This window comes from Phragmites australis, chromosome 22, assembly GCF_958298935.1.
Source record: "Phragmites australis chromosome 22, lpPhrAust1.1, whole genome shotgun sequence".
NCBI classification, from domain to species: Eukaryota; Viridiplantae; Streptophyta; class Magnoliopsida; order Poales; family Poaceae; genus Phragmites; species Phragmites australis.
In genome coordinates, this window is record NC_084942.1 from 20641748 (window position 1) to 20783501 (window position 141754).

The 141754-nt window shown below is 42.2% G+C and overlaps 11 protein-coding genes, 3 non-coding genes and 1 pseudogene across 19 annotated transcripts; 5 read left to right on the plus strand and 10 right to left on the minus strand.

The window, feature by feature from the left end:
• Nucleotides 1-5033: 5033 nt before the first annotated feature.
• Nucleotides 5034-8312, minus strand: LOC133905302 (5'-adenylylsulfate reductase-like 6). 2 transcript variants are annotated; one of them, XM_062347062.1, is made up of 4 exons: nucleotides 7980-8312; nucleotides 7207-7385; nucleotides 6984-7108; nucleotides 5034-5730 (listed from the first exon to the last, which is right to left on the minus strand). In XM_062347062.1, exons 1-4 carry the CDS (start codon nucleotides 8247-8249, stop codon nucleotides 5327-5329), a joined length of 978 nt encoding a protein of 325 aa, XP_062203046.1. In that variant the 5' UTR covers nucleotides 8250-8312; the 3' UTR covers nucleotides 5034-5326. The 2 variants fall into 2 exon arrangements, with proteins under 2 accessions (XP_062203046.1, XP_062203047.1); XM_062347063.1 differs by having other exon boundaries at nucleotides 7207-7382; nucleotides 7980-8309.
• An 8023-nt stretch (nucleotides 8313-16335) lies between these two features.
• TRNAT-UGU (transfer RNA threonine (anticodon UGU)) lies at nucleotides 16336-16408 on the minus strand. Its single transcript has one exon. It is a non-coding gene; the product is annotated as a tRNA-Thr (tRNA).
• An 8410-nt stretch (nucleotides 16409-24818) lies between these two features.
• Nucleotides 24819-35320, plus strand: LOC133904596 (uncharacterized; annotated as a pseudogene).
• Nucleotides 35321-35444: 124 nt separating this feature from the next.
• On the minus strand, nucleotides 35445-40890 carry LOC133904699 (uncharacterized). 2 transcript variants are annotated; one of them, XM_062346187.1, is made up of 6 exons: nucleotides 40438-40890; nucleotides 39217-39698; nucleotides 37981-38877; nucleotides 36610-36816; nucleotides 36382-36518; nucleotides 35445-36299 (listed from the first exon to the last, which is right to left on the minus strand). In XM_062346187.1, exons 3-6 carry the CDS (start codon nucleotides 38789-38791, stop codon nucleotides 35535-35537), a joined length of 1920 nt encoding a protein of 639 aa, XP_062202171.1. In that variant the 5' UTR covers nucleotides 38792-38877; nucleotides 39217-39698; nucleotides 40438-40890; the 3' UTR covers nucleotides 35445-35534. The 2 variants fall into 2 exon arrangements, with proteins under 2 accessions (XP_062202171.1, XP_062202170.1); XM_062346186.1 differs by lacking the exon at nucleotides 39217-39698.
• A 2172-nt stretch (nucleotides 40891-43062) lies between these two features.
• Nucleotides 43063-46739, minus strand: LOC133904951 (probable inactive purple acid phosphatase 1). The gene is made up of 12 exons (XM_062346610.1): nucleotides 46326-46739; nucleotides 46127-46218; nucleotides 45937-46003; nucleotides 45694-45816; nucleotides 45478-45570; nucleotides 45166-45295; nucleotides 44924-45005; nucleotides 44706-44838; nucleotides 44398-44603; nucleotides 44186-44311; nucleotides 43790-44099; nucleotides 43063-43588 (listed from the first exon to the last, which is right to left on the minus strand). Exons 1-12 carry the CDS (start codon nucleotides 46671-46673, stop codon nucleotides 43283-43285), a joined length of 2016 nt encoding a protein of 671 aa, XP_062202594.1. The 5' UTR covers nucleotides 46674-46739; the 3' UTR covers nucleotides 43063-43282.
• An 8225-nt stretch (nucleotides 46740-54964) lies between these two features.
• On the minus strand, nucleotides 54965-58617 carry LOC133904292 (probable inactive purple acid phosphatase 1). Of its 2 annotated transcripts, none has more exons than XM_062345758.1 (13): nucleotides 58396-58617; nucleotides 58115-58281; nucleotides 57897-57988; nucleotides 57718-57784; nucleotides 57520-57642; nucleotides 57304-57396; nucleotides 57052-57181; nucleotides 56868-56949; nucleotides 56623-56755; nucleotides 56349-56554; nucleotides 56142-56267; nucleotides 55751-56063; nucleotides 54965-55502 (listed from the first exon to the last, which is right to left on the minus strand). In XM_062345758.1, exons 2-13 carry the CDS (start codon nucleotides 58271-58273, stop codon nucleotides 55197-55199), a joined length of 1830 nt encoding a protein of 609 aa, XP_062201742.1. In that variant the 5' UTR covers nucleotides 58274-58281; nucleotides 58396-58617; the 3' UTR covers nucleotides 54965-55196. The 2 variants fall into 2 exon arrangements, with proteins under 2 accessions (XP_062201742.1, XP_062201741.1); XM_062345757.1 differs by having other exon boundaries at nucleotides 58354-58617.
• Nucleotides 58618-58748: 131 nt separating this feature from the next.
• Nucleotides 58749-58821, minus strand: TRNAK-CUU (transfer RNA lysine (anticodon CUU)). The gene has a single exon. It is a non-coding gene; the product is annotated as a tRNA-Lys (tRNA).
• A 164-nt stretch (nucleotides 58822-58985) lies between these two features.
• Nucleotides 58986-64170, minus strand: LOC133905021 (diacylglycerol kinase 1-like). Of its 2 annotated transcripts, none has more exons than XM_062346709.1 (8): nucleotides 63971-64170; nucleotides 62365-63541; nucleotides 61594-61960; nucleotides 61435-61511; nucleotides 60393-60512; nucleotides 60003-60167; nucleotides 59767-59904; nucleotides 58986-59678 (listed from the first exon to the last, which is right to left on the minus strand). In XM_062346709.1, the coding sequence occupies exons 2-8, from the start codon at nucleotides 63532-63534 to the stop codon at nucleotides 59529-59531; spliced, it is 2187 nt and encodes a 728-aa protein (XP_062202693.1). In that variant the 5' UTR covers nucleotides 63535-63541; nucleotides 63971-64170; the 3' UTR covers nucleotides 58986-59528. The 2 variants fall into 2 exon arrangements, with proteins under 2 accessions (XP_062202693.1, XP_062202692.1); XM_062346708.1 differs by having other exon boundaries at nucleotides 58987-59678; nucleotides 62365-63536.
• A 20513-nt stretch (nucleotides 64171-84683) lies between these two features.
• LOC133904597 (microtubule-destabilizing protein 60-like) lies at nucleotides 84684-87109 on the plus strand. The gene is made up of 8 exons (XM_062346076.1): nucleotides 84684-85478; nucleotides 85618-85668; nucleotides 85754-85837; nucleotides 85984-86103; nucleotides 86401-86499; nucleotides 86578-86637; nucleotides 86727-86821; nucleotides 87034-87109. The coding sequence occupies exons 1-8, from the start codon at nucleotides 84684-84686 to the stop codon at nucleotides 87107-87109; spliced, it is 1380 nt and encodes a 459-aa protein (XP_062202060.1).
• Nucleotides 87110-88547: 1438 nt separating this feature from the next.
• LOC133904691 (polyadenylate-binding protein 7-like) lies at nucleotides 88548-97184 on the plus strand. Of its 2 annotated transcripts, none has more exons than XM_062346176.1 (17): nucleotides 88548-88819; nucleotides 88919-88992; nucleotides 89658-89723; nucleotides 89833-89904; nucleotides 90278-90350; nucleotides 90646-90683; nucleotides 90795-90905; nucleotides 92765-92884; nucleotides 92974-93054; nucleotides 93147-93215; nucleotides 93331-93408; nucleotides 93551-93715; nucleotides 95672-95779; nucleotides 95872-95940; nucleotides 96049-96111; nucleotides 96214-96332; nucleotides 96433-97184. In XM_062346176.1, exons 1-17 carry the CDS (start codon nucleotides 88786-88788, stop codon nucleotides 96917-96919), a joined length of 1827 nt encoding a protein of 608 aa, XP_062202160.1. In that variant the 5' UTR covers nucleotides 88548-88785; the 3' UTR covers nucleotides 96920-97184. The 2 variants fall into 2 exon arrangements, with proteins under 2 accessions (XP_062202160.1, XP_062202161.1); XM_062346177.1 differs by having other exon boundaries at nucleotides 96439-97184.
• Nucleotides 97185-107371: 10187 nt separating this feature from the next.
• On the minus strand, nucleotides 107372-107510 carry LOC133905604 (small nucleolar RNA Z247). Its single transcript, XR_009907656.1, has one exon. It is a non-coding gene; the product is annotated as a small nucleolar RNA Z247 (small nucleolar RNA).
• Nucleotides 107511-109503: 1993 nt separating this feature from the next.
• LOC133904355 (uncharacterized) lies at nucleotides 109504-111821 on the plus strand. The gene has a single exon (XM_062345821.1). The coding sequence runs from the start codon at nucleotides 110557-110559 to the stop codon at nucleotides 111550-111552; it is 996 nt and encodes a 331-aa protein (XP_062201805.1). The 5' UTR covers nucleotides 109504-110556; the 3' UTR covers nucleotides 111553-111821.
• A 6333-nt stretch (nucleotides 111822-118154) lies between these two features.
• Nucleotides 118155-119774, plus strand: LOC133904598 (protein FAR1-RELATED SEQUENCE 5-like). Its single transcript, XM_062346077.1, has one exon. The coding sequence runs from the start codon at nucleotides 118155-118157 to the stop codon at nucleotides 119772-119774; it is 1620 nt and encodes a 539-aa protein (XP_062202061.1).
• A 2183-nt stretch (nucleotides 119775-121957) lies between these two features.
• On the minus strand, nucleotides 121958-122314 carry LOC133904599 (uncharacterized). The gene has a single exon (XM_062346078.1). It carries the CDS (start codon nucleotides 122312-122314, stop codon nucleotides 121958-121960), a length of 357 nt encoding a protein of 118 aa, XP_062202062.1.
• A 7284-nt stretch (nucleotides 122315-129598) lies between these two features.
• Nucleotides 129599-140987, minus strand: LOC133904601 (formin-like protein 12). The gene is made up of 17 exons (XM_062346079.1): nucleotides 140319-140987; nucleotides 140025-140246; nucleotides 136076-139941; nucleotides 135753-135876; nucleotides 135581-135652; nucleotides 135194-135292; nucleotides 135030-135071; nucleotides 134783-134863; nucleotides 134647-134697; nucleotides 134469-134550; nucleotides 134028-134122; nucleotides 131717-131788; nucleotides 131523-131639; nucleotides 131286-131354; nucleotides 131133-131199; nucleotides 129985-130315; nucleotides 129599-129896 (listed from the first exon to the last, which is right to left on the minus strand). The coding sequence occupies exons 1-16, from the start codon at nucleotides 140985-140987 to the stop codon at nucleotides 130125-130127; spliced, it is 5919 nt and encodes a 1972-aa protein (XP_062202063.1). The 3' UTR covers nucleotides 129599-129896; nucleotides 129985-130124.
• Between the last annotated feature and the right edge of the window lie 767 nt (nucleotides 140988-141754).

A 141754-nucleotide genomic window follows, 5' to 3' on the forward strand; every position in this document is an offset into this window, starting at 1 on the left:
ATTAATTGCAGCTCTAGCATGAACCATGTGATGACAACATGACACAGGGATACAATTTATTCAATTACGAACAACACAGTACTGATCAAATACGGAATCAAATCCTCGGTTGATCGCTAGAACACATCCTAATTACTCCCAGTTGTTCTCCGACCTGCCATGCGAGGTGGGATATAACATCTTCTGACGTTGATGCATCTCTCTTGGCGCAATTGTTCCTATAGTTCCTCGATAACAATGTGCAGGTGACGGATGTATTCTTAAATATGTGGATCTATCGGCGGGTCAATCCAGTACTGAAACCCACAATAATTTGTCTGGAAAAAAATGAATATGAGATAAGTAAATTGTTTTGAGAAAATAGGAAATAATGTTAGTACTATTTCTTTGTTCTTTGAAATGTGCACAACGGAAGAAGTGACGGCCTGCATCACCGAAATGCTCATAAATCTGGACAATAACATCATCTCCATGTCTACATGGCGGCCAAATTGAGCAAGGAAGAATATTGTGGTTTCCGTAGAAATCTCTGTCATGGACATCTAAATGGGGGTGTGGAGGTGGTGGATCGATGGGGCCATCAAGAGGATGAGGATATGCCATTGTCTCGATGTGGGTCGCGGTCACGAGATGTTTGAGTTCAGAATTGATTGTGTTCTATTTATATACAACAAGTCCCGATGGTGTATGCACCAAGTGCAGGCATGTAATTTGGAGAAAGTACATGCATTGGATGCACTACTTAAGTGTCTCTGTCAATTCAGCACTGTGCGGTCACATCGCTCTAAAAATGTTACAGCGACAGGTTACGTCATTCTGAAATGTTGACGGTGCGGGGTCACTCAACACACTGCAGCATTGATGAGCTCGCCAGCATACGAGTAGGGTACGAGATGGTGCATATTGCCTTAGATACTGTAGCCACAAACAGGCAACAAATGGTTATGATGGCCCTTGATTTGATGTACTTTACTTTCTTCAATAAAATGGTCTGGATTTACAAATCTACCAAGACATTATTTATAAGCACAATGATTTTATGGGATTCCCTGCCTTGCTTGCAGAGGCAACAATAACTACTAGCCCAACTTTTTCGGAATGAAATGACCACATCAAGCAAGAGCTACCAAAGGGAATCTCTACCACGCATCAGTGCCACAACTTTTCCAGGTTTCATAGGGCATCCTATGCTACACCCCCCGCCAAGCTCTTGCGCTCAATCCATGCACCAACCCACATCCATTATAAATAACCCCTCTATCATCCATGGATAGACCACTCATTCCTTAGCTCCCTCAACTGAAATATCTTTCTCAACTCCACCAAGCCCACCCAAGAAACATTGGGGGATTTTTATCTCCCAGGGGGTCGAACCATCGATGTGCTTCTGTGACGATCCTTGTAGGCTTCGCGAGTCTCATGACATATCCTACACCTATGACCTACACTTTTTCATGTGTGCTAACTACGAGTACGACAAGTCTCGACATGGACCATATGAGTACCCACCGGTATAGTGACATAGATCACTCATGTGGACCTTTTTATATGATTTTATGCAATCTCTTACTAATCCCTCCTCTTGTTTCTTTTATCCAGTCTCCTCCACCTCTCTGTGACTTCAGACAATGGCTCGACATGGAGCAAAATGAGGATCAGAAGTAGTGGGTGGACATGGAGATATGGTGGAGGAGGGAAGCTTACCGATGCCGAGAGTATGAGCGACATCAGGATGAACTACTGATGAAGCTGCAGGATTACGAGCGCATCAGGAACGCCATGAAGGAGCGCATCACGGCTCAAGCAAACGAAGCAGAGAGGGAAAGGAAGCGGGAGAGGGCCCGTCGCGCTAAGGCGGTGGCCCCGATGCCCAAAGAAAGGGTAAATATCCTAGGTGCACTCAGTAGAGAGTATCTATTGTACCCCGACCTATTTCCATTCCCTAAGGCATGTTTAGTTTAGCAGCGGCATGCTGGTAGGTTACTCTTTAGGCGTACCGTACATATCGATGTTTGTTGTCGGTACCTCTTTATGGTTAGGATCTATTCGCGCTACGATGAAAAACACCATATCACATGTAATGTTCATCAGCTTATGTATCCTCTGTACCAGGTTCTATACAACTTATGCTTTACAACTACTACTGTAGCCTACCATGTAATATCTATCAGCTACCTCCTATTGTCGGACAAGCGATTCTACGATTTATTTTACATCTTTCCATTCCATTTCAAAAATAAGTTCAATCGCAAAAAAAAAAAAAATACAAAATTTCGTCGAAAAAAAAACGGCCATTACGACACAGGAGATAGGGCTCACGGGCCCACGCAGGAGGGAGGGTCCATACTGCGGGATTTTTTGATTTTTCAGCCTCCTGTTTTTGCGACATTTATTTTTCTCCGTACGGTTTGGCGACAACTAATTTTCGCCAAACCGTACTGCGAAAATTGTCTCGTAACTGTAGTCATGCACTCATATGCTGCTGCCAGTACCACGTTAACAATTTTCGCCATACCGTACGATAAAAATTGTATTTTCGCCATACAGTACGGCGAAAACAATATTTCACCATCCGGTAGGATGAATAGGTATTACTTTTAAACTTTCCTAGTTTTCGGTACTATTTCTGAATAGCATGAACCAAGCAGCAGCTTGGTCTTTATCGCTGCTTAAGTCATTTGGTTTTAACCAAAGCATTGGAGTTGTTCTGATACAATGTTATACGGTAATGCTCCTGTTCGGTCGTCCAACACCAACAAAAAAAACCGAATGCCCTACTTGGACGGTGCACTCCTGTCCCTCACACGTAGCAAATATCATAGGTGTTTGCTGAATCAACAAATTTTCTTTGTTGCAGAGGTTGAAGCGTGAAGATAAGGCGAAGCCTCCGTGAAGAACGCAAAGCTTCCACAAGACACTCGAAGAAGGAAGGCTTCGCGCATGACATGAAGCTTGGCTCTTCGGCGGGACCCAATTGAAATAGTTTGTACCGTGGTAAAATTATAATTACACCGACGGGTCGTGTAAGAGGATGACCATTCTACACATTGAATAGGCTTACGTACAACAGTATTCTGGTAAAAGATCCATCAAGTAGGATATCTTATAAATATTTTCACCTATAATATAAGACTATCTCCAGCAAATATTTTAAAATTTCGTTCTCTATAATACTATTACAGTATCTTTTATTTTTTTATCTCCAACAGCTACCTTATTTTCTACCACTCTTCTCCTCCCTTCGGATCCACTGTCATCCTCTGTGAACAGTAATGCAGAAATTCGGCAAATTTGGAGTCCCAGCCTTTCGAGTGCTACAGTACTTTGCGGGGTACTGTAGCTGGATAAAGGATTTGCTGAAGATGCCCTAATAGGACATTCTTTCTTCATGTACTAGAACCAAATACAACTCTCCTTCTAATTTCTCTAATCGATCATCTCTAGCCTTCGAGACCTGTACCATCTGGGTCTAAGTCTCAAGGCTCCTTACTCGTCTAGACCAGTATCCAGACAGATGAACTTCAAGAAAATTCTTGATGCTGCAAATGTTATTGCTCAATTTGCACTTGTGAAATTGTCAAATTGAATCCATAAGCCACTCTCAAATACTGCAAAGTTTGAGTGTCTGATTTGCTTGTTGCACACTAATGCTCTTTTTGTTTCTCCCACTGAAACATGTTGTTGCGTTTGGGTTTGCAAATGGTTGATAATTTGTTGCAATAGGCATTCTTTTTGTTACAGTAATTACTTGCTTGCTTCCACGAAACAAATGCATTTGTTGCAGTGGGAAATTTTCTCTTTGAATCCGGTGGGATCTTTTTCGCTTCAAATCGAAAATAAAGCGTTGTTGAAAGAAACATGGACGTTTGTTGGGGTAATTTTCCTACTTGGGATGGGACAGCATCGATCTTGCGTAGCTGGCCCGATTCGACGACACACAGAGATACGATGCTCATGCCCGGATTAGACATCCGGATACTAGCAGCAAGGATTTCAATTTCGTTTTACAAATTTTTTCACCAGTGAAAAGATTGAAATTCGTAAAATTTTAATTATTTTTTATCCTCTACTCTATAGCCTCACATGTGAATTAAATATTTCGTTCTCCTCCAAAATTTATAAAAATCGCAAAATTTCAACGAAATTTTAATCCATGACTAGGAGCACCCAATGTGTCCAATGTTATGTGGTCCTTGGTCAAATCGAGTCTCTTCATGCTATCATGCATGATGTTACCATATGTTGTGTCCATTTATAATGCAGCTTCCAGTGCCGGTCGAGTGTTTTGATTCTCTTGGCTGCCTTTACTTAGTAATGTATTGAACAGTGACACTTGCCCAGAAATGATATAGCGAGCATGTGTCCAATAATCACACGAATACATGACCAAAGCACCAAAGCAAGGGATCAAGAAGCTGCTACAAGGGCCTGTTTGCTACTCTGTCATTTTCGTTTTCTTCAGGGTCCCTTGTGTGAGATCTGCTGGTATATCTTCACCAATTAAACCTTTTTTTTAAGGAAACACCAATTAAACCTGCCATCACCTAAACGTGGTAAATGACAGAAAGATAGATAAATTGCTACATTGTAAATGAAACTTGTGACGTATGAGAACACTACTCTACGTGAAAACTGTATGCAATCTGACAGAAATACAGACAAGTTGCTACATGGTAACATATCCTGTTTCATAGAAAGTCTTGCTGGTTCGGTCAAGAATTTAACTCAATCTTGGGAGGTATGTATGCTCCTCCTGTAAGTTGTATCTGATTCTGTTCAAAACTTCAACTCACAAAATTTCATCCAAGAAAAAATTGAAGAGACCCGGCAAAGCCACAAAGCATAAAAGTAATACCAAACATATATCACACCTGTTTATAAAGAAACAATGGTGAGGCGCATGTACCAAAGCAATATATATATATATATATATATGGCAAAAAGATGCTGCTCTTGTGTTGACAATGTATTCTGGCAAATGAAGGCCCAGAAAATGGCACTGCAAGATGTCCATTGCAGATTACATGAGAAAATCGTGCATTTGACAATGTATTCTGGAAAAAAAGGATATATGCTGTTTCTTCTGTTGCTCAATGCTTGAGACAGAGCCTGATCTTTGACAATGGACAATCGGGAGTAATGTTGCAGTGTGATTTACAAAGGCTCAACATTATCCCTAAGATTTACAAGCTACAAACAAGATGTATTGTTCTGAGCAGAGACCTAAACTGTCTCTACATGCTCATATGACTTACAGGAGCTACTACATCCAGTGCATTTCAAAGAATCAGCACACTATCTCCTCGCTGTTAAAGAGTTGAGCGCATCAATCCAAAACAGCAGCTCGGGGCAAAGACTGCCCGCCAAGTGACACGGAAGTTAGAGATGACGCCCAGACCCTGGCATTCTTAGCTCCAACCATGAGCCTCCACTTGATCCACATCTTCCTCACGTCCACAGCATGTGGCACACATTCAAGCAGATGGGTCAATTTGGCAAGGATTCCAAGGTTGATGTGCCGGAAGTACTGGATCCAGAAGCCTTTGATGAGAGTGAAGAACTTTGGGAAGAAGAACAAGAATATCCTCAGGCAAATAAACAGGATACTGAATGCTAGGTAGGGTTCTCTCTTCACTGCTTCACTGATCGAGCTATTCCAAAGCTTAGCATAGTGTGTGCTTTGAGATGTACTCCACTTCCGTGGACCAATATATGCGACTGGTTCTTGACCTGCATCAAACCAATTCTCGCTTAAGTAAACTAACATCACTTGATTTCTTCTTTTCCACCAATATATTAAAAAAATCAAACTTTGACTAACCAATAACAGTGCAGCATGTAACAACGATAATGTAATATAACGGTAGTTGCAACAATACCTACGACATGGTTTATAAATTTTTATCCATAATTTTTTTCCCATGTTTCGAGTTGCATGATTAGAATAAGGGCATGTTTGTTTTTTTATTATGATTCTAATAATCTAGATTCTGATTCTCACGATCTAAAATCTGGATTGTACAATGTAAAACAAACAGCACCAGATTATTATAATCTCCCTTCTCTCCCCCTCCTCCTCTCCTACAGACTCTCTCTCCACGCAGCACCACTGTCGCCACCGATTGCCGAGGCTCCGGCCATCTCTTTCAATGCCGGCGATCTCATCCTGCTCCTCTCTAACTCCCCTACTGATTTCACTCACCAGATTGCCGCACCACCGCATCATGATGCGACTCGGGCTCTTCACTCTTTCACTCCCCGTTTTCTCGTCGCTCCTCTTCCTGTGGTGGACGGTGGATCTGGAGGCGGGCACCGCCGCAACACCGCGAACCTGCCGCCGTCCTTGGGCAGCGTTACTGCCTCGGCTACACCGGCCATGCCCAATTCCACCGCCACCGAGCCCATCGCCGCTCGCCTTTGCTCCCCACCGGTGCCATCCCAAAATCCGACACTCCGCTACCGACACTCCTCCGACTCCGGCCGGATCCGCCACCTCCCCACTAGAGCTAGGGCGGCGGGAGCTCGGATCGGCATCAAGAGGGAGATAGCGGGGAATAATGGTAATGGTGGGTAAATATGTGCCACAATCAACAATCCAGAAGCAGCCTTTCTCTGGATTATGAATTATGGCATGCATAATCTGCCTTCAGATTGTGAAATCTGGATTGTAGAATCAGTCTGTTTATTTTCGATTCTAATTTTAAACTCAAAATCCTGTAATCATAATAAAAAACAAACAGGTGCTAAGTGAGCATGCAAGCTATCTGTCCAGGCAGTTGTGGAAGATTTTGAATAAGTCAAAAGTATCCCTCGGTAACTGGGTTTAAATGTCCCCAAGCTAGAGATACAAAAGAACAATACAGTATGATATGACTACTGTTTGATACTATAACAACATATATCGACTTCAGCTTATCGCATAACAAGTATTGCAAGATTGTAACCACAGATTTGAATAACATAATAAGCATCAAGAAACGTACCCGTTACAGCAGTGTAAAAGTTGACCAGTGAGTCAAGATCTTTAGAACCAAGCGGCCAGAATGCGTATGATCCATGAGCTATGATTATAGAAGGCAGGCTACGGACACCATATCTCGATAAAAAGCTGCAAATCATCGAAGGAAGGAGGTTTTAGTTAAGGCCATTGGCTATATTAATGCCCATGGAAGATAATAACTACATTACAGCATATTCAGATCTTACGCAGGCATGACATTGGACTCTTCGACAGCCAAGTGCTTAATCTGTGGAAACATTGAGCTCAGATCATCAAAGACTGGTCTCATTCTTTGCGAAAAAGGGCACCATGATGCGTAGAAAAGGACAGCTGCGTACTCTTCCTTGCCACCCAATTCCCTGAGAAGTTTCTCCCCATCAACCTGCTAAATTTTGCAATTGAGCTTCACAGAACATCACAAAGCCAACCTAACCCAGAAAAATTTACACGATAAAAATTTAAGCCAACAAAGCAAAAGTCATCAGATGGTTTGGCACCCTCCATCGAGTGAAACCCAACAGCACAACAGATAGACCGCTTATTATGTTATTCAAATCTGGAGATCCTAGTGTTCTTGGTACTCTTGAGTTGACTAACAGTAATCTTACTTGAAAAATAATCAAAAAGCAAAATTCTGTGCAAAATAAGGTAACGAAATTACCAAACATAATCTAAAAAATTAATGAAAACCAATTCACAAACATAAAAATTTCGACCCAGGAATCGCTTGGAGAACCCGTAAAAATCAGTTAAGAGAAAAATATTTTTTACATGAAAAGAACATCACGAAGTATGAACAGAACATAAATTTCTTGCATCAACATCGGAATCCCAACTGAAATTTTACGCGTGGCAGAGAGAGAGATCCGCCAAGAACCGAACCGTCCGATTCACGTTCACCAACGAATCCTCCCGAAAGAACAAATCTTTGCGCCCACCAATCCCCGCACCAACAAACAGAGCTCGGAAACACACGAACCTCCTCGGCCGGGTACCCCTCCGCGGAGACGCGGCAGCTCTGCCGGAGCGCGCCGGCGAACGGCGGCAGTCCATCTTCTAGCCCCGGACACCGACCAGAATCCGCCGCCGCAGCCGCTTCTCCACGGAAAGACGCAGCCGCCGGCGACGCCGAGGGGAGGAGGAGCAGCAGCAGCCGAAGGAGAGGGAGGAGGCGGCCGGCCATGGCGAGGGACGGAGGAGAGAGGGGGTAGAGGCGAGTGAGATTTCTCGGTTTTCTGCAGGTCAGCATTGGGAATCTTTCGAGATTTGGTGTGCCCTTCTTGGAATTGGGGTCGGATTGGACCGCGTACTTTTAACGGTATTGTAGGCGTATACTTGCAGCCTGTCAATACGCCGAGTGTATATGTATACGAGGGAATGAACAATGGTGCTTATGACCGGGTGATTAAGAAAACAAGAATGTTAAACATCCACATAAAAATTATAATTTTTAATATAAACAAAGACTAGATATTTAAACAAAATTAACTATCAACAAAATTAACTATCTTATTAATATTAATATAAATAGCGATACTTAAGTAAACACATTACTCTTTATCTAATCACCTATGCTAATACAGTTGAGAAAAAAATTGAGTTTTTTTTATAAACATCTCCTCTAAACATACTATTATACATGCTCTGAAGAGTATATGGTATTTTCTTTTTAGTTTTTATGTGGAAATCATTTATTTTTTATGTTTCTTTTGCCAATTAACCGCCTTGTTGGCTACTTTGGAAGATAATGTTGGGGCCGACTGTACCGATTTGAGTATCAATCAAAAACTACATGTAAGATTTTAGGATCTCTTTCTCTAACCTTGAAAATAAAACTATTCATGCAGATAGGATAATGCTTGCAGTTGACTTTAAGGTTGCAATCATACTCATCTAAGTAACCAATTTTAACGAACAGTAAAGCTGATACAGCGGATGTGGATTATATATCCAATCTGATTAGCTTGAATCATATATATAGAGACAAACTTTCTTGGCATACTTGTTGTGTGCATAGTACTATAGTTGAAGGTTTTTAGATAAATCAAATACCTATGTGTGGTAAGATCATCTCAACTGATTTTCATCAAGATCTAGAGTCTCTTTATAACGTTTTCTTCAACGCTACAACAATTTCTCATTACAGTTTTCATCATAAAGGAATTATCAAGATCATTCCGTTTAAGATAAGATTCTCTTTTTCTTTCACAAAATCATTTGAAAGAAAACTGTTGGGATGAAAAAAAATAAAGAAAAAAAAATAAAAAGAATATGACTCGCATGGTCAAAGAGGAATTCTCTTCTCCTTCGCGGTGACTGGCATGGTCAATCGTGGAGCGCACCCTGGCCAGTGTTCAATCCTTGGGTCCACAGGTTTCACACCCGTAATTTCGAGAAAAGCAAGGCATGCTTTGCAATGGCCAAGCGTTTAAATAGTTAACTTTTCTTTCTTTGTTAGAAAAACGAACATGCTATATGTATAAAATATAAGTGCACTTGCTTATTTTTCGATAAAACTTGTAAGTACCTTCGTTGCAATGGTATCCATATTTCGAACACATATCCTGCTATTACGATAGTATGAAGAAAAAAAATATTTCAAACATTACTATAGAAACAGTTTTTAGAGGTGAGTGATAAAACATTTATAGAGACATTTAACCACTCGCCTCTGTTCGAAGATCTATGAAAATGAACGATTTCCACAGGCGTAAAAAAGACCGCTTGTAAAAAAAGGTGACTAAAGGTGGTTCACTTAACGAATCGCATGTGGTAATTTCTATTTCCACAAACGGTTTCTTAAGCAGACTGTTTTTGATAATCGATTTCCATAGGCGACGCACTTTAGCATGTCCTTCTATTACGATAGCATGAAAGAAGGGAAAAGAATATGGTGCAAACAATACCTTAGTTAAAGATAACAAACAACATATCAACATTCTCAATTATTTCACCATAAACATGATTGCAAGAAAAATATTAAATTATTTTGTGTCGAATATGGCATGAATACAAATAATAAAGTGATGTAGCACATTATTACATAATACATATATAAGGTGAGAACTTCTTTGTAGACAATATTCTTGGTTAGTATATAAGTTGAATTGGCATTCCCATCATTTCCTGGTGCAACAAGTATTTTAAGATTGCTCCTAGCATTTGCTCACAATAAGGAGACGTAGAGTTAACCATATAAGAAAACCGAATTAGGGAGGTAGATTCCAACATGTGGGATTGTTTATCTTTGTGCTTTATTGATGGTCATTGTGAAACTCAATTTAATAAAAAAATTGCTTCCCGTTAAACTTAAAGGAAAATATTTCGTTGTAAGATGGGCACAAATGTATCTGTGGAAGAAAAACTCTCTTTCTAGCATGTTGTCCCATCAAAATTTCAGAATTGATGGTGTTCCTTTGGAATGCTCGGACTATTAACCTTGTCCCATCACACAACTCATTACCTAGATTAAGATTTCTGAGCAAAATAGTAAGGCAATTAACCTTTAGCCTCAGCACATGCTGTGGTAGTTCATTTGGCATGAGACAAATTTAAGAATTCTCAGGGATAGTAGTTGTGGATCATCCTCTGCACAATCATAGCTACAATAGACCATATCATCTCCAGAAAAGCGTTTGATAAGCTTCATATTTATACCATCAACGTTCTCATTCCTCATTGATAAAATAACTCGAGATGTGATGTAGTCCGAATTGAACATGTCTGTTGCTAACATTGAAAGACTCTATCAATTAGATCTTCAATGTCAAATTTCGCACTTGTCTAAGACACACATATATCTTTAGGTAATTTTATGTAATCATCTTCAATAGTTTGTTCAATGACATTCCAAATACGCAGTAGGTAGTCTGAAAACCATATATCTGATTGAGCCCTCATATTACGAATAAGCCTCAGCCGCTGCATATTGTCCCATAGGTAAGACCTACGTAATATTGCATTTGTTATTTATGCCCTCGTCCCCTTTTGTACAGTTGGAAGGACCTGCTCAAAGTTGCCTCAAAAAAATATTGTCTTTCCTCCAAATGGTATAGTAGGCTTTTCCATGATGTCTCTCATGCTTTTATCAAGTGCCTCAATTTCCAGCCTTTTGTCATGGATGTCTCATCCCGTAATATAAGTGAAATCATTCGAAGAGGTTTGGTTGACCCACTCTACTTGGTAAAAGTGTCACACCCCACCGTTGTGTATGCTCAGTGGTATCTTAAATCTTAAGTGTGCAGTCCTGCCACTAGGCATGATGGACACAACAGCATCAGATGTTGCGGTAGCAATAACTATCTTTCTCTCACTACAGACACTTGCTAGCAAAGCTTTGTAGAGGAATGTCTTTTCGGTCCCTCCTGGGCACTCAACAAAGAATATATGTAACACCTGAATCTTAAAAAAAAACTAGTTGACTCATAACGAGGTCGACTGCCACTTAACGAGGTCAGCCGCCGCCCCGACCCCTTAAAGGCCTTGGCCCGAGTACGGCTAAAACCCTAGCCACCTTTATCTGCTATCGCCGGTGACCGCCACCATCCCCGTCGCGTCGGAGCCGCTCTACTGCCGTGCCATAGCCGCTCAGCTACCGCACCATGATCGGAGACCATCGGCCACTAACTCCTCCCTTTGTCCTTTTGTCGCCTAGCCGTGCCTCCAGTCGATAGTCACAGGAGCCCTATCATTGGCTGCTGCTCGGCATAGCCACGCGGGCACTGTGGAAAGGAAGGAGGAAGAGGATAAGAAAGGAGAAGAAGGCAGTGGAGAAAGAAAAAGGAAAGAGAAAGAAGGAAAAGAAAGAAAAAAAGAAAAGAAAGAAAAAGGAAAGAAGGAAAAGAGAAAAAGAGGAAAAAGAAACAAAGGGAAAGAGAGAAAAGAGGAAGAAGGGGATTTTCAGAGATTTCGTCAGTTTTGTCACCAAATCGTGATCCTCGCGTCAAGGGTAACCTATACGTAGTCTCTAACTGTTCCTAGATCAAAATGGATGGTTGATTTTGTGTAGCCGGATGAGTGATTGGAAGTTGATTGTCTAGCAATGAGAGTAAATTGAAAACTGGGATTAATAAATGCCAATTGTGGTCTAATTAGGTAGAGCTTTCGACTAAAGCCAGAAAAGCAAAGTTGTAGGAGCCCTTTCGTGGATGCTTTAGATGTATTATTTTGCGGTCATTAGTTAAGCAGAATTAAAGTTATGGCTCGATCAGCGAACGACTCATATTATTGGTCCAATTCCTAAAAAATGATAGAATAAGGATTTTGGGATTTGGATAGAGAGTGTAGTTTGGACACCCGATGTATAGTCATGTGGATTTTTTGGACAAATTCTGAGTATAATAATGTTCCTCGGATTTAGAAAGTGTCGGTGCTAACGGTGCTAAGCCAGATCCTTACCACAGTTAAGACAAAGTGCATGATGAACCCGTGTTATGGCATGATTTGCTCATTGGATATTTTATTGATCCCTTTTCAAATGTGTTCGTTTAATATTCATATTTCCTTTATATGATTCAAGTTCATGATTGTGTTCATATCAAGTGATCAAGTTTCAAGTTATTCCTTTACATTTCATTCAAGGGTCAGTGATACTAGAGGTGCAATTTAATTCTTATGTTCAGGTTCCTATGAGTAAGTGCTGGCCTCACTTACTCAACTTTACCGGTAAATGCTAGTGATGTATTCTTGTATGTTTGATTTAGATGATGTTTTTGTTCTTCCAGGTTCCAAATTGTACTTGTTGAGTGTTTTTCCTCACTCTTATGTTTCATTTAGTTTTTAGGTACCCAATGATCACAGCATACTTGGAACGGGGTGTAGTATCACATGTTAGAACGTGTCATCACCCTTATGTCAATACATAGTCGTCTCAATAATGCTTTAGCTAGTTTGGTCAGTTAAACGACTTTGGTTTTGTTTTTAGTCGGTTGTATTGGGTTCGTAAGATGTATCAGGTTTATGAGTTGTATCAGTCCTAGTCTTAGGCTGTGATGTTTACTTTCTGCTTACGAATGTCATGCCTATGAATGTTGTGTGTTTTTGTTTGTCCAGGATAGAGGCAGATACAGTGGAAACTTTGCCATAGTTTACCAAAAGTTCCAAGTTGGGCACGAATTGAATGAGGTGTTAAGTGGTAACTTCTAGGTATGTGGATATTTGGGGCATTACAATACACCTCCACTATCATTGTCAACAGATAATAGTATAATGTCATAAGCATATGACCGGAGATGCATCATGGTTCTCTAGCCTCACCTCGATGAAGCGGTACGAGTACATCACTTTCGGGGATGATCGGAAAGGAAAGGTGAAAGTCAAAGGTATGGCAAGGGTGAGTGAAAGTTTCGCTCTCAAAGATGTGGCTTTGGTAGAGCATCTGGGATACAATTTGCTTTCTATATCTCAGTTGTTGGATGATGACTTGGAAGTGCATTTCAAACGCGATACTTCTCGTGTTCTTGATTCTCTAGGCATTTTGATTTTACCGGATTTTCGGAGTTGGGAGAGTTTTTGGAGCTAATTTTTCTTATTCCCTTGGTTCTTCTCGTTGTTTGATTGCTCAACCTTCTTTTATGCTTTGAATGTGGCATAGGAGACTAGAGCATATGAGATTTGATTTACTTACTCGTTTGAGTGCCCTATGCTTGATCCGAGGATTGCCCAAACTCAAGTTTGAGAAGAACCTCGTTTGTACTCTTGTCGGCATAGCAAGATGGTTGTTGCTCCTCACCCACCAATTAATCTGGTGATGACTGAACAACCGGGAGAACTTCTCCATATGGACACTTTTGGTCCTTGCCGGGTCTGTTCGATGAGTGGAAAGTGGTATGTACTTGTCATTGTTGATAATTTCTCTCGCTACTCTTGGGTTTTCTTTCTTCTGAGCAAGGATGAAGTGTTCTCACACTTTCAGAGCTTGGTTTTGAGATTATTCAAGGAATTCCCTAGTGCATTAAAAGCAATTCACAATGATAATAACACCGAGTTCAAGAACTATCTCTTTGATGTTTTCTCTCTTGAGCATGACATTGAGCATCAATTTTGTGCTCCATGCGTTCCTCAGCAAAATAGCGTGCTTGAGAGAAAGAATCGAATTTTGGTGGAGATGGCTAGGACGATGCTTGATGAGTATAGGACTCATAGAAAATTTTGGGCAGAGGCTATTAGCACAGCTTGCTACATCTCCAATCGGATTTTGTTACGCTTGATCTTGAATTTGACTTCTTATGAGTTGTGTTTTAGGAGGAAGCTAAATGTTTCGCATTTAAGAGTTTTTGGCTATCGGTGCTTCATCCTAAAGTATGGAAATCTTGACAAGTCCGAGTTACTTTCTTCCGATGGTATTTTCTTGGGGTATTATTGTCGGTGACATGGAAACCGAGGGTCCCCGAGTCCCGAGGCCAGGACAGCAGAGTGCCACATGGCGCCCTCCCTCGAGGGTTATCTCCCCGAGGTCCGAGAAGACCAAGTTCTGGGAGAGGGTGCTCGGGGCCATGCACAGTGGTCCCCGAGCACCCAAGTCCCCCGACGATGAGAAAAGCCAAGTTCCGAGAGAGAGTGCTCGGGGCTGCGAACAGTGACCCCCGAGCACCCTAGTCCCCCGAGGACCCAAGGGAAGTCAATTCCAAGAGAGAGTGCTCGGGGCCGTAAACAGTGGCCCCTGAGCACTCACAGTTCTCCGAGGGCCTGAGAAGTCCTTCGCCGATGGTCTCCACAGAGGCTCAGCGGTGAGGTGTCAACTGGTGAGAGGTCCGATACTGCATTTAAAGAGGGCGTGTGGCCTTTCACTTCCAACCACTCCCCCACGCCTGCTGTCAGTCCATGCCACGGCCTGGCAGGGAGGTGTGGGGACATTTAATGTACGGGTCCCATCGCGCATCATCCGGCACGCCTCGGGATAGCGTCGCAGAGCTCGAGGCACCCCGTCTGCTGCCCTGCTGTGTCAGGCTTACTCTGACCGGGCGAGCATGCCAGGCTGCTCGGTGGCTGCCCGGTGCACCCCCCTCGCGGCGCCCGTTGAAAAGCGATATGATGACGAACAAGACTGTACGGGGGCGCATTTTCAACCCTCCCCGTCACCTCGCGCAGCAGCCTATGATGGTTGCTTTCAATTTATGGTGCCTTGGAACTCGCACCATCCTTTCTGGACACGCTACCACCCCGGTGGATATATAGGCGGGGCGGGCTCCCCGGAGAAAGACAGATCGAGACGAACCAGAGGAGAGGTCTCGAAGAACACAAGACACGGAACAGACAGAGAACACACAAGGCAGAGGCTTAGATCAACCGAAGAACAAGGAGCACAAAGCTCTAGACTTAGAAAAATATTCTTGTTACCTAACAGATACTCAGAGAGACATTCTCAGAGCATTTATAGCATACACACAGGAGTAGGGTGTCACGCTCTGTGCGGCCCGAACCTGTCTAAAAATCCCCTGAGCATTTACTCCTTCCGGCATCCGATCATTCCACCTCCACATGCATCTCATTTACTCCCATTTATTTCACCTATGAAGTAAATTCAGAATCATCCCCCCGACCGAATCTCAAAGGGGGTCCCTCCGAATCCCTGCTTGAGGAGTTCACCCTCTGACAATTATCTTCATGGTTATTCCTACAGAGTCTTTAATCTTGACACTAACACCATCATGGAGTCCTATGATGTGACCTTTAATGAATCAACCCCTTATGCTAGCCCTGTCTTTGAGTGTGCATGTGACCAGGAGATGAGTTAAAACATATTTGAGATGGCAACCTTCCAGCTTTTGGGGATGACGAGGATGATCCACTACTTACTGCTACTAAACTCACTCTCGAGCTGGTTCCTGCCTCCTCGACACCAGCAGAGGGTCTTACAGCCTCTACTTCCACTTCAGCGATTTTCGAGCCTACACCAGCAATGTTTGAGGGGGAGGTCATCTTGCAGTGCGAAGTCCCTCAATACATTCATATGCGACATCCCCCACAATTGATAAGCTCCCATACGGCGTATTTTTTTTAAACGATGTCCTCGATAACGGGACATGAAGACTCCTTTTTTATTTTATTGAAATCTCATTTTACACAATAAATTTCATTGTATTTACATTATAGAATACATCAAAATTAAAACAAAACTGAATTAAACTAAAGGATAAACAGAGTAAAATCTACTAAAGTACCACAAAAAATGGAATTTCATCAACATCTGGATTTCTTGTATATATATTATTTATTTTAATGTTTTGTATCTAGCAAAATTGTAAGGTAGAATGACATAATAGACCCTGGATTCTCCATTTAATTCGGAGAAAAAGAGAGATATTATTGTTCATGGAACATCGAAAGAGAAAAAAAGCCAACTATCGGATTTGAACCGATGACCCTCGCATTACAAATGTGATGCTCTAACCTCTGAGCTAAGTGGGCTTACATAACATAAATAGTGTAACAAATAGAAATATATATAGGAAATGCATAAAATATCAGATCTTAATTATTAATCTTGGTTATTAACTAGTTCGAAATTTGAAGTTCTACTTAGAAAAAATAAGTCGCTGCTATCGCGTACTAGAGACGGTGACCATCGAGGCTATGGAGGCGATGGAGGGGCAACCAGGGATATGTACTTCTTTGTCCACTGGATGATGGAGTAGACGGCATCCCTAGTGTCGTGACATCGTGCTCTAAGGGAATAGGAAGTGGGAGGGATGTGCAATTCCCATGTACCATGTCCACTCCCACCCTGGCGTAACCATGCTATATTTGGACTCCGTGCACCAGCTGTTCTTCGCCACATGGAAATGCCAATTCTGTGCCAACCTCAAGGATGTGATCGGAGCCTACAGTGTTGGACAGGAGGAGCCTGCACTTACTGGTCGTCGTTATGTCATCAATAGGGAATTTGTCGCTAAGGACCTCATTTCGATTTTTGGTAGGGAGATCATTTAGAAATCCACCGATAGGGAGGTCATTTGGAAATACAATGTTATCTGGAAGTGGCGCAGATGCGCAACTACTCTGGTGTCGAGCCTATGGAGAGTCAAGTGTTGTGAATACATCCTAATGCTTGAGAGCATGTACTCGATCTTTGACCCACTGTTCCATCCTTTCTTCGAGCTCAACAACGATCTCCATTCTCATCTATTCACGGTCGGTTGCTTCGCGCTCAGCTTTGTTTCTCCTTCAGCTCCTATACAAATCAACGACGTTAGGGAATCCCAACTTCCATATAACCATAACCCCTATGCCACGCGTGCGATCCAGGTGCTCTTTGTTTCCCAGAGCTGAGGTTAGTGTATCTTTTTCCCGAGATAGCTGGAAAGATCATTTGGTGGATTCTTCTGAAAGTTGTAGGATCCTTTAGGCCACTTGCTCGGTTTCTGGCTTTCTGATGGTGACGAAGTCATCGGACGAGTATACGGCCCTCCCTCAGTACCAATTCTGGGCTCACCTCTCTGGGATATGGAAAAATGGTGTGAAGCGATTCTCCCGAGTTGTCTGCTCATCCTCCCTGTCCCAGTTCAACTCTTTGCACGCATATCCACTGGTGCCAAGCCTGTGGGGGTACGTGTTGTGTGCCTGGCACGCCTTGTTTACCTGACTCTACTGCAGAAATTCCTCCAAGTGGTGCATCTCTACAAACTCTGTCCATTGATCCTCCAAGTACCCATAAGCATTGGGGTCCTACCGGTAGGGGATCAGATCCTACTTCACTTATATGTTGTAAAGCTCGCTCTTGAAGGTCTTCCATGCCTTACCCATCTTGGCTTGTGCCTATCTTTCCACGACCTCCAAGGAACCTTTAGGGACGTCAAATAAGGCTTTGATTGTTTCCCACATGAACATTTTTTCGCTTTGCAGCACTGCCTTCCAGGTGGCGTAGGTTATCCAGATCCTTGTCCTTCCACATGAAGCGCATGCTCTACGAAATACCGCATGAGGGTCCAAAGGCAATATTGGCACACCTTCCTCATTAACATGAGTTATGGTGCAGTGACTCGTGGGCATTTAGTTTTGGCCTCGGCCACCTCGCTTTTGCTTATGCACCGGAGTTTGTTATTTTTTCTCTTGAGGAGTAGCCTCCTCATCTTGTTGAGTAGTGACCTCTGCATCTTATTGAGGAGAAGAGTCCTAAGGAAGTTCACGTTTTCTCCAGACCGTAACTTCAAAATAGGAAAGTTCATATGCTTATTAGGAACTGTTATCTGGGCCTTTGATTCAAAAGGGCAGTATATAGCTCTCAATCAATCTTTTTTCTAACAAAGTTATAATAGGGTACCCATCGCTTTGATGGATTTAATGCTATTTTTTTAATTTTGTTTCTTTTTTTAATTCTGCTAGAAATAGAAAGTCATGTTTAGATTGGCATTAGAATTTGGATAGCAACAAACTACAAGTGAAGGCAATTCACTCTTCCTGAATTGCGTGCATAAGTAACTAAATGCAATAATGGCACTCAGTAGCTTTTGCACGCAATTTCAGAAAGGATGAATGACGTATATGTAAGACCCCATTCCCAGGATCTCTTATGCCTCTTATATCAGTCTCTGGATCAAGTAGCTGATACTCATAGTACAACAATTGTTGCATCACAGTCATACATCATATATAAAAATGTTACAACATTATCAAAAGTCTTAAACCGTAAAGTATAATACATGCTTAGCCAACAAGCCAATCAAGCACAGTGAAACAATTACCCAAAGCCACAGACAATTAGGGTGTGAACGTGACTACTAAATCTACTCCTCACCCACGTCTTTGTCTTCGGTGAAGTTGGCATTCATTTCCTCATCTAAATGATAGCAAGAGTGAGTACAGAAGGTACTCAGCAAGCTCTATACTACTTCAAAGTGTTGATAGATACATAAAAGATGACTCAAGAACAAGGCCTTACGATTTAGTTTTAAGCGTAAAACAGTTATCATGAAGATATCCAGTTATATTCTCTACTGATAATTTTGAAACAATTTAAATAAGGTAACAAGGTATATCTGGGGGTTTCGGTCATAGGAGAGGCTACACCTCGCTCCGTAGTCTCTATCATTATACATGGTATACTTTTAGTACCACAGAACTCCTGATAGATTGAGCCAACAATCTTATCACACGGACATCTAGTTCACAAACTCACTCATTAAAGATATGCACGCCCTTGAGTCTGGCCAAAAATGGTCATTCGTTTGCATGTCCATAATCATGGACACGGTTATTCAAATAGATTTAAACTATGCAGATATTGTACATTGTACCCGCACGATATGCTCAGCCTCCAACAGTTACAAGCAGAGGAGCGAATCATACCGAGACATTTCATTCACCTTTTCTTGCCAAACTCTACTTCGAGACACGCCAAGCACCAGAGGCCTCGTACCCAATGCCAGATCCCTTTATGCTTTTGCCGGTACTGCAACATTCAAGAAGGGGGCCAAATAGTCACTTCGGTCCTCATTGCCATCAGCCCTCTTAATCAAATGTCCAGCTTGGTTGGAAGAAGGAAAAGTCAAGTCCGGCTCATACAGGACGTATGGTTGCACTGGGGTGGTATAGAATGATGGTGCAATGATTCGATACAGATACGGCTGAGGCAGGCATCTTCAGTTGGCGATGAATACTCAAAAGGTAACTCAAGCCCCTAGGAGCATCCTTTACCGAAGGACTACTCTACTTGTCCCCGCAAAACAGTTTTCAGCCATTTGACACACAACCCGCTATATCCCACACGACATCATGGATTCCACAATCATCAAAGATTCATAGCATCTGAGTTGAATTGATTAAACAATAAAGCAACATCTCTGAAGAGATGTATACTACTAGCGACATCTCCGAAGAGACATATTCCATTCTAAGCATTCTAGATATCAAGGCGGTGTCTGATGTTAATATAGATAATGACAGGTAAATCCTAGGGTGATATGTATTCTGGATAAGACATTTAAGGCATGGCAATTATTTGATAGGATTTAACTATTGCAAGCAGTTGAAATAACACAATACATATCACATATGATAATAAGTCCAATTTTAAGTTGATCATGTAGATTATTGCAAAACATGGGTTCAAAACAATCATGGAGGTAGGACTTTTCTTCAAAGTCCTCTTCTAAACCTTGGTCAAAGTCGGGGTCCTTAAGGTTCTCTGCGAAATCCTCCAGTTCTGCAAACGCGATTACGATTAACAACAACCTATACTAGAGAAGAATCAAATAATACCAAATGAAATATAAAAATATCCCTAATAGATATCACACTATGAAATAAAGATACATCTCAAATTTAGATGAATTTAGGCAAAGAAATCACCAGAATCGGAGTCAGAACGGAGAAGTTATGACTCCCGAAAGATTTAATCTAAAATTAAATCGATAAATTATGAAATGGCACTATTTATGGGTGGAGCCCACTGCACCATGCTGGTGGGTCCCATTGGCTTGTGCTAGGCTAGACTGGGCTCGGGTTTGGGCTTGGGTCGGGCTACACAATGCTCGACCCATCGAGGTTGGGCCAACTTGTTTTGCGGGCTATGGCAGATGGGCCAGCCCACGGGGGCATGGCCTCGACTCGCTAGGCACGCGACGCACCGGCAGAGCGGAGTGGCGGTGAAGGGGAACGGGGCAATGGCAAGAAATCATGGCGATGTGACACCAGAGAGCTCGCCGGTGATGGGGTTCACATTGGGGCTCATCACGAGAAAGGCATGTCGAGCACCTATGCGCTACAGGGAACCCATTCACTACTACAGAAATAGTCATCAGTGCCAGCTCAAAAATATTATCAGTGCTAGCTTTAAAATCAGCACTGATAATAAGTATCAGTGTCGGTCCATAGCTACCAACAGGCACTGAAAAGCTTCCAGGGAGCAAAAAAATAAATGAGACAGCTCAAAATTGAGTCGGCTTGACCACTGCTGCCGCCACTATTCCAATCTGACGAGTCGCTGACTGATACGCAAAATGGAACAAGATCACACAAATGCAAGAAGGTGATGCAACAACAGAACAAGATCAGCACAAACACGACATCATCACTATAAACCAAAAGTTATGTCACATTAGATTAGACCAAAAATCTTGGACCTGCATTTAAAGATTTCATAAACAAACTAGCATCTCAAGCAGCTAGAAACATCCCAACCATCATTACAAGTGCAAAAGATCAACTAGCGGAATTTCCAAATGTGATGACTAGTGCTAATGGCTGCATCATCATCACTCTTATATTCCTCTTCCTCTCCTTCCCCATCTTCCTCCTCATCTTTGTCATCCACTACGAGCCATCCTTCTCAAACTCATCCTGACCGTCCACAATAAAGGATCTTGATAAGCTCCCTGTACAGCACAATAAAGGATCTTGATAAGCTCCCTATGCAGCACAACACCCCAGGAACCTCAAATTGAATTTTATAGCTATCACATAATTGCATGTGAAAAAGCATCCCAATCTGCAAATCTGAAGAGATCTAGGTTCTAAAATTCTCGGGGGAAGGAACCAATTTGGGGATATGCGGTACCTAGGATTTCTTCCCCCCACCCCTAACAATTACGAACTCAAGATCTCTACTTCGACCAACCCCTGCACCAAGAAACCCCTAATTCCAAGAACCCACAACAAAATAGTAGGATCCAAGGTGATTTAACCCAATAATGAAGAAACCCTAAGAAGAAGGCATTAGAACACGACCTGAACGGCAGTCTCCCAACGTCAGCCTGGACGTGATGACACGCGTCCTGGACACGAGGATCATGGACTCCACCACTTCGAGTGGAGAAAGGGTCGGAGCCGGCTCCTCCTCCTTGCAGTCGGGGCTGGCACAATCTGTTGTCCTCTCCCCATCTGCGTTCGAGGAAAAGTCCACAAGGTCGCTACCAAGGCACCGTGTCTCCCCGCCTTCCATTGGATCCGAGAGCTTCAGCAAGCTACAAGGGGAGACTTGTGGTGGAGTGGGGAGAAATACGGCTGGTGTTAAGGGAGAGAGAGCAACCAAAGAGATAAGGGAGAGAAAGGAAGGTGCGGAAGAGATAAGGGAGTGAGAGATCGATCATACCTCACAAACGAGCAAGCCAGAGCGAATTTAAATTTTGGGTCCGATCGAATTTTCAGTGCCGGATGTAATACGAACCGACACTGATACTTAGTATCAGTGCCGACTCATGGTTATCAGCGGGCACAAAAGTATTAGTGCCGGTTTTTTCCAAGAGCCAGCACTGATACTGAGATTCAGTGCCGGTTCAACCCGGCTCATCATTGATCAAGCGCATGAAGTTATGAACCAGCACTGATCCTTCATTAGTATCGGTTCTATCCTAACCGGCACTAATGGGGCGGCATGGATGATTGTTTCTGTTGTAGTGGTTTGGAGGCTTGTTGACAACAAGCGGCGGTCATAGCGGAGTCAAACAACGACTAGAGCTAGTCAAGGCAGAGGAGCAAATTTGGGTAGTGGCTATGCGCTATTCACATGCAAGGGGGGCCCTGCAACCTATAGCTACGGTTTGTGAGATAGCATCATGGCGGGAAGGCCGGCTCAGCTGGGGCAATGTGAGCATCGCTGGCGAGCTCGACGCGGCAACGGGGAAAGAGCTCGTGGCTTAACGCTGCCACACAAAGAGGGGCACAACAGCAATGATATACTAGCTAGGAGGGAGTAGGATGGGATGGGGAAGCTCACCGAGCTCAGAAACGGCGAAGGGCAGGGAGGTGTGATGCTTCGTCGGAGGTTGTTTCTGCTCAGCCTCAGGCTCATGCACGCTCCAGCCTGTCTCCTAGGTGAGGAAGGGCTTTACGGGGAAGGCGGCGAGCTTCTAGTGCTTCTCAGCAGCTCGCGGGTAAGGGACAACGATGGCAAGGCAACTATGGGCAAAGGAATGGCAACACGATGAAGTAGATGTGGGAGAAAAGGGGAAAAGGAGCTAGGCTTCCCCTTTTTTAGAAAGAGGGGGAGGAATAGAGAGGCAGTGAGGATGAGATGGCGTGGCACAGCTTCTCGGTGGCGGCGCCTACATAAAATCGCGCAGCGGCGGCAGCTCTGCACCGGCCATGTGTGTGCGGTGGACACCGAAGTCATGCGTGTTAGAGGCAGCCTCGGGCTACATGTGAGAGAGTAGAGAGAGCGGAGAGAGAGGGAGAGAAAAAAAAAAGCAAGGGGGCTAGAAAGTTTCCGGCGCATGGAATGCGCCAGCCGTTGCAATGGTGTGCGGATAGCACGATGGCGTCGCACTGAAGGAGGGAGAAGAGTGTTGCGACAGCGGGGCCCTCATGTTAGCGAGGGAGAGAGCGGACACGCACGTGGGCTAGAGAGAGTGAGAGCTGGGCCGTGGGGTGCGTTGCGGCTTGCGTGCCCGAGGAGAGGAGAGCGGGCGCGCTGAGACGACTGACTGGGCCACACATGTGGGCTGTGCCAGGAAAAGAGAGAGAGGGCGGCCTGAGAAGAAAATAAAAGATTTTGTTTTTTATTGGGGTAAATTCAAATGGGATATTTGAATTTGGGGTTTGGCATATGTTCAACTATTGAATTAGAAATTGGATTTGAAGCTTTGAGATTTGGGAGATGATTTGAATTGTGTAAGAATGACATCAGAATCTGGATAGCAACACACAAGTGAAGGCAACTCGCTCTTCCAAAATTGCATGCAGAAGCTAATGAGTGCCATTATTGCATTCGGTTACTTTTGCACCTAATGTCAAGAAAAGCAAATGACATATAGCTATCCTACATCATCATTTGCCAAAAAAAAACATACCTAGCTTCTATAAAAAAAAAAACCAAAATCTAGTTACTTGGACCAACAAAAGAGATATTCCAGTTATGTAACTTGGATAGATTTTTTTTTTTTGTTTGACTGAAGGGATAGAGGACATCTAGCTTCTTCTATTTTCTAAATAAAAAACGAGCCCATTGATAGAATATTGTACTCAATAGAAGGTTTAGAATTGAGCTAGGGGAGAACTCATCAATATACCACAAGAACATATATTTTGAAAGAACATCTAGCTTCAGAACATATGAGCAATCATGGCATATTAATCAGATCATGTACATGAACATTTTTTATGTACAGGAGGTAGAGCAAACCCAACATTGCAAAAGTGAATAGTGGCAAAGGCGAGGCAAGGTAGAGAACAGATTATGCAAAAGTAGCATAGTCAAATTGCAGAGAGAATAATAATGTCCAGATTTTGGAACAGGATTCAAAAACAGCCTTGGGAATAGCTTCAAAATGAATTAGAATATATTATAGAAGGAAAAATCACCATTACTGTTCTAACAGTTTTTGTTGCTGTCGACATTTCTCTTCTCAACTAAGTTGGAATCATTCCAATTTATATTTTTTTTCACTGCATCATTGCTACTTTATTTATGGGAACTGTCAGCAAACAATTGAGCTCCTCAACAGTCAACATTATGGGCTATCACATAAAGTGGCTGCAGGCATCATCACTAGAAGCTTAACAGCAGCAGCAGTATTGCTTTTGATACAGTAAGCATCATAGGACCCTCCAAAGCAGCCCCAATCCATTTGATGACTATGGATTATCTGAAGGACTCTCCATACAAACCTTCCCATTTTTTCTAAACACCTGGGGGGCATACTAACTGCTATTTTGAATACTTAGCCAAAATAATATATTTGAATATATACATACAAGTACCTATATATATTCAAATATATATTTTCTTAATTTTATGTGACTTAAATAATGGAGGAGATGCCTCACCGGTGTCCAGCATGGGAGAAAGAGAGGCAACCGGTGGTGGAAAATCTCTCAGCGGGGAGGACCGCGGCCGGGTTGCCGACGACGTCGATGGAAGTGTGGCGGCGAAGTGGAGGGCGGCATGGTGGCGAAGGGGAGGAAAGTCATCATAGAGGAGCACGGCCAGGTTGCCGACGAAATCAATAGTGGCCGGCGGCGAAGTGGAGGGCGGCGCAACAGCAAAGTGGAGCGTGGCCGGGTTAATGGTGAGGTCGCTGAGATCGCTGGGGAGGAGTCGTCAGGCAGCTAGGTCGGCTAGGGTTCAGTGAGGTGGCGACGCAGGTATGGGAATAGAGGTGGCGGCGTGGGTGGTGGGTGTTGAAACATGTCTATATATATATATATATATATATATGCATGTATGTATTGTATTATTAATAATATAGAAAGATCGTAATAATGAACAGTCTATATTATTAATATTACAGATGATGTAGTGTTACTAACCATCTGTACTATTAGTATAGTCAGGTATTTATTGCCGACCGTCTGTAATATTGATTTTTCACACAATTGATTAAAATTTGAAAAACATAAATAATTCATACAAACTCCAAATGAGATAAAGTTTTTATATAAATTTATGGTTTAGTGTGTACTATCACATGGTGTTGGTTTCATTCATGTTAATGTAGCCCAAAATTTAACTTAAACATTAATCCTAGATTAAACTAAAACTTGCAAAATTCATAACTAATTCATATAAACTTCAATGAGATAAAAAATTTATGTAAATTCATAACTAATTCATATATATTACATAGGAATATGTACATAACAATTGAGTTACATCATACATCTTTAATAACCAATCCTTCTTGATGATTGACGCGCAGATTGTGTCTCAGAGATAGCTTGGCTAGATATTTCGGATTACAATAGGAAGCAACTGTGTCATCAACACATGATAATCATGGGACTTCATGCCTACTAATTTCAAATCTACCATTGAAATAAGTTTTGAGATGTTAGTGGAGTAAGCAGACGGAACTTTCACACCATACAAGCACCGGTACAGTTCGGTTCTCTCGACCTTTTTCATATTATAGCAGGCTGGAGGAAGCCTTGTTCTGGCCTTTTCAAAGGGCTAGATACCAACTCAGGTCTGATCTTCATATCACCCAAGTCAAGCCTTTCGTTGAGACCGTCATTCGTCTTGTTTGGAATATTAAGTAAAAGATCAATCATGCTTTTACACATGTTTTCCTCTACATGCATGAAGTCAACGCAGTGGCGAACTTCGATGTGCTGCCAATATAATAACTCCCACAATATTGATCTCTTAATCCACATGCCACTAGTATCCTTTGATTTTTTACGCCCCTTTTCAAACACAACATTGATATCCTTAACCATTACCTCTTGCTCGCCGTAGCCTTGGATATAAACCTCTCTCTCTCTCTCTCTCTCTCTCTCTCTCTCATTCCGTCGAACTATCCCTTTATATTGCAGTACGAATGATTCCTGTTAGGAACCTACAGTGGCGTATGAACACCGTTTTGCGCGAGTGGGGCAGTCACATACTCGCAGTACCATCTAAGCAATGAGGGCAAGCCGTGTTTGCTTCTTTACTCTAGCCTGAAAGGTTTTGTAGGGTAGGCAAATCATTGATCGTGCAGAACAACATAGTACGTAGTGTGAAATTCTCTATTTTGTATTCATCCCATACTTGCATCCCTTCCTTCCATAATATTTTTAGATCTTCCATCAATGGTCTCAGGTATACATTAATATCGTTCTCACATTGCTTTGTCCCTTGGATAAGCAGCGACATCATCGTATACTTCTGCTTCATACACAACCACTGAGGTAGGTTGTAAATATTGAGGACTGGCCAAGTGTTGTGCTGGCTACTCATGTTGCCAAAAGAATTCATTCTATAGGCACAGCCTAAGCACGGCACACCTTGCCTGATCGTTCCAATGCCGAGGCCGCGGCACGCCGTATCGGGCTGTTTCGGGTCGATGTCATGGCATGCCGTGCTAGCACGGCCCGACCTGGCTGCGACGTGCCGGCATAGGCACGACCAGGCCAAGCCTGCCGCACCGCCGCCCCGCCATGCTCGATCGCCGCTGCCTCGCCTGACATCATGCCCCGTCATTGCCCCGCTTTGCCATGTCGCCACCTCCCTTGGTCGCTGCCCCGCCCTACTACGCCGTCGCCCCGCGCGCGGCCAGGTCAGCCACAGGTCGTGCCATGGGCCACACCACACGGCATGGCCTGTTAAATTAACCAGGCCTGACGGGCCGTGCCTAGCCAGGCCTGGCCCGGGCTGGCCTATCAGGCCCATTAGGATAAGTCTGGTCCGATTTAAAACCCCTAATAATCAAGTGCGCTTGGATCTGTATGGCTGCGTTCTGTCTGAGAAATGATCTTTTATTTCTACAATCACAACAATGACAATATATAAATATAACACCCTTCTTCAAATGATCCTTCTTAGTAGCTATCAGAAAAGTCATCACACCATCAAGGTACTCTTATTCGTACGAGAATCGTACATCCAGCCACGATACATCTAATAATATATGGAGTAAATTAATGCTAAATTAACCTAATAAAAGAGATCAACCTAGCTTTTCATTGAGAAAAAAGGAGCTATTATGCATGCATTAACCATAAAAATGAGAATTAATTCAAAAAAATTAATGATTATCATTACATTATATACATCAACCATAGAAATAAGAATTAATTCAAAAATAGTTAATGATTATCATTACATTATATACGTGTATACTAAAAATAAGGGCTAACATTAATTAAAAACTTATCATTACATACTATTTATATATAATTTTATGCTTATATACCAAAATTCATGTAATAAAAAACCTACGTAAATTTATCTAAAACTTTATATTAAAGCTAGCCATTTATGGTAATACATAATTAAACCTAGATCTATATTTTGTGCATCTCATATACATAGAACAATTAATTCCAGCTCATCATGAAAAGAAATCTAGATCTAGATATAGATATAGTAGATCTAGCTAGCTCTCAAGACCAAATTAGAACACAAATCTTGATCATCTAAACAAAATCTAGATCATCTAATATCTAGAACAATTCTATATCATCATGAAAAAAATCTAGATCTAGTAGATCTAGCTAGCTCTTAAAACCGAATTAGAACACAAATCTAGATCATCTAAACCAAATTAGAACATAATACTCACCTTAGAGTAACAAATGCTAATGAATCTTCAAGTTTTCACCGAAATCTAGCAATATTTTAGTCACAATCGTCGATCTCTTCTCCAAACAACTATAGCACAAAGAGGAGCTCCTCTGTTTTAGACAAGCTCGAGCACGAGACGGGGATGATATAGTCACTGTATAGACGGTTCTAAACTGAAACCGTATGTACTAATACCAATGCAAATGGTTCCAGTTTGGAACCATCTGGAGCATCTCACCAAGTTGGGACTGCTCCTCGTTGTTTTCTTAGACGGTTCTAGTTTAGAGTCATATATATTAATCTTTGCACATATGTCTCTATAGAACAATCTATACAAGGATGTCCCACTAAGTGTATTATGTAGTAGTGATATGCAGTTGTGTCTCTGGGCAAGCACTGTCTTGAGCTCTTTGATTCGGCCTTCAAGCCTATGTTGAATCAGCTTGGGGAGACAAATGCTGAGATCCCTTGGCGAGACGGGATAGTTTGCACCATGTGTGCAATCTGAGGAACTTTCTCTTCTCTACCGTTCTCAGTCTAACATGTATATCTCTCAATAAAACCTCGAATTAGGGAGGGAGGGGGACTATAGCTAAAACAATGTATCTAATTTCATCCAAATGAGATGGAGAATTTGTCATCTATTATAGATGCATTGCCATATTCACCTAAATAAATACAAAATTTCCCATTTATCAACCTCAATTTGGATCTAGATATAAACATTTATTGGAGCAATAATTTGGATCTCTACATGGCTAGATTCATATATATCTCTACCATGCACCAAAGGTGTTATAAAATAAGCATGCTTGCCCTTCGATCCATGACTCTTGAGCAATTAATTAAAACACATCGGAGCCATAGGGAATGAAGAGGTAGTACAATTAAGAAGGGGAGAATAGGACAGAAGGATGAAAAAGTGTCTCGAAATTGTAGCACGACTTATATTTGGAAAAGAGTGAGAATAGCTAAAATGACTTATATTTCGGACCTGATGGAGTACTAAGCAAGCATTAGAAGACCCGGAACAGGTAGAAAACAAAGGTGACATGGCAACCGCATGAAAATACCTCGGTCTATGTGGGAGAAAAGAAGAACTAAGCAAAATAATTAGTCACATTTTTCATATATAGAAGAAATTTCTCGCACGATACTTCAAAATCTTTTCCAGAGGTGTTCATCTATTTTTTTAGAACCTTCCCATCTTTGATTTATTCAAGTTAATTTCGAGTTTGAAATTCTTTCCAAAAATGGTAGTAGTAGAAAATCCCCTCAAAGTCCAATTCTGAGGTCAGCAATGCCTCTCCCTGATTCCAAAATTGGCTTGTCTCCCTCCATCTAATTTCCTTGATTTTTTTTTTACTTTTATATTTTTGTATTTATATAATTTGCAAATATACATGTCCGTTTTGAAAATTTACAGATCTATATGCCACCTGTCCTATAGCCCATATAGTAGGTGACAGGTCCACGCGGCACGATCGTTGACCTGATCCGACTAGGGTATTTAATTTCTAACCATTGTGTCATAGGTCTCACAAGGTGTCGCATGTTAGATGGGTAATATCTTGCTGTCGCCTTTCTAACGGGCGACGGTAGTATAGATGTGTAATATTTTAAAATAAACATATATTTTTACAAATATTAAAAATAAAAATATATAAATAAACAAATTCTTGCACAACTCGGGAGGTCCTTTTTGCATCCACCGGGCCTGGCTTAATGGCCTCCCTGCACCAACCCAGTGGGTCTGGATGGAGGCTTGTTCGTTCTCCATCGAGGTTAAGGTTTACAAAACCGTTTGAGGTACGAAAACTGAGATCTGCGGTAACCAAATATTGCGGTTGTCGCGATAACTGTTCGAAATTTGGCGAGAATTCGCTCAACATTCACTCAGTCAAATTTAAAATTCGGTGAGAATTCGGACCGAATCAATCGAACGGTAACCGACCGAATTTAGCGATTTATCGAGCATATTTTCTGAATTTTTCGTATTGTCGGTAACCATTCCGTTTTAGCAATTTATCGAGCGGTTTTCTCGAATTTTAGTGAAATTCAACAAAAAAAAAAGTTCAACCTTATAAAATCAATAACTAATTCATATGAGCTTCAAATCAAGTGAATAAATTTTATTGGTTTTCTTGTAACATGATCTACATGATAAAAGTATTTATACTCATAAAAAAGTTGACTATTTTCTGTGAGAAAATATATTTGCAAAACCAAGTTAAATGCATAGTTTACTCTTTGCTAATAAAAATCATGAAACCAATTTTGTTATTCTTCTTACATGATCCTATGCCTTTTAAAAATACATTAACTCATAAAATAGTTATTATTACATGCAAGATTGTGTAAATATGTTGCAACTAAATTAATTCATAACTAACCCATCACAACTCCAAAATTAGTTAAACTATTTTTATTAGTTTACTTATACTATACTTTATGTAGAAAAAATAATGGTAGATATGAAAAAGTTAATTACAGTGTTGTTTCTTGACATATTCATTTTATGCTTGTGAACTTTGTAAAAATTATGGAGAAATTAATAAAATTCTAAATAAAGTGAAACCAATTTTAAAGATCCTCTTAAGATACATCATACATAAAAAAAATATGTGTTTATATATTAAACTTTTCTTTCATATAACTTAATAAATGAGTTGCGCGCTTTAACTTTTTTCTTTTTTTCAAACTTCCTGTCTATATAATACGATGCAAACGATATTATTTAAAAAATCACAAAAGATCTTAAATTGTCTCTAATTTTTTTTAAAAATTATTTTTTTTATTTTTTAATTTAGATTCGATTACCAAATAGTTTGTATGGGAAAGGTACTACTCTCATAAAATTGAGATATGTATTAAAGAAATCTTGCTTGATTTAGTTTGTATCTGATCATGGATGTTACGAATACTGTTTGCTTTGTTTTATTATTGCCAAACTAACAAAGAAGGTTAGGTCTCCGCATTGTTTCACTGAGATTATACTGGGCTCAACCCCTGGATCGATTATAAAAGATAAACAAAATATACTCTTTCAGTTTACAGCTCAGCCATATATCAGCTCTTGCTTCTGGTCATCTGCATCTTGTGGCATGATATATGGCATCACAAATACACCATCTAACGTCAGGTCTATTGCAGGATCTATCACGTTAAGTTTGGAAACTTATCTAGTAGGTAAAATCAGATAAAGTAATGAACATATTAAAGTCCTTAATTAGTGGCCCTGTGCTGTAGCTAAGATCTGGCTAGAGGTCCTAGCACTCTTTCTTCTAGGTTCTTTGCTCTGGCCTCAAACAACCTCAAATCTGGTATGTTGCGTGTGTTTATTGAATTTGTTGCAACATTATATTTCATTTGTTGCATGGTTGCTCTAAATTTTCATCTTAAAATGTTGTGGTAAGTTTTTTGCTTTGTTGCAGTAGAGGTCTTGATTTGCTGTACCAGAATCACTTCTTTTTGTAAATCTTTTCGGTTGTTGCTCCCTTTTTTGCAAGATATTACAAATATTATTTCCTAATGTTTACTCTCCTGTTTTCATATGTTGCAGCGTCTGTAACATCACAAATTTGTTTCTTTCGGAATTCTGAACTGGATTTAAGACATAACAAATTGTATGCTCATGTTTTTATACGTTTTCCCGATAAGAAGTTTTTTTCTTGACATTTCAGCATCCCCTAGTCTCCTGCGATTATACCCTTCGCCACTCAAAACCCTAGCTACAACACACGCCCTTGATATAAATGATATAACTTAGCATGCGGAATTTTCAACATGTATACAGCCTCGTGGACTGATACTGATTTCCACATCTATGCTTTGCTGAAACAATTTATTTTAGGGATTGTGAACCATCCAATGATAGCTTATATATCAACCTAAGTATATGATGGTTGCATTAAACTCTAACTCGTACATTTTTCTTTTGTGTTATCAGTGATCTTTAATGTAGGGACACACCGCCCTTTTACAGTCGATGATTTCCCAAGGGTTAGTTGTGACCATGAAGAGCAGGCTGATTTGTTGTATGCAAATCCACAGACTAAGCTTCGAGGGCCTTCAGCAATCATGCTTTCCCTGCATTCAAAACAGGCGAGCATGTGTTTCGTTCTGATTATAATCTTGCTGATAAATCTGAAAGTACGTTTCCTTTTTAGTTTGTTTCCCTTTATCGTGGTCTCTAGCTGCCATACATCATATAGTCATCAAATAACATCAAAATTGTATGCATCTCCTGCTTTTATAATTGATTTTGCAGTCAGTGTGAGCAATGTTGGGGATTGCTCAAATGAATGCCGCTGCTTTCCAATGAACTTGCTTCAATTCATTGATGCAAAAATTGCTGGCTATCGACATACCCGTCCTGGACGTGCCAAGGTATTTGGTTTTATCGCGGCGCGGGATACGATCGAGCCCTTGCGCAACTATGTCTACAGGCGTGAGATCGACAATTGTGAAGCTGTATCTGTGAAGCGAAAGACGGTAATTATTTGGTCCACACTTTGCAGACTTGCAATTATTTGTGTGCGTGCTCCTTTTTATCATTCAGACATATCTGTACATTTGACACTAGCATCATGTCAAAAGCAATTTGCCATGTCCAGATTTAGGCTTTGTTCTTGTAACTTTGGGATGTTGATCTCAATCCCTCCTACAACAATTTACATTTCACATTCTAAATTGCAGTATAGTGAACGAAAATGCGGCAATTTGGTTTGCTATTGGAGAACGGGTAACTGTGGATACAATGGTAGGATAGGACACATCGCCCTCTAATCTCGGGCTTCTCTCATGGACCTGAGGCTCTGATTGATGTCAAGGGTAGATCACCCTTTAATCGTCAGGCTTCTCCTGCCAAGAAGAGGCTCTGAACTAACTATTTGGGCAAAAACCCTTTGCTGAATTCTTCTTGCTTGCTTCCAATGATGCACGGCTATCCCTTTATATAGAGAAGAAAAATTACAGTCCAAATCCAATTCCAATTCTAAATCCTAACTTACCTAATTTATCTCTAGCTAAATTGGAAACTAATCAAACTCTATCTTCTAATCAAATCCAACTTATCTCCTTCCTATAACAACTAGATAACTTGCATAAACTAACTTGACTCTTTCCATAACATTACACCGTTCGCCGAAGACAGCTCGTCCTCAAGTTGTGGTGGTGGCCATGGCTGTCATCCTTGGTGAAGACCTCATATTGATGAGCGGCGACGTGGTGTAGCGATGGTGTGGTGCAGCAAGATCGTCGGCGGTGTGGAGGGCAGTAGGACCGGTGGGAATCTGATACCAAATATTGGAGAACGGGTAACTGTGGATACAAGGGTAAGATAGGGCAAATCGCCCTCTAATCCCGGACTTCTCCCGTAGACTCGAGGCTCTGATCGATGCCAAGGGCAGATCGCTCTCTAAACGCCAGGCTTCTCCCGCTGAGAAGAGGCTTTGATCTAACCATTTGGGCAGAAGTCCTTTGCTGAATTCTTTTTGCTTGCTTCCAATAATGTGCGGCTGCCCCTTTATATAGAGAAGGGAAATTAAAATCAAAATACTAACTTGCCTAATTTATCTCTAGCTGAATTGAAAACTAATCAAACTCTATCTCTTAATCAAATCTAACTTATCTCCTACCCAAAACAACTAGATAACTTGCTTAAACAAACTTGACTCTTTCCATAACATTTGCAAACTGCAACTGTCTACTTGCACACTCCTTTTATCATGATGGAAGTAGCCATATGTTAAGTGATGCCCAGATTTAAGCATTATTGTTTTGTAGAATTAGTGACCGTCATCTCAATTGTGCTGTAAAAAATTAACAATCTGCACTATAATTCATGTTGCAAACTTGCAGCTATCTACCTGCATTCTCCTTTTATCAATCTGAAAATACGTATATATTAGATATTGCCAGTTGCAAATGTAGGCATTATTTTTATATATCTGTGATACTTATCTGTCATCTGAATTCCATGCTGTCAGCCGTAGTCATAGCATCACAACAAAAGTAGCACTTTTGTTCGCTGTATATACATGCAGTATTGCGTATACAATCTATAAACATGAATTGTCCTATGCTAATAACCGAGAAAGAGTTCAAACTATGACCTTTTTTTTGCAGGGTGTGGCACGTTTGTCACTGACCAGCCCTGCTCGAGTCATTTCAATGACATCCCGCGCATCGATTGAGTTCAAGCTCCATGCCCGGAGTGAAGAGGAGACAGATGGTGTCGATGATCCGATCATTGAAGGATGCACCGAGCTATACAGCATGCTCGAGCCGGAATCGTTCATCGAACACCAGCGCCTGTACGGGGAAAGGTGCGCGCTGGACATCAAGTACTTGGTGCTCATAACTGCTGTGGAGGCCCAGGTCGCCGTCAAGGTCCTCCGCCTCGGTGCCACCGCCGGCGGCATCAACATGAAGCTGTACGCCAAGACCAGCGGCTTCAGTGAGGTGATCCGGCTCTTCCGAGGCGCTGCTCCAGAGCCGGGCTTCACCATGAGTTTCGCTGTCGCGGTGGAGACACACAGCAGCTTCAATCTGTACATTGAGGTGTCCCCGGGAGACGATCCTATCCTTGGCCAGAAGCCGCTGCCATGTTCATGGTGGCAATGCGGCTTTAGCTCTGGCTACCATGGGACGGATGAAGAAGTGGCAGAACTGGGGGAGTTTGCAACACTTTCAGTCAAGGTCGCCTGGAAATCCTACAGGAAGAAAGCCTTAAGAGGGTAGGTGGGTAGCTGAAAAATTTTCATTACTAACTTTATTTGTGTTGCGCGAGTTAACCATGTTGTTCCTGGAGAACGGCTGTACCAAGTTACTCTTTTCTGAGTATCACGAAGTCGTGGTCTGGTTGTGTAACGTAATGACATGCCACACTCACTCATGCCGTTGAGTATTCTAGTATGTGCATGGAATTTACAAGCCATACATAAGTATCTACAAGTCCCTGTTGTACTGAGTTCAGGGGGGAAATGTTTCCCTCGTGTTGTCTTCCTTCATCTGCTTATAATATTCTCGGTTTTGTTCTCCATGCATCTGCTTTTCAGTTTTCAGTTTAATCTGATTTTGCTTTCCAGTGTAGGCTCCGGTGAAAATCTTCAATTTTCCATGCATTCGCGGTTTTGTTCTCCAGAAATCTTCAAAATTCCTAGAGGCCGGCTGTACCATGTTATATTTTACTAATTATGATGGAGTCTTGGTCTGCTTGTGTGACATCACAGGACGCACCTCTCTGCCGTATCATATCAATGTCCTTGTTCGGACATGGTTGTGCCAGAAGAAAATGTCGAAAAGAAGTCTTCAGATGGCAGCAGGAACTTTGTTATGTGTCATAGCCTTATATAAAGAAGCTGTCACAGTTCACATTCATGTATGGTCATGTATCTGTATGGCCATGAACTCTATGTTATAATAGCCAATTTCAACATGCTTTTGTCAAGGGGTTCACTATAAGTTCTGTGAGCCTAGAAAAGCTTGAAGCACACACGGAAAAAGATGGCACCAGAAGAAGGCTCAAAACAATCAATATTTTTCCTTTTCTCAACAATAATTTGACACTACATGCTATATCTCAAATGCAATGGTGTATAGCCCAGCGACCTATTGATCCACCGAAAACAAAAGTTTTTGAGCATTAATGAGTACAGGTGAACCCTGTTTAGTTCTCTCTACAATTTGCTGAATCAGCAGTTTACTATCATGGTCATCGTCGTCGGACTCGTCTTCATCATCTCCATCACTCTCTTGAGCTCTATCAGGATTTCCACTCTTCACAATTCGCTCCCAAGGGAGCACTTCTTTCAACTTCCTAGCACTGTCCTCCTCCATGCCCCAGATCAAGCCACGGTCCACCAAGTAATCTTCATTTACCTGAGGCTTCCCGTTTGTACTTGTCGTGCAAGGGGAGTCGGCAATCCTCATGAATTCTTCATAAGCTTCATCATAAGCTTCTAGTGCATCTCCAGATAGGTTTAGACAATACGGTTCTGCCAAGGAGCTAGTTTCTTGTATGAACATGGGACTTTCATGGTTGGAAGAAGAACCTGACTCACTGTTTGAGCAGACTCGTTCGGAGAAGATTCGCTCAGTCGCCATCATCTGCAGTTGTGCCTGCTTATGTCTCTGGGCAAGTGCTAACTCGAGCTCCTTGATTCGGCCTTCAAGCCTATGTTGAATCACCTTGTGGAGACGAATGCTGAGATCCCTAGGCGAGACGGGATAGTTTGTACCATGTGTGCAATCTGGGGAACTTTCTCTGCTATCCCTGCCATGGTCACTTTCAATGCTGTAATCCGTAAGATCACGACGAACCATATCAACTTTCAGTTCCCCCTGAACAACGTCTCCAATGAACTCCTGGTCAACCTGCATATTCAGGTTTTCATTAAGTAAAATTGTAGGCTAACTCAGCTATGTCATGTGTAATGTTTCAGCGAGACATTATTACCTCATTGAAGACTGATGTTTCTTCTTCCAAGCGTTTTGAAGTGATTCCCAGTTCCAATCTTGCAAGCTCGGCTTCAAGCTCAGCTTCAATTTTGCTCATTGGCTCTGAATCAACTACGCGTGCTTTGCTATTATCGTCTATTTTCAAAACAAAATTAACAAAAATACATAAGCTTTTGGTTTGAATAAGTTACAAAAATGTTCTTAGTTTCAAAAGTTGATACTTTACCTTCACGTTCGTCAGAAGTTTCATTATGCAATTCCTTTACAGTTAAACCCTCTTTCATCTCCAGCTCATCCTGCAAATCTTGAACCAAGTTCTCCATTTGCTTCAGTGAGCCCTTCAACGTATCAAGTTCCTTCTTGTTTGACAGAGAAGATGATAGAATACCGATGCTCACCCCGGTAGACAAGATGAGTATTCGATCACGTAAACCTGCAGATCGAATGTGTGTATTTAGGATGTGCTAAATGCTTCAAAGGGTGAAAGGCCCAAAATGACACAAATTCAATGAAGAAGCCTGTCATTCATAGCTAAAGGTCACCATTCGATATAACCTACTACCGAGGAGGCTTTACTTCATTTACAGTCATTAGCAGGACAGTGAAAAAGGCTATAGGAAGACGCATATGTCTACCAAACCTCATGTAAACTATAAGGACAAAGGATTGTATCTTGCTCTAGGACATATTTATTATCCTGAAATGAGGCCGCAGAACTGCAGTAACCAATGTTGCCAAATGAAAGCTTGTGCAGAAAACACTAGCAGTGATATGAATGACAGTGAATCCAGAAAACTGATAATGTAACATTACGAGGAGAGTTTCCAACAGCAAGACCACACAAATGACAAATCAGTAAGCTCAGTCAAGGTAGTAAGGACAAATACCAGCTAATCAGTTAATAGCTCCAATGACCGAGCAAGCACAAAGCAGTGAACATAGAATAAGCAAACAATGTCTTGGAAGCTGGAACCATTGTTTTAATATTTTTAGGGATCACTGAGAAGATTGTGGTAATATTGAAACTGAGTAACTGACTAGTGAAGAGTATGGCATAACAATTAACAATTTACATGATAATTCAACTGAGATCATCAATAAAAAGGAACATAAATTCCACACGAGTCATCAAGAACTCTCTACCAGTATATTACCTGGCCATGGTAGTCAGAATTGAGTTTATACAACAATGACAGATGAAAGTTTCCAATGTAGTAAAAAACATGAAAAAGGACTGGATGCTTAGATAGCCACTGAATGCTTGACTATGCAACTAGTTATGCCAAAAGTCTAAGATCTTGCAGTTTAATTACAATATTCCTATTTATCTTAACAGTTAAAACACTTCATTTAAAAAATAGTTTTTACTTCAAATTACAACGACAGACCTGATTGACGTGTCAAACAAGAACTCAGGAATATCATGACATCGTAACACATGAGGGTGTCCAAATGTCCAAAGAACACAATTCTTGACTCACTTCCTTTTGATGAATAATATATGATAGCGAATACATCTTGGAAGCGAATTATTTGGAGCATGGACTTACTTTGCTTTAATTATATAGCAAACATTGTGACATGATGCTGAAATTACCTGCTTGTCCTGATTGTTTGATACTTCTCTGAAAACCAGACAGACCCAGCCTTGCATTGTGTGGTTCTCTGCCCTCCTTTTTCAATTTCTTCACCTCAGGTAGAGGAGTGATCCCAATCACACTTCCTGGCATTCTTGAGTTGTTTCTACATACCTCCTTGTCGAATCCAATATTAAAGGGTACGGGAACTGGTTCATAGCGTTGTTTACTAATTATTTTTCTCCCATCTGTTACAATGAATGGCCTAGCAGAAGCTGGGGAGGGAACTGGAGCAAACGTGCATTCTTCAATTTCAAAGTTCTCACTGTAAAGTTGCGGAATGTATGGGTTTTCCATTGGCACAAGTGGCTTGATAAAATGCCTACGAGTTCTTCTGCTCCTAAGAGCTCCACAACCTCGTCCAGGCCCAGAACCAAGACCAGGACTCCTTGGAGAGACTTCAACAGCTTTACCATCTTGAAAGCCATCCACCAGATTCTTGCCTTTACCAACCGCCCTACTACCACTAAGCATTTCCTCTTTGTTCTGTGAGCCGCTTTTCCTAAAGATCCAAGGCTGTAAACTCAATATCGATCCAGGATCCCTCACATACTCGCCTGGGCTCACTGAATCTGTGTTGCGGCTGCCACTAGTAGAAGCAACAACCCTACTTGACGAGCCACTGAACGGCAAGTGAACGGAGTTTCTCGGAGTATTGCAAGGCGCATTCTCCTCGTCGAGACCAATGTCCCCAGCAATCTGATTAAGAATCATCCTGTGAAACACATTGTTCCCCATTTCCCCATTCTTGGGATTGCTCTGCTTATCCATTGGAAAAAGGTCAAGCTCACACAGTAATGCTTCAACAGCAGCAAAAAAGGCTCTTCATCTCCAAAGCTCAATGTGCTTGAGCAATCCTACATGAAGAAAACTTGATGAGACTGGTAACTTAAGCATAAAGCTTAAACATTTGATAGAAGCATTAAGCAGATGCCGGCCTCTCTAATAACATGTGGGTTCAGTGAACCCCCAAAATCTTTGGGAAATACTACTGCACCCAAACCTTGGGTACCAAGGAATCCTATGGAATCAACCAGGGGCGGATCTACCACCCCAGAGAGCTCTGGCGGCCTCCAGAGGTGGCCGGCGGCGGAGCAACAACGACCCCCTCCGGTGGCAGATCTACGACCCCGAGCGAAGCAACGGCGGGAGAAAACCATCAGAAACCAGGGGATAGAACGGGAGCGCTGACATACGTTGCGATGGGAAGCTGCGTGCGGAAGGCAGAAGCCGAGACCGAGAGCTCCGCCCGTCGAATGCGCGACGCGTGCGGCAGGAAGAAGGCCGAAGCCGTGACGGAAATAGGCTAATTGTGTTGTGTTGGAGAGCACCGAGAGCCGTGACGATAATATGTTTTGAAAAATATCCGATCAAAATTTTAAAATATTTATTCGAATATAAAAATTATATGTGTAGATTGTTTTACCACTCATTTTCTTTTAGACTATGTGTATAGAATCTAAGAAATTTGTAAGATTATAAAAATATTTCTAAATACAGTTTATATAATGTACAAAATGTCATCTATTTTTTAATTGAAGAGAGTAAGATCAACTTCTCCGTCATAAGTTAATTTTAGTTCTAAATCCACCACTGGTAGGGGTTCAGCTGATCTCCAATTATTCTGCAAAATGAATTTCGCCTTGGGTACCAAATCTTTCTACCCTATTCTGGGTACCTAATCAAGAGACAGATGAGCGATTATAATACTACATAAATCCACAGTAAGCAAATTGGATGGAGAGAAAGAAATATTTGGATTTGACGAAGAAGAAAATCAATATGAAGCAAGGGCGGATTCACCACTCCGGTGAGCTCTAGCGACCGCTCGAGTGGCCAGCAAAGCACCCGTAACTCCCTACGGTAGCAGATCTATCACCCCGAGCGAAGCGACAGGAGCGCTAACGACGTAATGTTGCGATGGGCCACGCATGCGGAAGGCAGAAGACAAAAGCCGAGACCTGACTTGTGCAAAAAGTAGAACTAGTGCAATTTACAATTCAGCTTGCAAAGCACAAGCAACACTTTCTATATATAAGAAATTTCACTAATTGCTCCATTTCATTTCATTTCATTAATTAAGCAGTGAATCATTAACCTGTACGTGCGTAGGTCAATACAAATCTATATGGATTTGTGGACACATAACTTATTTCAGTTATCTATCTATCCCACTTTATACTTAAAAAAAATTATAAGATTGTAAAAGTATTTTTTAAGACAGACTATATAATATCTAAAATGTCATATATTTTTGACTGTGGAAGAGTGGATTGGGTTAGCAGCACATCACGCAGAAAACAAATCCACAACTAACTGGATGGAGAGAAAGAAAAGATTTGGATTTAACTGCTAACATTCACAGCAAAGAAACGAAGTACAAATCCATCCAAAGAAAACAAGCTAGGACTACTTACCAAACATAACCTGCGGATGGATCTCCGCTCCCCTGCACTCCACCAGACCGAGGAAGAGGCGGCGGCGGTGAACCAAGGATCCAACGGAGGGAGGAAAACCTTAATGACTCCGCAATATCGAATTTTGCCAGCGCCCACCTCACGAAATGGCCCCAAAACCTCAGAAACAGCGGTAAAAAGAAAGATTCCAAAACAGGCGCCCAAGAATCAAAGTCCGGCAGTTCTAGGATAAGGCGCTGCCCGCGGCCGCCGCCGGCCTCGCAATGCGGCGATAAGGAAGCTCGAGTGGGAGCTAGAGGAGGAGAGCAGCAAGCATTATTGGACAGGAGGCATTTGGTGGGATTTGGGGTTGGATTGGGATGTTTGGGTTTGGGGGTTTTGTCTGCAGCAGGAGGCAAGAAAGGAGAACATCCCGAGGAGCCAAACCACCGGGCACAGGAGCAGAACAGCACAAAAAAATTATTTTAAAAAGGGAAATGAATTGTTCCAATTCAACGGATTTTTGAGCCATGTATAAATAGTGAGGCTGTCGAAAACATTTCCAGGTCACCACACAACTGGCCAGACAGAGAATGGTGAGACTGGAAAGGGTGCAACGATAGTGTCTTTTTTTCACTTGCTTTCATCAAAAAGAAAATGGTGAAGGATTTGTCATCTGGAAATGCTAGATAGAATTGCCAAATAAAATAAAAATGGGCGTCAATGTTTTGGAGTTAAAATAGCCAAATTTTGTCCCCGAATTGAACTATTTAGAATTGGCATATTGGCCAAATCTAAATATTCTGATACATGCATGATTCAGTGAACCTAACGGTAGTATAACACTCTGATTTCCAAAAGAGTAGCACGTTTTTTTTTTGGTATTGATACATTCCCTTACTCATATATGGTATCTCTGTTTATGTATCATACCTTATCGTTTTTTAAGTTTTCTGAGTAAACAATGGAGAGGTCAAACCGTCAAATAATGGTATAGTTGATATAATGGTATTTAGAGGTTGCCTAGATGATTTTGTTGCTACATTAAACTGCCTAATAAAACTTCTATCGCGCATCTGTACACTAAAACTCCACGATTCTTCATCCTAGAATTGTTTTACACCACACAAAAGGTAGAAGAGCAGGGCTCCTTTCATTTCTTCGTCGGTTTTTCTCCTATTGGCACTGGATTTTTTCTCCCTTTTTCTAATAATGGCCGGCTTTTGTGTACAGTGTCCAAGTACTGCACTTTGTTTTCCGGGGAACAAGCAAAAGCGATGCTTGGCCTTTACACCACTGCCAAAGCAAAAGCCATTCTTCTTCAATCCCAGCCATCAATGTGTCCTGATGTGTGGTTTGAGCTCTTGGATGCAGGATGCCATCAACGGGTGCAGGCCCACATCTTGCACAAATAGGATTTGGTCATCTGTACCTGGACTATGATTGTTAGTTTGTCATTATTATTCATAATATGATATGAATGTACTCAACTTATTATATGATGGATCATACTGATTTATTAGTGCCATCTTGTCCATATCTACTGGTAAGTTCGATAGTAGCTATGTACATCCAGTAGAAAGTACTCCCGTGTTTCAGTATATAATGCTTAGAAAGTCGCTTTCAGAATGATGATATATCATAATTATTGCAGTATATCTCTGATAAAAAAAAACGTATATTCACCATTTGGCCCTATTTTATGTTGAAAAAAAGTTTGATGTAGTATATCATCTAAATAAAGGTTTGATGTAGCATACTCCAATATTAAGCCCATTTAAAACGAGGGAATTTTTCCTAATTTCCTAAAGGAACTGAATTATCTTCTGTGAATTTTCTGCGTTTAAACAGGGCCTTAAGCTTTTTCTTAATATTTGTGATCTCTTGGCCTTTGCACATTGTGGGCTTGAACTAATGTCATGAAACTGATACAATGTATCTTTAGTGTGTGTTTTTTTGTCCCAATCTCGTCTTGCTTTTATGCAAGTGAAGTTGTAAACAATTTACTTTGGGTGGGTGTAATTTGTATGTAAACTTTGCAAAAAACAAGAAAAGAACTCAGATATGCACAGGGTTAAAGAATGCTTGGTGGGGAATGTCTGATGGGAAGAGAGGGACATACGATGTTGATGGATCCATGGCATTGTGCTTAGGGAAGCATCTCTTGGGAATGGCAACCAATGGTTTTTTTTTGGCTTTCACTTTCTTGGTCCTTTTAATTTCCTACCTAGACTTTTCCCTCTCCTCACAAAACAAGATTGGGTCAGGTTTTCATTTGGCCCACACATATGTTTTGCTGTGCATCACACAGCCAACAACATTTCAACCATGGGTTTGCCATAAACCTAGAGACAAAGACTACAAGGAACTCATTAGATGGTAGTGGTTGTCCGGCCTTTCCTTGTTCTTTTGCATTGCAACTGCAGATAAAAAAGTAGATTCTGAGTCCAGGTGAGAATTCATGTTCAATTCTCCTCCTTCTTTCTCGCTTTTGTTCAACATGAAGCGCGAATCGGATATTTTAGAGGCTATTTAACCTCCCTGCCCAACTGGAGTGGCCAGGGTGTACACCGTTTGTCGTACGAATTGGCATAGCGTCTACCTTTGTTTCAAAAAAAAAAACCCCGAAGAGGACGAAGAAGAAGCTTGAAAATTGCGAATCACTTCATCTCGCTTGCTGAACCTATTCAGCTTTAGGTAATAACAAAAGGCACTCAGAATTGCACCTGCATTACAACGAAACGATGCAGGCAGGAAAAAAGGCCACATTTATTGTTGCAGTAAAAAAAAAGCTATGTAGGTACAGTAACTGACTTGTTCTAAGGGACTCCATCAGCTGAACTCCCTGTCTGAAACTATAGGGACTTCAGGTCGCCAGTGTAGTCCGGGGGCAGTTGTCGACAGAGCATGCGAGGATGTCTCGGTAATCACGCGAGATGGTGAAATGATCATACACTTTGCCATCGCTGCTCTTCTTGTATTCGAACAGCAGTGATGAATGGTTGAAGGCTGTGAGCTTGACGAACCCGAAGTCGAAGTCCGTGAAGTAGCTCCATTGGATCTTTGAAGTGGTGAATTCTGAAAGGCTGGCTCCTGCGCCACCGACGACCACGTGCGTCGTCGCCTGGAATGGGCCGCTGTAGTGGTTCGACGCGTTGACGACGCATTGACTCTGCAAAAAACCAAAGATTCCAGTCAGGCGTGTAAGGTTGTAGCAGGAAATGTAGGTTTCAGACTGCAAACAGTATTGTTTCACTGTAGCATTACCAGCAATACTACTTACCAGATGCCATAGTGTAGAGAGGATTTTTACTTTCTCTACTACAAAATTAATGTTTGATCTGATGCAAATGGAAACTGATCGAAGACATACCTGATACACTGGGCATGTCCTTTCATAGTTGTGGACGTGGCCATAAAAGGCGAGATCGACCTTGTACTTCTGCCAGAGCTCCTGTAGCGCTTCACGCCCCATCGGTTCCTCAAATGTGCCTTCCGATTCATAGTAGGCGCATGATGAGTACCCGAGAACACGGTGTGCAAGGAAGATTAGCCATGGCTGCTTCTGCCTGTCGACAGATGACAGGCATTGCTCGATAAACTTGTACTGCTCGGTCCCGGGCCTCCAGTCTTCTTCTGTGTGAGCAATGCAGAACCTGAACATACCGTAGTCTGTCGCGTACCTGAAGAAGGAAAACTGTTGTGTCAGCAAAATTAAGAAACAATATCTGAAAGAACTGTTATGGCCTTACTGAGCTACTACAGTTACCAGAATTTTGCACGGTTCTCAGCTGGAGTGTAGAAAACTGTTTGAGCAGGAACCCCGCATTCTCCACCGGAGTCGAGGTTCCCATAGAAAGAACCAGTGCCAGGCCAATCCCTCTCATGATTACCACTGCAGAAATTCCCATTCCTCTAACAATCAGACAAGAATACAAGGGACGAACATATGGAAGCACTGAAATGAGGCGCTCAACTGACCTGCCAATCATGTATGGCACAGTTGAAGCAATCGGTTCAATCTGTGCAGTGAACTGATCCCACTGAGACAAGTAGCCATTCGCGTAGCAAATGTCCCCGATGTGGACCACCATGTCGATGTTTTCCAGGTCTCTGATGATCTGGTAAGTAGTGTTCAGTGAGCCTGGCTGGAAGTTGTTGAACTCATTGGAACCATCTGCCTCTGCCTGTAAATAATTGCCAGAAACAAGATTCAGTGCTCTTGCAAAATGAAAATGCCCAAATTTTATTTGACTGAAACTAGGATGGAGATGGAAGAACATATCTACCTTTCCCATGTCCCCAAATATGACAACTCGTTGCAAAGAATCTTCACCGGGATAAGGTGATGCCTTAAAAATGTATGACTTACTCCAGATGTGGGTGCCGTTCATAAGCCTGTGGCCAAGCCTGTAAATATACCTGCAATGTTGCAAAGTTGCCATATTGCTTAATAGTTGGATGTTACAGTTGCAGAACAGTTTTAACAGGCAAGAAGATCACATACAGTGAGTCTGGCCACAGATCCTTCAGGTAACTAGTATGAATGTAACCGGGATGGCGCCAACCCACAGTCCGTGCCGGTGCACCTGCGTTTGCAGATCAGAATGACGAGAGTGATCTATGAGATTCAGAGAAAAATGGATGCTGCATGTGGTAGTAAATGAGCAGATTCTATCGACATTGTTGTTTCTAAACTACAGCTAGCTTGTGTTTATCTCTAGGGAGATTAGGGAAATGATGACGTACCACACATGCTATTTCTGTCAAATGTTAATGTTCCAGCTGGGGAAAGAGATCGGCGTCCTCCTTTCTCACCCCATTGAACAAAAGGAACTGCTTCTGTAATATCGTATCCGCTTGTCCAGGTGACCGTCATCTACAGTAGTACTAATTCATCAGAATTATGAATACAGTTAACTTCAAAAACACATGTTATCTTCCTCAATTGAACACTCAATTGAGGAACAGAATAGTACAGTTAATGTTCTTGAAAAACACATTGCACAATCATTAACTTTTTCTGCAATATTGCAATTGCAGGATGATAGGCAAGCTTACTTCATTCCAAGACTTCCCCTGCGCCAAACGTGGGTAGACTGGTGCCTTTGGATTTGCAAAGGCCACCTTGTTTGAAATAGCAATCAGCTTGGGCTGTTACACACAGGAGTAAAAAAAAAAATCAGATTTGTGGAATATGAAAAATGTATCTTCAGGATTATGCTGGACATGTTATCAAGCAGAGGAGTTCAGAAGATGCTATCTGTTTTCGCTTACCGTCAAGAGACCTCCTGAAAAAAGTGCAAACGAGAAATCTTCCCTCTGGTTGATCAGCTGAAGCTTCAGGTAGCCCTTTCCAGTCTTATTATAGCCATCATTTTTGAAGTTCGCAAATTGGTACTGCAATGAAGATATGGAAAATTCAATCATGGTTGAAAACTAAACGCATGCAGAAAGTCTGAAGCTCGATATGGAATTGTATACAAAGCTAAGGTTAAACTGAACAGGCTGCATGCCAACCTTGATAGGTGCTGTGCACAACACTGGGGGATACTGCCTGTTATTCTCAGGCTCACAGATTGCAGCACTGCCAATGCCCAAACAAGAAGCATCAAGTCGTATGCTTTGCAATTCAGCATTGTGAGCACAAGAAAATGCCCAATCCCCATTTGATTGAGTTTGAGCCAACCAATTTACCCATGGCTTTTACCTGAAATTCGCAGGAGAGAACACACCAATCCAATCGTCATTGGATGGGTTCGGATGGAAGAACTCCACATCCACCCATTCACTGTTCTGTCCCTGCAGCGCCACAATCCACAAGTTTCTCCAAACTATCAGTAACCCATGAACCTGCAACTGTGAAACAACAGTGGTGATAACTGGGAGCGGAGCGCATCGGAGCTCACCGTCAGACCAAGAACCGAAGGTGACGCCCTGACGTGCGCCGAGCCGTCGACGGCGAGGACCGTTCTCTCCACCGCGATCCTCGACAGCGGCTGCTCGCCGCTGCCCCTGCCGGCGCGCGCCCCAGCGCACACCGCCAGCCATGTCACGGCCACCCACAGCAGCCTCATGCTCATGCTGCTGCTCCTCCTCCAGAAGCCTGAAGAATTCCCAACCGAGACTGAAACAAGAAAATGGGGGCACCTACCTGAGATCCGTAGCCGATTGTAGCAATCTCCAAGAAAAAAAGCAGCAATTTTTCCTATGACGGTGATGAACTTTTGCAGGATTAACTGGAAGGGATGACGCATATATACCCAATCATTGAGGAGGGCACAGGAGAGAATATTCCCGGAAGAAAAAGTGGCGTGTGGAACTGAACGCCGCGAATGCAGAGTGGAGGTTGGGGCGGGGCGCGCGCGTCAAGGATGGCCGTCGCCATTGACTCGATCTGTCAGTCAGTGCCAGTGTGATCTGTGAGAACTGTCCAGTGCTCAGTGTGATCGATCAGTCGGAGTGCAATAATAGTCATGCGCCGTACCTGCAAGTGTGCCGTATGAAACAAACGAAGCTGGCATGCGTACATATTGGCTGAGACTCTAAAACTTATTTCATATATCTTTATATACAGAACTTTTCTAATAATATTCCCTCATTAAATCTTCTTCGTCTCTAATAGACTTACAATATCTTATTCCCTATATATCATTTATTTTATCACCGACGAATAGACCTCACCTGTTATTTTTCTCTTTCCTCTTCACGAGCAAATAGAGCCAGACATTTGTCTAGTTAGTCTGGCCGGAGCTGGGCGACGCGATGGGTGACATGGGCACCTACATACCCATCATGCTCGCGCTGTCACTAGCATCCCACCATGACCTCGGTCCTCCGCGCCTTGCACCCTTCGCTCGGCGTCCCTGACCTCTTCTTCTACCTCGGCACGGATTCTGATCGCCTCTACACAATGTCCTCTACTCGCCTTAGCTTCATCATGGAGCAAGAAGAGGCAACACAGGACCGGAAGCACGCCGCAGAGGCTGTGGAGAAGAAGTATGAGGTGATCGTTCCCGTCAAGCTCGGCAAGTTCAGGAGCCAGGCACTCATCGGAGGAGACGCCATCGTCATCGAAGGCTACAGCGCCAACCCTGGCTAGGGCGTGAGGTGGTGCTACTCCATGGGATTCTACGAGTACATCATGGACGAGAGCTCCCTGCTCCGTGTCTCCGTGAAGCCACCAGACAAGAAGTGGCCTGCGACGCACATGTCGGGGCACCGCATGGCCATGTTAGAGTACGACTGCAACTCCAAGCGGGAATGCTTCCGTGGCTTCGATGCGCCACCCAAGCAGTCGCCGCTATCAATCGCAATGGACAAGAGGGAGAGATTCTCAATCTCCAAGATATGGACAAGAGGGAGAGATTCTCAATCTCCAAGATATGGATGCGAGGCGGGCTGATGAGGAAAGACAAAACCACCGTCGCCTCGTCATGCTCGACCTCGCGTCGCACGTCCTTGTTCCGTCTCTCCTTGGTGCCCCAGCGCACGGGGGGCACCATCAGGGTGGCGGTGGCGGCAGGCCCGATGCGCTGGGCAGACGTGGTGAGCCCTGCCATCGAGTCGGAGTACAACGTGTTGACGTGGGACAAGAGTGTGAGCACGAGTGTCGTGGACTGGGATATCGAGTCCGCGGGCGGTGAGAGCGTTGGCCCAATAGAATTGGGAGTACGAGAGAGGTTCCTCACTTCTAGGTAGGATGGGGTGTGTTTAGAGAATTAGTAAAAATATGGATTATATTTGGGGAGCTGTTGGAGAGTGTTTTTAGTTAAAATCTATAAATTTACCTATAAGGAACATGGTAAAGTGTCTCCTAGAGATACTCTCATAAATAGTTTGTAGCATCACGAGTTGTTAGGCACGATCATAGGATTATATCTAGTCGATGTAAAAACTACAAGCTCGATTAAGATGGTTCGATGATATTTTTACCAAGTTACATTGAGTTTCAGTGCGTAATATCTTGGATCAATGTGTGGCATTTTTCCGGATTGACCCTCGTATTATGTGAGGATAAAACTCCAAGAGAGATGCTGCACGTGCATGCTGGGATATGAATTTTAGAGATGGCAACGGGGTGATGCCCATCGGCGGATGCTCTCCCAACCCATCCCCGTGTAGTTGTTGGGGAGAAGTTTTCTCCCAGCCTCGTCCGTCTCTACACGTGATTTTGCGGGGATTAGAGTCTCGACAGAGACATAAAATTAAATTATAGTAAGTTATTTCTATATATTTATCAGATCTTCATAATATAAAATAAATAATTTATTGCTACATAGGAGAAAAATAACACTTAGATGAGTTAGCTATTACAGATTAGACAAAAAATATATCAGGAATGGGTTGTCTACACAATGATTATATATATATATATATATGTATATATGTATATATATTAAAACATGTAAAATAGGTATATATCAGGGATATAGTAAGGAGCGAGACTAAAGGAAACATTTCCGTCACTATCCCTACATAAATTTGCGGGGCTAAAAAAATTTCATACTTGTCTCATTGTTAGACTTCAAGTACTACAATAGATGACTCCACTTTTGTCTCACTGCTCCGGTCTTCCAAACATCTTTTTTCCTCGAGTAAAATACATTTCCGGTCCAAGTCGGCATTCCATATTGGCAACTAAAGGGGTATTTTAGATTTGAATGACACATTTAACAAGTTTAATGATCCTAATATGTAGTTTTAAAGTTCATGGACACTCTGTGACAAGTTTAAAGAACGCCAAACCATTTTGCTTATTTTTTTTCTTATAATAACAAACACCTACTAGAACTCGTAGAGATGGCCGTTGACTCTGTCAGTCAGTGTCCGTGTGATCCAATGTAGACTCTTCACTGTTTTGTTCAAGGGAAAAATTAGTCGCAGCTCATTAATTACGGCAGAACAGTTCTGTGCCGTATGAAACAAACTGAGCTGCCGCCCGTTTTCTCCTTCCTTCTCCGCTCGGTCGCGGTGTATACTGAACTTTGCTTCATTTCTTCGCCGTTTAGTTTAACGATACGCAGCTCTCTTGCGCAGCTCTCCTGCGTATTACAGAAAAATATGGGATTGTACCATATATTGGATAGCATTATCATTAGCGAGTGTTACTTGGATACTTTTTTTTTTTTGCTGAATCTAACGCTCAAATTTATGTCGGATTTTGATACCCGTATCGGATTCTGAACTGTATTTTATGTGTTCAAATTTTTTTGTCAAATTGGACACCCAACTTCTAGTCGGATTCTAACATTTATGTCAGTGTCCAAGTAACACTGTTACGTGGAAGTTTATATTCCCATTCCGATGCTTAGCTAGATATGTTGTCTTATACCATTGTCGGTGGATGAACACCGCAAGCGGGGATCCTGATGGACCCCCTTTGAGATTCTGCCGGGGGACTAGTCCTGGATCTACCTCGTACGTGGGGGTTAATGCGTGTGTATGGGACTTAGGCGGGACGAATGATCGTCAGCTAGTACGAGTAAATACAACAAGGATTTAGATAGATTCAGGCCGCACGGAAATGTAATACCCTACTCCTGTGTATCTAGTGTGTTATTAATGCTCTTGGAATGTCTTTCTCTGTATCTTTAGCACTCTCGTCTTTCTCTGTGTTACAAGGAGCTGCTATTCTATCGGCTGTGTTTTTCCCTTCTAGGTCCGGTCTTGCCCTCTATCAAGTCCCCCCCCCCTTTTTACGAAGTGCCCACCCCTTTTATCTACCAGGGGAAGGCCCTCCAAGGTGTGCCCAGAACGAGGGTACAAGTTTCCGTAAACAATAAATGAAAAACAACCATTATGGGTCTACAGTTGATGTTACAGAGGGTTGAAAATGCATCCCTTGGACGGTTCCATTGGTCTTCACGTCCTAGCTTTAGCAAGTGCAAGGGGCGCCCACCGGCCAGCCTCTGAGTACTCTCTCATGCCCGTCTGGTCAGAGTAGGTCTGACACGGTCTGATGCAACAGGGCGACAGGCGATAAGCCTCAAGCCCATCGAAGATATCTTCAAGCCGTCTTTCTCCATGGGCCCTGCGAAGGGACATGCGACAGAACCCGCCGCATTAATTATTCCCACGCCTTCCTGCCAGGCGGTGGCAGGGACTGACGTACTCAGTACGACAGGCATGGGGGAGAGTGGTTGGATGTGACCGTCCATGCTCCCCCTTAAATGCAGCATCGGGCCTCCCATCGACCGACACCTCATCGTGAAGTACTTGCGAGGTTCACTGCCATGGGGCTTCTCGGGCCCTCGGGGAACTCTGGGTGCTCGGGGACCAATTGTTCTTGGCTCCGAGCACCCTCTCCCGGACCTGGCCCTTCTCAGGTCCTCGAGGAACTCTGGGTACTCGGGGGCCAACTGTTCTTGGCCCTGAGCGCCCGCTCCCGGATCTGGCTCTTCTCAGGTCCTCAGGATACTCTGGGTACTCGGGGGCCAACTGTTCTTGGTCCCGAGCACCCCCTCCCGGACCTGACTTTTCTCGGGTCCTCGGGGAACTCTGGGTATTCAGGGACCAACTGTTCTTAGCCTCGAGCACCTCCTCCCGAATTTGGCTCTCCTTGGGCCCTCGGGGAGGTGGTCCCTGAGGGGGGGGGCGCCATGTGGCACTGCGCTGTCCTGGCCTCGGGACTCGGGAACCCCCGGTGCCCATATCACCGACAGCAGCCCCCCGACCCATCGGCAGGCGATGGCCCAAAGACTGCGGATGGGGCCCTATTTCTTTGAGGCCGATCACAGCATTGGTGCCACGTGGCTTTCTGTCGCTCTGTGCCGAAATCTTTGCGGGCCTTGCAGTTTTTAGACCCAAGCACTTTGGTGTAACCCAAGGAAGAGCCGAAAAGGGCGCGCGCCGTTTCGAGGAAGGCGATGATGCAGGACGTCTTCCAGCAGGCGCGGGGCTCCGTGGAAGCAGAGGAAGTCGTCGCCCGGGCAGCCGTCCGCGACGTCGCCACCGAAGTGGCGGAATTTTTTGTGCGGGAGCCGGGCCTAGGCGGTGGTAGCGGCGATGATGCTTGACTGCCGAAGTGGCAGAATTTTTTGAGGGTATCTTGTCTTGGTATCTCGGAGGACATCATCGACGAGGTACGCTGGTCGCTGTATCCGGCGAGCCCCGACTACGGCCTCACCTGAGGCCTTGCCACAGCCCTCGAGCCCGCGCGTAGAATCCTGTGATCAGGGTGCGCAGCCTCCGAGCGCTCGTGGATACGCTGCTGCTGAGTCAAATAAACATAGACAGACACAAACTTCTTTGCTCGGGAAGCGAGTCCACCTGGCATAGTACACGCCACGACTCGTGAACTCTTTTCGCCCCGCGACCTCTCAAACAAATAGACCGGAGACGCGCACAGGCGGAAATGAAACCAAGAGTCCCTACGGTTCGGTGGTGTCCGGGGTAGGACTGATCAGGCCGAGCATCGACAGCCTGCCCTCGGGATCTGGGTAGTCCCGACCACTCATATTGGAGCGGTAGGATTACCCGAGAACCCCAAAGGCTCGATAGTGCTCGGGGTACTGCCATGCCGGCTGGGCACCACAGCCCACCATAAAGGACCTAGGTCAGCGATTGCCGCCTGTGCGGTACACCGACTACCGTTTGTCTTTGTCGTTCCGGAAAAACGAATATGAGAGCAAGGTTTTTCGCGCGAGGAGATCGCTTCATCGAGCAGATTAGCACAAGAGGGTCCCGAGGATAACTCGGGAATAATAGTTTATTACGTATGTATAAACGGAAATTCTCATGACTTTAGTGACTTACCGAGTCGGTGTCAGTCTTCCGGCCGACCAAGGCCAGGAAAGGGTAGATGCCCCGGTGCTCAGGGCGCCCGGGAATATGGATTCCCTTGTGCAGAGCGCTTTAGCCCTAGGTTGTCCTTTTAGCACCCGAGCACTTCCCGAGGGCTAGGTGGTCTCAACCACTCATGTTCGAGTGGTAGGATTACCCGAGGACCCTAGAGGCTCTGCAGCGCCCTGGGTACTGATGCCCCAGTGCACGGGTCGCTTGGTTCTCGAGCATTTCTCTGTAAGCTTAAATAGGCAGAGATTCTTTGCTTGGTGCGCTCTATCGGTGCGGTACTCATTATAGCTTGCTCTCGTTTTTGACCCGCGACCTCTCGAATGCCCGGACCAGCGAAGTGTACAAACAGAGATACGACCAAGAGGTCCCATGATTCGGTGGTGTTCGAGCCGGGACTAACTAGGCTGAGCACCGACAGCCCGCCCCCGGGGTCTAGGCGGTCCCGACCACTCATGTTCGAGCGGTCGGATTACCCGAGAACCTCAGAGGCTCGGTAGTGCTCGGGGTATTGCCACAGCAGCCGAGCACTACAGCCTACCACAACAGACTTAGGTCAGCGATCGCTGCCTGTGCCGCATACCGACCGGCATTCGTTTTTATCAGCGGGAAAATGAGAGAGAGTGTATTTTTCGCACACGAGTCGAGCATATCACCAAGCAGATTAACATATGGATTCCAAAGGAAAACTCAGAATAAAAGCAACATGGACGTATATTAATAATTCATACAGAAGTGACAAAAATAAATAGCAAGTGATAACTTACGTGGTTCTGCAAAAGACGAGGTAGATTCAGGGATGCAACCCCCCTACCTGTCGGTGGATGAACACCGCAAGCGGGGATCTTGAGGGACCCCCTTTAAGATTCGGCCGGGGGGCTGGTTCTGAATTTACCTCGTACGTGGGGTTAATGCGTGTGTATGGGACTTAGGCGGGACGAATGATCATCGGCTAGTAGGAGTAAATGCACTAAGGATTTAGACAGGTTTAGACCGCACAGAGACGTAATACCCTACTCCTGTGTATCTAATGTGTTATTAATGCTCTTGGAATGCCTTTCTCTGTATCTTTAGCACTCTCATCTTTCTCTGTGTTACAAGGAGCTGTTGTTCTATCGGCTGTGTTTTTCCCTTCTAGGTCCGGTCTTGCCCTCTATCAAGTGCTCCCCCCCCTTTTACGAAGTGCTCCCCCCTTTAATCTACCAGGGGGGAGGCCCTCCAGGTTGTGCCCAGAACGAGGGCACAAGTTCCCGTAAACAATAAATAAAAAACAACCATCATGGGTCTACAGTTGATGTTACAGAGGGTTGAAAATGCATCCCTTGGACGGTCTCATCGGTCTTCACGTCCTAGCTTTAGCAGGCGCAGGGGGGCGCCCACCGGCCAGCCTCTGAGTACTCTCTCATGCCTGTCTAGTCAGAGTAGGTCTGACACGGTCTGATACAACGGGGTGACAGGCGATAAGCCTCAAGCCTATTGAAGATATCTTCAAGCCATCTGTCTCCATGGGCCCCGCGAAGGGACATGCAATGGGATTCGCCGCATTAATTGTTCCCACGCCTTCCTGCCAGGCGGTGGCAGAGACTGACGTAGTCAGTACGACAGGCATGGGGGAGAGTGGTTGGATGTGACCGTCCATGCTCCCCCTTAAATGCAGCATCGGGCCTCCCACCGACCGACACCTCATCGTGGAGTCCTTGCGGGGTTCATCGGCATGGGGCTTCTCGGGCCCTCGGGGAACTCTGGGTGCTCAGGGACCAACTGTTCTTGGCCCCGAGCACCCTCTCCCGGACCTAGCCCTTCTCGGGTCCTCGGGGAACTCTGGGTACTCGGGGGCCAACAGTTCTTGGCCCCGAGCGCCCGCTCCCGGATCTGACTCTTCTCGGGTCCTCAGAGTACTCGGAGGCCAACTATTCTTGGCCCCGAGCACCCCCTCCCGGACCTGAATTTTCTCGGATCCTCGGGGAACTCTGGATACTCGGGAACCAACTGTTCTTAGCCCCGAGCACCCCTCCCGGATTTGGCTCTCCTTAGGCCCTCGGGGAGGTGGTCCCCGAGGGGGGGGCATGTGGCACTACGCTGTCCTGGCCTCAGGACTCGGGAACCCTCGGTGCCCATATCACCGACAACCATCTTTAGCAGATACTCTAAAAATTCATCCCCTATAATACTATTACAGTATTCCCTAACACTATTACAACATTCTTTATTTTTTTCATCTCTAACAGATACCATATTTTCTACCTTCCATTACTCTTCTCCTCTCCCCGGACCCACATATCACTCTCCGTGAACAGGTTGCGGCCTCCACTGTCCGGCCACAAATTTGCCGTCCGCTTGCCGTCTGTATCACTGTAGATGTAGATACCGTCTCTGTTTGGGCTGCATGCGGATGGCATCTAGCGGTACAATACTTTAGGGAGCGGTGGCACAGTGATTTGGAGATACTGCTGTTCAGTATAAAAAGTACATGCGTATACTAAATAGGTCATCTTATAATTCGAGTAGCACGATCATTGGAATAGCCAATGACATTTTGGGCTGATGCGCCGGTAACATTTGAATGATAGCTTTGTGTGAAGACATCTCAAAGTATTAGTGGCGCAGGGCATGTCTGAGTTCGTAACTTTAGGTGCTTTACCGAGTGACACCATTCTCATCTCACTGCTCTATGGATTACTAAGGCTTTTTGTCTAGAATTGTGATGGCTATCCAAAAACACTAATTTATTTTTAGTGTTATATATACATAGCAATTAGTTGAAAACATATATTTTTTTAAAAAGCTGTAACAACAAACTCATAGACAACTTATAAACATTCTCATGCCTAGCTAGATTCTGAAGGGCAGCAGAAAACAATGTCACGTACTAGGCGAAAGTGTCAAATAGTGCAGTCATTGAGCATCCGACCTCAAGTCACAGGCTTCACATGGATGACCAAAATGGAGGCTTGCTTTATCAGCACATATATGACTCTAGAGTTTGCTCAAACAGCAATGGTGGTCCTGGGGCAATTGTCGATGGAGCAGGCCAGGATGTCTTGGTAATCGCGCGAGATTGTGAAATGATCATACACATTGCCGTCGCGGCTCTTCTTGTACTCAAACAGCAGAGATGAATGGTTGAAGGCCGTGAGCTTGGCGAACCCGAAGTCGAAGTCTCTGAAGAAGCTCCAGTATGGCACAGTGGTTCTGAACGGAGATAGGCTCGCGCCACCACCACCGACGACGACATGGGTCGTCGCATTGAATCGCCCGCTGTAATGGTTTGATCCATCCTGAACACACCGGTTCTGCAACCACAGAGGCTCAAAATTTTGTCACAGGCTCACAAGCCTGACTGAAAATTGAAGGAGATTACTACTGAGTATTTTTTTTCACTGTAGCAAATCCTGCAAAGTAGTAGTTTTCATGTTATGCAACATTGCAACAGAAAAGTTGTCGTAGAATGTGCACTTGCCTTCCTAGCACAGTTCATCGATCGTTTCCTCCCAAGGAAAACATAGTTAATTATGTGATTCAGTTAAAGTTTTAGGCTTGCCTGATAGATGGGGCAGGTGCGCTCGTAGCTGTGAATGTGACCAAAAACAGCAAGATCAACCTTGTACTTCTGCCAAAGTTCTTGGAGGCCTTCTCGACCCATCGGCTCGCCGTACGAGCCCATCATGATCTCATACCAGCTGGCTGATGAGTACCCGAGAACCCGGTGTGCGAGGAAGATTAGCCATGGCTGCTTCTCTCTGTCGACCGACGACAGGCAATGTTCAATGAACCTGTACTGCTCAGTTCCTGGCCTCCAGTCCTCCTCAGTGTGAGCTATGCAGAATCTGAACATGCCATAGTCTGTCGAGTACCTGGTGGTACAATTGTTATCAGCAATATATAGATATCAGGGTATAGCCGATGATGGTTTCGAGTTCTGCGGTAGTTACCAGAATTTTGCCCGGTTCTCGGCAGGTACATAGAACATAGTCTGGGCAGGAACGCCACACTCGCCACCAGAATCGTTGTACCCATAGAACGATCCGGTGCCAGGCCAATCTCTCTCGTGATTACCACTGAAGTTCAGAAAAAGGATCAGACATTTCCAATCATCAGCTCATGTGTCCTAGTTAGTTCTTGAAGGTTTCTGAACTGACCTGCCAATCATGTATGGCACAGTTGAAGAAATGGGTTCTATCTGCGCTGTAAACTGATCCCACTGTGACAAGTATCCATTCGCGTAAGAAATATCTCCAATGTGGATGACCATGTCAATGTTCTCCAAGTCCTTGATGATCTGTTTAGTGGTACTCAGAGAGGCTTGCTCGTAGTTACCATACTCATCTGAACCATCTATTTGTGCCTAAACTAGTAAATGTAAGTTAAAGACTGAACCAAACTGAAAGAAAAATCTGCAAGTCAATATCACACCTTTCCCATGTCTCCAAAGATCACAACGCGCTGCAAAGAATCTTGCCCGGGATATGGTGATGCGCGGAAACTGTAAAACTTGCTCCAAATGTGAGTACCATCTGATAGCCTATGACCAAGCCTGTAAGTGTATCTGCAACATGGCCAAGCAGAAACAAAGGTTGCCTTCTTTGTGAACTAGTATTTAATATCCAAGAAGGAAAAAACAAGAAATCCTGATCTAAATAATCAATTTAAATGCGTACAAAGCATCAGGCCACAATTCCTTCAAGAAACTTGTATGAATATAACCAGGATCACGCCATCCGACTGTCCGTGCTGGTGAACCTGCAGTAAGTAGTTATGCGAGGAAAATGTAAACATGCTATGTTCAATATTACTTCGTACAAGAAATAATTTGCAAAGGGAAATGACAATTGATGAACCTACCACACATGCTATTTCTTCTAAATGTCAATGTTCCAGCAGGAGAAAGTGTTCGATCTCCGCCTTTAGGGCCCCATTCCACAAATGGTACTGCTTTCTTGATGCTGTATCCACTTGTCCAAGTGACAGTCATCTAGCATGATATAAGCCTAGTCACTAAAGCAGAGAGAGAAATATGTATGAAAATGCATAGGCTGTCAAGCAATCATCTCTCATGCATTGCATTGGCAAAACAGGCGAGAAGTTTAAACTCACTTCGTTCCACGATTTCCCTTGTGCCAACCGAGGGTAGACGGGCGCCTTTGGATTTTCAAATGACACTTTGTTTGAGACAGCAATCAGCTTTGGCTGTTACAGTGTAAAACAAATTATCAGAAAAAGGAAAAACTCATAGTTAAACATGCTCCGAAGTCCAAACTATTCTGTGGCAGTTCATAACACAAAAGTTGACAAGATATGCTGAAGCCTTACAGCCGAGAGGCCTCCAGAAAAGAGCGCAAATGCGAAATCCGCTCTCTGGTTGATCAGCTGCAGCCTCAAGGAGCATTTGCCACTCTTATTGTAGGCATCGTTCTTGAAGTTTGCAAACTGGAACTGCAGGTAACTCATTCACCAAAATTCAGTCTCTTATCCATGTCATGTAATGTGAGATGGAAGAGCAATACCAACCTTTATCGGTGCAGTGCACAGCAAAGGCGGGAGATCCCCGTAATTTTCAGGCTGGCAGATTTCAGAGCTGAACATAAGAAGAGATGAAATTGCATCATCTGGCTGCTTAATCTCTGAAGCCCATAAGAAAAGGGAGGTAAAGTGCACTAGGGCAGCACATTTCATCCTTTGCAGCTTACCTGAAACTTGAAGGAGAGAAGACGCCGATCCAATCGTCGTCCGAAGGATTCGGATGCGAGGATTCAACGACCACCCAATCACTACTTTCACCCTGAAACATCACCAAACGATCACGTACCGATCCGAGACACGATTGATAACACATTTTCAGGAAATGGGAGTGAACAAGAGCTAAGTGACACTATCACTGAAGAACTTGAACAGGCAGGAGCGAGACCTTGAGGCCAAGAACCGTGGGGTGAGCCTTCACGCTGGCCGAGCCAACGACGGCGACCGTCGCCCTCCTGATGGCGATCCTCGACAGCGGCTGCTCGCCGCCGTGCACCACATCAGCACAGCCAAGCACCGCCACCCATAGCGCCATCAGGAGCCTCATTGTTTCGCCTGCAAAACCCGACAAAATCAGCAGAACGAAAGGGGAAAAAAGAGACAAGATGATCTCCGAGCTGCTCATACCAAGCTGACTCGGATTTCTGACGGGAAGAGCTGGCCTAGTACCTAGTGAGGCATTTGACTGACTGATTACTTCGAGGAATAGTTTCGGTGCTGAGGGAGTAAAGAAATGGAGAGGGGTGATCAGCTCAAAGGGGCAGTCCAAGGCAGCCGCCAACACAGGCCGGCATTTACAAGTGGCCACAGTTGGAAACTTGAAGCTTGGATAAGTACTGATCGTTGCGCATGCTTTCAAATCTGTTGTCTGGGAAAGGAAACCAAGAAACTAAAGAGAATGGTTTCGGACAAGTGGTGTCTAGTTTAACAGCAGCCGCGGGGGGGGGGGGGGGGGGGGGGATGAGGAAAAAAAAATATGAAATGAATTCCTTTAAAAAACAATCAGGAGTAAAAACTAATATCGCCCACCGTGGGGCTCGAACCCACGACCACAAGGTTAAGAGCCTTGCGCTCTACCAACTGAGCTAGACGGGCTTTGCTTGTTGGTCAAAGAGATATTATAATTAAATAATATAAGTCGTATCAAAATTCACCGCACACGTCACTCGCGCATCTCCGCTTATAGCGTTACTAACTAACGTGACCGGCATGTATGACTTTAACACTGACAGCTGATTAACAGGAGCCAAAGAGCACCAAACGCCTTCAGGAAAGATTGTGAAATTTGTAACACAGAGATCATCAACAATGCAGCAGTGCTATTTTAACAAGCCAGACAACCAATATCAGATTTCCCAGCCTCAAGACACGCTCTGGTAGTGCCCCAAGCAAACTATGCTCATAAGACTATCTCCAATAGCTACCTCAAGTTTTCATCCTCAAAATACTAATACAGTATCCCCTATTCCTAACACTGTAGCAATACTGTATCACTGAATAGAGGATCGGGTGGAGATGAATTACCAGTGCTAGAGTAGACCGTAAAGTACTGTAGCACTAGAATTTGCAGATTTAGGGACTCCGTTGGAGATGACCTAACGGAGCCATAGCCCCGTAAAAATTTACACAAAATTATACACAAGCGCAAACCGAATTGGGGCGTAAAATACCAGGACTGTATGTACAAATGACCTGGCATAGTAGTTTGGTACTAACCCGGAAGGAAGCCACTGGCAGCAGAAAACAAGAGAAACGCTATCAGGGTGAGCTACAGAGCTACGAGCGTGCGCGTTAGACCTGTCCTACAAAAGCCTAGATGCTATCTCCTGGAGCAGCGTCCTCTTCTGCGAGGCTGAGATGACACCGCTGTTCTCAGCATTTTCCAGAATGTCGGCCATTATGGAAGCAGCGTGACCGAGAGGTTCTTCAGAAACTCTCTTCAGCATGAAGGCCTGCAGAAGAGAGACATTGCCCTAAGTCAGGGAAGAAGCAAACACGGGCAAATGTGTAAAGGGGGAAGGGGGGGGGGGGGGTGGGAACCTGGCTATGATGAGAAACTTCTATGGTGCATGGCTCCTGAGACCATGGTTCTCCATCCACTTGAATTGGCATTGTGGTACTGATTCCAATCTTTATATGATGACCTTGAGCTAATCTTTGTGCACGAGAAAGCCCTACCTAGAGCAAGATTATAAAGTATCCATTGGTGGTCCATACTCTCTAGCAAACAACCAACACCATAGAGTCTAGAATGAGGAAGAACTCTTCTTCCATACCTGCAGCCTTCCGAGATGCAACATTCCTGTGAAGCTAACTACTTCCAGCTTTTTGTCATGCATGGATTGAGGGAGGTAAGCGTCAGAGACATCATCCTCATTCTTCCACAGGTCAACCCCTCCCATGTAGCTCCGGATATTAGCAACAAGGATACCTTCAGAGTCCTGCAATTGAAGGAATAAAAAATAAGATTACATAATCTGACCAGGAGATGCTCCTCTAAAACATCAAAAGATAATGCTAATCCTGCAAAGTATCTTCAATAAGCGAACCATCAAACTGCAGTGACTATCTTAACTAGAAAATTCATTTATATTGTGCATACTTGTGGTTGTTAGAGTGAAAAGGAAAAGGAGCAGAGAAGAAAAGTCACAACGTGATGCACTTACCTGAGGAATATCAATTTTGGATCCATCTATCTCGAGCTTGACATCCCAAGGAAAATAATCAAACGTGTTATCCATGATGTTCTTTGCTCCCTCTTTTGCATATAGCACCTTATTCATAAACTACAAAGATAAATTGTATCCAATCAGTGTAAAAAAATATTTGTAACTATATACACAGAATGATGCAGAACAAAGAGAAAACTTATTACGCATGGAATGCATGGAAACCCTTTTGTATATAGAACCTTATTCATAAACTACAAATATAAATTGTATCCAATCAGTGTTAAAAAAATCTTTCTACCTATATACACAGAATGATGCTGAACAAAGAGAAAACTTATTATGCATCGAATGCATGGAAACATAAGGCAAATATAGAGGAAGTGAGCATAGAAAATAGACAATCAAGACTTGAGTAAAACCCATTTTCGGAGTACCAAAGCAGTGTATAAGAAAAATTGTCGTGTGAATAATAAATTGTCGCACAGTAGTTGGCACATACAACAATCCACAAATCTTCCAGGAATCCAGGTTTTGCGGATGCTGCATGTCCAACTCCCCAAATATGTCCGAATGACTGTGTAGCCACAATTGAATCATCAATGCCATGTTAAAGGGAATTTATTTCCTTCCAGGAACCAACAACCAAGTTTAAAAACATATACCTATTCATTTGATGCCATAATATCTCTTGTGCTTTATACAGAAATACAACACACAATATGCACAGAATTTCAACATTCCGAAGTTTTTAAATATTGCCGTATGTTATTTGGAACATTACCTAACTTTTCATAACATGATTTCAGTCCAAGGGAAGCTGAAAAACATTCTGTTTTACTCATTCCATATGTCTAGCATTTAGCAACTTAGGAAAATATAATGTATCACAAGCACAAATCATGCCACAGCATTGTATCCTTAGAAAGTACAACCACACAAGTCCACAAACAAGTTGCAACAATAAAGGAAATATGCCTTATCACATATGCAATTGTGCAAATAACAGGGAGTCAGGGCGCAAACAAGCAGGGGTTACCTGGCTATAAAACCGTTCAGGGTTTTCTTCCCTCAGGTTGTGGATATCTAAGGCAACCTTTGCATCACAGCCAACCCCTGAAAAAGCATCAGCATTACCATTATCTGACTAGGCAAGAATCTACTGCAGAATCCAAGCTAAGAAGTTGCATGGACATACCGATGTAGTTGTTCATAAATTTTGGAGGTGCCATAAGCTTCCCTTGATTGTCCTTTATTGTGATCTTCCATCTGTCAAGAACAGTGACTGCTGCGTGCTCAACATCTTCCAATACTGAGAATAGACCTCCCCGTTTCTCAACAACACCAAGGCCACCACCCCAACACAAAACCCTCGCAAGATCATTACCAGTACCAGCTGGAAGTATGGCTACAGGAGGTGGAGCTTCAAACTTCTGTTTCTCAATTGCATCCAGAACCCAACCAACAGTGCCATCTCCACCACATACAAGAACTCTGAAGTGGGTTACCTTCCGAAACAAAGCTAAACCAACTTCTGGACCTTGCTGCTTGCTCAACTCAAAAACCTAATGGAAACAAGTTAGTACCATAAACGAAAGTGGCCTCGAGCGGTATTTTTCAATAACTACCGGAATCCATAAGATGAATGGCTCAAAATTGGAAGGAGGAGCATTGACTGAATTTAAGTAAGCAACCTGCAAACTTTATCGAAGTACAAAATGTGATACACAGCATGAAGTTTTAAACAAATAAAGTTTAAAAAGATTTATTAATGCTGTGGACACAAGCTTTCAGCCCTAAGGATATATATAAATTCATGCAAGAACGTACTGGATTCGTGGATTTGTGGTCAACAACAAAAATATGGATTGTATAGGTAAGTGTCATAAATCAGAGCAAACTAAAAAAAGATTCATATGATCCAAAGCTGATTAAAGAGCTTAAAGTAACTAGTGCTTTCTACACCAACCTGTACAGGATTAAGAAGGATCTGCAGACGTTGTCTCAGTGAATCGCCACTCTGGGCACCACTTCGCTTGTTAATGAAAACTAGGAGCGGCCTAGAATCAGAAGGCACATTGACAATTTCATATTTCTGACTATTCTGTACATGGGAATTCTCATGTTGTCCATTTGACCTACTAGTTGCGGTTATGTTATCTGATACAAGTTGTTTTTCTTTCTCTGATTCAGAACTTTGGTGTATCTCATTCATTTTACCATTGACCCGATCATCCCTGCTACTAACATGATCATCCCTCCTCTTTGCTACGCTATTTGCTTCTTGTGAATCTCCTTCAACATCAGATGGTGGCTCAACAGCCCCAGAGCTATATGAATCAGCAGAAGTGGTACCCTTTTTGTACTTTTTACTACTACTCCTAATCCTCTCTCTGACAGTGGAGGCCAATTCATTAGCCCCATGTGTGATAGAACTCAAAATCCCTGCTGCACCTGTCCAATGAAGCTCCTTGACACAAAGAGGTGATAATATCAGTCGTTTCAATGGTCCCAAGTCACACATATCTCCAGTTTCCATGGCTAAGTTGCTGTGGCAATCAACATGCACCAGTCGTTGACACCACATGCAGTACCAAATTGGAGACCCTGCGAGGAAAGCTCCATTGCAAGATTCATCACAGTAGCAACAGAAAGAGTCTTCTTCAGAGTGATCCGCCGTATCAATCCACTGTACAGCCCACTGGTGAAGGACATGGTCCAAACCAACCATAGAAACACATTTGCAATCCTTGTGTGCATTTCCTGAGCAACTAGGATGCGCGGTGGCACCGCAGATATCACACTGATGAATGGTTCCCCTTGAGTACTGAGGAGGCGAAACCGACTTCAAGCACACACAGCATTTCAGACCTTTACTGCGAGGGATAACTTCTTTCCTCCAAATGTGGGAGGCAGTGGGGACCTTGTCTTTCCATTTCTTGTACCTCTTTGCCCTGGCCTTGATAGCCTTTATCAAGCTCAAGCTGATGTTCTTGTTCAACTGGTTGACCGTGTAGTAAATTGTCACTGCGCCGACAGATGCAAAGATGACCGTCGCAATTAGGACAGACCAATATTCTGACATCAGCGACATGTACGTCGAAACGTCCCTCCAGCTAGGATGCAGCATCTTGTGCATATCTGCACTGGAACAATGTACAATTAATCAAAGAAATTAACTGGGATGGGAACTGAGGCTTCTACAATATTGTCTTTTTTTTGCCCGGGGAGGGGGGGGGGGGCTTCTACGATGTTGTCAACATTTTATTTCAGAGGGTTGTGAGTTCTGAACCTGCAAGCTCCCATTCGGCGGCTTCATAACCAAACTACTCGTAACAGACTCCAAAATCCTTCCCCGATACTGTACATGCGGAATTCATCCATGCAAGAACCAATTGATCAAACCAAGACCCCCCCCCCCCCCCGCACACAGCCACCCACCCTCGAATTAACCTGAAAGTTCTGGACCCTCTCCGGAACCCTAATCCCTAGCCTCCTCGCCGCACTGAACATCCAAACAGCACACCAAAAATTTCCAATTTCTGCAGGAAAAAGGCCGGAGAAAGAGATCTTACGAGATCAGGTACCGGGGGAGAGGATGCGGGTCGGGAACCGGGGATCGAAACCGCGGGGGCTTCACCGATTCGCCCTCACATTGTGCGCGCCTCGGCGATCCCACGAACGCGCTCGCTGCTGCTGCTCTTCCCCCTCCGCTCTTCGATTCGATGCTGCAAGAACGGCAAAAGTTGCAGAGGCTGTAATAATATTAATTAAGAATTAATGATAAAATAGTGGGGATTAGCGAGGTAATTACGCCGGATGTGTGGCTTCTGATGTCTCGGGCCACGTCACCGAGGAGCGATCGTGGCCGTTGCAGATGGATCTGACGGACGGAGTTGCGCGTGATCAGTAGGGAGTGGAGTAATTAATCTGTGGACTTGATTCGGGCTGCATGCGGGGCCCACCTGCAGTGGCACGGAGCGCCGAGGCCGAGACGCTTCTCGATGTAACTTAAAGCTGCCGTCGCTGTCGTTGATGGCGTGCTTGGCGCGTAAAAAAGAGACTTCACGAGCCGGCAGGCTTAAATGGGCACTCGGATTCGTCTCGCGTATAAAACACAAGTTGATTTTTATGTTACTTCTTCTCTATATTTCTCTCTTATTTAATAAAAAAATTTAAAATTTAAATAATTTATTTATTTTTATCATCACACTTATCGTTCAGTCTCTCCGTCTCGTTATCAGTTACAGATATATAATCTGTTTTATTAATATAAATAAATAAAGAAATGAGGAGTGAAATTAGTGGATAATATCATTTTTCTTTTTTATCTCATTTGAAATTAAATCACGGTATCGGTCCCGACGTATTCTTTCAACGACGCTCTTATGATATATCCGCATCTTCATAACTCAAGTTTACATTTGATTTTAACATATTCAATATTTATATTTTCATTATAATATACAAATACTTAGCTAGTGAAATATGAATAATCTATTATGACTATACTCCTCTATAACATATGTACTCTTTTTTATACTGAGTTCTTGAAAAAAAAATTGTTTAGTGATATTTAAAGAATTATCTCGAAAACAACTTCTATATGGTCGATCCTCATATGTGAATTGTCTTGTAATCATCGGATCGTATGTCCTACATAACATGACGAATGGTAAGGTTTGAATACGCGTAGTAAGAGATGGGATAGTTACTATAAATATTTGTTTGGATGAATAAGGTCTTGTTTGGATGGATTTGTTCTGGCTTCTATTTTTTAAAACTAGAACCTAATCAAACATGTTTATGTTGAGTTAAAAAGCTAACTTCTAAAGAAATGGAGTAAAAGCTGAGAAATTAGTTGAGAGAAGCTTTTCTGTTATTTACATCGTGAGAAACTAAAAATTTATTAAAAAATCAATAGCAAAAAGCCATTAGTCAGAAGCTAACTTTTTAGCCTAAAAACCAAAAGCATCAGCTATATCAAACAGGGTCTAAGGATCAAATATAGTCCGAATACTTATAGAAAATTTTATAACCTTCGAAATCCAACCATCCATCAATAAGACAACGGTCCAGAATCAAATTGAGTCCTCTGCTACTTCAAGCTACTGTATGAGAACATATACTAATAAAATAAAAACACACATATCTTCATTTCATCAATAATCAGTAAGCTGCAGATAGAGTGTATTCCCCATAACAAAAAAGAGCATATATTAAATAACACAAAAGAGCATATTCTAAATTGAGATCTATTTAATGTTCTCTATTCCTATTCTCTTGTATAAAAAGCTTTGCATCACTTAAAAATTGACTTTATGGGGACTTCCATCCGTTGTCCTGCAAACAAAATCACTTGAAGCTAAGAATTTCTTGATTGAATGGAACTATAGCTGGAAAATTCACATGTGCTTACATCAAAGTTTGCTAAAAGTGTCACCCATCTAACCCTTTAAAGGAGCGAGGATTATTTAGTGAGATTTACCAACATGTGACAAGGTACGCCAACTTATTTGTTGAGCACAACCGCATGTGTTGATGACAAGATCTGGTATTTATACTGAATCAGGAATGATTGGCTTAATAGGTGATCAATGAACATTATCTGTGACCATTGCGCGAAATCTATGACCAGTGCGCAGTACCTCCGACCATGAACAGTACCTACGACCAATGAACAGTGCCCTCGACTAGCGACCAGGCAACGAGGACAAATGTTTGGATCGAGAACGTAGTCGAATCGAAGAAGGCCGAACTACAATAAATTATACTCAGGTATATATACGAGAATTTACGTTGAATAGGAAAAATATATTAGTTATAAAAAGATTAGAGATCAGAAAGCATAGTTAAATCATATCTGTAAGTTTTATTCGATTTGTATTAGGAGTTCTGATTTTATACGGCTAAGACTTACTACCCTTTAAATATGAGAGGGTCATACCGATTGAAATTATCAACCAATCGATCAAACACAATTTACATTATCTTTCATCTTTTGCCTAGCACATATTGACCCCTTCTCTTTTCCACTCTATATTGTTGCATGTTCTTGATCTTGACCACAAAGGACGAGCCATTGGCCATCTGCGCTCTGATGGGGTCTCTCCCGAGCATGGGTGATGACGAAAGTCTAACGATACAACAACACGACCAGGGTATCTGGGTGTTGCTTGCCGGATATTGCACACAAGGTGCTCAGTGTTTTGTGTGGTATCTTTTCGTGTTCACATACCTTTTGACGACTCCGCTGGGGGAGAAGTTTTCGGCTATCTCTTGGCCAAATTCTAAAACCTTAGGTATGGCTACTTCAAAAATCGATAAATAAAACATCATCATGGCATCCTACGACGAGTTGCCAGAAGAAGCACATACGGCGATCGAAGCCGGCCTGGAGCAATGTCAGCAACAACTGCTCTCGTGCTACTTGAAGACTCAGCAAGGCGTATTCAAGAAAGAAGATTCCCTACCGCCCGCCGACCAAAACCTTAAGTACAAACCAATGTGAGTACTCAACCCTCTCCCTCTCATCAAGAAGTTGCTATTATGATTGATCAATCTATTGGTGCAATCATGTCTAATAGTGTTCAAAAGTTGGTTAAGGACATGCTGCCTATCATACTTTAATTCTTTCTACTGTTATTAATACATTACCTAGTGCTTATTTTGCTTACCATAATAATCCCCATGATGGTCAAAATTACATAGATAGTGTTGCACCTAATCATGTTCCTTCTTATGCTATTAAAATTGATGTAACACAAAACCCATATCAAACACCATATGCTAGCTACCATGCTTCAACTTCGACTCAAAGAGCCAAAAGTTATCCCAGTATGCAAATACCTTATTATCAAACCGTAGCATATAGTGTTCTACCTATACCACCGTAAGAGTCGGGAACCTCTTATAGGCCGATACTTGAACAAAACTTCACCACACCACCTCTTATCACATCTCATGTGTCGAATACATCTACGCCACAACTCGAGCCAATAGCTAACCCTAATCAGATTGTAGCCGATTATACCGAAATCATATGAGAACAAGTAGCTATTGTGCTTAGGGAACAATTCGATTTGAAGATTAGAAGAAAAGCCCATACATACCAAAAGCCATATCCCGAGCATTATGATACAATCTTATATCCCTGTGGTTTTAAGGTTCCTGATTTTGTAAAGTTTACCAGGAGGATAATATAACAACTAAAGAACATGTGGGTCAATTTCTTGCATAATTAGGTGAAACTAGTTTCAATGATGTGCTGAAAATTAGATTATTTTCTTTGTCATTGTTTGGAACTGCTTTTACATGGTTTACATCCCTTACTCCTAATTTTGTACATATGTGGTCTCAATTAGAAGAAAAATTTCATGAATATTTTTATAGTGTCGATACTGAATTGAGGTTTTCACATTTAACATCGGTTAAACAAAAATACAATGAACCCGTTGCTGATTTTATTAGAAGGTTTAGAGACAAAAAACCGATGCATTAACTTAACACTTTCTAAAAAAGACTTGACCGAACTAGATTATTCGGTTTTATTGTCTCATCTTAAGGAAAAGTTAGAAGGTTATGATTTTTAGGATGTTAGTTAAGTCTTGCAAAAAGCTCTGGCATAAGAAAGTCGGGCTAAAGAGTCTAGGAATTTTTAGAAATCGAGTGATAAGTAAAAATAGATCGCCCTAATATTTACATGCTCGAATATTAATATGAAAATCCGGATGATGATGATGTTGATGTGTGTATAGCCGAATGAGCTTGGTCTTCTAAGTCTAAACCATTCGTTTGCCTTGGTCTTAAGCCAATTCTTCCTAAAAATCGGCAAGAAGAAATTAAATTTACTTTTGATGTAGCGAAGTGTGATAAGATTTTTGATTACTTGCTACAAGAGAAACAAATTAAGCTATCTCATGGTCATGTAATTCCGTTGTTAGAAGATTTAAAGAGATGAACTTATTATAAATGGTATAATTCTTATTCTCATGCAACTAACGATTATAATGTCAGTTGAAATTCTCAGAGATCAAGTTGATAAGCAACCGTTCTTGGTTAATGTAATTGATCTCCAAGACAAGAGCATTCTAATTCAGCCAACTCAAGTCGAATCAGCTAAATAAAAAAAAAATAATTGTTGGTGAGGAAAGACCTAAACCTTTGGGAGAAAACAAGAACTTGCTAAGAAAGGTGCTACTTGAGAAGACTCTCTAAGGCAAATAATCAATCAAAATTGTGGTGAACACTTCAACCGCCGGGGGCATGGTAATGCTAAGCCAAGGATGATCAAACCGAAGAGCCTGGACTTTGGTAAGTGAAAAATTAATGAAGCAAAGAGGCATGACAAGAAGTTTAAGCCAATTTTCAAGCAACTTTTGTCCAAGTATAAGAAAGACAGGGCCGTCCAAGCTCATGTGAGTCAGCTGAGTGGGTTCAAATGGCCAAGATAACCTTTGAAGCAAGGAGCGCGTGATCATCATCAACCAAGGGAAGACCGTGCTACCACTCCTTATCCACCGCTTGGTCCAACGGTTCCATGGCCATGGGCGCCTCCCCCTCCCATGCCTTTTCCTCCTTGCCTAACTTGGGGTTATAATAGTATGTGGATGCCTCCTCCTTCTATGCAATTCCCCCCTTTTCATCCAGGATGGACAGCTCCATGAAGGTCGGTATTTGATAGAATATCATGTCTTGTCCATGACCAATTGGAGCATATAAATTGATCTAGTGATGTTCAACATTCTAAAGTTGTGAAGAAGGTATATCGGGCCAAGGAGAGTGGAGTTTATATTCAAAATTCAGATTCTACATGGACCACTGCTGGTGACATTATTGAAGTTGGCTCAATGAAAGTGGTCGTCAAAGAGCTTGGTAAAGGATTGATTGTTATTAGTAATAATTCTGTCAAATCTGAAAATGTGCATATTGTTGTCCATGTTGTTCTAAAGGCTAATAATCATGAAGCAAGTAGCAACAAGCCACTTTTTAAATACCTATAGCTAAGGTGGTGTCCTTCTGGCTTATCTCACACAAAAAAGAGGAGATTGCAGCGGCTGCGCAAGCAAGAATTGATGGAACGACAAGTTGAAAAATTACGGGATGATAATTTCAATAAAGTTAAGCCAATACAACCCATGGAGCAAGTGTGTCACGTCCCAATTCCTTAATCATCTCATTAAGTATAATCATGCATCATGATTATCATGTTTATTTATTGAGTGCTTGTTAAATTATTTTGGTGGTTTAACTTGCGTTTAAAGTTATAAAAATACCCGATGTTAAAGTTTCTTTTAGTTTATATCCCGCATAGGCGTGGTGGGTGAGTCCAATTTAAATTGGGCTAATCTCATTTTGTTATCGCTGTACAAGAGTTCCTAGAATTTTGGAGCACTAGAGCAGTACAATTTGGGTTAATAAAAAGAAAGAAACGAAATAGGGACAGAAAGAAAAGGAATTTTCAGGTGAAATAGTTTTATTTCTCTAGCGAGTGGGACCCACTTAAGATGGCCCACCACCTCTCTCTCTCCCTCGTTTGCAGCCCCCCTCACTTCTCCCGCATGTGTCCCTCACTCTCTCTCACTCCCACTCAAACCAGCCAAGAAAGGAGCAGCAACTCGCTTCCCCTCTCTCTCAAAGCTCCTCACCTTTCTTCCCCAAAATCCCACACAAGGAGCAAGAAGCAAGTTATGCATGTCACATCACCGCATTCCCCACCCCTCTATATCTCTGTCAAATCCCTAAATTTCTCTTCCCCTTCCCCTTTCTCTCTCTCTCTCTCCTTCCTCTCCCTTCCTCTCTCCTCCATCCCCTCCCCGTGACTCGTCTGCCACCGCCGCCTGCCACACCTGCCGTCCCGTCGTCGCACGCCGGTAGTCCTCGTGACCCGCGCCATCGCCTCGCGCCCCGCGCCGTCTCGCGCCCCGAGCCACCTCGCCCCGCGCGCCGCCCCGTCGCTGAGCCCACTGACAGCTGAGCCGAGCCGACTCTGCTGAGCCTGAGCCGAGCCCAAAACCGAGCCCAGAGTCGAGCCAAGCTGTGAGCCATGAGCCGACCCAAACAGAATATTCCTGGAATATTCTCCCATTTTCTTTTTCTGAATTTCTCTCCCGGAAAAACTTTCGAAGCCCGTTTCTCCTCCGTCCTAACTCCGTTTTCATCGATTCTTCCACCGATATTCATCTAAATTTGAGATCTACCCAATCATGTCAATTTCATAATTTTTGTAAATTGTTTGATCATTGTTTTAATTGTTTGATTGATTGTGCCTATGTCGTTGTTGTGATTATTAGAGGAAGGAGCATTCGAGGAAGACCCCGAGGACCGGAGTTTGAAGAAGGAGCAGACGAGGACTTCAACGAAGGCAAGTCCTACAACCGTTGATCATGTTGATCCTATGTTTTTAAATACAACCCGTAGAGCCATTGTTTCAAACAATAGGAGTACGCATGCTTAGATTAATAGTTGTGATTTTTAAAGAAATTCTAGAATAGTTATGACCCAGCTTGTTTATCCCATGCCTTATCATTGTTACCTTTATTCCGTTGAAACCCTAGAAGGATCCCAACATCAACTATAATGATTGTTCGGATGAATGCTTGTTTACTAGTATGCTTAGGATTGCCTTGCTCGAAAGAAAGAACTAGATTATTTACATGTGATAATCATGCTTTACAATGTGAAGTAATGTGTGTTTGGTGCGTGTGTGTGTAAAACTTGTGTTCTTGGGAAAACTCTAGAGTAGTGTTGACGAGGGTGAGTAAGGCGCCCCACAAAGGTGGGAACTACCTTGGAGCAAGGTTCGCCTTTGTGGTGTTCTTGCTGGGAGACTCTTGCCTCGATCATATAAGGACCGGTTCGCTGTGACATCTCACCTAGTATCCACTCGTACAACCACATGGCTTGTATGGGCAGGACTTGACCTAACCCCTCTGACTTAGTGCGGTATCCACCCGGAGGCCGGTAGCGGCAATGGGGACCAGGAGAAGACTTAGGTAGTGTGTAGCCTAAGGTCCGGCTGGTGATATTGATTGAGGCTATGTCAAAGCCTTGGGATTGCTAAGTGGTCCTTCCCGTGAATCTTCTAAGGCCCCTGGTATCTTAGTGCCCCATGGGTGGATATTGTGGCTTCGTTGTAAGGTCGTTGCGTCTCGTTATGACAACTTCACCAGTTGCTAAGGTGGGAGCCTGTGCATATCTTGTGGGTAAAGTGTACAACCTCTGCAGAGTGTTAAACCTATCCGGATAGCCGCGTCCTCAGTCAAGGACGTGCTATGGTTTGGTCACAATGATTAGCTTTTCGCCGTGAGTATCTCCTTGGTGTGTGAGTGGGCTGTGTGCCTGTGTTTTCGAAAAGAAGGGTTTTGGCTTTGTGCTCTAAGCCTCCTGGACTGTGTGTCCGCTGGCAAAAGACTTGTGGGAACTGGCGGGACGGATGTATCTCCCCCAGGTCCATCAACCCCCATAAGCTCAACTTATGTATTCTCTTCGGAAGTGTTTTTATTAAAGTTAGTCCTTGCAAAATGAACCCTGCATCAATAAAACTAGCTTTCCGCAAAACCTAAAAGACTCTACAGCCTTATCCTTGATCTACCTTTAAGCATCTAATTTTCCCCCTTGAGGTAGGACTTGCTGAGTACCTTACGTACTCACACTTGCTAATTGTGGATCCAGATGATCCAGAGGCTGACTTCGTCGAAAGAGAAGATGAAGATTAGAGAAGCCAGTTTCGTCTGCACTCAAGCTGCCTGTAGGGCTTGGGTCGCTTTTGTGTGTTTCCGCTGTGCTTCTGTTGTAATGAACTCTGTGTTGTACTCTATTATCGTATTTATTCGATGTATGACTATGATGTCTACTTCTGTTGGAGTTCGTGCGTACCAGCTACTGATCCAGGGACTGGTATGAGCTACACGAGGTGATCCCAAAGGAGGGGTCCGACAATCTTCGTCCATCCAATTCGTTCTTGCATGCATGAAGTTTTGAAGGATTTGCAACCAATTTTGTCACCTCCCTCCTTTAAAAATTTCAGCAGCTTGGTTCCTCTTCTCCAGATATTTTCCTCCAGATTCTTTCCCTAACCGACGGTTTCAAACATTGGAAAGGACCTTGTGTAAGTCTCCTAGGTACCAATGGGGAGAATGCATGCTTTTAGTTCGGTTTTGTGTTGGTTTTTGAGCTGCGAACATGTGCTTGCGAAACGTCGTTTGTTCGTTTTGAAATGGAGCAAATATTAGGAGTTTGGATGCAATAGAGCTAGTGATTAGTGCTTGTGGAGTGGATAATTAAGTTCTAAAATCCTTGCATTAGTTCCAAACATGCTTATCATCAATTTAGAGAGACACGTAAGTTGAATCGGTCGAAAAATCGTCAAAAAACTCGCGTTCTACTACAACCCGGAGGTTCCAAGTTAATCCAAGCAATTTTTAACAGAGGACCCTCACCTGGAGGTTCACCCCGGATGTTCCAGTACCCGGAAGTTTCGAGTTCAACCCGGACCCTCCGGATTCTACTGTTCATCAGACTTTTTTCTTTTTTTTATTTACTTTCCTAATAGCTTGTAAATTTCATAATTAATTCATATGAACTTCAAAAATCATGAGACTAGTTGCATTAGCTTGGTATGAGTATGAACTATATGTTAAAAAATATTAGAACTCCAGAAATACTTTTTATAATTAATTAATTATTTAAATATGTTTCGGCTTAATTAAATCATAGTTAGTTAATGCGGTGTCTTAAAATTATGAAATCACTTGGACAGTTCATGTTATGATTAGTGTTATCTAGCAAAAAATATACTTTGGTATGAAAATGCTTTTAAATTATGAAGCTCATTTAATCTTGATAGCTAGCTTAATTACGGTCCTTTTCAAACATGCCTTAAATAAATCTTTTATACAATGAGCTTTCGCACTTCAATTCATATGATTCTTGTTGCATCATGTTCTTTACTCAGTACCTCATTTCCCTCTATATTTCATGGCATTTGATGCATATATCATAGCATTTCGTCATGTTAATTATGATGCACCATTCTTTCTTTTAGCGATCAACGGACTAGAGAGCGACGGGGGTATTCTTGAGGTGAAACCTGATTGTGATATTGCGTGTGAAGTACTTGAGCAAGGCAAGCATATAAGCATATTCATTATATTACTTTGGATCATATATTGTGTCAAATTGATAAGTTATGCTATATGTATGTCTTGTATGATGGCTAGTTAAATATTGAGTTTTGGGAGTAGATCCTAATTGTTGTATTACCTTTACTTGGTATTGTTATCTCTTGATCTATTGTAATTCTAAATATAGCACTCAATGGTCTAAATTAAAATGGATATATCATGCTTAGCAAGGTGGTTCGACCATCGTTCACGAGCTTATGGCTTACTTTTATTTCGCAAATACAATGATGATGATGGGATGTGTAAGTCAGTGAGGATGAGACAAAATTCGGGTGGGCAATAGGGATGGCTCGAGAAGTGAGTCTCAGATGCTATAGGCTCGCTTGAATCGATTAAGCACCATCTGTTGTTATAGTTGGTTTTAGCATTTTTTGTACTTACCACATATCGATATAATGGTAGATAAACCGAATACCTTTTGTAGCTGTTGTGAGGAACCATCCAGATAATATTCTAATAATCATTAAGTCGATCATTTGGGTAATCATGACTACAACGATTAATCAGAATATCACCTCGGTAGTCCCAGCACGTGTTTTGTGTCCAAGATCGAAACACATGTCTTTCCAATATTTAACATCACAATACAGCTTAATAAAGAGTGAATAATTAACATTATATTACAAATTCTTAAACCAAAATAGATTTACAACAATTTACATCAAAAGAAATAAAACTACACAGCGAAAGATTTAAAACCTAACAACAACAAGAAGACCGATGGAGCCATATGCCCTTAGGCTCCACCCAAACCTCACCACACGAGTAGACGACACTACTCTTGCCCGCCGCTGGTACCGGCGGACATGAAGTAGCCAGAAGCTAACCTTTCCTCGCTTGCCAACCTGAAAGAGTAGTGTGTGTACGAAGGTATTCGCTACCACATAACATGCTATCAGTGTCGGTTAAAAATCGTCATCAGTGGTGATTCTTGAACCTGCACTGATTCTCAGCACTGATAGTCACCGACTATCAGTGCCGGTTCTGGAACCGGCACTGAAAGTATTATCAGTGCCGGTTCTTAATTGGAACCGACATTGATAGTCGGTTTCAAAAATCGATGTTCTGAAGCCAAAAAAAATGATTTTTTTTTCAACCAACCAGTGACCGAGGCTCGAGCTACCCCACACGAACACGTCGTTGTCGCATTTTTTCGCGCATGTGTGTTCCGTTGGATTCGAAGCCAGGACCTCCTCCCTCACACGTACATTTCTTACCATCTTACCTATCTCTCATTGCTGATAGCACTACGAGATATTTTCCTTTTGACCCATCTTGCTAAAAGTTTGTCATGATTATTTTGGCATCTAAATTACTTTAAATGAAAATTTGTAAACTACAAAGTTATAGATCTCATCAAAAACTATAACTTTCATATAAAGTTTATCTCCATCCGACACTGTATGAAAAAGCTATGAATTTCGGAAAATCAGTTGTCATCAACTATCAGTGCCGGCTCGTGATACGAACCGGCACTGATAGTTCCTTCATTATCAGTGCTGGTTCTTAGCGCCTCGGGCATTGTTCGTGCACGGGAGTTTAACAATCGGCACTAATATATCTTCAGTGTCGGTTTTTGTACAACCGCTACTGATAGGACGCTACTTATGACATGTTCTGTAGTAGTGTCGCAAGACTTAAACCATATAGGGCACGTATAAATAGCCCGACTCCGAGGGTTATGCATAGAGTTATTAGCAAGAAAAAGATCACAAAATTAAGTAAATATTTATATATGTAAGCAACCTAATATCTATGTGTGAGCACCTATACTTAACCAAAACACATATCAAATCTACCCTATAAACACCAACCTGCACATAAATGTAAAAGGATCCATATCATGTAACCAAGGATCATCACCAACCATACCCAACATACTCTCCATACCAAACATCCCACATTCGTAACTTTACGACCGATGCGGATGGACAAAAGCTTGCTCATAATCGAGAGCGCGGCAATTTGAATTGATTCTACACCCTGCAGAGGAGTACTCTTGAACGCACATGATATGAGACCATCGCCCACACAACCCGTCAATTATGAGTGATGATTCATATACAACCGTTCATGTGTGCACTTGAACCTTTGTTCCCATGCCCGACGCATGCGGAGGCCACCAAGACCCCATGCGTATGACGTCTTACTGGCAGATCTCAGGTGCCTCTACAAGCCCTTGCTCACATCCCGGGCGTATGAGTCAAATAGACACGATGACTTACGGTATTTGGCTTACCCATCCCATATTCGCGTATGTGGTGAGCACGGAAAAAAAGCAATCTATGGCATCCAAGCTCCTCTCCCGACCTACCTCTAGCACCACCTGCATCTCACCTCATTCTCACATCTCATCCAAGTCGACATCATAATTATAAATGTGAACAATAGTAAGTAAGCCCTAAGCTCGTGAATAACGGCCGCACCGTCGCTCGACTTCTACCGAGGACATAAGCATTGCTAAGCATTTCGATTAACCGTTGTAGTTAGACATCGACAATATCATCCTACATTACAAGGAATATGGATCATCAACGGATCAAGATAGAGGTAATACAATAATATAGGTTCTACCCACATGACCCGATATTGACTCGCTAAACATGCAAACATACATAAAGCATAATTTATGCTTTGAAACTCCATTCAATGTGAACAAATGATGCAATATGCTTAGTTGCTTGTCTTGGTGCTCAGCTTGATTACAATCCATAACAACGAAATCCGGTTCGCTCTCGATCACATCCACGTTAGCCTCCGGTCTTTCATTCACTAAAGAAGAATACGTGCAATGTGATGAGCATGAATGAAGTTTTAAGATGTATACTACAAGATGCACAATGAATGAGGATGTAGTGCAACAAGTTAATAATACAATGACACAAGAATGAATATAGAAGTTTTGCAATCCAGGTAACATCGGAATTTCCAGCCTAGAATTCAGAACTTCTAGTCCAGCAGACCTTCCGAACCTTTAGAATTATGGACGCTCGGTTAGAAAAATATTTAATCGGAAGTTCTGGTACTAGGGTCAGAACTTTTGATCAGATTGGAACATCCAACACTTTACGAACACGAGGTTCTTGGCTAGAAAAAGGTTTAATCGAAAGCTCTGGTACTAAGGTCGAAACTTCCAGTATTAGCTGGAACATCCGGCACTCTCAAAAAAGGGCTCTCGGGTTGCAACTCTATTCAATCGGAAGTTCTGGTCCCAAGGTCGGAACTTCCGATCAGGTCAAAAACTCCGGCTCAGACGAGGCTTTTGGGTTCAGTTTACTCGAGTTAAAACTGGAACTTCCAATATGAAAATCAAAACTTCCGATACCTTCTAGAATACAAAGTTTTACGAATAACTTATATCGTTTCGATTTGCATGTTGAATCCTAACCCATATACACATGAATTAGTACTAATACATGGGTTCTAAACCTCATTTACTCACTCAACAAGGATGAATCACTAGCTCTATCGCATCCAAACTCCTCATATTTGCTCCATTTCAACATGAACAATGACGCTTCGTAACCACATGTTCTCAGCTCAAAAACCCACCCAAAACCGAACTAAAAACGTGTATTATCCCAATAGGTGCCTAGGAGACTTACCCAAGGTCCTTGCTAAGGTTTGAGACCGTCGGTTGGGGGAAGAATCTGGAGGAAAAAGCTCGGAGAAGAGGAATCAAGCTGCTGAAATTTTCAGAGGAGGGAGGTGACGAAATTAGTTGCAAATCCTTCAAAACTTCATGCATGCAAGAACGAATTGGATCAATGGAGAGCTAGAGAGGTGGGGAATACGGTGGTGTGACATGTATACTTTGCTTCTTGCTCCTTGTGAGGGATTTTGGGGAAGAAAGGTGAGGAGCTTTGAGAGAGAGGGGAAGGGAGCTGGTGCTCCTTTCTTGACTGGTTTGAGTGGGAGTGAGAGAGAGTGAGGGATGCGTGGGTGAGGGGTAAGGGAGTGCTGCTACTGAAAGAGAGGAGAGGTGGTGGGCCAGCCCAAGATGGGACCCACTTTTAAGAGAGAGGAGCTAAAAACTGCTCCTAAACTTTTATAAAAGCTTATCCAGCGATTAACTTCTAAGCGAGACTTAAACTAACAAAAATTCTAACGTCGATTATTTTAAAATACATAGCAAATATTAAACCACCATTTGAATTATGAACAATCAACGATGCTTAACAAATAAACATGATGCCCAAGATGCTTAATGATGCATACTTTCGCTTAATGACATGATTAAGAAATTGAGACATGACAGCTATGACCTTTTGGCTTGTTGGCCTAAAGTGTTGTGGGCATAATAGGCTTGTAGAGGTAACGTTGTAAAGGTGTTTTGGGCATAATAGGTTTGTAGAGGTATCTAGTTTGCTCGATGAGTAGTTTTAGTTACCTACACACCTTTAGAGGTAACTGAGGTGCTCTGAGAGTAGCCCTAGTGGACCTCCGCACATATAGGTGCATGTTTAAACAGTCGGGGCTCAATTGGAAAAGGTTGACACGAATACCCCCTTGTGTGCACTTTAGCAGGTGGCACAAGCTGATTGGTCATCGTATCATGTGGGTAAAGATGTACCTCTGTAGGGTGTAAGATCAATTCGAATTGTCATGCACTCGGTTATGAGTATGCTTTTGTCCAATTACATCAATCATAGAGTTTCATTATTGTGATGTTGTGATAGAATGTTGGGACATAGATGGTGATATTGATAAGGAGTTGATATGGTACAAGTTACAACTTTGTTATGTTGATGATCTTAGGATACAAGGGTGTTTTGGTTAGGTGTAGATACTTACACTTGAGTCTAAATCGCTTTTGCATATGAAATTACTTTAACCTTTGTGCCCGAGTCCTTGCCAATTACCCATATACATTCTCCTTAGAGTCAGGCTATTTATAAGTACCCATTATGGATTAAGTCTTATGAGTACATTCGTACTCATGTGCTTTGTTTGCTTTCCGGGTGAGGAAGATTTAGTTTTTGGCTACTTTATGCCCGTCGATGTTGGCGATGGGTAGGAGTTGTGTCATTCTACTCATATGTTGTTATTTTGGGTGGCGCCTTACGACAAATGGCACTACCATCTTTTATCGTTATGAAACTTATTCCGCTGCGTAGCTACTCTAGCAAATATTCGAGTTATATATTTTGATGTAGAGTTTAATCTGCTTAAAGACTTGTAACTCAAGTTAGTTACTCGCTCTTTATCATGTCTTCAGATGATGTGCTTGTTGTAAAGACGTGTGTTCCGATCCTGAAAGTAAACATGTGTCGGGACTACTGTGGTGGTATTCTGATTTCTAGATTACTTCTTGATGGTGGAGCTGTAGTAAATTTGATTTCTTATTCAATTTTCAAGAAGCTTTGTAGAGATGATAATGCGTTGATGAAGACTAACTTGGTGCTTAATAGATTTGCGGATGATTTTAATGAAGCCAAATGTGTTATCTCTATGGAGCTTACTATTGAGAGTAAGATATTATCCACCGCTTTCTTCGTCGTTGAAGTGCAAGGTAACTATAGCGTTATTCTTGAACGTGATTGGACTCATACGAATAGTTATGTTCCTTCTACCTTCCACCGGTTTTTAATTAAATGGGTGAATGATGATGTGGAAATCATATATGCTGATACTTCGACCCATGCTGCTTTAGCCGTTGTTTCGGTTGATTGAAGATATGGCAATGCTTCGGGTCTTGATCTTCCGGATTATGATTTTCTTAGTGTTCCCAAGGATGGATTTGTACCCGTGGTTGTAAAGCCGACTTGTGACAATTGGCTCAACAATATAATGTATCAATAAGTAGGAATAAAAATTTAGAATGGCTACAAAAGCGTATGGAGCAATATCGGTTAAATAAGAACGATATTTGTGAAGCCATTGAAGACTTAGATGAGTTCGATAAGTTAGGTTAAGGTTTCTCATCGGCCGATCCCTTAGAAGAGAATGATATAAGAGATGTTACTATACCAAGGTCGATGTTTGTAAAAAAAGATAAGAAAGCCGATTACAAGGCTAAAGTAATCGAATTGCTTAGAGAATACATTGATTGTTTTGCTTTTGTAATATCATGAGATGCCGGAACTCGGCCGAGAGTTGGTGGAACATCGGTTGCCTATTAAAGCGGGGTTTAGGTCTTTTAAGCAGCCGCCTAGGAGGTTTAATCCTAACATGTATGATCGGATCAAAGAAGAGATAGATCGATTATTGAAAACTGGATTTATTAGATCATGCAGGTATGTCGATTGGATCTCCAATATCATCTCAGTTGAGAAGAAGAGTAGCGGTAAGTTGCGAGTTTTCCTTGATTTTAGAGATTTGAATAAAGCTACTTCTAAAGATGAATATTCTATGCCTATAGCCGACATGTTAATTAATGATGCTTCAGGACATAGAATAATTAGTTTTTTTTATGGTAATGCTGGTTATAATCAAATTTTTATACCTAAAGAAGATTTATCTATAACGACTTTTCGATGTTCTGGTTTTTTTGGTTTATTCAAATAGGTAGTCATGATATTTGGATTGAAAAATACCAGTGCTACTTATCAAAGAGCTATGAATTTAATTTTTCATGATTTATTTGGTGTTATACTAGAAGTTTACATTGATGAAATAATTGTTAAATCGGATTACAATAATTCTCATTTAGCCGATTTATGTTTAGCTTTTAAAGGATGAGTTGGTATGATCTAAAAATGAATTCACTAAAATGTGCCTTTGGTGTGTCAGCTGGGAAATTTTTAGGCTTTACAATACGTGAGAAAGGCATAGAGATAGATCCAAAATAGAAGCTATACAAAAGGTTTAAGCACCTATGTGTAAAAGGGATATGAAGAATTTTTTGGGTAAGGTAAATTACTTGAGAAGATTTATATCAAACTTGTCGAAAAAAATCAGTACTTTCATGTCTATACTTTAGTTAAAAAATGAGTCTGAATTCACTTGGGGGGCAGAACAGTAGCTTACATTTGATAAAATCAAGAAATATTTATCTACTCATCTGGTGCTTCAGGCGTCTAAAGCCAGATTGCCTTTTCGGTTATATGTTGCTACGGGAGAGAATGTGATTGGTGCTGTTCTAATGCAAGAAATTGATGGCAAGGAGCATGCAATTACTTACTTGAGCCGACGTCTTTTTGAAGTAGAGACGGGGTATGTCTTTATTGAAAAATTATGCTTGTGGTTGTATTATGCTTGCACGAAGTTTAGGTATTATTTGCTATCTAGTATTTGTATAGTAGCATGTCAAGCCGATGTTGTTAAATATATGTTGCAAATACCAATTTTGAGTGGTAGAGTTGGTAAATGGGCTTATACACTTATAGAGTATGATTTGGCTTATGAATACTTAAAATTTGTTAAATGTCAAATTTTAGTTAATTTTATTGTTGACCATCAGGTTGATGATATCAAAATTTGACTATATATATCTATCAAACCATGGAAGATTTATTTTGATGGTTCGACTTGTGGGGTCGGACAAGGTGTTGGTATTGTTTTTTATCACATAGATGTGCTATTTTTGAAACATCTTGTCGTTTAGATTAGTTTTTAACTAATAATCAAGCCGAATATGAAGCTCTCTTGTTATGATTAGAAATTTTAAGTTCTATGGGTGTAAAGAACATAAAAGCTTTTGGTGATTCGTTGCTAGTTGTGCGGCAAGTTTTCGGTAATTATCAATATTTTGATGGATCACTAAATAGCTATCTTAACAAGTGTATAGATATTATTACTTATTTGAATGATTTTGTTATCAATCATGTGTCTATAGATGATAATTTTAGAGCAAATAATTTAGCATAACAGATATCTGGTTATCAAGTTAATAGAGGCAAATTATTTGTGATTGAAAGACTGATGTTTGAAAGTGTTGATCATGGTATAGTCAAACATGAATTTTTGGGTTCGGTTGTGTCTTCTCTAGTGGGGGGGGGGGGAATATTGAAGTTGCTGAATCTAAGGATTGGAGAAGGCCTTTGATTGATTACTTGAAGGATTCAAGCAAAAGTGTTGATAGAAAGGTTCGGTGATAAGCTTTTAAATATACATTATTGAATGATGATCTATATTACCGAACTATGGATGATTTACTTCTTAAATGTTTGGATTCGGATCAAGCAAGAGTTGCTATGAGTGAAGTACATGAGGGTATATGTGGCATACATCAATCAGCACGTAAGATGAAGTGGTTATTAAAAATAGCTAGATTCTATTGGCCTACTATGCTTGATGATTGTTTCAGGTATTATAGAAGATGCGAGGCATGTCAAAAATTTGGTAATATCCAATTGGTTTCTGCTGCCATGATGCATCCTATTGTTAAACTATGGCCATTCCAAGGGTGGGGCTTGGATTTTATCGTCAGATACATCCTCTATCATCTAAGTGTCATTGCTTCATCTTGGTTGCTACAGATTACTTTACCGAATGGGCTGAAGCTGTTACTTAAAAAATATGACAGATAAGGAGGTGATTGGTTTTATATTAGAGCATATTGTTCATAGATTCGGTATTTTATAAACTTTAATTACGGATCAAGATACTTCATTCATGTCACACCAGGTACGCGAACTTGCTGAATCATTGAAAATTAAAATTATCAATTCATCTCCATATTATGCTCAGGCCAATGGTTAGATTGAGTCTAGTAATAAAATTTTGAGCTTATTAAGAAGAAGATAGAGAAACAGCCTAGGAGATGGCATAAGGTTCTATCAGAGGTTTTGTGGGTACATCGTATATCTAGACATGTTGCCACTAAAGTAACACCCTATGAACTTGTTTATGGACAAGATAACATATTACCTATTGAAGTGAATCTTAGTGCTTTGAAATTAGCCTAGCATAATAACCTGTCGACTGTGGTTTATCATAACCTAATGATGGACATGATTCATGAAGTGACGGATGAAAGGCTAAAGGCTTTGAGAGAGATTGAGAAGGGCAAATTAAGAGTAGGCAAAGCCTACAATAAGAAGGTGAAAGCAAAATCATTTCATATTAGGGATCTCGTGGGGAAGACTATCCTACCGATTAGATAAAAAAATAATAAGTTTGGTAAGTTGTCTTTGAGCTGGGAGGGTCCATACAAAGTTGTAAGTATCGTCCCTGAAAATTCTTATTTATTAGAAACCTTGCATGGAGAAATTGCATAGAGATATTAATGGTTGATATTTGAAGAAATACTATCATAATGTATGGCAAGATGCTTAGAGTAGAAATGATATAAAAATTTTATGGCCGATGTTTTTCTTGTCATCGCCCTAAGGAGCATCTGAGGTTGGTGTTTTGATCATTGTCCTGAGAAAGGTAAGAGAAGAGGTAATGCATTGTCTATACTAGTTATATCGTGTAATTATATTTTTTGGTAAGCAAGCTTTACTAAAAAAATAGGAGACATGTGTTAATGATAAGATTTGGTATTTATAGTGATTATTGCAGGAATAATTGGCTTAATCTGTGACCAATGAACAATATCTGTGACTAGTGTGTAGTACCCCCAACCATGAACAATACCTGCTACTAGTAAACAGTTTCTACGACCATGAACAGTACATCCGACCAGTGAACAGTACCCCCAACTAGCGACCAGGCAACACGTACAGATGTTCGGATAGAGAAAGTAGTCGAATCGAAGAAGGTCAAACTACAATAAATGGTACTCAGGTAGATATATGCGAATTTATGTGGTTGAATAGGAAAGATATATTAGTTATAGAAAGATTGGAGATCAGAAAGCATAGTCAAATCATATCTATAAGTTTTATTCGGTTTGTATTACGAGTCCTGATCTTATACGGCTAAGACATGTTGCCTTTTAAATATGAGAGGATCATGATCGATTGAAATCATCAACCAATCGATCAAACACAATTTACATTAACTTTCGTCTTTTGCCTAGCTCCTGTAGTACTGTTCTCTTTTCCAATCTACATTGTTGCATGTTCTTGATCTTGACAACTAAGGGCGAGCCACCAGTCATCTGCGCTCGGACGGGTCCCTCCCGAGCGTGGGGGACGACGAAGGTCCGACAACACAACACCACAATCGGAATATCCTGAGTGCTGCTCGTCAGATATTGCACACAAGGTGCTCAGTGTTGGCGCGATATCTTTTCGCATCAACAACATGCTTCAAACTCCACAAACAAGTTGTCTAATGTCATCACAGAGGAACATTTTCAAGCATCAAGCTGCTGAAATTGAGGTAGCTAACAATTCTGTTATTGGACATAAAGCCGCACATGAGTTTATTGGTCGACATGTTGGTAGAAAAATCAAGAAAAATATGTGAAACATTTAAGAAAAAAGATGGGTTAGGAGAATAAATAAAAAAGATAGAAATCAAGAGAAGTATCTGAAATATGTAGTGAGATTCATGGGAGTACATTTTTAAAGATTTATGAGGAATTTACTATGTGGAAAATAGTTCAATCTTCCTAACCTTTTTGTAATATCCTCAAAAAATTTATTGTAATTTTATTGTGAAAATTTTAAAACTGATTGAAATTGTGATTTAAATTTTTTTCAATGTATTGTTTAGAGTTTCTTTGTTTCTTTGTGATTTTCTATATTTTTGGTACTTTTTCATGTATTTTTGTGATCTTTCTAGGTTAAATGAATTTCACCTAAAATAAAAGCAAATCCCTTCAGCAGGCAAACCAAATCACAAACAGATTCACCGCGCAAAGAAAAAAAGATCACGAAAATATTCCGTGCAACTCTCATAGCACGAAATCCACTGGACGGTAATGTCACGACCGTTGATCTCCACTCAGTAAATACACCCATCGACCACGCGCATCAACGGCTGCAGATCCCCTCCCCTCCCCGATCCAACGGCCTACCAAATTCGCAGCGACCAAACCCCCCTCCCGCTTGGCCGCTCTGCCAACGTTACGTTGCGCTGCTTCCACCCCTGCTTCCTCTGCTTCTCCTCTACAAATCGGTTTCGCTTGGTCTCCCCGGATTCGAAAACGCAAATTCCATCCGAATCGCGCCTCATTACTCTCGTCCATTAACCGCCGCAAGCATCGCTCGCTCGTTCGAGATTCGAAAGTTTTCTCCTTTTCTCTTTGGTTTGCGTGGTTTGATCGGGGATGGCGGCTCCGGCGAGGAAGGCCATCAGAGGAGTGCGGCGGCCGTTTGCGCCGGTGGTGGTGTCACCGTCGCTGTCGGGGAATCAAGTGGTGCGGGAGAACGCGGTGGATCACGAGAGGGAGTCGTCGTTCGCGCGGCGGGTTCGGCGGTTCGGGAAGTGCGCCGGGGAGACGGAGGCGGCGTTTCTTGGCGTCGGCGGCAAGGCGGCCATGAAGTGCGGCACGTCTTCCCCTGTTTCTACTTCTGTTTCCAAGAAGCCAGTGGAGGCTGCGGCCAGGACGCCGAGGACGGCGAGCAGGAGGAGGATGGGTTCTTGCTCCAAGAAGTGCTCGACTCCGGCGGCCGCGGTGGTGACGAAGGCGAAGGCGTACGACGCGCCGCACGCGCCGCTGTGGGACTTCCCCGAGGAGCGGGTCAAGGTGAGGGCCAAGCTCTCGTCCCTCTACGACGACGCGGACCAAGGCTGCCAAGAACGGCGCGGCGGCGAGGCCTCCTCGAGGAAGAGGACGATAAGGAGCATGGCGATGGAGGAGGCCATGGCAGGCCTCCCGGAGCCGGGCGAGGGCCGCGTCAAGTACCTGGTGGGAACGTTCGAGAGGCTCCTCTCGCTGTCCGGCGGCGGTCCCGAGGCGCGGAGCAGAGGCGCGAGGAGGAGGAGGAATAACGATGCGACGCCGACGGCGATGACGGCCTCGGCGTCGTCACCAGCGCCGCAGGGAGCCGAGGAGATCGAAGTGCCGTACCCCTCCGTCGCGTCATCGTCTGAGGTCTCCTTCCCCGCCATCGCCGGCGTCGCCTGCATCCTTGACGCCTCTGACCGCACCAGGTCTCTGATTCCTATCAATCACCGCATTGCTCCTATCAATCACCGCATTGCTTTGTTTTGCTTCGTCGCTGTTCTTGACTCCCACCTAACAATTTCTTGTCTGCAAGTTCAGCAGAATCAGAGCTGCACGAGACCAACGGCGGCAGAGGAGATGCAACGTAAGCTGTGCATTCAGAAGCTTCTGTTAATCTGTTTGATTGAGTTCAATATGAACTCAGTGTTGATCTTGTTGGCGCATCGCAGAGCACCGGCTCGTCGGAGAGGAGCTGGAGCAGGAAGGTGACAAGCGTGACGACCCAGCGTCGTCCTTTCAACCTTAGGACCGAGGTATGAGCGATACAATGCTCATCCTGTTCATCTTTAGTGCCGTACAACACCTTACCATTGTTGATGCGTGCTAATCATGTTCTACATTTGTTCGCATTTGGCATGCATGGTGACCGAAGAAACTATGCTTCTGTTCTTGTATTTAGCAAAGAGGAAGGGAGAAGGAAGAGAATTTTGTTCAGAGAATGAGGAAGATGCAGCTAGAGGAGGAGAGGCTGCGCAATCCTCTCACGCGAGGCCTACCGTACACCACTGATGAACCAGAGGTATGACAAATTGGCAACCACGCCTAAGATAATTTCAACTCACTGTGTTCACTTTTGCATTGATAGAATGATGAATTGTCTGTTCATCATGTTCGACAAGGCCTAGTGGAATTTTGATTTACAATGATAGGCTTAAAACATCGGTAGTATACTTAGAAGTTAGAACAGTTGAGATTAGCGCCACTGCCACTGCCGTGATTGGGTACAGTGGCGCACCACATTTCACTATTTCAGCGTGTTTCTGAACTTGGAAGGAAGAACATGTTTCAAGTGACAATTTCTTTGATCCTTCTGCAGAACCCGCAGAAACCTCCAATAAAAGAACCCACTGAGCCGATCGATCTTGTGCTTCATAGCGACGTCCGTGCGGTCGGTCGCGCCAAGTTTGATCACCAAGTAGGTTGTACATTGCGATGCTCGCTCGCCATCGACGAGTTCCTGAGTGCTATGCACCGGCTGTCTTTTACCCTGCAGGTCGCCGAGCGCAATAGCTTCATGGAGGAAGTGAAATTGGCAAAGGAAAGACAGCAAAAGGTATGCTAGCCACCTGAAAGTTACAGCCCATGATTCATCTTACTCATATGCAAGAATTGAGACCACGGTGTGATGTGTTTGTTTTGCAGATGGATGAGGAGATTGATATCAAGCAGCTGAGGAAGGAACAGGTGCCAAGAGCACATCCAATGCCAGATTTTACCAGACCAATTGTGCCCAAAAGGTACCAAATTTGGATTTTTTTTTTTGTCTTCTCTGATAATCTTGTTACACCTTTCGCATGATCAATCATGGAATCTTGCATATCTCAGCTTCTCTGAATCATTCCCTGCATGCATTTTTGCCAGAATAGTCATGAATTGTAGTGTCATGTGCATTTCCATACATGCTTCGTTTCAAACTATTTCAGCTAAAAAATTTTGCTTGGAAATGCAGGTCAGAGAAACCTCAAACAATTCCCAGGGAGCCAAGATTTCATCCCAGATTGATGACGCACATCTCGAAGGCGTAATCAGCTTCAAAAAGAGTCGCAATAATAGTCGTTGCCGCCATCATGGCGACTCTTGCTGTTTAGAAATGTGGTAGCTGTTACTATACCGGCTTTATTTTCCAAAACGGAAAAAAGAACAGAAAATACTATGCATCAAACATCTTTCTATGTAGAAGCTTTGATCATTTTTTTTACAGTACATGTATTTGGTTATTTGTTATCCATTTTAGCGCATGCTTGTGTTGCACTAATTCTTGCCAAATGCCAATTGACATATCCAAAGGGCGTTTTCATAAGGATGAAACGTATTTATCCACAATTCATTTTCCTCATCTCAATTAGGCATCTGGTGATTAAGCAAAGAAATTAAGTTCCTAGCGGCAAAACTGACATGGGTTACTTGTTTCGAAGAATATTCAGATGAGTAACAACCTTTTTACTGTGAGAAGATAAAAATACAAACCAACTGAAAACGCTGCAGAGCTCTGCACATGGAGAGTTGTTGGTGCAGTTTATTGTAGTGCCCATTTTTTGAGGGAATGCCCATCCAATTTCCAACATGCAATTCAAATGCAACAAAGATTTTGAGTGATTATGCAAATTACCGTTAGGATTCAAAATATTGGATTATTCATTACAAGGGACTCAATTTGTAACATTGCTACAGACGCATATCCAACTTTTTTTTAGACCAATGCTTGGCAAATTTTGATGCTAGAACTTATGTAATTTTAAGCACTAGCAACTGCTACACGTGTTTCACATACGTGAAATCAATCTAGAATATAGCAATCCGAATAAGTAAAAAATATAGCATAATAAAAGAGAGATTTACATACAGAAAATCTACAATATGATTATGTAATTTTAAGAGGGAGAAGAATAGTGAGTACCTGGATAGAGGATGGAGGGGACCGTATCGTACAGAGTTGACGCCTATAGTAACGCTTTGAGAAGGATCAAGATGATGACCAATTCTTGAGGGGATAAAAACAATTCTTGTATAATACCTTGGTGTAAATATAACGCGACGGAGATGACCTATGTGATAGATAGCGGTGAAGGCGACTTGCGGCGGTGACGCACCCTTTCCAGAAAGCCAGCGTTGTAGGTGAAGTGCGGGAGATGATGCATTCTCTAGAGAAACCAGGCGTTGTAGGTAAAGTGCAGGAGACAGTGCACTCCTGAAGAAACACGGTAGTGAATGTATGGAAGATAAATATTTGATGTCTATGTATGGATTAAAATATTCTGAATAAAAAATGTTCTGAAGGAAAAAACAAAAATTCACAAATATCACCAATTTTTTTTTTGAGAGGTGAAAAATGAAAGTCAGCCTCCAATTGGCTGATAATCCAACGACGCAGCTCGTTTGCTTTAACTGGGCTGGAGTAGCAACGGTATCTGACAGGCCGGGCCCATTACGTCACAAAAGCCCATTACGTACAGTATAAAAGAAAGAAGAAAAAAGAGGAGGAGGAGGAGGAGGAGGAAAGAGAGAGCGCCGTAAATTCTCGTCACTCCCGGCTCGATCTCCAACCCGTCGAGTTCGTTCTCTTCTCGAACCGATTCGAGCTGACTCCGCCGGATTCGGCCCCGGGAGGCGCCAGTGAACTTCCCAGTCGCCGCGGCGTCCGATTTGGTGCTGATTTGGCGAGATAACCCCCCGCCCTTACCCGTCTCTGTTTCAGGATAAGATGGCGGCGCCGCGCGGCGACTACGACGAGCAAGGTGAGTGTTTTTATCGAGGGGCGTTGTGTTGTTTTTCATCGCGGGATCAGCATGTCGTGTATGTGTGGTGAAACAACGGCGTGTCTCGGGTGCGCGCAGATCGCCGGTCGAGAGGCACCGAGGTGTTCGTCGGCGGGCTGCCGCGGTCGGCGACGGAGGGTACGCTTCGGGAGGTTGGTTTTGTTGCTTCTGTTTCGTACTCGCAGTTTTCTCACTGGGGATAGAAGATTGCTTATGTGCAAGTGTTATGTTAGTTTGATTGTCGAGAACTTTAGGCATGATGTGCTGATCTATTGCCTTTCCAACGATTTGTCAAAGTAGCATTTCTAAATAGGAAATCACTGTTAGCTGAAGAACTGCCTGGGGGCATTGTAGATTCCGCTGCCACATATGTTTATATCTGCATACTTGCTTACTTTGCTGAAGAAAAAATGAAATGGGAGAAGGAGTTAAGATTTCTTCTGTAATCCAAATGGAATAGGTCGATCTGAAAAAAAAAAAACAACGGCTGCACCTTTAAACCTCCTATTTATTCTGTAATTTTGGATGCGGAATGGACTAGTGGTATTATGTCGACTGGCAATTTTTTCATGTTCTAGCTAGTAATAAGTGAAATATGTGATAATGCCTGGGTTAGAATGTTTACTTATTTGATATTTGGGTGTTAAAATTAATTACATTTTTGAATTGTCACTATCCAACGTATTGGTCCCTTGTCTCTGAAGTTAGAATAGATAGTTTGTTGACCTTCACAACCTTAATGAATGTCTAAAGGATTTTTCCTTGCTTTTTCTTGGTTATAACTGACAAATTGGGCTGAGCTATATAGTATCAACAGGTGTTTTCTCCTTGTGGAGAGATTGTTGACTTGCGAATAATGAAAGATCAGAATGGCATGTCAAAGGTCTGGTACTCTGGTACAACTGTAAAATTTATAACATTTCCATATGTGCTTTCAGCCTTTTAGAAATGCTACTTTTTAACTTAGATCAATTTTTCTGAACTCCTTTCAGGGATATGGTTTTGTGCGATTTGCAAAGAGGGAGTACGCTAATATTGCCAAAAGGCAAAAGAATGGTATAGAGGCAAGAACAATTAACTTCTTGTTCCAATGCTGTCAAATTTTCATACCAGATATCATATCTTGTCATTTTTGTTCTTGCATGGAAGTTTTTTCACATTTCTATGTAGTCACCTTTTCTTTCCTTGTTATTAACCCTTTGTTATACCTAGCACTGTCATAATTTGCCTGCAGGACCAGTTTCTTACTTGCTACATATCTTTAATCACAAGTTCGCTCTTGTTTTTTTTCTTGCCCCGTTTATAGCCCTTGTGTTCTGAGTGGGATGCTAGTGTGCTCTCTCCCTATAAGGGATGTGAAGTTGTGTACAGCGTCATTATGCCTTATGTATTAAATGTGACACTAAAATAATATATTTGCTGTTGGTTCTTTACCAGCTTCAAGGAAAGAGGCTTGCTGTTGATCTTTCACTGGATCAAGATACACTCTTCTTTGGAAATCTTTGCAAAGGTAAACTTCACCATGATGATCCGCAATAATTATAATGTGGAAAAGTTGTCCCAAAGAAAAGGACAGCAATATATTTGATACAATTGATTTGTTGATATAAAAACTGCTCACTCTCGCGTTGATGTCTGTTAAAAGCTGTACTCTCTGACCAGTTGTTATAAGCAGCCTAATATAGCAGTGCTATAGCCACGACATGTGCCTTGTTAACATGTTGATCTGATGAACATTTGTATGAAAATAAATACTTGGATACTATCATCTAAGTTATGTTTTCTTTCTCTTGTTCTTTTGTCAGAATGGAGTTTAGAAGAATTTGAGGATTTGATTCACAAGGTAGAACCTTGAATATCTGTAGCTATCAAACATGGATGTTTTCTTATATACTTTCTAAACAGAATGTCACTAGGATACACATTTAGCTTTACCATTCTCTTTGATCTGCAGACATTTAAAGATGTTGTTTCAGTTGACCTTCCAATGGCTTTGAACCCTAGTTCTTCAAGCAAAAGGCATCAAAATAGAGGCTTTGCATTTGTGCGATTTTCTTCTCATGCAGTAAGTCTTTGCTCATGCTAGAATAGCTTTGTTTTTTTTTGTTAACTGCATTATCCAACACATTCTGCCACAAAAAGTGTTGACCTGTTAATATTGGATGGTTATATGCGTTAATTCTTTTTGCATTTGCCATTAGTTTGAAATCGTATTTTCATGATGTTCGGTACATCTATCAAAGCCCACTTCCTACTTTGTCATATTTTATTGCATTGGGATATATATATTTTGTTATCCTTCCTAGTTTACTTATAGTTGACGGTAGCCTTGTCAACTGATTTATCTTGCAGGTCTTGGTCATTATTATTTCCTCTTGATTTGTTTTTCCCAAAAGAAAAACTCTTTTTGGATGAAACTATCTTATGTAAATATCAAGATATGTACAAAATTAGCTACTATCTATTATCCTGAGTTTCTATTGTTGCTGCCCAATGAATGATTCCACACTTTGCTGCTGTGCCTTAAATCTCTCTCTTAGTGACAGATGCACATGTAGCTTTCCATTCTTACAAGCTCAAATGACTCCATCTGCTAAGTACTGCTGTCACCTAATCGAGATATGGATAAACACGGTGAATTGGCACCAAATTACCGACATAACCTTACTATCTATTGGCAAGCAAAGCAATCCATATCTTTGACTCATATAGTCGACGTTGATTCTGAACTTATTTTTCTCTTAAGTGGCTGCTTAATGCTGCAAAGGACAGTTTCTATGTTTACCTTTTTGCACATGAAAATGTTCCTATTGCATTGTGGATCTGCACAAGCCGTCAACAAGGAAACAGTTAGGTACTTCTGAAGGAGCCAACATCGTCTAGAGTCCTTTGTTCAACAGACTTATTAAGAGAATATGAGGACTGACGATATATTCCATGCAAGAATTTCCATCTCACACGTTTCTTGTATCTTTGATCTATTCCCATCTTTACAAGGATTTCTATCCATTGCTGATGTTCATTAAAAAAGTATAAGAGAAAGAGATAGTTACCATTGGCCAAGATTTTTATAGGAAACCCTAATCTCCCTGGTTCAATGCGTGGCTAATAGTGGCAATTGCCAATTCCTATATCTGATGAAAAATTCGCATGGATGGATGATATATTAATTAGATGTGCCAAAAGAATGCTTTCATTTTCCTTTTCTGATCTGCAACATTCCTGAATTGTGTTTCGCTAGTTGTTAATGGCGTGAAATCATGAATTCATGGGTCATAATTACCCAGTGAACATGTTCATGACCTGCTATTTGTTTCTCCAAATGGCCTTTGTTGCTATTTGTTTCTCTACATGGCCTTTGTTCCTATTCGTTTCTCTATAAAGCTATGAGAAGGTGTGTCACAAACACATAGTGCCTGATTGGTAATACAATTCCAATGTTTAGCCTGAGTTCAATATCAGCAAAACTGAGAAATACTATGTAGTGAGGAATGCGGAAATCAACATTTCATCTCATTTGTGCACAAGATGTTAAATCATCCATTTCTTGTGCTCCTTGTACTCTAGAAGAAGCTGCCATGAACTGCTATCGACTCTCTCGCTGATACTTGATTCCCTTCCTTTTATTAGCTTCATTTCTAAACCACTGTAGTGCTCGCTATCTTGAGCTGCCGATGTATTAAGTCTGCAAGTCTCACTTCTAACATTAATCACAACTGCCAAATACAAAACACAAGTATGTTTATCTACATAAGATCTTGGTTCATCAGTCATCACTGATCCGAGGTGGTGAGGTTATGCCAATGATATGTGAGCAAAAGATAAATATCTGATATCATCGTGGAGAAGATTGTTCATAAGTCCATGGTTTCTACACAGATCATCTTTCTTTGATTCCATTCCTCCTAAAACTATCGATCACAGGCTGCAGCACGAGTAGTCCGCATTGGTTCCAGAACAGATTTTCTGCTCGGTGGTATTTTGCATCCTGCAATAAATTGGGCCGAGAAGGAGTCTCATGTGGATGCTGATGAAATGGCCAAGGTAATGGAAATGGGGAGCATTTTATTTTCTCAATATAAATATCGCTATCTTCTGTTTTGATTGTGTTCTTCTATTCTGTTCACACCCAGATTAAGACCGCTTTTGTTGGGAATCTACCAGAAAATGTTAATGAAGATTATTTGAAAAAGCTTTTTGAACAGTTTGGGGAGGTTTGTGCAACAATATGGCTTTTACATGTTTACAGTTTGCACTAACCAGTTTTATGTGCATGTTAAATAACCATGAAGTAATGTGCAATTAGGTAGCACGTGTTGCTATCTCAAGAAAAGGACAATATCCGGTTGGATTTATTCAGTTCTCCAGTCGTCCAGTAAGTATTCATATTAATTTTGAATACCAAGTCTTCATCCAATTAATGCACCTGTATATTCTTTCAACAATTTTTTTATTGAGTCTTGTAAAAAAGAACTGTTTGTTGATGGCAGGAGCTTGACAATGCAATAGAAGAAATGGATGGTAAAACAGTGAGAGGACCTGATAGAGGACCAGCTTTCAAGATCCAGGCATGAATAAGACAGTTTTTTTTTCTGGCAAAAAAACATTTTTTTTAGGGGGGGGGGGGGGGATTACCACTAGCTTCTTATTGCTTATTTGATTTTTGTACTTTTGATTCAACAAATTTGGCTGTTTTGTTTGTTTCAATAGGTGTCAGTTGCTCGACCTGCAGCTGAAAACGATAAGAAGCGAACTCGTGAAGAAGTGAAAACTAGGAGCTCAAATTTATCAAGAGACAGGCCAGATTATTCTTATGGAAGATATGGGCATGATTCACCTGATCGTCGAACCAAAGCTCCAAGACCATCTAATGATGTATGTCTAACACCAACATGTTTTGTACTTTGTAATTTTCTTTCTTCAATGCATTAATGCTAACCATTTTTTAGGGGGTGGGTCAAAAAAAAATATAATTATCTATAATTAGTTTTGAAATGCATAGTTGTTAGGGCGTCGCTATATCAGCGTGGTGGAAATCCAAGTCTCATCACGGCGACGCCACGACGCGAACGCGTATGGCTTCCGCCATATTGATGTGGCGTTCCCATGGCGATGAAAAGCGGTGTGGCGGACGATGAATTGAGGGGAGCACGAGGAGGGGGCCACAACATACACATCCTTTCCCGAGCTGCCTTCAAACCCTAGCCCGAGCTGCCGCCCGCCTCCTCATCCGCCTCACCCGTCCGGCTCGTCGTTTCCTGCCTGTCACCGAGCTACTACCTGCCCTCCCTGCAGATCTGGCAGTCGAGAGAGGCAGATCCAGCGGCGACGACAGATCCGCATTGGGGAGGGAGTGCGGCAGCTGTCAAGCTCCTCGGTCCTAGTTGATGTTGCTCCGTGTCTGTGAGCATCGCTCGTGTGGAGCCGTTGTGTGATAGTCCTCGTTTGCGCCGGCCTTCACGCCACAAGCTCCAATCGGGAGGGGAGAAGACGGCGGACCCGAGAGGGCTCCAACCGGAGGGCGCCAACGTCGGAGAAAGGCACCAGGGGATCGTATCCCACCGGATCCAAGTGACGACGGCGCGGGAGAATCCCGCCGGACCTAGCCTCCAGCTTCTCAGATCTGTGGCGGCCAGCGGGGCGAAGGAGGGCTGCAGGGCCATGGGAGCGGGAGGAGAAGAGGGGCCATGATGCCGAGGGGAGGGAGGCGTCACTATGGGTATAGGGGAGGGGGGCGGCGCCATGGGTGCAGTGATGCTGACGGGAGGGGGGGGGGTGAGGATGAGGATGAGAGGGGTTTAGAGAAAGATAATGTAGAGTAAAATAATTCTTACACGTGGGACCCACGTCAGTGTATTAAAGTTAGACGGGGTATGCTTTTGTGCTGTCTTTTAGATGCGAGGGCTGCTGAGAAATGGGTATACCCGGTTTTCAAAAGAAGAATTGTTGGATAGGGAATGCATAAGAAAGTTAAGAATTGCATATAAAAAAAAGGAAAGTTATTAAAGTTAAGAATTGCATATCAAAAAAAGGAAAGTTATTAATTGTGGCAAAAGTGTATGGTGTCGCCACGCTGCACGCCATAAGCGATATAAAGGTGCCAAGGTGGTGGGTCACCACGACTCGCCGCACCGCCATAATAACTATGCTGAAATGACTTCAACTACCACTTGAAATGTTCGACAGCTGAGATAGCCATTGACTTGCTAGAGCTTTGGTTCACTTGTTTATCGGTTGTCACTAGGTCCATTGTCTAAGTCTTGATAATGGTACTAATAGACCTAAGTACCTTTGACTAGTACTGTTGTTTAAAACTTAAGTGGCCATCAACATGCTACCTCTGGGTGCTCTGATCATCTATTTGCCTGCTCATTGAGTCAGCTTGTTATCTTTAAACTCCTATTTTACTGTCTTCTCTGTACAAAAAGAATTTGAAGTTGCAAGATTTTGTATCAATAGGTTACGGCTCAGCTCTTGCATATGAACGCAATGTTGTTACTGAAAATTGTCCAGTTTGATCAGTTAATTACACAATCCAGTGTCTATTGTATCAATAGCTTACGGCTCAGCTCTTGCATATGAACGCAATGTTGTTACTGAAAATTGTCCAGTTTGATCAGTTAATTACACAATCCAGTGTCTATAGCTTGACCTGTATTTTCCAAACAGAACCTCAGTAATTCTATCAGCTGAAATCAGCAGTTTTCTGGTCTTTGAAGATACTGTTTTGGTAGGAATGCTTAGTTGAAGGAAATAAATTGCATATTGCAGTAAGGAAAAAGGATGATGTATCTGTTGGCGTGACAATCTTTTCTGCATGTTTTCTCTTAGGTGGCTGATATCACTGACCCCTATGAATCAGCTGTTATTTCACTACCGTCAGCTGTCAAGGAACTCTTACTTCGTATTTTACGTCTTGGAATCGGTACTCGTTATGATGTAAGTAATTCATACAAGAAAGTTTTCTATTGTACTTTATTTTTTGGTGTATGAAGTATGAACTATGAATAATGATCTTCCTGTCTTCTCAGATTGACATCCATTGCGTAAAGAGCCTCAATGATCTTCCTGAATCATCTGCTGTTGCCATCCTTAATCAGGTATACAGTTGTTTCACGAAAATAATCTCTGAGCTCTCACCTGAACTATGACATCATTAATCCTGCTCACAAAAATGACGTCATTATTATGATTATTTGTACATTCAGTTTTTGATATCAGGTGGAGATAAACGTAATAAAGGAGACTATTTTGCTTCATTAATTTCTAAGGTTGTTACAACACCCCTTATTCAATATCCCCACCTTTTCTTTTGCACGTGTTCCTTCCTTTTTTTTTGAATGCCTAGTAATTTGTGGAGTTTTGACTTGCAGCACCAGGCCGAGACCTTTGGCTTAGCACACTCATTGCATGGTGCTGCTTATTTGCCCAGAAATCCTGAAGTACAGAACAAGCGATTCCCACATGATGACTATGATTACATGGCTTCCGGGTATGTTTGTGCTCACATCCCTGCACTGGCAAGCTCACTGCAAATGGTTTTGGTCCATGTGATAGTCAAGCTCGCACAGTAATCTCCAATTTACTTGCAGGAGCAGTAGATACAGCCCCTCAGGCCATTATCCTTCCTCCTATTATGTTCACGACTCACCAGTATCTCAGACAAGGATTAGAAGATATGCTGAAGAAAGACCCGCTGTTGTAAGATACCCAGAGCCAAGAGCACGACAAGAAGAAATGGCTAGCATCAGAAGATACCCAGAACCAATATTAACACATGAATCAAGACACAACACTGGAAAGCATCTAGATCGAAGATACATACAGGAACAGAGTTCAAGTTTTGATAGATCTGCCGAAGAAGCTGTTTTGTCTAGGGAAAGAAGATTTGTGCCTGCTGCAGGGTACAACACAGACGTAGGCCCAGAATTCTGCTCCAGGTCCTCTGCTGAATATTCTGCTGAACGGCAACAAGTAAGGTTTGATCCCTTCACAGGGGAGCCTTACAAGTTTGATCCCTTCACCGGGGAGCCCATCAGATCAGAACCAAACCAGCGGCGGTCAGGAAGCTTGTACTGATCGGATCCATTGAAGCGGCGCTGGAAATGGCAGATAAGATCATGTTGTCATCTTGGCACTTAATGTAGGAGGAATGTTTTGTGGCGATGTCACTTAATGTAGGAGGAATGGTTGGTACTTGATAAAACATCCAAGAATACAATGCTTAGTCTTTGATTCCTGACAAAATTCGAGAACATGAACTGGGGAAAACATGCTTTTGTTTGCACTATCTTATGATAAATAAAGTAGTTGTGCCAGTGTGAAACTGCAAAAATGCTACGTACATTGCAAGTGCTCTTTTGCCGATTTTCTTTACGTATTGGCAATTGTTGATTGTTAATCGGAGCTTACTCGTTGACTTCATAAAACTTGTTTTGTTCACTTGGGATGCTGACCAAGTGACCATGGCTTTCTCATATCTACTCATCTGGAGCATGGAGCATGTCAAGCAAGATGACTGATTGGCCAGATGGCATGAGGAGAGGAACTTCTTGCTTCCTAATGATGCTATCTTCTCTTCTACTGCTTCATCGTTCACATGCCCTCTGAAATTTGCGTGGCGTAATACACTAGGCTGCTTGAATAATGCGAAAGCGAAGCATCACTATGCGTATGAACGGACTTTCTTGCGAAATGATTGTCAACCACTGCACTAGGGATTTTGAAAGGAAGTCTTCACACGCACAACCTTTGCGCGCTAAAATTATCAGAAATCCGTATTGGCTCAAAGTTGAAGTAACTGGAGCATGAAGGAAGTTTATGATTATGGTGATTGGTGCAATGGCTTCAAGCTAATGAAAGCAAAGTTACACAAGGAAAAAAACATCTTTTCAATTGCAACCATAGAGCAATAGGGAGTTGAATTTGCAAGAAATATTTTCCATCAAGCAAATCAGATGCTCCATCAACTCATTGGAATGGATACAAGCTGGATTTGCAAGTTAGGGTATGGATAACTCCCTATCATTGACCAACCGCCCAACTTGACACTATCCTCATCACATATGGACCGATTTCTCGGATCGTTTTTGAATTATGATGATGCTCTCTACTGTAACACTCTGCAAATTGCACATCCATCTTTATCCATATGGCACTGGTCACGTGTTATTATTCCATATAATCTCATAATCCTATCCCCTTTGAGATAATCTCATACTCATTATACTACTTGAACAGTAGAAAAGAAGAAATTGTTAAACATAGAGTTCGACTCTTTCTTTTGGGTCAAAATCAACCAGCTACCAGGGAAAAAGATCCGTAACCAAAATTACCAGGACCGTTTTTTTAAGAAAAAACACATTTTTTGGCACGACATAACTTAGCCGTGATCCAAACACTAGCCAAATTGGTACAATATTCATGTATAAAGAAAAACAAAACAAAATTCAGCATAGTCGGTTGATGTGATTGGTACAATATTCATGTATAAAGAAAAACAAAAAATCAGCATAGTTTGTTGGTGTGACCTACCAAACATTCTCAGCAAACGATGAGTATGCTGAAGATGAGAGGTCACTGCACCTGATTGAGTTCTTTAATACGGGAGCACAGTGCAGAGCGCTGGAAGAAAGCATCAGCTCACCCCCCATGCATGATCCGGAGAACAAATTGCATGCAAGCATTTTTATTTTTATTTTGCGAGTGGCATGCAAGCAGCTGTGCCCAGCAACAACTTGGACGCAATAAATCCCTAATTAAATGGAGGTTATGCTGTCATCAGGGATAATGGACCACCCAACACCAGAGCACACACTGGCAACATTTGCAGCCTGATTACATAATTTTGCAAGCACATACACACACATGTGCCTTCTATTTGTTTTTTTTTATGTGTGCATCCTTGTTATCAGTGGCGAAGGTATATGGAACGGAGGGGTACGGATGCACCACATAATTTTTACCTCTAACGCATCCCTCACAGTTCAAACTACTGCACCCATAGCAGGTCGCACAGGCTAACGTCGAGCGTAGAGCCGTAAGTGGGTAAGATCTTGCACCCCTCCATTTCGCTCTAGCTTTGCTACTGCTTGTTATGCAGATGTTAGGAGTGGTTCTCCTACAGTTTTATTATCTTGATATAACTTGCAGAGTTAATAAAATTTTCTTTATCGAAAAAATACATGTGTGTTCATGTAGCTTTTCTTGAACTTCCTGTTTCCTCCTTAGTTTTTTGCGATATATTCAGCTTGAGCATGATGCCGCACTTAAGACTTTGTTCGGTTATGCTGTGCTGCGCCGCGTTTTAGATGAGGTAATTATGGGTAGAATATTTGCATTTTCCAGCAAAAAATATTTATGTTATGCTCCATAAAATAAGCTATGTACCTAGATAATTTGCGCACGGAAAACCGGTATCTGAAAAATCTTGTAAGTGCTGAGAAGCAGTAATTCGACCATTCGGTTCGCAGCAGAACAGAACATTTCGACATGAACAACACAGAAAAGGCAATCATGTACCAGCGTTAAATTACAATTTGGATATCCTGTGTCCAAATCCAAAGAGTCCCTATCGTAAAAGGCCAGTGACAGCAAGATATGCTGAATTGCTGATATGTGCTCCCAGATATGATGATGATGTGAACAAAGGAAACAGTTAGGGAGTAGCCATCTCAGCAACAAACTGAAGCCGTATCAAACTGCATCTATTAAATTGTTCATGTGTTCCAAAAAGAAAAAAAAAGATAACTGTATGTGCGTCGACGCCACCAACCTGGAAGATTTGGTAGTGACAACTACTTTCCGTCAGAGCATCACCGACACAGGAGAGCAATGAGCTACAGGATGCAAGAACCACGTGTTCATATAACAGTTACATGCATATGATACAAACAACTATTATATATATAAGAGCACAGATAATTGCGTGGAATTTTTCACTCCTATATATATGATCTGAAGTGCTGATCATATGTATGTATGGAACCCAAGGTTTCATTTACCGACCGGAGCTCGGTTACCGAGCTCCGGCGGTAACCGAAAATGCGCGATAACCACGGTTACCAGTCAAAAATTCAAAAAAAAATCAGAGAAAATTCATTCGGCAAATTTTAAATTTTTGCGAAAAAATCATGTTTTTGCCCTCTCGGTAACCGAGCGGTTTGGGTCGGTTACCGAGCGATTTTCTCGCATTTTTGATTCGGTCGGTTACCGAGCGGTTTGGGTCGGTAACCGCTCGGTTTTCTCGATTTATCGAGCGGTTTTATCGAATTTCAGCGCAGTTCAACAAAAAAACTAAAAAAGGGTTCAATCTTGTAAAATCAATAACTAATTCATCCGAGCTTCAAATCAAGTGAAACAAATTTTGTTGGCTTTCTTGTAACATGATCTACATGATAAAAGTATTTATACTCATAAAAAAGTTCAAAATTTTCTGTGAGAAATTTTATTTGTTAAACCAAGGTAAATGCATAGTTTACTCTTTGCTAATCCAAAAATCATGAAACTAATTTTGTTAGTCTTCTTACATGATCCTATATCTTTTAAAAATATATGAACTCATGAATTAGTTATTGTAACATGCATGATTGTGTAAATGTGTTGCGACTAGATTAATTCATAACTGACCCATCACACCTTAAAAATTAGTGAAACCACTTTCATTAGATTATTTATATTATGATTTACGTAGAAAAAATAATAGTAGACATGAAAAAATTAATTACAGTGATGTTTCTTAACATATTCACTTTATGCTTGTGAACTTTGTAAAAATCATAGAGAATTTAATAAAACTCTAAATAAAGTGAAATCAATTTTAAAGATTCTCTTAAAATACGTTTTATACAAGAAAAATATGTGTTTGCATGTTACACTTTTCCTTAACGTGAGTTAATAATTGAGCCGCGCGCTTCAATTTTTTTCAAACTTTCTCCCTATAGAATATGATGCAAACGACATTATTTTTGAAAAAAAATTTCACAGAAGTTCTTAGAATTATGTCTAGTTTTTTTTTAAGATTTTGTTTGAATTTTTTTTAAATTTTTTTATTTTTTCGAATTTTTTGAATTCAAATTTCGGTTACCGAGCGGTTTTTGAAATCGGACCGGACCGGGAAGGTCGGTAACCGCGATTTTTGAGCGGTTACCGACGGTTTTTTGAACCCTGATGGAACCTGGATGGTATGAGAGATACACGTGAGCAGTGGTCCTTGGGGTCTTTGTCGTGGTTGCGTGCATTCCGGGCGAAAAATTCCCTAGCTCGATCGCTGCTGATTGAACAGAGGTCCCGTAGCTCGTGCCTTGTCTCCTAATTTTCAAGGAAAAGGTATGCATAATTGCATGTATAAAATGTCATTTTGTGGGTAGAGATTGGAAATGTAATGAGCCACTGAGATCCGGGCTTATGGTTGGGTAGACCGTGTACCTTGGTGATAAAGCACCTGGTCCTGGAGGTTGAGAATTTAGACCCAATCTTCTACCTAATTATTTTTTTCTGATTTATTTTTCACGGTCAAAGAAAATTAATTAATTGTAACAATCTACTAGATGCACGGGTGATCATCCATTGACGAATCAACAGCTCAGATCAATCTTGTGCGTGCAAGAATTCGCCGTAGCCCTTGGATCTTTTATTTCTACTATATTATTGTTTGTACTTTTCTTCTCTTTTTTTTGAGCTACATGCATCCGAGCTATGCAGAAATCATATTCCGCGAGCTGTATCAGTTTGATGTAACGATTAAAGTTAATAAAGCTTTCTTTATCCAAAAAAATTAGAAGAATTCGCAACACCATATTGCAACTAGATTTGGCATACAAAACAGTCTCCACAATTTTATCAGTCACAAAAAGGAAAAAAGATTGCACAAATTTTAGAAAAGAGGAGGTAACTTAGAAACCAAAAAAAGAATAAACTGATAGGAAGCAACTAATTAATAAACCAAAAAAGAAAAAGAAAAAAGTTGAGAGGACAGCGAGATTAATTGGAGGCTTCGTACTAAGCTTTGCCACCAAATGAATGGACTTGACACCAGTAATCCACTGCCCAACAACCTTCCCTCATCCGTAGAATTAAACATTGACAAGATGGTTTAGTAGGGTTTACCAGCTAATTAGGTCAACACAACAGTGTGCATTGCATGCATTCCGTCTTTGAGTCCCAGTCAACAATATTGTCTAGTCTCCTAGAGTGAGAGTGAGAGTGACACAAAGTCAAAATGCATTGTACATGCATGCAAGCATTTTTTTTTGAACAGTTTCGTCTGTCACTCCACAAAAGTACATATCCTTTCACTTTGAGTGCCAAAGGCTGCACGGAATTGAATAAAGTCAAAACTAGTGTTTCATTTTACAACAAATTATGAGGGGAATTTAGGAGCGTTTGGTAGCTGCTGTGTCTTTTTTTGTTGAAATTCGTACATGACCAGCTTAGCTACCCCTAATTGCTGGTGGATCCCCCTTTTTGGATGAGTAATCGCTTGGCAACAAGAGACAATTAATGGTGACATCTCTCGCAGAACATGCTGGATCTGTGATCTGTATAAATCTCCATAAGTTAGTACAGTCGTAGAGCTAGCCCGTGAATGATATATAGTACTTCATATGTAAAACTACAAAGTTTAATACTAACATGGAGATTAACTCGAGGTTAAAATTTTGACCGGCCAATTTCCCATCGTAATTACATGGAAATGACTAAAACGAACAGTAAAAAGATCTTGAAGAGTGCACCGAACAGTGTAACTGGACTCTAGTAATGAGCAGTGGCGAATGCAAGACTAAAATGTTATAGGGGTTAGAATGAAGAAAATTATCATCCAACACATATTCTATTACTAAATAGCTGCTCATTCTTGGCAAATAAATTATAGCCATCACCCTCAAAGCCTGGCAAGCCAATTTTGTGTCCTCCCTCTCATCCTCCGCCTCCAGAACAGCAGCCAGGTGCTCTGAATAATGTCCCCATAAATGATGTTTTTTTTTTATCAAAGGTAACATCATCATAGCATCGCTATATTGCCCAACATAAAGTAGCGACCTAACTGATATTCTTTTCCTTTTTATCCCCTCAATAATACTACTCTAGTTTGAAATAAATATTGTTTTGAATATCGATACGGTCCTCAATATACAACTTTGACTACTATTTTTTGTTATAATATATTGATAAAATATAGCAACATTATACTATTATAAAAAATACTTTTTAAGATAAATGTACCTGTGTCATTTTCAAGTATCCAAACTCAATATATAAAAAGTAATTTGTAGCCAAAATTTAAAACAATTAACTACATGTAATCCAAAACGATATTTTTTGGACCGGAGGGAGTACTAAGCCTACCTTCCATCATATGTGTATTACTCCTAGGCTTATTTATACCTAGAGCAATTATGATAATACGCCATACTAAGTTGGCAAAGTGGTATTCAAAGAAAAGATGTTGAATATTTTTATCGTGGTAAAAAACTGCATTTGAGTCTCACATCCCAATTGCGTTTGGCCAAATTATCCTCGATTAAAATAACACCTCTTCCTAGCTAGGTACTTAAAAAATATTTATTTTTAAGGAGAGTTTAAATTGTCGTAACTATTTACTAGGGAAGGTATAATGTTAGTTGATCATTTCTTGGTATATAGAATGGACTGAGAATTGTACATTCATATGCAACCTCTACCTGAAAATACCCCTTTCTTGAGATAAATCAATATTGACTAACTTGGACACTAAATCATACCACTTCATTAGCTTATTTCCTATAATTGGCCTTCAGAATGAGATGTTGAGGGGTATGGTCTGAAAGTAAACAAGAGATGGATTGGATTCCCACACACCCTCATACGTCAGGGTTGATCTGTATATATATATAATCAGGCAATCGCCTATTGGTTACAACAGATTACATCAAAATCTTAACAACCATACATGCTTATCTCTGCATAAAAGACTTCAGAGTTTATCTAACACCCTCCCTCAATCTTAACCTAGAGACACAAGGTTCAGATTGTCTCGTATTTTCAGAAACTGCCATGTGGGAAGAGGTTTTGTGAATATGTCTACAACTTGGTCCTTTGAAGAAATGAACCGAATTTCTAAAAGCTTACAAGCCACTCTTTCCCGGACAAAATGATAATCCACCTCAATGTGTTTAGTCCTTACATGAAAAATAGGGATTGCAGATAAGTAAGTAGCCCCAAGATTGTCACACAATAAATTCGGTGGCCGATGCTGAAATTCTCCTAATTCTTGGAGAAGCGATTGCAGCCAGACTATTTCTGCGGTAGCATTGGCAAGAGATTTATACTGTGACCTAGTGCTGGAGCGTGAAATTTTAGCTTGCTTCTTTGCACACCACGAAACTAGATTAGAGCCAAAGAATATAGCATGGCCACCTGTCGACCTCCTTTCATTAGGGCACCCTGCCCAGTCGACGTCTGAGAAGGCATTTATAAGAGCTGAAGTGTACTTTTGAATTTGTAAACCAACTGAAATTGAAGACTTGAGATAACTCAAAATTCATTTTACAGCTGCCCAATGAACATTAGTGGGTGATTGAACAAATTGACACACCTTGTTCACACAGAAAGACAAAGTCTGGCCTGGTAATGGTGAGGTATTGCAAACCACCAACAATACTTCGATACAGGGACGCCTCTTCAATACTCAAAGGCTTGCCATCTTGCCTGGATAGTTTTTCAGCTGCCAACATGGGAGTAGCTACTAGTTTGCACTCCCTCATCCGAGCTCTTCCTAGTAACTCATTAATGTACTTCTGTTGTGAAAGAATTAGACCAACACCATTGTTCTTGACCTCAATTCCAAGGAAATAATGAAGATTGCTAAGATCTTTAACTGCAAAATCCTTCTGCAATTCTCTTGTTAGTTTCTCAATCAATTAAACTGATGGACTTGTAACAATTATGTCATCTACATACACAAGTAAATAGATGATTTCACTTTGACGTTGAAAGATGAACAGAGAGGTATCAGCCTTAGATGCCACAAAACCCAGCTCTTGCGGTTTTTGACTGAATCTTGAATACCAAGCACGAGGTGCTTGTTTTAATCCATACAATGCCTTCTCAAGTTTACAGAGATAAGATGGCTTATCTGAATCGACAAAGCCAGGGGGTTGCCTCATGAATACTTCCTGTTCCAAGTAGCCATGCAAAAAGGCATTCTGTATATCGAGCTGCTTCAAGAACCATCCTCGTGACACAACCAAAGAAAGAACAAGTCGTATCGTAGTGGGTTTAACAACTGGAGAAAAGGTATCCTCATAATAATATCCATACATTTGCTTAAAGCCCTTAGCTACCAAATGAGCTTTATACCTTTCAATGGTTCCATCAGCTCGTGTCTTCAGTTTGAAAACCCACCGACAGTCAATGATATTTGCTCCTTTGGGAGATAGAACAAGTTTCCACGTTTTATTTTGCAAGAGTGCATTGTATTCCTCATGCATCGCCTGCTTCCACTCTAGATGCTCAAGGGCTTCATTCCAACTCCTGGGCTCAATGCCTCCACTATCAGTTCTGTTTACTGCCCAAGCTACAGTGCCATCAGTGCACTGTTTTGGCTGCTAAACTCCATCTTTCAACCTGGTTCTCATGGGATGTTGTGAAGTGACCATAATAGCACCACCTTGAGTACCATTTGCACCAGATTCAGAAGAAGATTCAGTTTCAGCACCATCAAGACCATCGACTGCACCTGTTGCCGGAATTGATTGAGCATCATACCAGGTAGACCCAGCAACACCTGTTCTCGGAATATTATCAGTGGGTACATTCATAGCATCCTTCCCTTGCTATGCAGGTCCTGCAAAAGGATTAGCCACAAGAGGACAAGTGCATGCAATACTATCATATTGGCCTAGCACAAGAAGCAAGAGAACAGATGAATCAAGCAATCGGCAAGGTGCATATTTGTGAGAGTTATTGGTGGCAAATGGAAAGATATGCTCATCAAATATTACATCTCGTGAAATGTAGGTTCGGCCAGAGGAGATGTGAAAACACTTGTATCCCTTATGTAGAGGGCTGTAGCCCAGGAAAACACACTTGTGTGACCAAAAATTAAGTTTATGCTTGTTATACGGTCGAAGATTAGGCCAATAGGCACTACCGAAGGTGCGAAAGAAGGTGTAATCAGGCTTTGTTCCTGTTAGGCGTTCCAGTGGTGTAGAAAAATTAATGACACGGGTAGGCAACTGATTAATCAGAAAAGCAGCAGTCAGGAAGGCATCACCCCAAAATCTCAAGGGAACAGAAGCAGAGCTAAGAGAGCAAGTCCTGTTTCAACGATATGTCGATGTTTTCGTTCTGTCGTGCCATTTTTTTGATGTGTGTGGGGACAAGAAACATGGTGGGATATGCCAACATCCTTGAAAAAGGCGTGAAGTTTTTGATATTCGCCTCCCCAGTCTGTGTGCATTGAGATAATTTTTCGGTTCAATAAATGCTCTACATGTTTTTGGAACTCAAGAACACATGGAAAACTTCTGATCTCTCACGAAGGAGATAGATAAGTGAAGCGACTATGTGAATCAATAAAACTCACATAGTATTTATATCCACCAACAGAGGCCCGAGCAAGCCCCCATACATCGGAGAAGACAAGCTCAAGAGGAGCAGAACTAATACTACTTGACAATGAGAAAGGAAGTTGGTGACTTTTGCCTTGCATACATGCATCACACATTGATTTATTCGACTCAAACGAGCACGACAGATTATTTTGGCTAAAGACTTGCTTGACTACTTGTGATGAAGGATGACCGAGACGGCAATGCCATTGTTCTTGTGGAACCCTGACACCATGGAACACTTGTTTTGGACTGGACAGCTGGACATGGTAGAAACTGCCCGAACATTGACCCTCAAAAAGAACTTCCCTCATATCCCGGTCCTTCACAAGAAAATTGTCAAAATGGAATTCAAAGAAGGTGTTGTTGTCACAAGAGAATTTTTGTACAGAAAGAAGATTTTTGTTAACTTGAGGGACATGAAGAATATTTTTCATGAGAAGAGGTCGAGATATAGTAGGAAAATGTGCTTGGCCAATATGAGTAATACGCATACCTGACCCGTTTGCGGCACGAACCTTATCCTTCCCCTGGTACTTGTCCTTCACAGACATCTGATCGAGGTCATTGGTGAGATGATCTGTCGCCCCTGTGTCCGTGTACCATGTGGGATCAGCAACAAACGCTTGAGTGGAGGCTGCTGCAACAACCTTTTCGTCATCTGCTTGATACGAATGATCCAATCAATGATAGCACTTTAGGGCCACATGCCCAAACTTGCCACAGACTTGACATTGTGGGCGGCCAGATCTAGCATTGGAGGAGCCACCAGATGATGACCGTGTGGATGAATTCTGCCGCCCACGACCGCGCCCTCGGTTGCCGAAGTTGCCACCCCGAGAGAACTGCTTGCCACCACGATCACCTCCTGCTCCTCTTCTGGCAAAATTTGCCGAGTGATCTTCAAGCTGCAGACTAGGACTACAACTCTCCAAGCGCATTTCATGACTCAACAAGTGCGCAAAGAGATCGTTAAGAGTCATTGGTTCGGCCCGTGTAGTCACAGATGTGACCAGAGGATCATAGTCTGCATCTAGGCCGGCGAGAATATAAGAGATAATTTCTTCGTCGGTCAGAGGCTTACCCACGACGTCAAGGGTATCGGCAAGATTCTTGACTTTGTTGAAGTAATCAACCACGAACATCTTGCGCTTCTTGACGTTTGCGAGTTGAACATGTAGATGCATGACACATGCTCTGGACATGAATGCGTACAGGTGTTCCAAGGCAATCCAAACCTCATGAGAAGTACTGAGGAAGAGAACTTGCCCTAGAACGCCCTCCGAGAGCGTCGACAGAAGAGTGCTGAGCACCATCTGATCACATTGAAGCCACAAAGATACTCCGGATTCGGTTCCTGAGTGGCGCCATTTTTGCCGGTCTTCGTGACAATCTTCAACAGACACGGGAACGTGCCGTCGACAATCTCCAGAACCTGCATCCCTTGCAGGTACGGCATGATCTGCGCCCTCCACATCAGATAGTTTTCTCTCGTCAGCTTGATGTTCAACACATGGTTGAGTGACGGAGTTGGGAGGACACCAAAGGACTGGGATAACTCACCAGCGGTGAGTGCGCCGGCGCCGAAGGAATGGGCTGTTGTGGATGAAGCGGAAGTAGACATTGTGGTTCAGGTTGTGGCTCTTGATACCATGAAAGTAAACAAGAGATGGATTGGATTCCCACACACCCTCATACGTCGGGGTTGATCTGTATATATATATATATATATATATATATATATATATATATATATATATATATATATATATATAGGAAAACTAGTATGTACTCCTGGGTGTATGTACTCCCACCTCTCATATACCACTTTTACACGTGTGTTATACTTCTTTATCACTTTAAATATACTTCATTAGTAATTATAAGATACTACAATACAAATCCCACGAAAATTTTTATGAAATTCCATGATTTTTATCATAATTTGCGTATATACTTCTTTTATGTATAAAAAAGAGTATATAGCAAAAATGAAAGGCTAACATTGAATTTTTTTTCTTACAACTCATATTGGAGTATCTTAGAATTAGTATTAGAGTATACTAAAAATGATAAAAGAGTATAAAGTATTTGTTTAGATGGTATATTGCATGTGGGAGTACATACTCCCAGGAGTATAGAATAGGTGTCATATATATATATATATATATATATATATATATATATATATATATATATATATATATATATATATATATATATATATATATATATATAATCAGGCAATCGCTTGTTGGTTACAACAGATTACATCATAATCTTAACAACCATACATGCTTATCTCTGCATAACAGATTTCAGAGTTTATCTAACATGGTCCTCATCACTTTAGCTGTTGTGGCTTTTTTTCTCCTCGCCACATTGTACAACAATGGATATTGTTTGCTGAGCGGATTATTGTCTAACTATGTGTCTTCCCAAAATCGTATTTGGGAACTGTCATGTATCTGCTAGAAGGTTCCCCATTTAAGTTCACATTTCACTTCCATAAGGCTTGACCAAAAGTGGGAGTCTCATGATTTTTCTCGTACTTGTTTGGTTTTGCTACCTAAGTATTTATTCTTAAGCAATGTCTGCCAAACCCCTTCCTTTTATTTGAAATGAACCGATAGGTGAAATGTCTGTTATATTAAAAAGTAGAAGTTGATTACAAGTTTGAGAAACCAAAAAAGGGAGTGATCTGATCGAAATGGTGGTTAGACCCAGATAACAAGCCTATTCTACTCTAAAAAGTCATCCTAATTCTTCTTAAGGTTGTCCCCTTATCAAAAGAATCTAGATCTCAAGTAATCCGGTCTCTTTAGCACTCCTCTAGATATTTCGAGGGAAGACGTCGTAGATGTGTAATAGTTGAGTTGTGAGTAGAGTATTATTTACGATACAGATTTCATGTATCAGCCAAACAATATATGATGCATGTAAAATAATTACTTCTAGTTTATTTTGGTCACGGCTAAGGCTTAAAGTGATACAGTATGACAAACTTAACCACCTTGGTGAGAGTATAAACTTGATGACACTAGAATTAGATCGAATATATTTTCATCCTTTACTTTTAAAAAAATGTCCTGCACTTGAGAGACCAGCTACTACTGGCTTACCATGAACCATCTACCCATAGTGGTCGTCGACCTTCTCCAAATAAAATAAAATTAAAAAAGGGAAGAAATCCCAGCACATAGTGCTAGATGAGTCTGAAGCAACTTCCATTCCAAGTGAAGCACACGAGCGACCTTCCTGCTGAAGAATAATCAGAACTAACTGTCAGTGAATTCGGTACCGGACCTAATTTCACCCAACAGCGAAAGTGACAGCCTCAGAGGCTCAATCCACTCTGCATCACCAGCACCCCCTTCTTCTTCCTCCTCCACTTCTTTGGGTTTTTTGTTTTGTTTTGGTTGACAATCTACTCGCTTTTTCCAACAATTCTTCTCGACTCCGTCGCCGTGCGAAAGCTGCATATGCGTATCCTGTCTGCATCATATATACATATATGTATATATCTTTTTACCTTTGAGTGGGATATGATCCAAGCAAGAAGAAGCTCTCTTCGTCCTCACACCAGCTAGCCAGGCCGCCTTGTAACCGACGCCACCAGCAATGCTTGCAACGTCTCTTCTCTCTTTTGTCCTTCCTGCATTCGTACAATCATATAATAAATAGTATTTGATAGATGGTACCGAGATGAGCAAAATTTCAGCCAAAATCCATTCTTCTCCTCCAAATTGATTGCGTCTTCTTCAGTTCTTCTGCCTGCGTAGCCAAGTCAGCTCTACTCTGCTCTGCTCCGCTCCATATTAAGAGGCCCAGCTCTCGCTGTGTTCGTCCGTGCGTTTGGGCAGTCAGTTACCGGGTCAGTGCCATCATCAGTTGCAGTAGGTGACCAATCAATCATTCGTTCGTCCATCCATCTGCTGAAGCTCCCCTGCTCTTGACCTGCCAACCATCGCCGCCCAGCCCAACCAAGCAACACATAAAGGCAAGCACAAGAAAGAGCAAGTGCACTGTTGCATTGCTGGTTGCTCTCTCCTCTCCGTCTTGGTGGGGAGGAAGAAGAGAGGCGAGGCAAGAGAGGTTGCGGTTGCGTTGTTGCTGCGTTGCGCCATGAGGAGGACAGGGCTGGCGCCCGGCCATGGCTCGGCGGCGGCGGTGGGGAGGGTGATGAGGGCCGCGGTGGCGGCCTTCTTTGGCGGGTACCACTGCTTCAGCTCCGTGGCGGCGCTGCTCGCGCTGCCGTTCTCGGCGGCCGTGCTGGCGTCCGAGGCGATGGCGCCGTCGTCGGGGATGCTGCGTGGGGTGGCATCGCGGCTCAGGTCCGTGTTCGCCGCCGCGGGGTTCCCGCCGTCGGCCTTCTTCGCGCTGCTCGAGGCGAAGCTGTCGCAGACCGTGTTCACGTTCGCGGCCACGCTGCCGTTCGCGCTCACATTCCTGCTGCTCGCCAAGGCCTGCGTTGCTGGCATGCTCCGAGACGACGCGCCAGGTGGGCGGGCTCCTCGGCGGAGGCTAGCCGCGCTCCCGCCGTTCGGGGCCACCGCGCGCGCGTACCCGGCGCTCGTCGCCACGCACCTCTTCAACGCCTTCCTCATGCTCTCCGCCAACGCAGCGGTGTTCTCGCTGCTGCTCCTCGCCTTCGGCGCCGCCGACCTCCTCGGGCTGACCTCACACGCCTGGACGCTCGCGCTCTCCGCGGCCGGAGCCATCGTCTACTCGCTCGCCATAGGCGTCGCCACCGTGGTCTGCAACCTCGCCGTCATCATCGCCGCCATGGAGCGGGGCTGCGCCGGTCACGCCGCGGTGCTCAGGGCGTGCGTGGTGATCAGGGGCCGGGTGTCCACCGCGCTGGCGCTGGCGCTGCCCACCAACCTCGGCATGGCGGCCGCGGAGGCGCTGTTCCAGCTCCGGGTCGTCGCGCAGCACCGGAGGGCCGGGAGGCTCGCGCCGGGGGTCGCCGGCGAGGCCTTCTCGATCGCCTACATCCACGCGCTCTGCGTCGTGCTCGAGATTATCGTCAGCTGCATGTTCTACAGGAGCTGCAAGAAGAGTGAAGCTGATGAGCTCAGAGAGCTGGAGCCAGAGGAGAAAGGCGACCTCCACGCTTGAACTCAGCTTCAGCTTCAGTCAGGTGTACAAGAAAGCAACGAAGGTAAGCTTACAGATAGCAGCGTAGGTTTGTCTTTCTGAGAAGCAACAGGATCAGATCAAATGGTACAGAGCCGATCCAGAGAAATATAGCAAATTCAGATAGAGTTTCTGCATTTATTTTTGTTGGCAAGCAAATGACAAATTGAGGCCAAATATACTATTCTCTTGTACAAAAGTAAATACTCTCTTGAAATGAAATAAAAATGCAGGGAATTTTTTATTGTTCAGTGTTGGAAGAAAGAGGCCATCATAGGATTTGCAAAGTTCATATATTCTGTTCTTCTGGTAGACATTGACAGCTGCAGAAACTTCTTATCTATCTATGGTCGTGCCAGTTGCCGCCACCACCAGCATCTCTGGAGTATCTACCAGACTATCACCGTACAGAATTTCTAGTGTATGCTACTGTCTTCTGATGATCACACGTCAGCCAATTTTTTGTTTCATTTCTCATTTGAAAAACAAACATACCGTGAGATGTCGAGACGGTCCTAATGTATGGAGTTACTGTATCTTTCTAGTTTTTTACAACAGAAAGTACAGTGTCGTAAAAAAATAACAGCAAAAATTAAGGGAAGAGAAGGTAGTATGATAGAAGAGAATGCAATGCAAGAAAACAACAGGTTATCTTGCTCCTGCTTTGGAGATCATGAAGAGAAGCACTGAACCTCACATTTAGCCCTGGTTTCAGTTGATCTCGAGATGTTTGAGATAAGGGCCATGCACAAGCATGGCTACACAGTCATCATTAGTTGGTTAAGAAACTGCCTGTGGTATCACTAATCCTTTTCTATTGCTTTTGACCTAGTGACCATTGCTTACGTTCCTCCTTCCTAATCATATTCTATTGCTTTTGATCAAGGCAGCAACAAGTTTGCCTGACTTTGAGACAAGCTTCAGAGCTGGCTAAGGAAGGCTCAGCTCAGCCTGGGCAGTGGAGCAGATCATTCTTCACTACAACAACAAAAAGAAAAAGAGCATATGAAAATGCTGGGCCGCAGATCAGTGTCGACCTTGTGTTTTCAGCAGCTAATTAAATTATCACCAACTTCATAATAGGAGTACTGGGTAAAGTAAACTGCATTTGGAGAGGACAAATAATATTATTACTTAAAAGTATGTTAAATTGTCAAATTTTATGATATACAAACGGTACAGTAAAATATACTGCATGACATGAAGATACTTTGAATCAGTTACCATTAACATGGCGTGAGGCGGGCTTTTCTGTTGTCATTTGCATACTAGCAACTGTACACGTGTTTCACACATATAAAATCAATTTAGGATATAGCAATCGAAGAAGTAAAATAATATATCATAAAAAAAAGAGATTTACATACACGAAATTCATAACATGATCATCTAATTTTAGGAGAGAGGAGAATGACGAGTACCTGGATATGAGGGTAGAGGGAAACTTATTGTCCAAAGTTGGCTGTCCATAGCAATACTGTGAGGAGGATCAAGATGGTGACCAATTTGTTAGGGGGTAAAAATAATTCTCGCATAGCACATTTCTTTAAAGATAGCGTGACAGAGACGACCTCCGTGGTAGACGACCGTGGGGGTGACGTGCGGGTGATGACACACCCTCTTTAGAAAGCCGGCGCTATAGGCAAAATGCGGGAGGCAATGCACCATCCGGAGAAAGCCGACGGTGAATGTATGGAAGACAAATATTAGACGTTTAGGTATGAAAGATAAATAATAGAATATTTTAATATTTTTGGAATGTATGGAAGATAAATATTAGATGTCTAGGTATGAAAGATAAATAATTGGAGATTGAATGTATTTTGGAAAGATGAACGAGATTCAACTTTATATAGTGACCGTTTGATCAATTTTGATGGATGGTGAAGATCCATCGGATATGCCACAACTCATAAAATGACAAAGTCTGTGTCTCTTCGCAAAAATAAAAAGGTAAATTAATTAGAAGGATTAGAAAAAAACAGAAAGGAAATAAAAAAAGGAAAAAGGCTACACGTTGTCGTGGGCTTCCCGCGATCCTTTGAGATTGGCCGTTCTGGGCCGTTGCGCTCCAGTGGGCTGTTCTATTTTGTGTAAGACTATGTTTGTTTCAGCCAGAGAGTAGGATTGATAATATCGATTAGAGGGGTGAATAGACGTCTTGTAATTTTTTTTCGAAACTGATGGTTTTTTCCTATTTTGGTCATCTAACGTACCTCAAAATTAAGAACGTAAGCAAAAAATAGAGAGAGACAAGTTGCTATGGTAATTTCAAGAAAAGACATAGCTCTTATGGATGTATATGAGCCCTAAGTTTTATTGAAACTCATTCCACAGGTCATCACCACAAAAGATAGTAACTAGAAGGAAGAATCCTTTGAACCAACAAAAAGTTTACCGAAAGAAGAAATTCTTCGAGTTGATAATCTAGAGGTAAGAGAATTCAAGATCAATTATGAATTGGCATTTTATGCCTCTAGCAACAAGAAGAGTAACTTTCTAAGGTGGGTAAACTCAGCTCATCAACCAAAACGAAAAACCCCACAAAAAGGGAAAAACTCGCAACAAAGTAAGGAAACCAATAGAAGTAAACTAGAAGGAGATGAACACAAACATCAGAGAAAATATGCACTTTATTTCTTACAAAAGGCAGCCATCTTTCCGGCAAATTACAATATATTTCTCTCACAAAAAGCTCTCACCTATTACAAAGGCTAAGCTCTCCTATCTCTTTTCCTCTAAAACCTTAGCATAGAAACTCAAGTGGCTAGCTCAAGCCTCCCACACAGTCCTACCTCCTATTTATAGGCCTAGGGAGATAGCTTAGTCTTTAAATTTCCTTGTTACCAAAATACCCCTCCCTTCCAATGGCCTTCTACCTACCACTGGGGCATTTTGGTCTATTTTCTCCATCCATCGGACGACCGTGTCGCCTTCACGACTTAACTTCGCATCGACGTAAGCTTCGTAATGATACCACATGCACTCCATCTTTCTATGGTTTTGAGGCCAAACCGCAAAACCGCCTTGTACGCTTCTCAAAGTGTGACTCACTGCCACTTGCTTTCACCTCAAGGAAGCATCTCGATGTCGACATGTGTACTCTGTCTTGTGATCTTGACCGCTGGTAAGTCTCTCCTGTTCCCAATCTCTCAGGCCGCCTTGTCACTTGTACCGTCATCCTATTCGCTTGACTTTGTCAACACGTCATCTTCATCCATCTTCACACGCTTTGCTTGACCTCCATGTGCATAGCTAGGATCACCTTTGACTCTGCCCGGCCTCCTCGATCGTCCGGCACGAAGCACCCCGTTTAGCCCCAATCATCCCGTTGTCGACCGCCAAATTGCATTCATCACCTGTACAACACTAGACAAGCAAACATGTATCTTCAACACCATTATGGATTAGTCAACATCAAAATTCTTTGTTGAAGAACTCATCCTAGACAAATCGTGAATGCTGGATAATCCGATGTATACTCCTCCTGAGCCCCGGACCATCCGACGTGTTTAATGCACCAAACCAACCATTTTGCAACATCTCTGCAAGAAATGCTTTGGTGAACTCTTTGGTGTTCACAGACCTCACCGCCGGACCATCCGGCATATGCATTCTCACAAGACTACTCATTTGCACCCTCTCTGAAAAAATTAGTCCGACGTCCATTTCACCTCATCGCCGGACCATCCGACATGTACATTCTTGCCAGAACTCATTTTACAATCTCTTTGCAAGAAGTAGTCCGACGTTCACTTCACTTCATCGCCGGACCATCCGACGTTCACTTCAAGTTCTGCTTCTGAGTTGAAATGCTTTGGCGTGTACAAAATCTCCAGCGCCGAATCATCTGGTGTGTGCAATTTTCCTGAACTCCGAGATAAAAATACCAACTCCATTTTCTCTGCAACTTTTGTTAGTCATGATCATCATTGCAATACATAAACATGTTCATGCAATCTCAAAAATCATCAAACCAATTCAAAAACCTTATCAATCACTCATCACACATAAACCGAGGCACATTTCAACTTAGTTTATCACATAGATTGTGGATTGTAGCTTTTACAATCTCTAGCTCAAACAAATAAATAGTTTCTTGCCATAGATTATAGCAATCTAGATTCTAAATTGTCACAATCCAACAATGATTGCTACAGATTGTGAAGTGCGAAAAGATGCCCCGACCGCACCCCCGCCCCCGCCTGCTCTTGTTTTCCTGCCGCTCGTCGGGCAACCACGATGACACTCGCCACCGGATGTGGGAGACTGTCCCCAGAGTTGATGGTTAGGTGCTCCTGCAGGTGAACAAGATGGCGTGGATAGGGAGGCGGTGTGGTTGGTGATGATGAAGATGGAGGTGCGCACGCGTGGGCTTCAGGGACGTGGGGTGGGTTTCTCCTGAGCCGAGGTTGTGCCGGATCTGCGCCTGAGCGAGCTGTCAGCAAGGAGGGCAGTGGCGGCGGAGCTTATCTCTGGTTGGTGGGGAAAAACGCACGCGAGCAAGGGGCTGAGAGGAGAGATGAGGCGATGGAGGCCAGGTAGAGGAGCCCCTGGCAGCTCCTTTGTGGTGGATCTGATGAGCTGGGGTGGGGGGGGGGAGAGCTTCCACAACTGCTGCTCTGTGCCTGGCCGAGAGAGAAAGAGATGGTGAGCAGACCAGAGAGAGTGGCAGGGAGAGGAGGAAAGGATAAGGATGGGAGAGAAGGAGATAGAGGTGAGGTAGAAGATGACAGATGGGTCCCACTCGACCCTACCCAAGAGCAATAATGCAACCTCTTCTCTCTCTCTGCTAGAACAGTGTTATTACAGGCCTCTAGAAATTCTACAGATTTCTATGGAGCAAGAAGAAATCGTGTTTTTTTCATAAATATTTTACCAAATGTGAAATGTGTCAGAGAAGATAAATAGGGCACCAAAAACATCTGAAGGCATTACAAACTTTTAACATCCAAAAGCATTAAAATACAAGTTGTCAAATAGCTATCATCTTTTTAATCTCTAGCTTTTTACAATTCAACTTTTTATAATCCGTAATCCACAAATTGCTTTTCATAATCACCGACTGAAATAAACAGTGTCTAAGTTTTGAAGTGCCCTTTGTATATGGGCGAAATCTTCCGTGCAAACGATGTCCTCAGTGCAATCGTGCAAACGTTCGATTTTGACTGTCCAATTCGCATCGAACGAGCAAAACGGATCCCCCAATCCCGCCGATAGTTTTTGCAGAAAACCCCCTACACAAATTCAATCCTCCGCGAATTGCTCCCTCATTCTCCTGCCGGCCACCACTTCCAAAATTCCCCAATCGGCCTCATCTCGATTCCCGCCAATGGCAATTCGCTGAAACGCCCAGGCTGCAATTGCGACGGTGAGGGTCAAGCGCCGGCGACTTCGAGCCATGCATCGATTTGGCGACGGTGATCCGGCGACGCCCTGGACGGCGACGGGTGCGGCAGCAAATGGATCGACGGCGACGCCCTGGACATGGACGGGAGCCACGGAGACTGGCTCGATGGTGACGGGCTCGACACAGGGCGCGCCCTCAACACAGATGCCATGGACGACGACGGGTGTGATGGGCTCGATGGCCTCGACATCGATGGGCTGGACGGCGATGGGCTCGTCGGGTGACCCAGAACGCAGCTGCGCCAGCACAACGTCAATGATGAACTCCAAAGGCGGCCTTGATTGCAGTGCTCCGATGACAGCATCGATCGAATGCGGCTCTTTGTTCTCCGCATGCACTACGTCAACCTTGCTCGAACAGAACCTCGGCGATGAACCTAAACAGCACCTTGCCGCCGCGAACCTTGGCATGCCCTTGGTCCAGGCACCCACAAACTATTTCCCAATGAACGATGATGGGTGCAGCACTCCACGAAAGCACATCATTCCATCGTGTGTAAGTGCAGCAAATGTCAGGAATATAGTGCCTCATTTGTATAATTGGCATTAGATTTCTGATTGCAATAAGTTTGTCCTATTGTAGGGATTAACATGCGAACCGGAAGTGCCCAATCAGTTTGTGCCATTTGTGGGGATGGAGTTTGCTGATATAGAATCAGCCGAGAAGTTTTACAAATACTATGCTCATGAAGCTGGGTTTTCAGTTCGGATTGGACAACATAAAGTGGTGAACAGCGAATTGATGTGGAAGCGATTCTATTGCTCGAGAGAAGGATTTCGACGTGAATTCAAGAAAAAGTTTGAGGCGCCGGTCCAATTGGTTGACAATAAGAAGAAAAGAGAGCACGTGCGAAAACTGAGTAGGTGTGGTTGTGAGGCCATGATTGCCTTAAAACGTACCTTGGAGAATAGATACAGGGTTGAGATGTTCCAACCTATCCATGCACACATACTTGTATCACCTCGCTCCCGTCACATGTTAAGGTCAAAAAGGCAAGTTAGTGAGAAAGCTAAGGTGACATTATTTGATTGCCATAAAGCTAGCATTGGCACCTCCTTAGCATATAGATATCTTCGTGTTAGTGAGGGGGGTTTTGAGAATGTGGGATGCATGAAGAAAGACCTGCAGAATTATCATGGTAGCTTGAGAATTGATAAAGATAAGAGATGCACAAATGTTTGTTGACACTCTTGCTAAAAAGAACTCCATCAATTCTGGATTTTATTTTGACTATGTTGTTGATGAAGAGGGTAAGTTGGTACATATATTTTGGGCAGATACTACTTGCAGGAAGAACTACTCACATTATGGGGAGTTGATCTCTTTTGATGCTACATACAACACAAATGAGTACAACATGAAGTTTACACCATTCACTGGAGTTAACCACCATGGTAGTTGTGTATTATTAGGGGCTGCATTGATTCTTGATGAGACAATAGAATCATATGTATGGTTGTTCAATACATTCTTGAAAGCAATGGGAGGGTCAGCACCCAGACTTATCATAACCGATGAAGATGCTAGCATGAAGGCGGCCATCGCCAAAGTGTTCCCAACTACCGTACATAGATTATGCATGTGGCACATATTGATGAAGTTTCCGGACAAGGTTGGTGCACCGGTGAGGGAGGATAGAGAGTTTTATAAGCGTTTGAACCATTTCATATATTCCTCTGAAACAACTGAGGAGTTTGAGTCAGAATGGGCTAAAATAATTATGGATTATGGATTGGAAGGCAATGAATGGCTAGCTTACCGGTATCACATTCGTGCATCATGGATATCAGCTTACTTCAGGGACACATTCTTGGGTGAAATTCTCAGAACAACTTCACGGTCAGAGAGTGCTAACTCTTTTTTCAAATGTTTTATTGGTTACAAACATACTTTGGTCGAGTTCTGGGTTCGGTTCGATACTGCAGTCGAAGAACAACGACAAAAAGAGTTGATACAAGACAATGCTAGCTTCCATACATTGCCAATACTGAAGACAGGATGGCCAATTGAGAAGCATGGTAGTGAGGTGCTGACATATGAGATATTTTTGCAGTTTCAGAAGGAGGTGTTGGCTGCCAGGGACAATTGCATGGTTGATAGCATGAGCCAAGATGGTTGTTTCAAAATATATTCCATAATTGATGAAGGACCCAAGGTAAGACAAGTCAACCTTGCGTTAACCACCATGAGGGCCCACTGCTCTTGCATGTTATTTCAAAGACTTGGTTATCCTTGCCGCCACATTATATATGTCCTACGAGGTGCAAAATTGAATGAACTACCTAGTCACTATGTGCTGAAAAGGTGGACAAAAAATTGCAAGCGAGAGATTGTATATGATGCAGATGAGAATTTGCTAGAAGAAAAGGAGAGAGCTTGTGAGGATACTGAATTTAAAAGGATGGCTTCAGAGATGCACAAGGGAATGGAAGAAATCTTCCATAAAGCCGGAGGTTCCATAGACACCATGCATATTGTCAGAAATAAATTTCAAAAGTTTATGGGTGAAGTCAAACAAGAGATTCCAGCCAATCAACGAAGCAAAGCTGAAGAAATAGAAGGTTTCATTGGCTGTGATATTCCTTCCCAAATTAACATATTGCCACCAAATGAGATTCACTCTAGAGGGAGAGTCAAGATAATTAAGGGACACTTTGACAAAGGAGGAGGGGACAAGAAAAAGGAGGATGCTAAGAGAAGGAAAAATGAGATGATTCCACGCTTATGCGGTTCATGCAAGGAGCTTGTGCTACATGATAAACGTACTTGCCCGAAAAAGAAGACACCTCCGTGAGGTAGGTATATATTGTTGTCATATTTTTGTGATTATTTATCTTACAGCTCTAGCAATCTCATATTTGGATTTTTCTCTTTTTGATGTATTTTGAAGCTGATCCCAATGCTCTTACTTGTTTTTGAAGGAATTGAAGGAAGCTGAATATATTTTGTGATGTACATAAGTGATCAGCTTTTGTGAAGGAAGTGAAGGAAGCTGATCACAAGCTGATCGCAAATCTGAACATATTTTGTGATGTACATAAGTGATCAGCTTTTGTGAAGGAAGTGAAGGAAGCTTATCACAAGCTGATCGCAAAGCTGAATATATTTTGTGATGTACATAAGCTCTTGTTTTAGCACACTATATTTTGAAGCAGTGATGTTGAAGCACAATATATTTTGAAGCACAATATATAGCTACATAAGTGATCAGCTTTTGTCGAAACCCATGAATGTGATGTACATTTTGTGATGTACATAAGTGATCAGCCTCTGCACATTTCTGCTCACCAATGTCCAAGCCATTGATTCAAACAGAGAGCCATATACTAAATCCCAACTGCACAGCACAACACATCACAGACATAAACAAGCAGGCCTGCAAATCGCACAATTACAAACTTATGTTCCTGCCACAATACACCAATCAGATGCTTCACTCTTTTGAATCAAAACACAATTTATTCACATAGACATATGCTATATTCTTTTGAAAGATAACACAATTTACATTGAATTGTACAACCTTTCTGCCACATTACATCTTCCTGTTTACAACTTTGCTACACCGAATTTCCGCGAAACAAAATTTCTGCTACAATACAGCTTCACACAACATTTATCCAGCTACCAAAGACCTTAACAACATATTGTAGGTACCAAAGTCCTTCACACAGCATACATCCATCTCTGAGTAACATTCTGCGCGCCACAAAGACATCTTGAGGGCCTTGGTCCCCTGGAATGGCACGAAGAAGACGTAGAAGGCGAAACCCAATGCATTGAACGTCGCTATTGCCACCTCCTGCAGTTAGTCGATTAAGGACCACAATAACAGATTGAGTGAGTGAAAAATGCTAACAACCGCGTGCTAACTAGATTGGCAGTACCTGGGGAAAGTTGACGCCGAAATTTTGTCAAATGCTGACTGCTCCATTTCGTCAAACAGGTGGTGCACGTCCTCGGCGCCGACGTCGTCCTGAGCAAAAACCGTGGCGGTGGAGGGGGCCGAAGACGTCCTGAGCACGAGCGCCGCGGTGGAGGGGGCCGTCGTCTTCCTGAGCTCGAGCGCGGCCATGGAGGGGGCCGACGTGTGCCTGAGCTCGAGCGCGGCGATGGATGCGGTCGTCGTTGTCATGAGCTCGAGCGTCATGGTGGAGGGGGCCGGTCCACGTCCTGAGAGCGAGCGCGCGTGGTGGAGGGCGCCGACGTCGTCCTGAGAGTGAGCGTGCGCGGTGGCCCTAGCTGGAACCCTAGCGGGATTTGAGAAATTTGGGAGCAGGCAGTGGGCGGGGCGGCGGGCAGGAGAATGAGGGAGCAGTTCGCGGAGGATTGAATTTGTGCGGGGGGGTTTTCTGCAAAAATCTATCGGCAGGATTGGGGGATCCGTTTGGCTCGTTCGATGCGAATCGGACAGTTGAAATCGAACGTTTGCACGATTGCACTGAGGATATCGTTTGCACGGAAGATTTCGCCGTTACTTGACTGGATGGACTGGGAATGTAGTAAAGATGATGCAAACCGAAGAGAGCCAGAGAAAAAGGTAACAAATCCTTACTGTGCATATACATATAGACTTTTCATGTAGCAAACTAGCTAGCCAATTATGCAAAAAAAGAAAAGAAAGAAAATCATGTGTCCTTGGTTATATATCTCGTTGCTGTGTTTCGACCATGGCTCGGAACTGTAAAATTGAACACGAGGGAACACACAACTTATATATATTAAAAAAATACAAATATTGATGAAACTTTAAATCAAGCTCGAATTTTTTTGCAGTGTGCACTCTTTCACAAGTGTGATATATGCGCGCTCGTGGAAAAATGCACACCGCATTCGTGCATGAATTGTGAATAGGGAAGATACGAAAAATACGATCACACAAGACTAGCAACATCATAACACAGACCATATCATTTTTTTTTTTGCTTTATTCTTATCATACAAATACAACAGTGGCTGCGATCGACTACTAGCTAGCTACTTGAGGAAGGCGAGGCCTCCAAGGGCAGCCACAAGGACGAGAGGCAAGAGGGAAATCCACAGCGCCGTCTTGCCGGCGGCGTGCCAGCCGACCGGGTCCCTTGGCACCATCCAGAAGCCGAAGGACGCCTCCGCGAGCCCAAATATCACAACGGCGACGAGGACGCCGTAGTACGAGTACACGGGTGCACTGCCGTGGAGGCGGAGGAAGATGCCTCCCGGCGTCTTGAAGATGGTGAGTGCGAGCGCCGCCGCGCCTAGGACGACGCCGCACGAGATCAGCGCCGCCGGCAGCCTCGCTGGGTTGCATCTGGCCTCGGCGATCAGCTCCATCAATCTATCCGGGAACGCCATTTCTGCTGGTGATGAGTGGAGTTATGAGGAATATATATATATACTCCTCTGCTCCAGCGGCCATGTGCTGGGGAAGAAAGAGACGTGTCAGGTTGCTGCTCGCCGCTAGCGGAGAGCCCCGCTTGGGCAGCCATTCGCTGAGATTCTGTCAGCTCCAACGACCAGAGCCCCGCTTGGGCGGCCATTCGCTGAGATTCTTTCTGCTCCAACGACCAAGCGTATGGGGAAGAGATATAAAGAACATAACTTGATCTGTCACTAGGAAAGCAACGGATAATAAAGCGAGATATAAAGAACATAACTTGATCTGTCACTAGGAAAGCAACGGATAATAAAGCAATGCTTAACTCTGAATCCCCCCCCCCCCCCCTCTAGATTTTTAAACTGAGTTTGGTGTTAGGTGAAAACCGGTCTACAAATACATCTTGCTTCCAGGGAAAAAAAAATGAGCCCCTTCTTACCAATGTACTATTCATCAGCCATCCTCAGGCTGTCAGGTATAGCCGAGCCTATGTTCTGAGCCTTTGAGTATTTATTTGTCATCCAGCATAGCAAGGGGCCTATGGTCTGACTGTATGTCTCTGATTATTCATATACCTATTTAATGTAAAATATCACCCATAGCTGATCACAGATTGTATTAATTTTTCATCAATCACCATCAGGAAAGATCATATTACCACTATGATATTACTAAATAGAATTTGTTTTAGAGACACCAAGGACTATAATCTTAATTTCTATTTGATACCTATGTTTTTACCCTATAGATGTTCTTTCCTAATAAAACGCATTTCACTTAATATTTTTTCAGGAGCTCTTTTTACGCTATAAATGTTATTTCCTAATAAAACGCATTTCATTTAATATTTTTGCAGGAGCTCTTCAACTTAGTTGCAAGAAAACAAAAGGTTGGACAGAGGATGAAAAGACAAAAAAATAAAAAAGGAACCGAATTATCATACACACCTCTGCTCATTGAATACTTGCAAGAACAAGGTGGTAACTCTTTAGCATATCATAAATATATATTTGCGTCTTCAGAGTAATACAATTTCTGTACTGGTTTAACTAATTGATCCATTTGATTTTTCCATGTTAAAGTGACCACTATTTTCCACCGGAACATCACAAGTTGCAAATTGGTATAAAAAAAGTTCATAATAGAGATTTCTGCATTATTATTTTATTTTCCTTGAACTCCTTAACATATATTATATATATCATACCTAGGTGTCCTAGGACAATGCAATACCTATACTGACCAGAACGATTTCACTAGATAAACGATACACATATTTAAATATTACTGGCTCTTTTTAATGATAAATGTGCCAGTTATTGTCCATCGCTAAAGTAAGTTGTGCTTCGCTGTAACTGTTGCTACCTAATAGAAAATATGCTGCTGACCACTATTCTTACAATATATCCAAATACATGTACCTTTACTTCAATATGATCTAGATATATATTATGTGTGTACTGGAGTTTACTGTTCAGAATTTGTGATTAATTTTGGTAGTTGATAGATGTTATGTGTGTATGGATACCAAGAACAAGACCTAGAGTCATCTGATCCAAAAACATAATCAGGTAATAAATTTTTTCCCGCTATGTTGTTTCATTCCCTATGTCTAATCCCTGTAAAACAAATGAATCATCTTATGCACTTAAACTTAATATACTTCACAGTAAAAGACTTGGTGCAAGAAAACAACTGTTCAAAGACCAAGCTCTTCCCAAATGAACTTTTGATGCGGTAAGATCTTTACCAATGAATATACACATGCATTTCTTTTCAGGTTCCTCCAAATACCAAAAAAAAAAGAACAAATGCTAACTATTGCCCTTTTGCATCTTTTTTCAAATCTCAAGTATTGCCGCCAATTACCAGCGTCAGCTGTTTATCTAAGTCTTACTTTTCATATATCTCTAAACTCACAAATATGTAGACATAGTATCTTGCTAAACAAATTGCACTATCAAAAACCAACTACTATGTAGCATGCTATTATATACAGTACTATGTACTTTGACTTCTAAACTATGGAATCCAATTGCACGAAGTATTGTTAAGTAGACTATTAATGCATCTATCAATATCTCATCTGTAACCATCAAATTATACCCCTCACATGTTTCCTCATCAATATTCATGTACCATTTTTACGACTCTCATCTAATAAGTATTTCACATATGTTTGTTATTGTAGTATCTCCAACACATATATTCGAGATAAACGCGGCAACGCGCATCACTCTGTCTAGTATATATACTGAGCCAGGGGACTCTACGGATGACAAGCCAAAAAAGAAGCACAATCACGATCTACATCGATAACTCGCCAAGACGATTCACAAGGAGCCTTTGAATAGTTTTAGATCCCGTCAGTATATATAGTTGGGGAAGAAGGAAAAGTAAGGAGGAGAGACTCAACCCAACCCTAAGCCAACCCAGCTCAGCCCCAACCCTAACCCAACCCCTGTCCGAAAATGGTCAAAAGCTGGTCGAGCAATAGCAAAAGATAGGGAAAACACCAAAAACTAGCTTGCATGCATGTACACTGAACGGAAAACAACGTCCATGATCTACTGTGAACACCCAAAAGCTGCTGGTCGATGGACTAGTGGAATATCAAGTCTGAACTAGTAGTTACAGTACTGCTCTAAACTAACGGAACAACGTCCATGAACTACTGTGAACAATGATACTAAACCGTAGATCTTGGGAAAACTGCATTCAAGATAGAATTAAGTCCTTGTGCGGTAGCTGAACAGAACGTAGAGCTTGGGAGATGCTCAAACTTGTTTTCATTTGTGGGTGTAATTAGGGATTCAAGTTTTTTTTTTACCCAAAACCCACTCTTTTGAACTAAAAATGCTATTCTAGCTAATTGTTAGTTCATTTTCTTAGTTGGTTATGTTAATTTTTAAAAACTAGAATGAGCAGTTTCGGAGGGCTAATTGATAGATACACCCTCTCTCAAATCCGGCGCTGTCCTGCCGCCAGCGAGGGGCCAGAAAAAAAGATAGGAAAAACACACAAAATCAACCAGGAAAAAAGATGAAGGGCTTTTAATTCCTTTCTTGCTTTCGAATATGTGCTCCGTGCTTGATTTTTTTATTCCTTTCTTTCTGTCGCCATTTGAAAACTGCTCTTAGTGCACAAGCAATTAAATAAGCTTGAAAGAACGGTGGGGATTAACTCCTATGATTCTCTTTAATTTACTTATGCACTGGGTCTACATGCTTGCTGCAGCCAACAGGACGTCAGCGATTCGGTGCAGTTTGCCAAATTTCATGAGCATCTCCAAGGCAAGCGCCATATATCTATCTATCTATCTATCTATATATCTATATATATATCTATCTATATATATATATATATATATATCTATATATATATATATATATATATATCGAGTGTCCTTCCAAACAATTTCTTCTCCATATCTCTTTACATTCCAACAGACTATACATATTCAACTATCAATATTCCAGTCTTCTATATTTTAATAATATCTTATAACTAAGGTCCTGTTTGGATGGTCCGAGCGGTTTCGATTCACAGCCGATTCCGATGAATCGGCATCCAAACGGTGACCGTCGAAACATTTCCACTCGAAACGATCCACCGAATCGGTGAAAGGGCTCGGAGGCCGTTTCTCCTGTTTCTTGCCGAGTCCTCCTTCACGCCCGCTCGAGCTACTGCTGCCCGAACTCCGCTCGCTTAGCTATCGAGCTTCCCCCGCCCTTCGCGTGGCTTCCAAGGTTGCCCCCGCCCGTCCTCCCCGTCGCGCCGTGGAACCAGATTGTGTGGGTATTGACCAACTGGCCTAACCGGAGCACGGCCGACGGCGAGCACCATACACTACTGCAAAACCCCCTATCACTACCGGTTCTAAAACCCTCTTCACATGGCCCCAGCCAGTGCCACGCCTGCCGTCAACCCATGCACTCCACGTGCGCCCGTACCTACCTAGTGCTTGCCCACACGCCGCATGGTTGCACCCAGTTGCGCCTGCCGCCCAGCTCACGTGGGCCCTGCGAGCACGTGCCCTCTCTAGTCGTGCCTACTCACCTAGCGCGGATACTCAGTAGTGTTCAATAGTTTTCCAGCAACTATCGTTTAATAAATCTTTAGTAATTTCTATTATTCAGATGCTTCAGTATGTCAGTAGTTTTGTTCAGTAGTTGTTGCTCAGTAATGTTCAATAGTTTTTCAGTATTAGTTGTCGTTTAGTAATTCTTCAGTAATTTTTATGATTAAGATGTTCCAGTATGTTAGTAGTTCCCGCTCAGCAGTGTTCAATAGTTTTTTAGTAGTTTTAGTAATTCTTTGGTACGTTCAGTAATTCTATAATTCAGATGCTTCAACATATCAGTAGTTTTGTTCAGTAGTTCTCGCTCAGTAGTTATCGTTCAATAATTCTTCAGTAGAAAAGTACTGAAGATTTACTGAAGCATTCTTTTTGTGGTGCAACTACTAAAGAAATACGGAAGAATCATTCACTAATTGTCAATAGTATTCAATAATGTTAATAAAGTCAGTAATGCAGTAGTTTTCAGTGGTTTTGCGAGGGCAGCGCGCGGTGACCATGGCGGCGGAGGGTCGGCGACCAAGGGGCAGCACGTGGCGGTCGGCAATGGTGGCATGCGGCAGCCGACAGAGGCAACGTGCAGCGGTCAGGAGCGGCGCGAGGAGATGGTCGGGAGCATGCATGAGGCGGCGAGCAAGGCCGGGGAGTGGTGGGGGCGCGTGGAGTGCATATATATTGTCCCCCCCCCCATCGCCCAGCCTCGCGCTGAGCGCCCCTGCTCGCCGCGTGCCCCAGCCTGTCGCCCTCGGCTGCACGCACGGGCGCAGCCCTTAGGGTCCGTTTGGTAGATCTCTCCTTGATTTAAATTCTCTACGGGGAGTGATTATCTGGAGGAAGTGATTATGTGGCCGAAAGTGATTCTTTAAAATAAAATATATGGAGGAAGTGATTCTCTACGGAAAGTGAATCAACCGAAGCCGTTTTTTCAGCTCCCTAACTTTTAGTTCATTTAAGAAAATTACTCCCGCGAATTTTACTCAGAAAGTTAAAAGCTGAAAACTACTATTTAACAGAGCTTTCCCTAATTTCAGCTGAGAAACTGTCCTAAAAGCTGTACTAAACATACTCTTACTCGGAGGTTCGTACTACGCATGCAGGGCCGCGGCGCTCTCAGCGTCGGTTTCAGGCCTCGTTGCCGCGCTTTGCTCCGCCCATCAGCAAGCCAGCAAGTCAGCAAGCCAGAAATGCTTTTACTGTCCAGCAAGTCAGCAAGCCAGCAACGCACGGCCGCGGCGCAGCATCAGCAAGCCAGCAAGTTGATACGATTCCTTGGGTCCGTAGCTACCATCCGTACCACATCGATCAGTATTTTTACTGTCCAGCATATGCACAAGAAATGCTACGATCTCGAACGATCCTGCAGGTTTGCTCAAATGGAAACTCCAAGTTGTCGAATCCTCTCCTCAACAAGCCTAAGCTGAAAGCATAGTCGTCGTATCTTCTCAACGGTTACGAGAATTAGGCCGCGCGGCTACAGCTTTCTACTAGCAGTCTCACTGTCCGGAGATAATCCCGAGGTGGCATTTGTAAACCAGTAACAGAAGGATACTTAGTCATATTCTACTACTAAACAACTATTATCTAGCAACACCGATCGGACATGGACCGGCTACTGATAACTACTAAAATAAACTATTGAATAAAAACTACTAAAAAAACTATAAATATTACTAACACAAACTACTAAATCATTTTACTATGACTTAACTCAACTGATAATACTGAAAAAAAACTACTAACAATACTAAATAAACTACTAATACTATTGACACAAAGTACTGAACAATTTACTATGATTTAAAACTACTAACACTACTAACACAAACTAACAATTTTACTGTAACATGTAACTACTAACATTGCTGAATAGTAACAACTACTAAAACTACTCAATAATTTTTCTAGGACTTAAAACTATAACTACTAAATATTACTGAGCAACTACACCGCTGATGCTGAACTATTAAACACTCAACCTGGATCACGCCGAACTAACGCAACCGAAACTAGCCGCCGTAGGCTCCAAACCTGCCTAGCCCGCGTGACCCAGCCCACCATGACTTGCATGCAAAAATCAGCTGCATGCATACATGCAAAAAAAATCAGATGGATTGACCTGTCACATCCTTAATTCGTTGCGTGCATTGCTTGCTGCTGCGGGGCCACGCGCTTACTCGGGGGCGCGCACGCTGGTGCAGACAGGCACGCTGCTGGGCCAGCAGGGGTCAGGAATGTGCGCGCGGCGCGCTGGCCAGTAGGCACTAGGGATGAAAACGGAAATTATATATATCGGTTTTTCGAGGTTCTTTTTCGAAGAGTTCCGATCGTAGCAGCCGAAAATGATATACCGAAGAAATGAAAATGGAAATAAAAATGGTATTACGTCCCAAAAATAGAAGTGAAAATGATTTTGGGCTCTTCCGATTGTTTCCGGATTTTCCCGTATTTAGCCGGTAATTATCGTATTTTAAACCCGGTAATTACCGTTTTCCACTCTCATATCTGAAGGCCCACATCCACAAGCAGTCCAACCCATATAAATCTATGAAACTATTATGTGTCTATATTAAGTCTAAACTAAAAACTATATGTAATATGTCTATCTCGTTGGATGTTAGTATGTTACGATGTTTTGGTGTCTGATTGTATACTTCAGTACTTATGTGTTTGTTTGATCTGTCATAAGTCGAACATGTATGGTATTATTACTTAAGTTAAACATTTGATATTATCCTCATAGTGTGTTTGTGTGTAATCATCGATCAATTGACTTGATCCTATATATGGTGCATGGACGTGATTGCGAGTAGCGTTACGCTGGTATTTATCGTTCTATAATTTCGATTCCCGATCGATACCGGCTTGTTTCCGTTCCGACAATATCGTTATCGATGTTCCAATAATATCGACGCCGTATTCGTTTCCGGCACTATCGTTTTCGATTTCGCTTTCGAGAAAAAAATATGAAAGTGGAAATGGTGAAAGCTTTTTCCTATGTTTCCAACCGTTTTCATCCCTAGTAGGCACGGGCTGGGCGCGCTAGGCTAGGGGTAGAATAGCACTTATATGTATGGAAGAAGAGAAGAGAAGAGAATGCAATGCAAAAAAAACTACAGGCGACCCTTTTTACTGCCTTGAGAAATCATGAGGTGGAACACTGAAGTTTTAGTCGACCTCGAGGGGCTGCATGAACACTTTGATCTATAATTTGTTGATATGTCAAGAACATGGCTATACACTCATCATTAGTTGGTTAGGGATCTGCCTGTGGCAACACTAATCCTTTTCTATTGCTTCTGACCTACTGATCATTGCTTACATTCCTATTTCCTAGTTTACAACCAGTGAGCTACTCCTGCTGCTACTATAGACAGAAGGGGAAAAAATCTAGTAAGAAATCTGTACAGAATAACCTAACAGGTGTGGGATTAGCTTTGTACAGTGTTATGAGCTATCTGGCATGGATGTGGAATCGAAAGTATCTGGAAAAAACAGAATAAAAGACTATATGTTAGGGTGTACTGACAAGTAAAGAACAGAACACTGCATATATACATAACTATTTGTTACCTTGTCTTGTAAGCATAAGTTGACCACAAGGAATTAATGCATTTGTGTAACCATTGATGCTTCTATGAAAATCTGCACGGCCAGCAGAAGTGGCATTTGTCGAGGAAGAAATGATGACCATATAAAACTTTCGGCACATATCATTTGAAGGGTGATGGTGATCTTGGTGATCTGTCAACAAGCCCATTTTTTGATTTTTCAGGAGTTCTGTCCTGGTTTGCTTCTTTTTCAGCCTCTTTCTGGGCTTTCTTCTTCTCAACCTCAATCTGTTTGAGGTTCTCGTCATGAGCTTTCCGAAACAACCCCACAAAGGTGAGAAGGGTGGAAGCAACTGCATTTTTTTAAGATTCAATAGGAGTAAGAGGCATGAGGTATATCGTAAAACTATCTAATGCTTGCTTGGTTTGTAGTTGAGGAGAGGCAAAGCAGGACACAGCTAACACATTTTCAAAGGAAAAAAAAGGACAATGGATGAAAGCTAAAGCAAGTAGAAAATCACATAAAAGGAACTGTTGTAAGTCACAGATCTATTTGCCATTTCATATTCACTGGCTCAAAAAGAGAAATTTGATGAAGCAGAACGACCGAGGATAAAAAACTACAGCAGATCTAATGAAGATCAGAACTGAGTATTGTTTAGGCACAGAAGCAAGTCAGACAAGAAGTAGATCACATGCTTACGTAAACGGTGATCCCAACCAGTGTTTATAAAACTGCAAACAGGCTTGTTCCTAGCCACTATGAAAGCTATGACTTAGTAGGGAACTGGGAATAAGCTAGAATCACCACAGATCGGTCTAACTCAGAGTAGCCTGGACAACAGCAAAAATTATCGAGCTGGGATTCAATATATCGACTTTCTCTGGCTAGGACAATACCAACGAATCTCACGCAATTTCCAGACCACTGACTTCAGTTCTAGTGTCAATATACTTTAAGCATAAAACAATTGAAAACGGGTGCAGGCTACTAAACCCGGTTTTAAGCCAGACCAAAAAAGATCCTTGATCTCTACTCCTCGTACTGGAATCCAGATGTGTCAAGGATCAAAATGTGTTGTCTGGATCACAGTTTTACAAGCATAATGGAAAAAAAAAACCGATACTCCAATAAACCATTTCCACGGATGAATTGGCATGAATATTTACCTTGCTCAAAAGGAAATTTTGCAGGGTCTTCTCCAAAATAATGGACAAGTGCATCTGCACTTTTGCCCTGTAAGCACTGGGAGTGTTAATAAGGGGCAAATGTAAAGCGCACAGTGTTCATAGTGGAAGCAACGAGGATGGCCAATGACTTACTACTTCAGAATAGAGTGCTGATAGGGAGCGCACATCAGCACCAGAAGAATCAATGAACTCCTTTAAAGTCTACATTGCATAGAATGAATAAATAAAATCTCAAACTTGCGAGGGAATGTTAAGGACTTTGCTCGATGACATAACAAAAACTACGAATCAGAAATACTAGCCACAGAAACACTTCAAAAACAGAAGGATCTCTGAAATACCAAAAAAAAAAAAATTGTGAAAATATACCTTACAAAAAACCTCAGAAACCGGCCCATCATTTTCTGAAGCAGTTAGTTCCTGTTCAACTTTCTCCAGCCCTTTTACGACTGCCTGCTGCTCTTCAGCCAATGCTTTGAGTTGCAACTGTTTACAATAACTCCAGAATACTTAGTAAATTTTATCAATATAAGTTAACCATGCTAGTCAGAGAAGCAAATTACCTTTGAGGCAGCTTCCATGCTGACAAGATCCTCATGAAAATCCATTACTTCCGGTGACTTCTCTGCAAGGGACTGAAGTACATTTAAACCAGTCATTAAGTTCTGAAGAATATTGTATCGATGCAAAATAAGCAGTGCATTGCCAGGATATGTTCTTGTTTAATGAGAACACATCCAGCACTATAATCCCTTAGGGTGCTACTGTGCTACCACTTCTTGGAAAATGGTATCGATGATGAAAAATATAAAAAAAATGATAGTAAGGGATTATGGAATTAAATATGCTGCAAAGAAACCAAGTTAAAATACGAAAAAAATCAACTTAGAATATGAAGTATATCAGGAGAGAAAAAAAGAAGACAAATTTCGTGAACATTAGCTTTATGCTTTTCTCTTTTTTACTTTTTACTTTTGCGGTTCCTTTTCAGCAGAGTTTGTCTTTTTTGTTTCTCGGTTCGAGTTTAGAACTGATTTTTTTTGGCGTGATAGATTGATTTTTGTGTCAATATTTTTTTCTTTTTTGAATTTTTATGATCATTTGTTCCATTTTAAGTGATCATTTGTTCCCTTTTATGGGAAGTGGTAGCAGTAGCACTAAGGGGTGGTAGCCGTATCACAGGATATGTTCTCAATTGACAACCTAACCAAAAACGCACTGGGGAAAATTTTCATTTGCCACTTCTAATATGCATGTTCTTATTGCTACCATCGTCAAAATACAACTTTTGGGTTTACAACTCCTCTTTTACTTTTCATCTTGTTTTTGCAACTACTTTCAATCTCCTCTAATTAACAAAACTCCTGAGCTGTGATGTCAAATTTTATAAGGCCAAAATGCATCTGCCGTCTTGAGTCCCGTCTACCATCTCTCATCATGGAGGCTCGTGCTCATCCATGACAAATAATAGAGTAGAAGAAATTGGGACGGGAGGATGTGTGTGCAGGGACGGAGCTAGAAAATAATCAAAGGGGGAGCCAATTAAGATGAATTGAGTATTAGGGGTGCCAAATAAAGAAATTGTTTTATTATACATAAATTTTTTTGAGTTATATAGAGTAAATCATCAACCATAGGGGGGGCCAGGGCTCCTGCTAGCCCCTCCCTGGCTCCGTCCCTGTGTGTGTGTAGTGGCACAGGTAAGGCCGAGCATATCAACTCTCACATAATCCATGCGCACCTATACCCTTCGAGATCGATTTGGGCAGGTTGGTATGGAGATTGGGATGTCCTTGGGCGGGTTTGTGCAACCAAGATTTTTTTGAGGGAAATACACTAAGGGAAATCCTGACTGTGAAATTGGTGAGAACCGGCGTCGAGCGGGACTTGAACGCATGTGGCGCGGGCACAACAACGCGCTCAACTGCGCTAGGCGCAGCTTCTGTGCAACCAAGATTGGTATCTGGTGCTTTACCTCTAATCTACTGGTTGTTCACACCCTAATTTTTTCCTACTCACGACAAATCCATTCCATCTACCATTTGTCATAAGAACCTTTTGCTGCTCGCCCCAGTGCACACTATTCATGGTGGCCGAGAACCCAAGCTGCTGGGCTGTGAATGCCACATGGACAACCAAACCCAAGGGCCTTGGTAGTGGGGAGCCCAAGAAGTTGTCTGTGTCACCAATAGGAATATATATATATTGTGCCATCCTCACCAAGCAGTGCATGTGAGGAAGATGGTATTGATGTTTCGCAGGAATGAGGGGATATTCTTTGGCATATTTTACGACAAGTCTTACTGTTTCAGTGTTCATGTGAAGAAAGCATATATATAAAAAAAATCCAACTAAACAGGATGAAATAAATTAGGGACATCATGGTCTTTCGCCCCATCTTAAGTTTAACCATGCCCTTGACTGATGACAATGGCGAAAACAATATGAAAGTGAAAAAAGAAGTAGCAAAAACAAATCATGCATTTTAATCGTGGCAGAATGAAGAATGCACAGACTCAAAGAGTGGCCAAAATGAATGATTAATAGTTTGACCATGTTCGGACAGACAGGGTACTACCAAGTCATTGTCAATGCTCGATTAACTGGAATTTAACGGACAATTGTGTTCTTGATAATATAATTTATTCATATCTAAAATAATGAATGTACTAAGGTATGATAGATTAAAACTAAATAGAACATGAGAAATCATAATTTTGATAGATAATATCTTATCAAATTAACATGGCCTCTTTTTTTAAGGGAAAATGGCCTAGCGCATGCATACAGAAAATGTAAGTTTTAGATGAACATTATCTTCTAAACGCTCTGGTTTTCTATTATTCAAATTATGGATTGCAGTTATCTCCATACCTTACATAGAAAGTGCATTAGTGTCATTCTACTATTAGTGGCGCGGGTCTCTACAAGTTTTAGGAGGCTATCCAAGCGAAAACCAACAGCCTGGCCTGCAATGAAATAGCAAGAACCATATTACTTTCTTCAAAAAGGACAATATAAGGTATAAGTAATTGAAATTATTTAGTGACCAACAGACCCTGAAGATACAATATGTTGATATTAACACATGATCCAGGCCCCAATTAGTTTTCCATTGTTCCATCTACAGAATAACTTATTTTCTTGATAAAAAAACATAGATAATACTGTATAATAGGTTGATCTCTGGAGCAGTCTCCATTCTAACAGGGTGATTAGAAATTATCCAGGAAACCTCGATGCTTTTCATCTAAACATATGCGCAGAAAATTAATTTCCAAGATATTCACAACATAAAAAGCCAAAGTCCATTACCTCTTGGTGTGCCTTGATTTAATGTGTTCCCAATTAATAAAATATTCTTCATGATCCCCTTCAACTTCTCAGAGCTTCTGAGCTGATTGGTGTATCAGAGATGAGTTCTCTCATGATAAACATGGATACCGAATGTAAACAAAAAAAAAAAAGCTTCAAGAGTAAATAGAATGTTTACCTCCTCACATGCAGATGACACAATCTGCAAATTCTTTCTAACATCCCTAATCTAAGAGGAAAAGAAGAGAGTTGGAGACTGAACAAGCAATGAACAACTCAATGCCCGAAATCTCAAATTTTTATCAGTGTATGACCTGTGATCGAAATTGAATCTTGAAAGCGAATATCCTAAGCTTAGATTCAACCCTTGGCACCTTCATTAACTCTAGAAAGAACTGCAGAGGAAAAAAAATGGCTGTAACGTAAATTGAAGTAGAACAAGTAGCTTCTCATTTGTAATAATTATGTAAACTCCAGTTTGTATTCATATTCTCAGAAGAAAACTAAGATAAACATGTGAATTGTGTTGGAGTATATCTGTAACAAAATATGGAATCTTACCTGCTCACACTTTCCAAGAGTTTCCCTGTCTCCGCTGTAGTTCTGATAGACAAAATGTACAAAATAATTGACCTTATTTTTGCAAGAAATTCAGGGAAGAAAAGGATTCAAGATTATACAAGGGCCACGGAGAAAATTTAAGGAAGTGTTAATTCGAAAACAACCTTTAGAAGCTCCATCTCCTCTTTTGTTGGGCAAAACTTTATGAGGTTTTCAACTTGATCAGCGTCCAAAACTGAATCATCCAAAGCTAGAGCAGCACTCTGTTATAAGTAGAGAAAGTAAACATAGAGATATATTTTTGTACATTTCCAAAATGGGATTAATTTTTGTGTAAAATTCCCACAAAAATAAGGAGATGATTCTCAACAATGAAGCTGCTTTAGTTATGAAGCGAGTAAAGCTCACCAATATAGGTGATTTTGGACCTAAATACGCCACTGACGTCAAGAAATGCAAACAATAAATAAATGGGTTTTCCCTTCAAATTATCACATATGCCTTGTGCTTCAAGAAATGCAAAGAGGCATAACTAGCAGAAAGATGCTTACCATCATATCAGAGAGTGGCATTTTGATTTTTGTCAACATGATCTCTGTGTTATTGGCCCGTCTTAGATCGATCTGTGGATTTTTCAAAGACACCAACGGAACTTTCAGGGTAAAAACATAAAATTGGCCATTGTTTTCATGTGTAGCATGTTTAATTGTTTGAGGAAGTTACCAGTTGAACTTTATCAGTTTTTGATCCAAGAGATTTTCCACGCCCTTCTGATTTTGAGCCACCTTTTGTCTTTGGAGCAATGGTAAACAGAGATTCCAGTTCCTTCACATCAAATTCTGCATGGCTGCATAGATCAAGCTACCAATTAGCATAATAAGAATGCGAGAAATATACATTGAATGCTGCAAGAATTAACAATAAGTACAAAAATGGATTGAGTTGATAGCGACGTTATATCATCAGAGCAGTTTCCATTGCAAATATAGTGAAAATGAGGAGAAATTGTATCTTTGGCAAACAAAGGATTGAATAACCGGTAGTACCTATTAGCATCTGCTTGCTTTTGTAGCTCTGCCCACAAACTTCCTTGCATTGCTCTTGTTACTTTGACCCAGTGTAGTGGTTTTAGAGATGATCGTCGTGCTGCGGTAGATGAGTTTGAGCCCAACGAGCGAGCAAGGCCATGTCCTCTTCCACCAGGTGGAGTAGGCAAACCTCTTCCACCTGGAGGCGGAGGGGGGCGGGGGCCACCAGGCACTCCGGGAGGCATCGGAGGAGCAGGTGCACCAGGCGGGGGAGAGGGGCCACTTGGTCCTCCATGTCCTCTTGGAGGAGGCGGCGGCGGAGTCCCTCCATGACCTCCAGGAGGAGGAGGTGGAGGTGGAGCTCCACCTCGAAATCCAGCTGGAGGTGGAGGTGGTGGAGTTCCTCCTAGGCCTCCAATAGGCGGCGGTGGAGGAGGAACTCCTCCAATTCGTCCAGGTGGAGGAGGTGGATCCCCTCTGTATCCCCCAGGAGGTGGCGGTGGCGGTGGCGGTGGAGGTGGAGGTGGTGATTCTGAAGCCCCACCCAATCCTCCAGAAGGTTGCAGTGATGATGAATCTCCACCACCTTGAAACCCAATTGGTAGTGGAGTTCCTCCAAACCCTCCAAAAAGGGGTGGTGGAGGTGGAATGCCCCCAAATCCTCTAGGAGGAGTTGATATTGAAGCTTCTACACCTCCTTCAGGAGGTGGCGGTGGCAAAATTTCCACAATTCCACCACAAAGAGTACACGATGGAGATCCTCCATGACCTCCAGGAGGAGGAGGTGGAGGTGAAATTTGTCCTGGACCTTCAAGACCAGGAGCTGGTTGTGGCGAAGGTCTTCCTTCGATAGAAGGTGGAGGCAAAATTTCACTCCTTCCTACCGGCGGTGGTGGTGGCAGCGGGATTCCAGCGTCACTGGTTGAAGATGGTGGTGAAACTATTGCATGATCCTCTAGAAATGAAAGAGAAGCTGGATTTGCTATATCTTCACAAAAAGGAGGTTGGAGTGAGTATGGAGACGGAGGTGTAATATGTCCGACAAAAGATGGCAGATCCAAACGTGAAGGTGACGGTGGTGATAGAGGTATAACTTGTTTTACATGTGAAAGTGGATGTAAATGGTAAAATCTTTCATTTTCTCTAGGTGGAGGAGGCGGTGGAGGTGAAGGTATATATTTTCTAGGAAGATATGGATGATTAGGGAGTAGAGTTGGAGATGGAGGAGAGAGTGGGGAAGATGAATTTTTAGAATCTTCTCTTGGAGAAGACGGAGATAAAGATAACAATGGAGATGATGCAAGTCTCACATGACAAGGTGAAGGTGGTGGAGGAGGAGGAGCAGGAGATGGAGGTTTCATATATTCTCTAGGTTGAGGCAATTTAGGTGGTGGTGGAGTTGAAATGTCTCCATGGTTTTTACCATCAACTGTGGAGGTCAAGGCTCCATTCATTATTTCACTCTGTGATATCTCCTCCTTGCATGGCTCCAAATGAATGGATAGTGCTGTTTGATCTAAAGACTGCTCACAAGGTGCTTCCTCTGCAAATGTTGAACTTGAAGGGCCATCTGTTACAATATGAAATGGTGAATATGCAGGTGCTGCAGGTATAGAGGATAAGAGAATTGAAGTTGTATCTTCAGTACTTCCAGACACATGTTGAACTGTGCACTCAGAATGTTCTGATGAAGATAATTCAACAGCAATAGAAGGTTGCAATAATGCCACCTCGTTTGCTTCATGTCCTTCAGGAGAGGTAGGTGGAGCAGGGGATTGTTGTTCTGGTAGGATTATTGGTTCTCTATATGAATAATTTGAAGATGAATTTGAGTATACCAGTGGTATTGATCCACTATCACTACATATAACTAGTAGTGGTAATTGTGATGGTGGCGGTAGTGGAGACAAAGGTGGGGGCGTAGGTGGTGACGGTGAACCATGTTGTGATGTTATGGGAGGTGAAGAACAGGTCATTGTATCCAACAAAGATTTTGTATCTCTACTAGTAGCCGGGACATCCATGCCAGTTAGTATATTGGGTCTACTTGCTACTTCTTCATCTGTAAAATCAGAGGCTCCTAAGGTGCATTCTGTTGTATCTATACTAGTTTTAGAGGGTGAAGTTATTAAGAAATCACCTAAGTTGAGAACAGTTTGCCTACAATCAGGACTAGAGGAACAAGACCCATTAGCTCTTCTTTGTTCATGTTTAGATATTAGGATGCTTGAGTCACTTTGATTGCAAGAATCATTTGGACGTGTTGGTGGTGGTGGTGGCGGAGGTGGGCATGGAGGGTGAGAGGTGTGAAGATGTCGAGGTGGTGGTATTGGGGGAGGATGCGGGTTAACATGCTTTTGGTGTTTTGCATGAGATGTTGAAGAAGAAGAAATCGCCGTCTCTATGTATGCTTCAAATGAAGATGAAGGAAGAGATGAAACAGTTCTTATTGGTCGGAGAGGGGGATGTACTAGAGATGATACTTTGGGCAATGATCTCAGGGATATATGGGGTGGAGGTGTTGGAGGCACAGAACATGGAGCAAAAGGATCCCTTTCGCTTGTAGAAGCAATAGAGTTCTGCTTAGATTCTGTTTGCAGTGGAGATAAAAAGGACAAATCTGTGGATGCTGAACGAAGCAGATTGCGCCTGGGAGATGATGGAGCAAAAAGACTATATGTCGACAAAGGAAGAAAAGTTTTTTTCTTTATCACCAGTCGAGATGAATCAATTGTATATGTATTTGCATTCACGGAAGTTGGAGCACTGTTTACTGCAAAGTTAGATCCTTTTGGCAGAATGTTCACGGAAGAAATATTAGAGGACTGGCTCCTAGAGCTGGATAATGATATGTCCATTCCCTCCATCTGTTCTGCAGTGCCATTACTATTGCAAGCATGGAGCTGCTTAATATTTTTCTCTGCAGAACTTAAATCTGGAGAAGTGCTTGAGCTCTGCAGATGGGGTTTCCCTGATAATGGAAGCTCAACCCTGGTATTCTCATATGTGGGCTCAAGTACATGTACATTTGTGTCCCTGATGCCAAGTCCTTCCATGTTGCTATTTTCTTCTTGTTTGATCACTATGATATTGTCATAAGAAGCATATTCATCTCCCCGATTATTTCCATCATCATGTTTGAAATATATGTTAAGTTGTTCCTTATTGTCAGCTTCTCCCAATGCAACGCTTTCTGAATTGGGGACTGCCTCACATAATTCAGTTTCCATTGTATTCCCCTCTACCATATGTTTGGAGGTGGTGACTTCAGATATGATAACCTCTTTGATCATCTGTATGTCCTTTGGACTGTTGGTTTCTGATATAATCACCTCCTTTACCAACACGTTATCAATCTGACTCAAGTATTGATTGGGACCCATCCTTGTATCCTGTGTAAACCTACAGTTTTCAAATGTGCGATCATCCTCTTTATCTCTATAGGCAGAAGAACCTGAAATGCCACTATCTCTGTCGCCATCTATTGTAGCTGTCAAACTTGACTTCACTAATCCAGTTTTGTTGTTGTGCATCATATTGGCTTCAGCAGATGTGCATGTCTTTTCATCATTTACTGTTTCTAATGACAAACCCATGTCATCAATTTTATTATCTTCTGATCCATCAATGTCAATATCCAGCTCAAACTTTGAAAATGGTGAGTTTTTCTGAGGTTCGGCACTTGGAGTTGGAGTATAATCTGTAGAAGCTATAGAAAGAGTATCAGCATCCTTCTGTCCATCATGGGAGTCAGCATTACTGAAGATTTCTTCTGCTTCAAAGAACTCGTCAGCAGAGCCAGCATCCATCTCATCATCATCGTCATCAGCAGGTGCTACTTCAGTGGACGCATCAGACTCAGCATCAAACTCTGAAAAGAGTACCTGGTTCAGGCATGCACTTACAATTAACATTGATCAATTGGGTGATGGATTGCCCCATGCATGCAAGAGAAATTGTGACCTACCTCTGCTTTGAAGTTCTTTGTGAACCGGTGATCAGCATCCCAAGAGACATCAATGTCCTCAAAGTTCAGCAGTAAAATGTGAGACTGGATGAAAAAGGTATTGAACATCACCCTAAACATTAACCTTTCATTTTCTAGGCCATCATCCACATGCAGACATTCAAGGACGACATCACCTTGGACGCAGGATCCAACATTTAACTTCACTGGCACGTTGTCTGCCTGCAACAATAGTTAACGAGTAACTCAAACAAACAACAGAACCATTTGGATCAAAATCAGGCATGATGGTACCTGTCTGTAACGCCTAACATGTTTCTTGGCCTTCGATGATGGCGAAAAGACACTGCAACTTTTGTCAGTTGTTAGAAGATCCTGCCCATATACTCGTACTATCGGCTTACAACCACCTACTCCATCAAAATTTGGAACTTCTCTAAGAATTACACAATCCAAGGTGAAAGGAATAGGCTGTGTAGGCCATCCCAACTCATCATCCATTCTGCATATGTACCCAAGATATCGAAGATGAGATGGTTGTGGATTTAATGTGGTTAACATCTGAAGAAGCTCCTTAGGCGCTTGCTTGTACACCATATCTAGAGTTCTTTGCTCCCCGTTGTATTGTTTCCTGTACAGCAGAAGACCTGCAAGCATAAATGCCAACACCGGCCATCCACCTTTCTCACAGTGCATTAGCAGAATATTTTGCTGCCCTTCAAGCATAAGCCACCTTTCACTCAACCTCAGGAAGTGGAGAATGATGTCCAACGGAAGCAATGGGCATCTTAAATACTGGCAAGGGTAGTCTTTGACTGCGATACTGTACACAGAGAAAACGCCTGAAACCATACTTTTTCCTTCATCTTTGAAGTTGAGTACCATCAATGAAGAATCTGCAAACTGTTCACGGAGCTGCAAAATAATGCTGTCCAGATAATTCCTGTATTTGTATTGGTCCATGGTTTCTGTCGAGAAGCAACAATCAAATACTGCAATCACAAACAAACCAATCATTTTCTATTGTCAAACGAAATTTGAGCATGTTTGCAAACATTTTAGCAGCATGGTGCAAGGCCAGCAAGTGCAAGCATTTCTTGTTCAAAATTGTCAGAGGTGGAGATAGCAGATTAATCACATGATGATTTTGGTCATGCAGTGTTCAGCAAAATACTGAAAGCATATATAATCCCGAAAATTTTAATATTGTGACGGAAAAATGAAGTAGCACATTCTTGTAGTTATCTTGTACTTTCAGCCTTGCTCCAGTTTTCAAGTTATAACTGCAGAATAGCTAATCACTCCAAACAGTTTTGTAATATAAAAAGATGGATATCTACACACGCAGACACTTGCTTGGGTGGCATCAATGCTGATGCATGAGAGTGATCCTATTAGGCACCACACACTCGATTAAAAGTTATAGCTTCCCAACAGGCATATTAAAAACCCAGTCAACAAACAACCGATGCATAGAAGGTATATCTGAACCTTACATTAGATGAGTCGCTACCGCTGAAGCATACCGGATGCCTTCCTATCCTAAATTCTGGTATGTGCAAACCAATTATATGCATGAATGCAGCAAGATTGTTGCTATCCTACTTGAATGCAGCAACCTAACGTATCGGCCATGAATACAACAAGATTCAGCACGAAATGATCTGCACAGCAAAAGGAACATCACAACCTATCCTACCTGAGCAACCAGGTTGTTGCTAGCAACATCC

Bases quoted from the DNA above. Each gene is read 5' to 3' on its own strand.
- LOC133905021 (XM_062346709.1), bottom strand. From the start codon at position 63,534: ATGCACAAGATGCTGCATCCTAGCTGGAGGGACGTTTCGACGTACATG. The intron at 61,512-61,593 runs GTATGTCCATGC...ATGCTTTTTCAG, and splicing joins ATTTATGAACAACTACATCG to GGGTTGGCTGTGATGCAAAG. The intron at 60,513-61,434 runs GTAACCCCTGCT...TTATCTTTGTAG, and splicing joins CTGAACGGTTTTATAGCCAG to TTTATGAATAAGGTGCTATA.
- LOC133904599 (XM_062346078.1), bottom strand. From the start codon at position 122,314: ATGGCGTTCCCGGATAGATTGATGGAGCTGATCGCCGAGGCCAGATGC.
- LOC133904597 (XM_062346076.1), top strand. From the start codon at position 84,684: ATGGCGGCTCCGGCGAGGAAGGCCATCAGAGGAGTGCGGCGGCCGTTT. The intron at 85,479-85,617 runs GCCTGCATCCTT...CTTGTCTGCAAG, and splicing joins TCCCCGCCATCGCCGGCGTC to TTCAGCAGAATCAGAGCTGC. The intron at 86,638-86,726 runs GTATGCTAGCCA...TTTGTTTTGCAG, and splicing joins CAAAGGAAAGACAGCAAAAG to ATGGATGAGGAGATTGATAT.
- LOC133904598 (XM_062346077.1), top strand. From the start codon at position 118,155: ATGTTTGTTGACACTCTTGCTAAAAAGAACTCCATCAATTCTGGATTT.
- LOC133904292 (XM_062345758.1), bottom strand. From the start codon at position 58,273: ATGAGGCTCCTGATGGCGCTATGGGTGGCGGTGCTTGGCTGTGCTGAT. The intron at 56,950-57,051 runs GTAGGTTCATCA...TACTTACTGCAG, and splicing joins TAGAAGAAATAGCATGTGTG to GTTCACCAGCACGGACAGTC. The intron at 55,503-55,750 runs GCAAGCCTAAAA...CTGTGGTTGCAG, and splicing joins GCACCTGCCCCATCTATCAG to AACCGGTGTGTTCAGGATGG.
- LOC133904691 (XM_062346176.1), top strand. From the start codon at position 88,786: ATGGCGGCGCCGCGCGGCGACTACGACGAGCAAG. The intron at 88,993-89,657 runs GTTGGTTTTGTT...TAGTATCAACAG, and splicing joins CGGAGGGTACGCTTCGGGAG to GTGTTTTCTCCTTGTGGAGA. The intron at 95,941-96,048 runs GTATACAGTTGT...TTGTACATTCAG, and splicing joins CTGTTGCCATCCTTAATCAG to TTTTTGATATCAGGTGGAGA.
- LOC133905302 (XM_062347062.1), bottom strand. From the start codon at position 8,249: ATGCTGACCTGCAGAAAACCGAGAAATCTCACTCGCCTCTACCCCCTC. The intron at 7,386-7,979 runs GTTCGTGTGTTT...TGCAAAATTTAG, and splicing joins AGGGGTACCCGGCCGAGGAG to CAGGTTGATGGGGAGAAACT. The intron at 5,731-6,983 runs GTACGTTTCTTG...GGTTTGATGCAG, and splicing joins CTTTTACACTGCTGTAACGG to GTCAAGAACCAGTCGCATAT.
- LOC133904951 (XM_062346610.1), bottom strand. From the start codon at position 46,673: ATGCGTCATCCCTTCCAGTTAATCCTGCAAAAGTTCATCACCGTCATA. The intron at 46,219-46,325 runs GTGAGCTCCGAT...GTGGCGCTGCAG, and splicing joins CTTCGGTTCTTGGTCTGACG to GGACAGAACAGTGAATGGGT. The intron at 45,817-45,936 runs GTTGGCATGCAG...TCTTCATTGCAG, and splicing joins TGTGCACAGCACCTATCAAG to TACCAATTTGCGAACTTCAA.
- LOC133904355 (XM_062345821.1), top strand. From the start codon at position 110,557: ATGAGGAGGACAGGGCTGGCGCCCGGCCATGGCTCGGCGGCGGCGGTG.
- LOC133904699 (XM_062346186.1), bottom strand. From the start codon at position 38,791: ATGGATAAGCAGAGCAATCCCAAGAATGGGGAAATGGGGAACAATGTG. The intron at 36,817-37,980 runs GTAATTTCAGCA...TTCGATCTGCAG, and splicing joins CAAACAATCAGGACAAGCAG to GTTTACGTGATCGAATACTC. The intron at 36,300-36,381 runs GTAATAATGTCT...CTGAATATGCAG, and splicing joins AAACATCAGTCTTCAATGAG to GTTGACCAGGAGTTCATTGG.
- LOC133904601 (XM_062346079.1), bottom strand. From the start codon at position 140,987: ATGGACCAATACAAATACAGGAATTATCTGGACAGCATTATTTTGCAG. The intron at 134,551-134,646 runs GTAAACATTCTA...TACACCAATCAG, and splicing joins TGTCATCTGCATGTGAGGAG to CTCAGAAGCTCTGAGAAGTT. The intron at 131,640-131,716 runs GTAATTTGCTTC...TATTGTAAACAG, and splicing joins GCATGGAAGCTGCCTCAAAG to TTGCAACTCAAAGCATTGGC.